Source organism: Haliotis cracherodii, unplaced genomic scaffold, assembly GCF_022045235.1.
Source record: "Haliotis cracherodii isolate W230 unplaced genomic scaffold, xgHalCrac1.p SCAF_11, whole genome shotgun sequence".
NCBI lineage: Eukaryota > Metazoa > Mollusca > Gastropoda > Lepetellida > Haliotidae > Haliotis > Haliotis cracherodii.
Genome location: NW_027266266.1, coordinates 5,212,897 through 5,357,075, shown reverse-complemented (window position 1 = coordinate 5,357,075; position 144,179 = coordinate 5,212,897). Strand labels below are relative to the sequence as shown.

The following is a 144,179-nucleotide window of genomic DNA, read 5'->3' as shown; positions in this document are numbered from 1 at the left end:
GCAGTCTCCGTACATGCAACAGGAGTTTTCGTACCTGTAACAACAGTCTCCGTACATGTAACAACAGTCTCCGTACATGTAACAACAGTCTCCATACATGTAACAACAGTCTTAGTACATGTAACAGCAGTCTCCATACAGGTAACAACAGTCTCCATACATGTAACAACATTCTCGATACATGTAACAACAGTCTCCGTCCATGTAACAACAGTCTCCATACATGTAACAACAGTCTCCATACACGTAACAACAGTCTCCGTACATGTAACAACAGTCTCCATACATGTAACAACAGTCTCCGTATATGTTACAATGGTCTCCGTACATGTAACAACAGTTTCCATACATGTAACCACAGTCACCGTACATGTAACAACAGTCACCGTTCATGAAGCAACACTCTCAAAACATGTAACAACAGTCTCCATACATGTAACAACAGTCTCCGTACATGTAACAACAGTCTGCGTACATTTAACAACATTCTCCATACATGTAACAGCAGTCTCCATACATGTAACAACAGTCTCCATACAGGTAACAACATTCTCCATATATGTAACAACAGTCTCCGTACATGTAACAACAGTCTCAGTACATGTAACAACACTCTCAAAAAATGTAACAACAGTCTCCATACATGTAACAACAGTCTCCGTACATTTAACAACAGTCTCAAAACATGTAACAACAGTCTCCGTACATGTAACAACAGTCTCCGTACATGTAACAAGAGTCTCCATACATATAACCATATTCTCCATACATGTAACAACAGTCTCCATACATGTTACAGCAGTCTCCGTACATGTAACAACTGTCTTCTTACATGTAACAACTGTATCCATACATGTTACAGCAGTCTCCGTACATGTAACACCATACATGTAACCACAGTCTCCATACATGTAACAACAGTCACCGTTCATGTAGCAACACTCTCCATACATGTAACAGCAGTCTCCATACAGGTAACAACAGTCTCCATACATGTAACAACATTCTTGATACATGTAACAACAGTCTCCGTCCATGTAACAACAGTCTCACTACATGTAACAACAGTCTCCGTCCATGTAACAACAGTCTTACTACATGTAACAACATTCTTAGTTCATGTAACAACAGTCTCCGTACATGTAACAACAGTCTCCGTGCATGTAACAACAGTTTCCATACATGTAACCACAGTCACCGTAAATATAACAACAGTCACCGTTCATGAAGCAACACTCTCCAAACATGTAACAACAGTCTCCATACATGTAACAACAGTCTCCGTATATGTAACAACAGTCTGCGTACATTTAACAACATTCTCCATACATGTTACAGCAGTCTCCATACATGTAACAACAGTCTCCATACAGGTAACAACATTCTCCATGCATGTAACAACAGTCTCCGTACATGTAACAACACTCTCCGTACATGTAACAACAGTATACATACATGTAACAACAGTCTCCGTACATGTAACAACAGTCTCCGTACATTTAACAACAGTCTCCATACATGTAACAACAGTCTCCATACATGTAAAAACAGTCTCCATACATGTAACAACACTCTCCGTACATGTCACAACAGTATACATACATGTAACAACAGTCTCCGTACATGTAACAACAGTCTCCGTACATTTAACAACAGTCTCCATACATGTAACAACAGTCTCCATACATGTAAAAACAGTCTCCATACATGTAACAACAGTCTCCATACATGTAACAACAGTCTCCGTACCTGTAACAACACTCTCCATACATGTAATAACAGTCTCCGTACATGTAACAACAGTCTCAGTACATGTAACAACAGTCTCCATACATGTAACAACAGTCTCCAAACATGTAACAACAGTCTCAGTACATGTAACAACAGTTTCCATACATGTAACAACTGTCTTCGTACATGTAACAGGAGTCACCGTACATGTAACAACAGTCTCCGTACATGTAAGAACAGTCTCCATACATGTAACAACAGTCTCCGTACATGTAACAACAGTCTCAGTACATGTAACAACAGTCTCCATACATGTAACAACAGTCTCCAAACATGTAACAATAGTCTCCATACATGTAACAACAGTCTCCGTACATGTAACAACAGTCTCAGTACATGTAACAACAGTCTCCATACATGTAACAACAGTCTCCAAACATGTAACAATAGTCTCCATACATGTAACAACAGTCTCAGTACATGTAACAACAGTCTCCGTACATGTAACAACAGTCTCCGTACATGTAACAACAGTTTCCGTACATGTAACAACAGTCTCCGTACATGTAACAACATTCTCCATACATGTAAGAACAGTCTCCGTACATTTAAGAACAGTCTCCGTACATGTAATTACAGTCTCCGTAATGTAACAACAGTCTCCGTACATGTAACAACAGTCTCCATACATGTAACAACTGTCTCCGTAATGTAACAACAGTCTCCGTACATGTAACAACAGTCTCCGTACATGTAACAGCAGTCTCCATTCATGTAACAATAGACTCCGTATATGTACTATTTCAAAAGTTGTGACACCATCTGATGTTTCTCCATCATCACGATGGAATTTTAGTAAGGCAAACTGGCCGTTATATGAAGTCCTTTGCACTGATCGTTAAAAACCTGATGGTTTTCTTGATGTTTCCGACCCTATAAAACTTTTTTTCTGATAAACTAAATAAGATATCTGATGAATATATTCCGAAGTCCTCTTCAAATCCTCACATACGTAAACCATGGTTCAACAATGATTGCAAACTAGCTAGGAAGGCACGGAAAAAAGCTGAACAATATTTCCGTCGCCACAATTTAAATAAATTCAAAATATTAAACGCTAAAGCACGGCGTACATTTAAACAAAACAAGCGTCAGTCTTCGCAAATTTATGTCTCGAAGATAAATTCACGTACGCCGATATCGAAGATTTGGAACATGAATAAGAACATAAAAGGTAAGGGTTCTAAATCTAGTGTCCACCACCTTAAAAATGGGAATGAATTATTGACCAATACTTCTGATATTGCTAATAAACTTGGTGAAACTCTGGCTCAACATTCTTCCTCCTCGAACTATGCCCCTAAATTCCAAAAATATCAAAAGCAGCAAGAAAAGAAACCTATTAATTTTAATTCAGATAATGGGGAGGATTACAATGAAATCTTTTCCATTCAAGAGCTCAATACTGCCCTTTAACAAGCTCATAATACTGCTCCAGGGTCTGATAATATACATTATCAACTCATAAAACATTTACCGCAATCCTGTTTAGAAACCCTCTTGATGATATTTGATAAAATCCGGACGTCAGGAGAAATTCCTTCCTCATGGCGGGATGCTATAATTGTTCCCATACCAAAACCTGGACGTGATCATACCGATCCATCCAATTATCTACCAATTTCATTGACTAGTTGCGTTTGCAAAACCATGGAACGCATGGTCAATAACAGATTAACCTGGTACTTGGAATCCAATAACTTGATCACGAATATCCAATGTGGATTTCGTAAAATTCGCAGTACCATTGACCACTTAGTTCGACTGGAGTCATTCGTAAAGCATGCCATTGTAAATAAGCACCATGCAGTGTCTATCTTTTTCGATCTAGAAAAAGCATATGACACTACACGGAAGCACGGTATTTTAAAAGATTTAAATGATTTTGGATTGTGATGCCGTTTACCTCAATTTATATCCAAGTTTTTAACTGACAGGCAACTTCAAGTCCGCGTGGGTTCAACCCTGTCTGATCATTATGATCAGGATCAGGGTGTCCCACAAGGCAGTAATTTGTCTATCACTTATTTTAGCATCAAAATCAACAGTTTAGCAAAGGTTTGTTTGTGGATGACTTTAATGTTTCTTGCCGTGCTAGGAACGTGCATACAATTGAGAGGCAAATGCAATTGTGTTTAAATAAAATCCAAAAATGGTGTTTAGAAAATGGCTTTAAATTTTCCAAATCTAAAACTAACTGTATTTATTTTTGCAGAAAATATAAACCTCACAAAGACCCAGAACTAATATGAGATAACTCCCCCATTGTTGTAAAAGACCTTTAACCTTTTTACCACATATAAAATACTTAAAGAATAAATGTCTGAAAGCCCTAGACTTGTTAAAAGTTGTTTCTAATACCAAGTGGGGAGGGGATCAGAAAACCTTCCTCCAACCTTAGTGAGCTCTTAATTGCTCTAAACTTGATTACGGCTCCACCATCTATGGTCGGGCTTGTAAGAGCAATTTAAAATTATTAGACAACATTCATCACCAAGGCCTGAAGCTTTGTCTTGGAGCCTTCCGAACTTCACCTATTCACAGTTTGTATGTGGAGGCTGATGAGCCATCCCTTAAACACCGACGCATTAAATTATCTTTACAGTATATCAAATCCAGCGTATGACTGTCTGTTTGATCTCTATAATAAAAGATCTTCTCTTATTCCACCACTTGGAATAAGAATACAATCTGATATTTCTGCTGCGCAAATCAATCTGGGAAACATTGCCCCCACTCAGCTTTTCTCTTCTCCACCATGGCAGTTAGTGAAGCCAGAGGTGGACTTAACATTATCTCAACTCAAGAAATCCGACACGAATCAACTAATTTATCAACAGCAATATAATGAATTACGAAGCACATATGATACTTACACATCTATATTTACAGATGGATCCAAGGATGGTGACGCTGTTGTCAGCACCACCGTCATTGGATCCAGGACTATGTCATCCCGGTTACCAGATAACTGTTCTATTTTCCCAGCAGAAGCAAATGCTATTCTAACAGCATCAGCATCAACAATCAAACTAAACATAAAGAATTCATCATTTTTTCAGACTCTCTTTCTTGCCTTCAGGCTATTAAAAACATGTCTTCCACAAATTCAATTTTAATAGAAATTATTGAATTTAATCATCTTGCTACTGGCCAAAACGACATCGTTTTCTGTTGGTTGCCCAGCCATGTCGGAAACACTGGGAACACAATGGCCGATGCTGCTGCGAAGGCAGCAATCAACAAATCTGTGACGCCACTTCTTGTCTCTTATAGCGATATCAAATCTGTAATTAGATGTTACATCCGAGATTTGATGCAAAAGAAGTGGGACACCCAGGTAGGTATAAATAAATTACATGACATTAAGCCAAATATCGGTTACACCTACTTAGGTTGTCAGTCCAGAATTGAAGAGGCCGCATTAAGACGATGTCGTATTGGCTATTCTCGTTACACAAATGAATATCTGTTGAAAGGTGAGGATCCTCCGTTCTGCATCCCTTGTGATGAAAGAATCACGGTCAAGCATGTCCTGCTTGACTGTGTTGATTTTTCCATCACAAGGGATAACTATTTCAAGGTTACGTCTATGAAGGATCTTTTTAATACTATTAGTTGTCATTTAATTATTTGCTTTTTAAAGGGAATAGAGTTGTTTAGTAAATTTTGTTAATTTGTTTTGTATAAAAATAAATGATATTTTAACATTAGTAGAATAAATTGTTATCTGTGAATGTTTTCGGCTGTATCCTCGAAGGGGGTTAACGTAGTGTAAAATTATTGTCCCCCTGAGAGGGTATCGTAAGTCCAAAATATTCAAAGTATGTTATTCCTACTATAGTTTTAATCGTAGCATATGTGTTCTTTTAATTTGGCTAAATTTCCCAATAATCGCCAACAGATGAAGGGCTGATGTAAATCCGGCTGGGGTCCATGCAGGTAGCAAAAGTACTGTAAGTCCCCATGGACCCCAGTATATGATGATCTACCTTCAGTTGTTGGAGATCAATAGCCTGATTTTATGATGTATGGTTATGTATCGTAGTACCCATTTTATGATTCAATACTAGTTTTAAATATTTCTCTGTGATATGTCTAGTTATTTTACTGCCCGTCGTTGGCAGGTTTTTCTACGTTTCAAAGTATTTATAATCTTTAATCTTGATCGTCACGATATGGCTGAAATATTGCCGATGTGACTTAAAACTTAACTCACTCACTCACTCACTTTTAAATGGATCCAGTACATATTGAATTACAGGTAATATGTTGATTGGCATGTCGAAATATTCTGCTTCTTTTATCACTTGAAAATATATTATAACAACGAGGTTTTTTCTTATACCCCATTACATAATATCACAAACATACGTAACCGTATTCAGCCTATAACAAAACATCCTTCACAAAAAGTAAAATGTTTTATGACTGTCGTGGATGGGTTGTGATCGGCGTAGCGTGTATTTATAAATTTGTCGACATACGCTTTTGAAAAACATTCCATATCTGTTTGTAATGTACCCAATAGCACATCTGAATTATACGATCTCAAAAACACAATGACTGAATGAACCGGGCGACGCTTCACTGATCGGGTGTCAATGCTTTAGATGAAAACAAATTGGATTTTGAATTGGGAATGTTACATTTTGATGATCAATGATGTCACTTTCTCCAGATGTCAAAGTATTTTCAAGCACATTTGATTCCTTTGTTAAATGAATTGCCACTTATCCCTTATCCAACTACACCTATCCCTTTCGTCTCTGCTCACCATTGAATACAAAATGTAAATAAATTTAATAGTAATCCTTTCGAAGCAATAGTCACTTGAACAAGAATTGACATGAACATATCACGTGTGCACTAGTGCACACGCTACAGGTAATACCTCATGAACGAAATATTACTGCGCGAAGTGCATGCAGTATTGATAGTTTGAATTACATCAAGTTTCGCAAACATCTGGTATCGTCACTGTGAGTACAGTCACGTTTATATATTTTATCATTATAGTTTATATACAAACTATGGTTATCATGTCTCTGCTGCAGTACTTGATTCTTAAAGGTCGTGTCCATTAGATGTCACCACATGTATACACAGTTCACTGTAAAGCGCGTTTGGCATTATCTGTTCAGTCGCAAAACAAACAGAGGCTTGGCGCGTGCGACCAATGATACCATGCCATATTTCATGCATATGTAGATCTACGCTTAAAAATTATGAAGGAAAAACACTCTCCAAAAGATTGTGTGTCGACAAAAGGCCTCGCTAACGCTTTCAAAAAGTGTTATTGTTGACATGTGGAGGACATTTCCAATTTTGTCGCATCTGTGACAAAAAATAATGGCCGATGCAATTTCCTATTTTAACTGGTACCATATGTTACCGGTTTGTATATGGTGAACAGTTTACTTGCCTTTGCATGTGTTTGTGACGGGTTCCAGTGTTGGGGCAGAATACGCTCACCTTTTCTCGAACACCTGATATCATCACTATTTGGCAGTGATTCAGAAACGCATGCTGATGGAATGATCGAAACTGTACAATGGACTTGTATCAGATGTAAATATAAGCCACAAACATTACTTAATCACTATTATGCCTCTTACTCGCAATGTTCTGCTCTGATGCTATGTGTCCATGTGGTCTTGTTTTGCTCTTGAACCCTGTGTGAATATGTTCTGCTCAGCCTTTGATGACTTACAGCATGGAAGTTACGATCCCCTTACGGATGCGATTGCCAGTACTCGGTTGGTTAACTTGATGCGTATGCGCGGTAGCCATGTTTTTGTTCCGCGAAACTCGAAATTTGTAAAGGTTTGTGCGGATTTTCCTCAAATTACATTTGATAAAAAGAGCTGAGATAGCTAACCCATACTTAGTCCTGTACCATGACCGTGAAATATATCTATTTTATGAGAAAAAAACACACCTAGAAAGGCATACAAAAGCAAGTCTAGCCAGCTCAAGCTAGCTCTGTCAGCACAGGGAATTTTTTTATTTATAGAGTCAAGAAGGATATTGTGTAATATAGGATTTCAGAGACTAAATGTTAGTCTAACCCATACTCTCACTCACAACTTACTCTGCGGATCGTAAACTCACCTAATACTACAATCATGTAACGGCGGCCTGGAAATAATCAAGACTAGACAAGCCTTTGATTATTATTATTATGTGCAAAGAAACGTCCCACGTAGTTTAACGCTCCACACAACGTTAGTACAGCTATTTGACGGCGGCCTGTAAATAGTTGAGTTTAGATCAGACAATCCAGTTATTGTTATTATGCGCAATTTTCCACGTCAACTGTTTGTTGCTTCACGTCACACTCAGCAATATTACAGTTAAACCTAACCCCAACGCTAGGGATCGTTCAGGATGTTTGATCGGAAAGTGATACTTAACCAGATTCCATTGTACGATTATATCAAAAGACCAACCAAAAGATCCTTACAGGGCCACCCACAAATCAATTGATTGTGTCCAAAGTCTGCAGCTCACTGACTGTGACACATTGAACATGCTAGCTTCAAGCTCTACCAGTATTAAGCATGCTGGTCCCCTTAGGTATTCAACAAATAGTAGAGGACGCAACAAATATATTAAAGCAAGCGTAGAAAGAGTTTACGTTTTGCTGTGGACAATGAAAATCGACAATGCTAATGGCTCAGAGCGATTTGACGATTTGGTTCTTGTCAATATCAAGAATGACCCTGTATCTACGTGCAATGAATACAAGCATGGTCTACGTGCAATGATTCGGGTCAGTTGGGGCGTTAGGTTTTGGTCCAAAAAACGTTCTCTGGTAGTCATTTTTTACAGCTGATCTTTTTTCTGACTACCAATTTGCCCGATCACATTCCGCCTTTATGATACGTATACAGAACAGTTCTAACCTAAGACCGTTTGGGGCTATTAAATAATGACCAGTGTATAGGGACATGAATGTGCACTTCAAAAGCAAATCGCTTTTCTATACCATCTACTTAATGTTGCTTAACCATATTCTTTATACAAACATTTTACATTCAAACGTTGGTCTTACCAGCTGTATATAAGCGTAGTAAGTAAGCGTATCATCTGGTTCGTGAGAGGTATTCACTGCTCTAGTAACACCGAATTATGTTGTAATATGGTGCGCACACAAAATTGTACTGTAAGTCAGTGAGTTATAATTACGTCACATCGACAGTATTTCAGCCATAAAGTGACGAGAACAGTTACATAGAAATGACCTGCCACAAAGGACAGTAACGTGTCAACAATATATCACAAATAGTAGATTTAATACTAAACATTTCAAATACTAAAACCTTTCAATCATGATGTTACATTTTATACTATTTCACTACGGGCTATACACAACCAGCAACCAAACCTAGCCCACCTTGCCGTGGACCATTGGGACTTCTATTTTTCTTCTGCTTCCTGCATTTATCCCCATCAGATGATAAGCCATCACTTAAGCCACAATATCAATCATAAAATAGAACATTGTCAAATATGAAATACGTTAACATTCTAGTTTTGTGTACTCTATTTTGATACTATTAGGACTAACGAATCAAGAATGGGGGAACATAATTTAACCATACTTCAACCCCATTAAACAGCACTGCCTTATTAATATAAGTTATCAGTTACATTAAACTAAGTTGAAACGCATTATTAAAAACGTGTTGATCTGTCTAATTTCCTTTTGAAACCTAGTATTAAGTCGGAAGTGACGTTCATAATAAGATCTTTTAACTTTGAAAATATATAAAAGAGTACCCCTTGCGAGAGATAGGTCTATACAGTCAAGGGACATATACTCACACGCAAAAGAAACGCAAGTGGTTTTAAGCAAATAGGTAACAAACACGGAACCATAAATTGATACGAGTTTTAGCATGTAGTGAAGCCTGATGGCTTCAATATTTTTGGTTGCATTTTGGAAAGTGCTCGACAGACCATAGGAACACATAATCGACACATTAGCCGAGACACTGTGATCCGACGTCTCCGTTCCAGCAACCTCAGATGTCGCCGACCAGCACGTCGCCCTGTTCTTCAACAACGGCATCGACAAGCACTTCAGTGGGCACAGGGTCATCACATTTGGCGTCATCGTGAGGGGAGGCGTGTCATCTTCTCTGATGAAAGTCGCTTTCGTGTCTCCCATGCAGACGGAAGAGTCAGCATTTGGCGGCGTCGAGGTGATCGTTTCGCTGACAGAAACGTTGTGGAAAGGGATCCATGTCGTGGACCTAGCGTCATGATATGGGCAGGGAGTGGACTTAATGCGAGACTGGGACCCATGTGCTTTCTGAATGTTAGTCAAGGTCGGGGACACGGCGTCAGTGCTCAGCGGTATATCGACCAAATGATCAGACCCCACGTTGTTCCATTTTTGGCACAACATCAACAACACATTTTCCAGCAGGACAACGCTCGTCCCCATGTTGCTAGAGCTACCATGGCCTTTCTGCAACAACACAACATCCATGTTCTACCATGGCCAGCCCTCAGCCCTGATCTGAACCCCATCGCAAACTCGGGGGATGAGGTTCAAAGGCGTCTGCACAATGTGCGCCCAGCCCCTACAACTGCCGATTAACCACGCACAGCTGCTCTGGATGTGTGCAGGAGGATCCCTTGGGCCTTCACAGATCGTATGATCCACTCATTGTACAGGAGATGTGTGGCAGTGATCAATGCTTATGGTGGACACACCTGGTATTGACTGACATTTTGGGTCTTGACCCGAAACTGTGTAAGCCCTTAACATTTGAAAAAACAACAATTATGTCATCTGTCTTTTAATCCATTAAATTGTCTTCAGTCAATTTTTTTGTCAATCTTGCCCTATTAGTATTTTTTGTCTTTACTTTTGAAAATAAATAACATGTATACTGCATACTCGATTTGCGTCTTTTTGCGTGTGAGTACAGAACTGAAGATCCTCATCTATCAAAAAGTAGTCATGGGTATAACGACTGTGGCCATCACAAAACAACATCCTTATGTCTTGACTGGCAACCAAGGTAGGTATAACCTTGGGTTTATCTCATGAAGTTTTTCTAAAGGTAACTCTGTGTTTCGACTTTGTTCGCATAACATGTCCTATGTAACCTTGGATACAGGATATTTAATCCGAGCGTGGAATCAAGGCAGCCATAGCTGGTGCATCAGCTTTTGTATTGCCCACAATGTCGACATATTTGGGTAACCACAGAAGACGATGTTGTCTTGACCAGTTGAAAGGTCATAAAGGGATTCTAAAATATAGTATACATGTAGATTGATGATTTTGAGATACATTGTTAAATGCCTCGAGGCATGAAAAATGAAATGTTTACTTTTAGACAGACGGTGAATAAAGTCTAACAGCGCACCTAGTTAACGAGATAGTCCATATTTAGAAGGGTCTGAATTATCACTAGCTTACGTAGGGATAACAAGGGCATTATTCAAAGAAGCAAATCCAAATGTGGTAAAAAAATCTAAATCTAAATATAAAAGAAAGACAGGATTCAGGCAAATGCAGGAAGAGCTTCACGGGCAGTATATTACTCTTGTAGTGAAAATACCTAAGGCGTCTGGTGTCAATTTCTGAAATTCAGGAAGGTTTCTTAATGAAGAAGAGTGTTTAGCTAACGTTTCGCCAAGTTTATCTGATTTATATTCCACTAAGTGGTCACCTTTTCCTCCATATTACTTACTTACTTACTTTGGAGATTTAACGTGCGCTTTCCGACTGATGCGTATTTCGCACACGGGCCCGGCCAGGCCATTTAATGTGTTTCCGAAAGGGGCGAAAGTGGTGTGTGCAACCCAAGAGGGGGCTTTAGGGGTTGCTTATATAGAATTTGGGAATTTTGAGATTTGGAATAGATGCCGATGGGGTAAGGGAGGAGAACTAAGGGAGCTGGGTATGGTGGATTTTTGTGTGTTTATGTAATTTTGATTTGGTGGATTATAGTGTTTTTAGATGCGTTTTATTAGTTCCGTTTTGATTAAGAATACGCCTAAGGCCTTGAAGTTTTCTAGTTTATTTTGTGGGTTTAGTATTGCTTCTAGAGTGAGAGCCTGGTTTAGATTGAGGGTGGTTTGTAATGCGGTTCGATGTGTTAGGTAGTGTGTGCAGTAGATGAGTGCGTGTTCTGGGGTTTCTAGTTGTTTGCAGTGTGGGCAGTTACCTGTAGTATGTTTTTTTATTTTTTTTAGGTGGTTATTTAGGTTGGTGTGTCCTGTTTGGAGTTTAGTGATTACTCTGTCGATTTTTTTTGATGGATGGTGAATTTTTGGTTTGGTTAGTGGTTTGCTGAGAACTTTTTTGATTTGGCTATTTGAGTTTAGATATAGGTTATGCCATTTTTTGGTGATTTTTTGCTTATTTACACTTTTAATTTCTGATTTTGAGATGGGTAAGTTTAAGCTTATTTCTGGGATTTTGAGGGATAGTTTAGCTGCCTTATCGGCGTTTTCATTACCGTATATTCCTACGTGGGCGGGTATCCACAAGAAAGTTATTTGTTTGCCTGCGTTAGTTAGGTCGTTGGAGCTTTTAAGTATTAGATTTATTAATTTAGGTCGGTTTTTGGTATTTTTGTTTTGGAGGGCTTGCAGTCCACTTAGGGAGTCGGTAAGTATTAGGATTTTATTGTGGTTTTTGGATTCTTGACTATGGAGGGCTGAGGCCATGCCCATTAGTTCTGCCGTGAATATTGATTGGTTGTTTGGGAGTCGGAAGGATTGTGTAGTTTTAGTTGGTTGTGTGGTATGGACTCCGAAACCTGTGTGTTTGGAGGTCGGATCTGAAGATCCGTCCGTGTAAATGTGACACCAATTTGGCCAATTTTCGTGTATGTATGCTAGTGTGGTGGTTTTAGCTATGTTTGGGTCGGTTTGTTTATTTATTTGGCTAGCTAGTGTTGTGTCTATTTTGGGTATTTTAAGTTTAGGGGTGAAGATATTTGATTGTTTGCAGTTTTGTTTAAGATTTTTAATTTGGTGTTCATTTAGGTAGTTTGTTATTCTTTGAGATATTGGGGTAAGTAAGGGGTGTTTACGAGCTAGAGCTTGGTTTTTGGGGCTGATATTTTGGTTTATTAGGTTTTGGATGAGAGGGTTTGATTGGGATGCGGCCCAGAAATTTAAGCTTAGCTGTTCCCTGCGTAGACTTAGTGGCATTTCTCCTGTTAAGGCCTGGAGTGAAGTGTAGGAGGTGCCATGTTGGGTGCGTGTAATTAGTTTGAGAGCCTGATATTGTATTGAGTCAAGTTTTTTAGATAGAGAGTTGTTTAGGGTGTTGTATATGGCGCAGCCGTAGTCTAGTTTTGATCTAATTAGTGATATGTAGAGTGAGAGGAGGGTATCTTTGGAGGCTCCCCAGTTTGAGCCAGTGAGGCATCTTAGGGTGTTTAGGTCTTTACTGCATTTAGTTGTTAGGTTTTGGATGTGAGCATCCCAGGTGAGATGTTGATCGAAGATAAGTCCTAAGAATTTGGTTTGTTTTTGAAATTTGATAGTTTGGTTGTTTAGCTGGAGAATTGGGGAGGCGGGTTTCATGTTTTTATGTTTGAATACTATTCCTGTTGTTTTTTCTGAGTTAAGGGAGAAGCCCCATTTGTCAGCCCATTGTTGTATTTTATTAAGAGATTTTTGGAGTAAATTTTGGGCCATATTAATACTTTTTGTGCGGATCCAAAGGGCTCCATCATCCGCGAATTTGGATGTGTTTACTTTAGGGGATAGGCCCTCGAAGAGATCGTTTATCATTATATTAAAGAGTGTGGGGCTGAGGATACTGCCCTGGGGAGTGCCATTTTCTAGGGGACACTGGTCCGATAGAGTATGGTCTATCCCCACTGTTATTTTACGTTCGTTTAGAAAGTCCTGAATGTAGTTTATTATTTGTCCTTTTAGTCCTATTTTTTTAAGTTTTTGTATTAGCCCGTTGTGCCAAACCATGTCGAATGCTTTGGAGAAATCCAGAAAGATGCCTGTTGTGTATTGTTTGTTGAGTTGTCCCGTCTTTATGTCCTGTTCTAGTCGGGCGAGATTATCTAAGGTTGAGCGGCCAGGAGTGAAACCGCTTTGATCTGTGTTTATGATGTTATTTTGAGTTAAGTAGTGTTGTAGTCTATTTTTGGCCATAGATTCCATTACTTTACATAGGTTTGAGGTTAGGGATATTGGTCTATAAGAATTTGCCTGGTTAGTTGGTTTATCGGGTTTAGGGATAGGGATGACTAGTGCCTGTTTCCAGGGAGTTGGTACCTGTCCGTTTTGATAGATTAGGTTATATAGTTTAAGTAGTGCCTGGAGTAGGTTGGGGGGGAGTTTTTTGATTATTTGGTAGGATGTTAGGTCTAGTCCTGGGGCAGTTCCCTTTTTCCTATTTTGGAGTACGTACTGGAGTTCTTCCATTGAGTAAGGTTGGTTTATTTCGAGGTTATCATTATTTGGTACTTTAGTAGGTTTGGCTTCTGCTTTAAGTTTTTGTTGGAATTTTTCGCTGAAGTTATTGTTGCTGCTTATGGCCGAGAAGTGGTTTGCTAGGTTATTTGCCTTTTCGGTAGGGTTGGTTGAATTGTTTATGTTGGGTGTTTTTTTGTGACGTTTTAAGCCTCTAATGGCGTGGATTTTTCGCCAGACTGTTCTGGCATCTGTGCGATTATTTACTCCTTCACAAAATAATTTCCAATCTTTGGTTTTAGCTATTTTGACTAGTTTTTGGACCTTGTGGTTTAGTTCGTGAGCTACCGTTATATGGTTATGGTCGCGTTTGGCTGTATTGAAGGCTGTTTTACGTTTGCGTCTAGTTTGTTCTATTTCCTCGTTCCACCATGGTACCGAGGGTTTGCCTACGTTATTTGTTTTATAAGGTATTGATGCTTTGGCTGCGTTAATTATGTAGTCTGTTAGGTTTTTGCAGTAGATTTCTGGGTCCTTATTTTCTAGTTTGGTTAGGTTGGCTTGGTTGCAGATATCCTGAAATTTGTCCCAGTTAGCTTGGTTATAGTTGAATTTTGGTTCTAGGTTTTCTGTTTGGGTAGGAACGTTTGTATTGCCTATGGTAATGTTTATAGGGAAGTGGTCACTACCTAGTGGGGCGTCGTGAACTTCCCATTGAGTACTTTGGGCCAGATCTGGGGTGCATATGGTTAGGTCGATAGCCGACATTTTATGGTTTTTCTTATCGTATCTAGTTGGTTGGTTATTGTTTAGGAGTACAAGGTTATTTGTTTCTATCCATTCAGAGATTAGTTTGCCATGATTATCTATTTTTTCATCTATGCTCCAGGTGGGGTGGTGAGCGTTAAAGTCTCCTAGGAATATAGTTGATTTATTGCTTATTTGCAGTAATTTGTTTAGGTCCTCAGCTTGAATTTTTTGTTCTGCCCAGTGGTATACGTTAATGATGTTTATTTTTTGGTTTTTGAGAGTTATTTGGATGCCGTTTGCTTCTAGGTTTGGTGTGTTTATTTTGATTTCTTCATAGTTAATGTCTTCTCTGATTAGTATTATTAATCCTCCTGCGGCTCTAGCGGTTTTAGGTTTGGCTCGGTCTGTTCTAACTGAGTTGTAGTTTGGTAGAGTAAATTTAGATTTTTTTGAGAATTTGGTTTCTTGGATACAGGCAATGTGCGGGCCCTTATCTTGTTTAAATTTTGCTTTTAGTTCGTGGCCGTGGGAATTTAGTCCATTGGCATTCCACTGAAATATGTTTAGGCCTTCCATTATTTGGGCTTTTAGTGTTTGGAGGTTAGGTTTTTATTTAGGCTAGGGGTTTTTACTTGGTTGAGGTAGGGCTAACTAATTCGAGGCCTATGCTGAAGAATTCGAAGGTAAGGGTTGTCAGTTTAAGCTTATTTGCTACGGTATAGAAAGCTTTAGTGCTAGCGTTTGGGTTTATTTCCTTTAGCATGTATGCGAGAAGGATGGTTAAGTTGTTTAGTTTGTTGTTTGACATTTGCTGAGGCCTGTGTTTAAAGGTTTTGGTTTTTTGGGGGGTTGAGAGAGTTATTTCGTTTATGTCTTCCTCGGTTGTGCATTCATATTCTTCTGTGTTGTTAAGTTTAGTTTCCTCACATTCCATGGGGGTGGTTTGCGTGCGTGCTTGTGTTTGTGGTCTGGATGTGGTTTCCTTACTGTCTAGGTTTTCGGGTTGTGATTGCTTGGGATCGGTTGTTGTTGCCATAGCGGCTGTGGTTTGTATGGTGCCGGGTTGGGTTGTGGCGGGCGTATTGTTGCTTGTTTTGCGTGCAGGTGTGGATGTTGTGAATGTGCTAGTGGAGGGTTGTGGGATGGACGTGTGGTGGATGTGTGTTTTGGGTGCTGGATGTACTCTTTGCAGGATGCCATCCCATGCCGAGTTTAAGTGTGGGGTGTTGTTTGGTTGTGGTGTGGGTAGCAGAGGTTGTTTTGTATGCTGTGCTTGTCTTTTTGTTTGGAGTTTGGCCGTGTCGATATTGATGTGTTTGTTGGCCTGTTGTGTGAGGGTGTGTCTATGAGGGCAGTGGTTGGATAGTGAGGAATGTTGTATGCTTTTACAGTGTATGCACCAGGGTGTGCATGTCCCTGGGCAGTCAGTTTGGGCGCATTTCCTGCATTTAGTTTTTTGGAATTTACATTCATTGGCTGTGTGGTTGTATTGGAGACAGTTAGAGCATTGTTTAACTTGTTTTATGTATGGTTTGACTTCTAATTTAGTGGTTGCTCCGAAGGAGATAAATTTAGGTGCTTCTGGATATTTAGCTGATTTTTGGAAATTGATTATGACTATTGGTGTGTTTGAGATTTTACCGTTTCTATTTGAAGTTATTCTTCGGGTGCTAGTTATTTTAGGTTGGGGGTACATATCTTGGTTATCGTTAGCGTCTTGTGCGTACATGTCTAAGTCTTCGTTGTTTTCTTTAGGATTTACTCTGATTACGCCCCTAGTGAATAGCTGCCAGTTTGGGGTTTGATGAGTTACTGTGTATTGGAAGATTTGGGTGATTTTTTTGGCTGCGTTTAGGGAGTCCTGGTCTGGGAAAATTATTTGGAAACCTTTGTTAGCCTCTTTAATTTTGTCGAAGTGAATTTTGTGCTGTTTGAACCAGATTCCTACTTTATTGGCTGTGAGACATTTAGAAAGGACGTTTATGGGGCCTGTAGCGCAAAAGTAAAGGGCGAATGTGGTGATGATGGATGCGGGCGACATGTTTGGTGGTGGTTGTGTGTTGGAACTGTCCAGCTTCCTTTTTTTGGTGTTTGTTGTGGGGATCGGCGATACGGCTGTTTTGGTGGGTGAAGCTACTGGTGATTTGGAGCCGAAACCGTCAGGTATGAGTTGGATGGATGTCCTCCCGGAAGTGTTGTGGGCTTCCGAAGGTGTGGGTGATTCTGTTTGGTGGATGTCTGCCTGGGTAGTGTTGCGGGAGTCGGACATGTTTTGCGGCTAGTGGGGTGAGGTGAGTGGATGTGGTGAGTGGGTTTGTGTGGAGTGAGTTGGTAGTGAGAGTGTGTTTTTAGGGAGTAGGTGGTGGGTACTGGTTGAGCAGGTTTGTTGAGATGTGTTTAGGTTTTTGAGATTGTTATTTAGGGGTTGTGGATTATCCTATTGTTTACCTATGAGGATTTTTAGTGTTTTTGTGGATTTGCGGGCTTGGGTGTGAGTAGATTTAAGAGAGAATGTGGGTGTGTGTTTTGATAATTACCTCCTCTGCTGGCTATCAGTGAAACTGTGCTGGCTTGGGAGGCTTTGCTGGGTAAGTTTTGGCTTGGTGGCTGGTTGGCTTGGGTGGCTTGGTAGGCTGGAGGGGTGTTGCTAGCTTGGAGTACAAACTGCGACTGTCGTCCATATGATGGACACTTGTTTTTGAGCCTTTGCCCTTAATCCTTTGGAGCATATTTCACTCCTTCGAGATAGGTGTACGGGAATAAACGGACTTTCTGAGTATTTCGCTCGTCAGATACGTGATGAAATACTCTCTTGCAATCAAAACCGGTGTTATCTAATGGTGTTATGTTTGCACCATTGTCCATTGGTGAGTAAGTAACAGCTATCCAATTATATCGCGGAGTGTCAGCTTAATGTGGGAGGAAAGCCCGAAGTGATGCAGGTCTTTTGTCCATTGGAGGTCGGACACAATGTCGCCAGCCAATTACTAAATAAACTGTTGTTACAGGAAAAGGCCAGGCTGTCTCCACCTGATACGATCTTGGAGCATCTGCATGCTTCACTATCACAGCTGGATGCCATCAACTCTTTCGTCATACTCGAACTTCCTCACCCACTTCTAAATCAAGCATTGTCATGGAACTCACATGGAGTGTCATATCGTTTCTTCTAACTACTCTGTTTATGTTTCAGATTATCTTGTATCGCTTGACTGTAGGTTCAAGTTGAGATTCGGTGGTAGGTAGTGTTGCCCTGAGACGACTTTTCATCAGTATTTGTGCAGGTGATCCTAAAGGTCTATTTCTATATTAACGAATACTGAGATACGTATCTTTCGTGTTCAGTTACTCCCTTGGGGGCCGGGGGTAGACAAGAATGTGTCCTCAGCATCCCGTTGCTGGTCTAAGTGGTGACCGAATTGGGCAACCTGTTTGCCGTGGGTTGCGCCCCTGTGTCGGTGGAGGATGGGATTCTGGTGGCTGAGGGCACTGGAGCAAGGAACCGGTGTTCCTTTTGCTCAACACACCGATTCGACCATTTTTACCCTTTGGAAATCTATATTATTCACAGAAATATGTGATATCATACTTTAATTTCTATTCAAAACAATTGTATGCTCCATTTTGCCTAGAAGTCGGTGCTTCATGGGCCAATCTGGAGATAGAGACCTCTGAATTCTGTGTTTCTTGGGAACAGTGTTATGGACCGAACCAGCCCGACACTTACTTTATCTCATAGCTTTTCAAGTCTATATTTTCTGGAGCAGGTTGGCTTCCACTGTGACATCGTCCTTGTTGACACTCGATGGCGGGTGGGGAGCAGGGATGCCGAATCATAAAATAACACCATGGCTCACAACAAATAGTCTGGTTCTTTCAAAACAAATAAACGTCGTCATGTCGATTCTATAACGTCTGAACGAAGAAGAAACATCAACCACGATTGCAGATGCTTGGCCACGATTCATTATTATCGCATATGTTATTATCGCAATCCTTGAAAACTAAATCATTTTGTCATCTCGAACGGCATTCAAAGTGTCTGTGTCTGTAACCAATGTTACACGTCTTCGTTCGGGTTCCATCCTTGTAGAATGTGCACTTATACAACTACACGTACCTGTCAATCTGCTGGGTCGACTGCATTTTGTTAACACTAAGGTTGTTGTTTCAGTGCACATGACACTGGATTCTAGCAGAGGCATTTTCAGGGACCGCACTCGGTGTCTATCAGAAGAAGAAATTGCTGCTGAATTGAAACACCAAGGGGTCACAGCTTTTTAACGGTTTAGTAGAAATTCCGAAGATGGAAACTTTAACCAAACAAATACCTATCTTTTCACTTTTTATCTTTCCAAAATTCCAAAGTCAATCAAAACCGGTTATTTTAACGGAGTGGAGGTTAATGTTCCAACTACACCCCGGTGTTACAAGTGTTACAAGGGATCTTTTTAACATAAGGTCTCATTTTATTCTTGGAGTAAATCCTTTAATCGTAGAATATTTCTTTGTTTTAATCTTTGGCTAACCTTCTCCATAATCACCAGTGACTAAAGGGATGTTGTGAATCCTGCTGGTGTCCATGCAGGTAGACAAGTATTGTAAGTCCCACTGGTTCCCAGTACAGTGGCCTACCTTCGGTTGCAGGTGATATATAGCTCGATGTTATATTGTTATGAATAATTAGGTTTTATGGTCATGTACTAGTTTTAAACCTGAATCTGTGATAATCTAGTTCTTTAACTGTCCTTTGCCTAAATTTATGTATTGCACCATATGGCTGTAATATTGCCGATGGGACTGTAAATATTAAAACACTTGTCCAGTTTTTTTTCTTCTTCAGCATTCCCTTCAAATCAAAGTGATTTCTCTACACGTGCATTTGATTGAAAAAAAGTCAACCAAATCCAAACCACATTTTCGTTTGCTTTTGACATTCCTAAAGTGAGATAAAATTTCAGGGTTTATTCCCATCTTCTCCAAGTTTTTGTTAAGTAACCGTCATAAAAGTCTAATTCCAGTGGTAGCTTTAAATGTTCCATGTTTACAGTAATTTGTGTCTTTGTCCGAAATTTCCTACCATACTCACGAGGAGGTAAACACAGGATGGTGGCGGCCATGTTTTCACGTACGTTCGAGCTTTCTATTGAAATTCTTAACTCGCCTCTTGGTAAAATGTATGTTGTTTATGTCATCCCACTACTATAGCTGGAATATTGCTGATGCGGCTTAAAGCAACATTTACTCACTCACTCACTACTGACACCATGTTGTGTTTGCACGTCATACCGTCAAAGGCGGTCATGCTTGTCGTAAGAGGTGACTAACAGGATCGCGTGGTCAGGCTTGCTGATTTGGTTGATGCATGTCACTGTATCCCAATTATGTGGATTGATGCTCATGATGTCAATCACTGGATTGTTTGGTCCAGACTTGATTATTTACAGATCACCGTCATATCGCTCTCCATGTCCACTATGTCCACTATGTATGTATGTTTGTGTGTGTGTGTGTGTGTGTGTGTGTGTGTGTGGCTGGGGGTGGGGGTGGGGGTGGGGGTGGGGGTGTGGAGTGTTGGTTTGGTTTGGTATGTATATGCATATTTACTTAATATATCAGATCAATATTATAAACTATATCGACCTTTCTGTGTCTTAAAACTAATATTTCCAAATATTCAAATAACACTGTGATTCAGTAATATATCTTTTGCTGATAACCATATTTTGCAATAATCAACCACCAACCATTCATACCAGTTCTTATTTTTTTCAGATAAGTCAGCGACGAATGTCGAGATGCTGAATTTCTGCCTGCTTGTCATAATCTTTGGTGAGTTATATGTTGTCCATCAGTATATATGGTTGATGCATGTCATCAATCCCAATTGCGTGGACTGATGCTCATGATATCAATCACTGGATAGTGTGGTGCAGACTTGATTATTTACAGACCGCCGTCATATAGCTGGAATATTGCTGAGTGCGGCGTCAAACAACAAGACAACCAACAATCATGATCTGGTCGGATGAAAAGTCGTTCTGACTTGATCCGTAATGGGATGTCATCAGATATTTGTTTAGCGATACCGATCTAATTTTAATGAGATTGGAAATGAGTTCTACATTATTGTAGAAACCAAATTTTAGAAATTGTTATGAAAGCGGAGGGGAATAAGTTTTGCAATCAACGCTTGCATATTTGGGACCTTTTGCATCAGATAACGTTGTTGCGAAAGTCATTCACGAAAGCAGATATTAGCAAATATTTCTGATATCTAAACTTAATACTGTTTTTCAAAAGATGTTAATAAGGACTAAACACACGCTATATTGTGTCACTGAAGTCGCTAGTCGTCCTTTGTCATTTACGTTAGCCATTTATGTACGCCTGTACTAGATAATGCAATAAGTCCAACTAATGATTGTAAGTTAAAAAAAAGAATGGTTGTTAGTCACATGAATACGTCCAGACAATGCAAAGTAAAAGAAGACGTACACCCATGTTTGTGGGAACAAACAAGAAATGGTCACTCTTTGGTGTTGTATTTGATACGGGTATCTTAGTTGTGTTTTGTACTTTAAGTTTGTAGTGTTTTGGCAACTGTTTTCAGCCTATTAACATGTTGATAACGTTTGTAATTGTTTGGTCAAATCCAATTTTCAAATGTATACTTTCTTTTGACCGGCAGTTTATAATATTCATAACATCATGTTCAAGGTTAGAAGCCCTATTCAACCCTGTCCTTAGCTTCGTACATAAAACGTTGTGTAACAGTTTGACCGCTCCCCACGTTACCATGGCGTCAACATTGGCCTGAGGACGTACATCCTGGACGAGTATGTGGACATCCGCATCCCATCCCTGGCGCACCTACGTAATTACCTTGACAGTTGACCTCAGGTTTTCCTATGTCATCAGAACTATAAGCATCTGGGTAGTGATGGATGTCTTGAGAAAAAGGGTTCAGTTACTCTAATCAAAAAGATATTGGTGTCCTGAAGAAGTGACAGAACATATAGTTTGTTCTCCTACCCCGAATGAAAATGTCAGTGGCATATGGTGTCCTTAACTTGATAAAATATTTTCCACGCTTTATTGCTAAAACACGTTGACATGTTAATGGGTGCCTTCACCTTTTGGCTTGTTCTTACCTTGGCATATGATTTGCCCTCGGGATGTTTGTGTCGTATATCGTAGTAGTCTAACATACACCGAATCATCCTGTCATCAATATGAATATGAGAACGGTATATCATGGGCTGATGGCCAGACCGACATTGAAACACCTGTTTAATGACAATTCATCGATTTGTATTGTCACACGTTTGTTTAGATACAGTGTATACGTAGTATCAAAGCATTGTCGTAAACGTGAGATCATATTTCTATCATAACGTATCGATGAAAGTTGGAAATGTAAAATGATATTGAAAAAAACCCTAACATATCCATTGACAATAACCACAAAATTGATTTTTTATGTTGTTCTATGAGACGAATCCTTGTGCCATACTTTCCGAATGTGTAAAAAGGTTTAAGGAGATTTAATGATAGACGTATGCATAGACAAAATAATTCAAGCTCAACAATCCATCACATCCTTATAACATAAGTCAACGGACCTCTTAACCCAAAAGTATCCCTTCAGGACAATATGACAACACCGGGTGTTTGATAAATCCAATCTCTGTTTTATTATTTCGTCATGCAAAACTTCTAAATGTTGCATGTGTGATGCGGGTTGATTTCAGTGACGGTTAACACCAGGGCTTCGTTCAACAAAGCATCTTAGCTTTAAGATGATCGTATCGCATATGCTTTAACTTAGGCTTACAATCATTGTAGCGCGAACATCGCTTTGTGGAACGGGGCATAGAACAACATCCGAAGTATCAATTTGATGTTTGTAGCAAAGCCTTTAGTTGACGCAAACTAACAATGGATTGTGGAGCACATCAAACAGCTGAGTATATGGCTTGAATACGAAGAAATACTCAGTGCTATTCAAACTGGCTTTATCGCAACGTGTGGTAATACACTCTTATTATAACTACCAAATGGACAAAAGCTGCGCATTCGCTTCAAGTTCAAATACACGCCATCAAATTTACTAATTGTAACACAGTTTTGTTTGTTTGTGTGTTTGTTGTTTTACACATCTTTGTGACTTGTGTAGTCAAGTATTGGTTGGCTGGAGTGTGTGAAGGTATATCTTTAAATACTCCGACTCTTTACAACACCCACTCCTGTATTAACAAACATATATACAGGTGAGTGGGACTACACAACATACGAGGGGTGTTCATTAAAGATTTCCCCTAAACCACTTGGGGTTATCATATTTGATTGAAATTTCACATGTGTAATGATACATGTATCTTTGGGTTATGTCTGAATTTGCAGCACCGAACTATTAATCTTACCACTTTTACAGGTGTTATGATCGAGTAGGGTGTGACAATGGAGCCAGTAGAATACCGAGCAGTGATTAGGTTTTTATATCTGAAAAGTCGCACACCAAAATAAACTTTCGATGAAGTCATTTGTGAAAGGAAAACTTTTCACAGATGATGAAACACTGATTTCTGAAGTCAAGTCCTGGTTTGAGACGCAAAATGAGGGCTTTCACAAGCGAGGTCTATAAAACGATGGGAGAAGTGTGTAACTCTTGGTGGTTCCTATGTGGAGAAAGACTAATACCTATGCCAAGTTTCATTCCACTAGGTCCATCGGACACCCCTCGTATTCCGACGTAGCCAACAAACCGGATGAGCATGGAGTCCACGGTCTCTCGAACATAAACTGGCTAGACCGCCTGGATATCCTCACGACTGAAATGGATTATTCCCAAAGAGTATGCCAGTATATACAATGCATCCAAAAACCTGAACTTGAAATACCTGCGACCAAAACCGCGTTAAATAAAAAATAAAACCCCTCAAACCCGAGATAAGTTGGAACGAAACCTCATTTACTCGTATTATTTGGAACCAGAACCTCATTACACAGAAATATGTGGAACCAAAACCTCATTTATTCAAGTCTCGGTGGACCCAAACCTCATTTACTCTATTAATTACTCGCTATTAGTTATAAATTCGAGATACGCGACTTCAAAACCTCATTACCTACAAATACATGGGATGAAAAACCTCATTAAGTTGGACCATAACCTCTTTACTCAGAAATGCGTGGGGCCCAAATCTCAGTTTTATGCCGCTTTTAGCAACATTCCAGCAATATCACGGCGGGGGACACCACATATGGGCTTCACGCATTGTACCCATGTGGGGAATTGAACCCGGGTGTTCGGCGTGACGAGCGAATGCTACAACCACTTGGCCACCCGACAGGCACCTATAATGTGGAAGTTCAAGCTTTGAGTGACTGGACAGGACCAGGCGGTGGAGTGAAGTGTCACCGTGCCGTCTTACACTACCAGAAGGACCAAAATGATGGAGAGAACGAGTTGGGTTTGACGCCGTCTAACGGTTCTACTTTTAAGTATCTACAGTCATTCAGCCTCCTGGAGAGAGGTCGGTCGATGGTTCGACCCCAGGCTGCGTCATGTCATAAGATGGTCAAACATAATTGTTGTCACCTTGCGCTCAGTATTAAGGTGATAAAGGGACTGGTCGGCTCGGAGCCAGTATACTTTATCTGAGTGGGGTATCGATGTTAAACTGTGGCATGATATCGCAGTAAGCTAGCATTTTAAAACAAGGACTGGTCGGCTCGGTGTCAGTATACTGTGTCTGAGTGGGGTATCGATGTTAAACTGTGGCATGATATCGCAGTAGGCTAGCACTAAAACAAGGACTTGTCGGAATCAGTGTAACGTGCCCCATGTCCATATTAAAGTGTCTCAGGGGCTTTGTAAGGTAAAAAAACACAGGTCCAAATACACGTGCATGTTGCTGTATAAGCTAAATAATCTTAACGCGAAGTCCACCTTTTCTGTCTTGTGGTTGCAACACCCAAACAACAGCCCACACCACCCCTACCTGTATCCAGTGATGTTTTAATGTAGGTATGCTTTCATAAAAAAAACGTGAAAATGAGGACCCATGCTGACCAGTATATGCTTCTGGCAAAGGTCGACGTTCCTGACTGTGCTGCAGGCATGAACGACCTAGAGGCTACTGTGAAAGTCCGTATGTCTGAATATGGTTCCTTGTAGTATACTGTTTAACTTAAAGTAGCTTCTTTGTGACCAGTCTATGTGTTTTAGAACCACGATGTTGTTCATGCTTGATTTACAGTTATGTTGTTCGTAGTTGCGACATTTTTTCAAGTTATGTGCAAACAGTAGACTTTGAAGTTTTATTATGTCTCGACTCTTAACATAGATATTCCAACCACAGAACATAATTAACCTGCTGACGCTATATATATATATATATATATATATATATATATATATATATATATATATATATATATATATATATATATATATGCAGTAAAAGTGTTGAGGTAATTAAGATCAATGAATGAGTTCCGCGATGTGCGGCTTCTCAGGGTCCTACACGTCCTACACTAGGGTGTTTTAATCCAGTGCCTAATGTGCTGTGTGCACATATTCGCAACGAAGAAACCAGCAACCAGTATTTGCAAAAGAAATATCAGGGCATATACACTTCTGCTTACGTGTGCAATAAGTCATTTTTACACAATGCCATAAGACTTTCAAAATTACTGATAGATAAGATACCAGACATCATATGTGGCCAGGTCATCTCACTGCCATTTTTAATGCTGCCTTGACATTTAAAAAAAAAATGTAACGTCATAAGATTACAATTCCGAGACAAACCAAGTTTATACCGCACTAATGTGAAATTACCTACATGTAGGTCAATCTGAAGATAGTTCAGCTTTATATCTGTTAAGATTTTCATGTCGGTCACACGACCTTCAAGGAACCCAGCCACATGTGTGTACATTGCTGGACATGCTGCTTTCATTCTGAGCACATGCAACCATGAACATCTTTGGGTGGCTAGTTCTCTGTGTCAGCATAAAAGGTAAGCCATGTTATGTCATGTGCAAGTGCAATGTTATGCGGACAAATATTTAAGCAAACGCTTCCTGAACAATTACAATGAAGGTATCAAATCCTTGCTTCGTAACGAGCAAATACCACAGAGTTTACACAAATACTGTACTACATCTGTACGTCCGAATTACATCTTCCTAAGTTTCAAAGAAAGCCTTTCTTATAAGGTGTTCAGTTAATGAAGTTATGACAACTGTTAAAGTATCATACATGAATGAATGCATATTCTAACTATTCTAGGACCATAACCAAAGGATGTATTCATCACCCGGGAGAGTTGTGTCCAAGTTAAGTATTAATTTGATGTCGTATCATAAGAGCGGCGGTGGGTTGGCCTAGTGGTTAAAGCGTTCGCTCGTCATGTCGAAGATCCGGGGTCGATTCCGCACATGGGTACACTGTGTTCCAGATGCCCCCGCCGTGATATTGCTGGAATGTTGCTAAAGAGTGTATAACCATACTCACTCATTCACGTAACACAATGGAACGTCTCTCATGGACATTGATAGCCAGGTTTGATGGGTCAGCATTTCATATTTCAGGGAGCTCCAGCGCCTGTTCGTCATGCAGCAACATTGCAAAGGATCCTAATAGGTAGGACAACCACGTGTGTTCATACATTTTCCACCACCTTTTTACATGAACATTCATTGATGCAGTTCAGATATCTCCTTTCATCTGGACACAATGTGAGCTTATAACTTTCATTAAACAAAATGTATGGCTCTGAAATATGGTAACAGAAAATATGAAGGAAAGAGAGATCGAAACCCTGTCTTTATTGATATTCCTGCTTCTAAAATGTCCTGTGCTTCGGTCCTCCTACTTCTAGCTGACATGCCGTGATATAACCGGAATACTGTTAACAGCGGTTAACAAACTCACTCACTCACATATAGCTAGAGGGGTCAAGTAATTGTTTTGTGGTAACACTACTGAACAGTGAAAAAGGACGAGCCACTGAAATGAGTCAAGATGGTACCCTGAAGATAGTTCCAAACTCTCAGAGTTCATCACGAGGCCCATGTCATTATGAAAATGTTGGTTTGAAGTATAAGCATCAGATTTTGGCATTTACATAGAGGGCTTGGCCATATTTAAGACCATTGGGTGCAGATAACTTTTTTCATAACTCAGTATGGCACCTATAACTTCAGTGAACGCTGTTGGGGTCGTCGGCGGCACAGATACTACATAAATATACTCGATGTACCTTTCTGCATACACAAATGTGCCCATTTGCTTGTTACCATCATACTCGATGGTCTCAATAGTGGCAAAAGTCTATGCCCTGCGCCAAGTCGGTTGTTCGCCCACATCAAACTGTCACGCCATGACAGAACTAAACATATGAATCAAAACCAAATTCACTGACTGTAATGCGACTGCCTTGCTTCAGCTACCACTCAGTCAGTTACCATTCATCGGATGCTCACATAGAGAACCCGGGACGCGGCTTCTACCAACATTTGGAGACCACATCAAGTCACTTCTCACCTCTCACAGTCAGTTGAATCAAATTTTGCTGTTACAATATATTTAACATACAAGTTTTCATTTATAGGATAGAACTGCTATTTCGTAATATTATTGAACGAATATGATTTTACGCCGTTTTTAGCATTGTTTAGTCATAATAGGTCGGAGAAGGCATTGAAAGAGCTCAGGAACCCAGTGAAGAATTGATTGCTTGCCTTCGGCGTTGCAAGCAGACGCGTTGGTCACACCTAAGCCTTAGTCATGAGTTTAAATACAAATGATGACATTGCAAACACTTGTTTTACGCTTAATGGTGTGAGTGAGTGAGTTTGATTTTACGCCGCTTTTAGCAATATTCCAGCAATATCACGGCGGGGGACACCAGAAATTGGCTTCACACATTTACCCATGTCGGGAATCGAACCCGAGTCTTCGGCGTGACGAGCGAACGCTTTAACCACTTGGCTACACGACCGCGACCGCCCCTTTTGCTTAATGGATGGATGTGTTGACTTGGTGACAAGATCCTTCGTATGTGTGAATGGACGGGTGGATGGATCGATGAATTTACAAACCAATACTCTTATATTGTATGACTGAACGGTGGAAGCCTAAGTAGGCTTACTACTTTCGCGAACACCTGGTGTCATGACCTTTCATTGATCAATTCATATCATTTTCTTCGCTATTTTGCCTTATATGCCAATTGGAATCTGTTTCGACGGAAAATCGAGACTGATTATTCTCTTGCAATGTTTTATGGTTATGAAAATGCAGGTAAGGACAAATGAATAATAATTATAGGCTAACTGATTGATGAACACATGGTAACATGATCTGTTTTGTTTCAGGTCCATTACTTGGACACTGTGCGGCGAGATGATGGCGTTAACATCGGACTGAGGATCTATGTTCTCGACTCCTTTGTTCATTCCTCCATCAGCAATACCTTCCTCACACACATACGGGATGACCTTGACATTGTGAAGGATGCTGGCTGGACCGTGGCTCTGAGGTTCAGCTACACCAGTCACAGTGTAGGTAACATTGAACGCAGTGTAGGTAACATTGAACGCAGTGTAGATAACATTGAACGCAGTGTAGGTAACATTGAACGCAGTGTAGGTAACATTGAAAGCAGTGTAGGTAACATTGGACGCAGTGTAGGTAACATTGGACGCAGTGTGGGTAACATTGGACGCAGTGTAGGTAACATTGAACGCAGTGTAGGTAACATTGGACGCAGTGTAGGTAACATTGAACGCAGTGTGGTAACATTGAACACGTTCGGGTAACAACGGACGTGACGTTAGTAACACTGATATACTTGTCACATTGTACAAGACATTGGACACAAAGAGTTACATTAAACACGGTAAGAGTAACACTGAACACGTCTTGGGTAACATCGAACACGGTTAGGGCAACATTGAACACGTTCAGGTAACAACGGACGTGACGTTAGTAACACTGAACACGGTGTTTGTCACATTGTACAAGACATTGAACACCAAGTGCTACATTAAACACGGTAAGGGTAACACTGATCACGTCTTGGGTAACATCGAACACGGTTAGGGCAACATTGAACACGTTCAGGTAACAACGGACGTGACGTTAGTAACACTGAACTCGGTGTTTGTCACATTGTACAAGACATTGGACACAAAGTGCTACATTAAACACGGTAAGGGTAACACTGATCACGTCTTGGGTAATATCGAACACGGTTAGGGCAACATTGAACACGTTCAGGTAACAACGGACGTGACGTTAGTAACACTGAACTCGGTGTTTGTCACATTGTACAAGACATTGGACACAAAGTGCTACATTAAACACGGTAAGAGTAACACTGATCACGTCTTGGGTAACATCGAACACGGTTAGGGCAACATTGAACACGTTCAGGTAACAACGGGCGTGACGTTGGTAACACTGAACTCGGTGTTTGTCACATTGTACAAGACATTGAACACCAAGTGCTACATTAAACACGGTAAGGGTAACACTGAACACGTCTTGGGTAACATTGAACACGGCTTGGGCAACATCGAACACGGTTTGGGCAACATTGAACAAGGTGTGGTAACCTTGAACACGGCGTGGGCAACATTTTACATGGTGTGAGTAAAACTGTGGGTAACATCCGTGTAAGGGTGACACTGAACACGGTATGGGTAACATAATACTGCACATTTTACAATTGACACCGTTTAGGCAACGCTGTGCGGGAGACGGGAGACGGGAGACGGGAGCTTTACATATTGTTTTGCATAATTATATAGATATCACCTTATCCAATCTCCAATTGTGCTGGACAATTCAACCATGTACATGACATTAAAATTCTTGATTCGATGCTTAGAAACATAAACTGAACCAGTTCAACATCTTCATCGACTCTTTGTGTAACAATATCCCTTATTCAAACAGCGCAGCACGGCCCCTTACGGTGACGCCACCAAGCAGTGGATGCTGGAACACATCAGGCAGTTGGGACCAATATGGAAAGCCTATGAGGGTGTCATATCAGTGATACAAGCAGGCTTCATTGGCATTTGGGGTAATTAATAGTATTGCATATACATTTTCCTGTTTCTTCGCTTCATTAAATATATATTCATCATCGAATATATTTCTACATAACAATTTCTTTCGCAGTATTGAAAAGGAACAGTTCACATCATTATTAATTTGGTATTACTTCAGAGGAAAACATGTACCTTCAAATGTTGAACGTCATGAATTTCGGTCAAATTAGTTAATGACACCCAAGCCAGACAAACAAACGCGTTTACCAAAACAACTGAGGAATGTACCTTTGTTGTGTTCCAGCTGCAATCTCTTTGCCTCAGGCAATTTTGAGGCGGTATTTTTACGGCTTTTTATGGCAAGAGGGCAATATAAATTGATCCGGGATAATAAAATGACAAATGTACATTCTTGCTTTGATGACAGGTGAATGGTACTACACGACGTATTTTGGCGACCCCAACCACTTGACCAATGGTCTGTCAGCCACAAATTGGCAGGATCGGAGAGATGTTCTGACCGCCATTATCGACAACTCACCCACTTCCATGTAAATACATACCATTAAGATGTCACAATGTTATGGTCGTGAACGTAAATGTTTCTTGAACAGAAGAAGGTTACGCCATATTACTGAGCTCTGAAAGTTTATGAAACCTCTTGTACTGTGTGTACATATTCGCCATGGTAACTTTTGTTGATTCATATTTCAATAATAACATATACAGTCGGTCTATGCACAGTACAAACGCCATTACCTGGTGCTGTCGTGTTTATGTTTTTGGAAGACGACACAGTCAAGTAAGTGAGTGAGTGAGTTTGGTTTTACGCCGCTTTTAGCAATATTCCAGCAATATGACGACGGGGGACACCAGAAATTGGCTTCACACATTGTACCCATGTCGGGATTCGAACCCGGGTCTTCGGCGTGACGAGCGAACGCTTTAACCACTTGGCTACCCGACCGCACAGAAAACAGTCATGACACAAGGAAAGCAGCAAAGTCATTTATATTTACTACGACGAATCTTAATTTTAACACTAAAGTGTCAGTTGATTTCAACATATATGTAATTTTAATGGCTTTTTTTCATCAACATTTATAAGGTTTAATACCATATTGCATTCATACAATCAAAACGTTTATGCCTCACTTTAGCCTCACAGTGAGTGAGTGAGTTGGGTTTAAACAGTATTCCAGTTATATCACGACGTGTCAGGTTAATACGGGAGGAAAGCCCGAAGTGATGCAGGTCTCAGACGTTTACCACTTCGGTGAAACCCACGAGCACGGGTATGGTGCTGACAAACCTAGAAACATCATAGGTTTCTTGCGTGCCCAAGGGACGCAACTCTGCACAGCGAATCGCGGCGCCTTAGACGACTGGGTCCCCCGTGTCCCCCTTTAGCCTCACAACCTCAACCAGGCATGTCTTAAATACCATTTCCTTTTTATCGTTCCAAAATACAGGGGATACCATGACATAAAAGTATATAAGACGATATCATTCTTTCTTTTTATTTCAAATTTAACATTATATCTATGTAGCTTATTGTGTGAAATTTACAGTTGCTATATCGTATGCGTATGTTTTCAATACCGTTTTTTAATAGTCCCGTCCAGGTTCGAACTCCGACTTACAAGATGAAGCTTTGGAACACCAACAGGCCTTCCCGCCTGGCAGACGTGGAGCGACATACACACGCTGGGAGAACAGGTGTTTGTTATCTTGTATCTTGCTGGACGAGTGGTTTAAGGTTCCTCCATTTTCCCATCAGAGTTCCGTCCTGTTCGGGTCAGCTCGTCATGGGTTCGAATCGAGCCATGATCATCTTCAACAAACTGGGTGTTAGAAAAGGGCACACTTGAATCAATAGGGAGTTAGTTTGTTATAAGCTCTCCCAGAACATCAGTTTGAAAAACAGTGAAATAACTGAACACAGACAGAGATCAAAGCGGCGTTTAACCTCAACACACTCATACCCTCATTCACTTACTTATTCACTGTCTTACGTACCTTCGTAAGAATTTCCGACGTTGTTGTAAACCTTTTGAGATTCAACATGATGGATATCCTGAAAACAAGTAGAAAAACATGTAGATGGTTTGGGCTAAATTGAAACAGTGACTCAAAATATGTTCTGTTTCCAAGAATAGTCCCGATCTCACCGTGGAATATCAAATGGTCAGTTCTATATCTATCCCATTCAGGTCACCATAACGACTGCTTTCTAGCCTCCGATGATGACGTTGGTACATACGAAAACGTTGCGACAGAAAAGTCGTATCTGGCGATTGACACGGAATATCTGCCAATCGGCGGCGAGACATGCGGAAGAGCTCCATCAAAGTAAGTGTAGGTCTGAAACTACAATACATTAAACTCTTTTTTATGTCTTTCTGCATTACTGACTGCAGCGAAAAACAACATGCAGTCACTCAGTAGACCCTCGGTGAAAGTGTAAAGGGACACAATATATTTACCCCACATCACGCCACTTGGTTGGTTGCTTGGTTGGTTGTTTGGTTGTTTAACGCCGCACTCAGCAATATTCCAGCTATATAACGGCGGTCTGTAAATAATCGAGTCTGGACCAGACAATCCAGTGATTGATATCATGAACATCGATTCACGCAGTTGGGATGCGATGACATGCACCCGATCCCGTTAGTCACCTCTTACGACAAGCATAGTCGCCTTTTACGGTAAGCATGGGTTGCTGAAGAGCTATTTTATCTCGGTTCTTCAAGGGATTTAAGACAATTGTTTCAAGTTATTCGTATTTTTTATATCCCGTACTTTTTAAAGTTAATGATTGTTTAACTCCATATGATGTAATTGTTTTCCAGGCATGGTAGTCACCGAAGTGATTGCCCAACTGCGCTGAAGGAATTGAAACAATTTCACTGGTCCTTCATCAACAAGGGTTATTCCCCTGAGGTGACGGGGGACTGGAAATCTCAAGGCTGTTTTGTGCAGATACACAGGGACCTTGGTTACAGGTTATCTCTAAAACAGGTGTGTGAGACAAGAGACCAAACACATTCGTGACCACTCGTGTCATTCCGAAATAACCGAAAGGCGATCCGTGCTCAATTTATCAACTGGGTTCCGTCTTGACATAGTGAAAAAAACTCTTTAAACTGCGTACAAAATGTCTCTTTGAGAATAGTTGTTTAATTATTGCGGTTGCGAATTTGACATATTTGGAACTTTTCATTATATTCTGTATGGATAAACTATTGTCATAATATTTTAGATATAGTCAGTGGTGCACCCTGATTGGCATGTCGTGTTTAGTACATAACACTGATCAATAAGGCGAAGAGTACCAAGCAGGTTACATTCAGGGTGGAAGAGGATGAATCGATCAATGATAGACATTCATTTTTTCCTCAATTATTTAGCAGTACATTTGTGCATATTACATCATGTCAGAAACACATTACCCGAAGGAGATATAATTTACATAACTAATTTAATATTAATATTCCATGCTTCATTGATGTCAGTAATGATGCTTCTCTGGTGCTGACAAAGTACGTCGGTGTTCCAGGCAGTGTTTCCAACAAAGGCCGAGCATGGAGGCACCCTGTGTTTCCACTTGGTCCTCAGTAACACAGGTTACGCAGCGCCCTACAAACCCTGGACCGTCAAGCTCATTCTCAAAGCTAACTCTGGGTATGTTTCATCGAAATTCAGTGAAAATGTACGCATCCGGGCCCCATTAATCCCGTCAACGGGTTCTAGACCAGGATTTTATTCAGCTTCGATGGAAGTCGTGAGGACGTATCACACAACCCCAATAAACCGTGAGGCTTGTTTTCAAAGGGACATGTTTATAACTCAAGTACAAATGAAATATATAGATTTAGTCCGTACATGATTTATTTTATTTACAGGGAAAATTCCATCTGATATTCTGAAATTGTGTTTTCACATGAAGGATGACAGCAATAATCAAAATGTTTGAACATTCATTTCTACACATAGGATGTATGTTGCAGTGGCGGATTCTACTCGGCTTCACTGCCAAATGTTGACGTGAGAGAATGGACCGCTGGGCATGACCATGCTGTAGATGGGAGCATCGGCGTACCACCATCCGTACATGGGGGGTCGTATAAGGTAGATCTTAGATCAAAATGTGCTTCGATATGGGACTACATGTATGCCTTCGAGAAGACATCGAAACAGTTACCTCATGTTGGCAAGATGTAGGCATCCCCATGGGCACCAATTGCGACCCCTTCTCACTAATCTGGTTCTTTATGCATATGAATCAGAATTTCAGCTCGGTTTATCCCTCCATTTCAAGTTCTCCTCAATGATAGTGATTTTATACACTGCCTCATACACCACCCGTGGCAAGTTTGTGAGCTGGGTTACGTGTCACTTATGACAGTTTTGCAGTTGTATGACGGCGTTGACGAAACGTGAAACCAAAAAGTATGAACACAAATCCAGATGTATTAACGAGCGCCCCTTTTCTCAGTACAATGTCCCTCCAAACCTGGAAGGACTGAAGGTCAACTGTGTTGTGATATCATGTCTAGAAACCTTTTTTTTATATTATACACGTCAATTACATCTACCTCTACAAGGATTCCGGGTTCGAATAGACCAACATTACCCAATGCGTGGAATAAGTCGACGGACATGAGGATATTGGTTTCCTTGGTCCAGACTCGATCATTTACAGGCCGCCGTAATAACTGCGGCGGTAAACATTCACTCACGTTGATTGTTCGTGTGTTGAACCGTTCTGGTGCAGTTCCATGATAGGCTTACCGGCTATATATGACGAGATGGTTGGTGTGTTGAACCGATCTGGTGCAGTTCCATGATTGGCTTACCGGCTATATATGACGAGATTGTTGCTGTGTTGCAACCATCTGGTTCACTTCCATGATAGACTTTCCTGGCTATATATGACGTGATTGTTGCTGTGTTGCAACAATTTGGTTCACTTCCATGATAGACTTTCCTGGCTATATATAATGAGATTGATTGTGTGTTGCAACGATCTGGTTCACTTCCATGACAGGCTTACCTGGCTATATATGACGACATTGTTTGTGTGTTACAACTATCTGGTTCACTTCCATGACAGGCTTACCTGGCTATATATGACGAGAAGATGAAGACCCATGCTGACTACTACGTGTTGCTGGCAAATACAGATGTCCCCGACTTTGCTGCTGGTATCAACGACCTCAAGGCTACCGTGCAGGTGCGTATTTACTGCTTTACATAGTGAGAACACAAGGCTACTGTGCAGGTGCGTGTTAACTGCTTTACATAGTGAGACCTCAAGGCTACTGTGCAGGTGCGTGTTTACTGTTTTACATAGTGAGAACTCAAGGCTACTGTGCAGGTGCGTGTTTACTGTTTTACATAGTGAGAACTCAAGGCTACTGTGCAGGTGCATGTTTACTGCTTTACATAGTGAGAACTCAAGGCTACTGTGCAGGTGCGTGTTTACTGCTTTACATAGTGAGAACTCAAGGCTACTGTGCAGGTGCGTGTTTACTGCTTTACATATTGAGATAAGCATTGAATACAATACTGAAGATCCATATGCATGTGTACAATTCAGTTCCCATGATCGACGATAAAGTACATGCATTTAAACATATATATGCCATTGTTGTTTGTGTTGACGGAACCGAAAGGTATGTAAAAATGTACATACAAACCGATCAATTAATAATTTGAGGACTGTGTGTATGGAAAGGGTTTTGAAGCTTTAATGTCGTTAGTAGTACCAACAGCGTGGAACATTCTTCATAATATCAATCACTGGATTGTCTGGTCAGGACTACATTGTATACAGGCCTAGGGTGCTGCTCAGTGCGGTGTCAAGTAACAAACAAACACTTACGTTTCACTGAAAATTGTGGCGGTTCAACCTGTAGAGTAAGATTGACTTGGCCTCTTCGCAAACACCTGGTGTCACCACTCATTGTCAGTGATCCATTCATATAATCGTCTACACTATTTTGCCTTTTTCGCCCAGTGGAATCTGTTTCGGAATATATTCGAGACTGATTATTCTCTGGCGTTGACTTTTCGAAAAGTAACTAGATTAATCTCACATCACACCGAGAAAGCATCAGAAGGTTTTTAATAATGTTTTCCCTTTCTTTGTATTAATCTGAACTATAATAGCTATTATGTGATCTCATCAACATACCTCTTGACGCATGCACAGGTAACTGGTTCCGGTACCCACACCCCCACTGGCTGCCCCACCCTGTCGCCATGGACACCGCCCTCAAGGAGCAAATACAGCAGGGTGTTTGGGAAAGGTTGATATTCTTTAAGGATGAATAAAAGTACTACTGATCACAACCGTTGAAATTGTTTCATTGAATACGATTTTATTCCCTGTTTTACCATTTGACGTCGTTATGCTAATGCAAAGATTTCGTTATAGACTCTGTAAGCTCACACCAGTCATGTCAGAAAATAACGGTTCCGAACAACTCCTTTGAAAACGGCGCTTCAGACAAAACATGGCTGCCATACCATGGAGGATTTACTGTGACATCTTCCGGTGCTCATAGCGGCTCACATGCTATAAGCGTAACAAATGGCGGTGCATCACATGTGTTTACCTTTAGTCCTCCGTGAGTTGACCAATACTAGTATATGCACCCAGAAATACAGTCTTATCATTTTGTATGAAGTCAGTCCTGTTACTATTACTACTTCACCTCCAAAGAACATATACATTTTGCATGATTAAATAGTGTAATCACTGCAAGATTAACATACACCATAAGTCAAACGAAATGGGTTCAGAATGAATATCATGGTGATTTATAGAAAGGAAAACATAAAGTGCCGTGTTTTCTAGCTGCATATGGGCATTATTTTGAGGGTTACATACAAAGCAAATTGTAATAATGCTTCACGTTTTGTTCCACATACAAGGATACACAGCTTCCTTCTGACTGCCTACAGTAAACACAGCGGGACGTCATTGGCCAATGATCCCAGTGATTACAGCGTGTACTGCGACATCACGGTACGTGGGGTGGCACATTCTGACAGATGGAATGATACACATTTACTTACCATTGAAGCATGGATTTCTTTCCTCCTAGCTTTCCCTGGAAGTGAAGTAAGATGTCTTTATCACATATAACCGTATATTGTCGCCTCAGGTTGTTTCCGTTGTTATGTCTCTTACTCACAACATAAGTAGACAACCTAACTTGACTTAGACTGAACCAGTCTCCGTTGTATTATTATCACGTCAATAAGGTCTCAGTTACCTTCGGGTGGGGGGTGTTCCAAATCTTCATCTTGTAATTTGGGGTTCGAACCTGGACGGGACTATTAAAAACGGTATTGGAAACATACCACAATAAGGCATATGACATAGCAACTGTAACTTTCATACAATAAGCTACATGGATATAATGTTATATTTGAATCGTCTTATATACTTTTATGTCATGGTATCTCCTGTATTTTGGAACGATAAAAAGGAAATGGCATTTAAGACATGCCTGGTTGAGGTTGTGAGGCTAAAGGGGGACACGGGTGGCCCAGTCGTCTGGGGTGCCGCGATTCGCTGTGCAGAGTTACGTCCCTTGGGCACGCCAGATTGTGGGTTCGATGTTTCTAGGTTTGTCAGCACCATACCCGTGTTCGTGGGTTTCACCGAAGTGGTAAACGTCTGATACCTGCATCACTTTACACACATTAAGCTGACACGCCGTGATATAACAGGAATACTGTTTAAAGGGGCGTTAAACCCAACACACTCACTTAATCACTCAATGACTTTAAACAAGCAAAACACAAGCTTAAGCATTTTTTCAGAGGTTATATATTTCGGAACACACCAGGGAAGAGGACTAATTGTGTCTTGGATTGTTTGTTATCATTTTAAATTCATATTGGAAACTGGGACGGCCTCAGTTTAAGTTTGACTTTACATACAGTGTTTCCTATCGATAAACATATTTCTGAAAGTGACTTTAATTTGAAGTCTGTAACTTATTTCAATACTTCGGTTGTATCGGAGCATCATCAATGATCACCACGGGAAAACATGGAAACTTTTCATATTTATGAATACGACCGATCCTGTGAGAGTTATTTTAAGAGGAGCTTGAGTTATAAATTTCAGTCGTGTTATGTAAAGGTAGTGTTGGAAGAAAAAGAAATATACTTGAAATTTTCAGTTTGTAATGCTTTGCAGATGCCAAATAGGCATATGTCTATACGAACGCGTAATACTAAAATGATTCAGTGTGAACGTCATATCTACCAACATACACTTGGAATTATTATGAAACTATTACCATGGCCCATTACGAATTATAGACGGAATATTGACATTTTGTATTCCTCTGCATGAGGTATAGTCTACTTCTTGGCGTTGTAGAGGCCTGATGGTCAGAGGGTGTGGGGCAAGAACGCCCCCTTCCATAACGGCGTGTCGACCTGGCAGAGAGTGGACCTCAGGGTGCACGTGTCCGAGGTAGGAACTGCAGTGGTTATTTGTTCTTTCTTGTTTGTGACTTTATGTCTTGCAATATGTCACAGTTTTGAATACGTTTAGCAGCCTACAAGAATACAAATGAATGTGTTTGTACGTATTGAAGCCTGCTGTAAAAAGTATTATGAACATGTCAGCAATTTATCTTCCCATAATTCTCTGCTAAAGCCTGACTTCTTTAGACAAGCAAACAAGTCAAAGATGTTCTATCTTAGCGCTTACTGGAGACAAATGGCGATGATTTTAAACAGGAATTTGAATGCACTCGAAACATAACGACATAAACATAACATATACAACAGTTTTGTAAATACGAATTTGGAGACGATGGAAAATACCAGTTTAACTTCAGTCATGTGGTTTGTGAATATGTGTTCTCGTAAGTAAAAGCTCAATCTGAGACTCTGATATCAATCAAAAGCCATATACATGACCGGATCTCAAGTTGTGATTGACACAACTTTGTTTCAGGGAATCTCTCAGGCCCACTGCTACCTCCTGTACCGAAACACCAAACAAGGGTCAGCATTCTTCGATGATGTCGCAATGTGGACTGCACCACAGGGTACTGATGTTAACGACTGTTGATTGTCATGAACAGATTCTGCAATGTATGTGACACGTTATGGCGCTTCAAGATAATATACTGAAAGCACAAGGCATTATGTCTGTGCGTGTTCTAAAACACCGAGTGTTCTGTACATTATGTAGTACAACTACTGCTATGTTGTCTTTCAAACTGAATGGAATCTTTTTCGGCGGATAACCGAGACTGGTTGTTGTCTGCGTTAACTTTTATATTTCTAAAACCATATCAATTAGAACATCATGGCGTGGAAATGGAAATTGACTTCCTCAAGTAAAAAGCAGCTTTATACACGGCAGTACGCAATCACATATCTCTGGCAAATTAAATTAAAAGGAAAAAGCAACAAGCATCTACACCCATGAAATATTGAAATACAGATCATCATATCAATGAATTAATTATCTGCCTACTTTGATAAAAACTCTCCCAACCCATGCTTTAACGTGTGCACTCACTTCCTCTCCTGTTACAGTGGCAGTATATCGTATGTTTTGAACCGCTTGTGTACTGTAAAACAAGCCAACATATTATACCTATAGTTGTGTGTATGAGAATTCTGATGTCAATGCATCACACAGACACGACGACTGATGTTAAGTGTCTAGCGTTCTTTCGTACGTAGACCGCCTCCATGGTCTTGTCGACAGAGCGTCTGCCCAGAGAGCGAAAGGTCGTGGGTTCGATCCCTGGCCGCGTCATACCAAACGACGTTAAAATATTGTACTTGTTACACTGCCTGGCGCTCGACGTTAGTGAGCTAATACAAGGACTGGTCGACTCGTAATCAGTACACTGTGTCTGAGTGGAGTAGTCATCTTCAGGTGCCGCATGGTATCTCATTGGGCAAGCACTATAACATCGACATTGGCCTGGACTAGTACAAGCAGCCACACACACACGTGCATGCACGTCGCTACATGAGTGCGACCTTAAACCCCATTCATATGGAAGGTAATCCTTAAAATACTCACTAGACACTTAAATCCTCCTTGAAACACTCTTTGAGTACAGTTCTGATTTTCGCACATAAATATAAAATACACTTAATTATGGAAAATTCAAAATAGTTTAATGATGCGTGATATGTGCCCAAGAAATATAAGGTAAAATAAGAAACAAATGACAAAAGCTGTTGACACGGGTAACAATGCCTGATAGATGTTGTTCTAATCTGCTTAAACGGAAACAACTTACAATTTGATAATATAGGATACGTGTTAATGTTTTGGCACACGTAACAGAGATTGATATGTGTGGTGAATATTATCAAGCATACGAAACAACGTGTGAAACATATGCTGAAATCATGGGTAATATTGCAAATGTACTTTCCAAACGGTGTTGAAACACACACATCAGTGGAGAGATAACAACAACAACAACAACAACAGCAAACAACAATAATAGTAATAATAATAATAATAATAATAATAATAATAATAATAATAATAATAATAATAAAGTAAACACATATCAATAGAACCTACAAATATAACAAAGAGATTATATGCAATAATGTAAGAAAGAATCAGTAACATGGTGAGTTATAAGAATTAGCCTTGAAGCGTCGTAAGGAACAATAAAGGAATTCTTATCCATAAAAAGGTTCATGTCTTCAGCATAGCGTATGGACGTTCATTCATCATACAAGTTTCATCTTCCGACATTTTACAGGAACGTTTACTGAGTGTTTCTTTAAAGCGATGCTGGTACATCAGGATATATTAGCAATGTTGTGCATTTCCGTGTGAGCTGTCACTTGTACATTGCGTCACATGTTCAACTTTAAGAAGTAGTTCATTTCAATCGTTGTCAGTAACGACGTTTGAATGAATACGTTGCATATTAACGGGTGTCGTTATGTACATGTAGACGTTCCAACCAGTAGTCTTCCAATTGATCTTGCGTGTGGGGTGGGTTGATAGGAGGGTGTTATGGGGAGGCTTTGAAAGAAATAACATGTTTCGGTTTTACTAAAAAGAATCATTCCCTGGACACATTGTTGTGTTTAAATAAAGTGACAAAACACTGTCAATGTCCATTAGAAATCTCTGCATAAAGCAGAGTCGATAGTACGATTCCGTCTATATCATGAGCATGTGTTTATCAAATAGTGATGATACCATGTGTTCGAAAAAAGAAGAGCGTATTCTGCCCCACCGGTGGTACCCGTCACAAACACATACAAAGGCAAACCAATTGTTCACCTGTACAAACACGGGAACATGTGGAACACGTCAAAACAGGGAATTGCATCGGACATCATTGCATAATATTTCTCACTGATGCGTCAAAGTTGGAATTGTCCTCTACTCTGCAATAAAACTGAAGCTTTGAATGTTGTAACCTTGTTTGAACAACTTCTGAGCAAGAGTCGTATGCTTTCCTTAAAACCTTAGTGGAAAGATCATGCTCGATTTTATCTAAAAAAAGTGAAATGTAAACTCCAAAGGCTGGAGCTGCTGGAATATTGCTCGACATCAAGGGAAGGTTTGACAGTTGGACAATTGAAGTCATCCTTCTTGTCATGCAGTCTTGTGGAGAGTGTTTTGTCACTCTGAATCTCCTTCAGGATATGAAATTGTTGGTCTATAACTTGGTTTTAACATGGGGTATTTGATGTGGGCTGTTTATAAAAACAGTAGGTGGCAACAACAGCAACAATGTAAAAACAATTAAGAACAAAATAATTCATGAATATAAAACTTAATCAAGCTTAGCAGTAAAACATGGGAGGTATATGTAAGCCGATAAACAATAAATATACAAAATTAATCAATAAAGAAGATTAATAAAATACCTTGGCCCCGTTTGACAAAGCGGTCGTAGCATTGCGAATATGGTAACGCCTATATCTTAACACAGCCGTGGCCCTGAACGCCCGAGCATTATTACTAATTGGCGGTGATGTTCCAATGGCTACAGTGCATTAGTAATCACTTCTGTAGCCCCGCAGTCTTGCTTCATGCGCAAAGAGTAGTTGGTTGTTGGTTGGTTTGTTGTTTAACACCGCACTCAGCAATATTCCAGCTATATAACGGCGGTCTGTAAATAATCGAGTCTGGACAGGACAATACAGTGATTAATATCATGCGCATCGATCCTCGCAATTGGGATCGATGACATGCATCAACCAAGTCAGCGAGCCTGACCACCCGATCCCGTTAGTCGCCTTTTAAGACAAGCATAGTCGCCTTTTACGGCAAGCATGGGTTCCTGAAGTAAACTACAACTTTATACTTATTACACACAAATCACTGAGTGTTTTACACTCCAAAGATGTCATAATTGAAACACAAAGGTAAAAAGCGAAAAAATGCAGGACATGACCGCATCGTTATGATATATTACTAGCAGCATTTTATTGAAAACAGGTTACACGATTTTAAATAAGATTATATTTTCTACATTTAACGGCATGTTTAATTTTACAAAGATAAAGAACCTATCGAAATTAAGAACTGATACAAAAAGAAGAAATAACATGTCAAAGCAATAGTATTTTATGTGACTGTAATATATCTTCTTATCAAACCAATTTACACTTTGAGTACATATTGTGATAGGTCCAATTCAAATTATAGGCTAACTGTTTCAATGCCTATTCGCCACCTCCTACACCTGTTTCGCTTCTGTTTAGTCGAATGGGATGCGCCGTATTTTGGTTGACTTCCCATTTAGGTTCAGCGTCGTTTTAATACTAACACGACTAGTGTTTTATCTTAGCTATATGTTCAATGATTTCCACATAAATATGTTTGCCCAAGATGACGATCGTGTTTAGTCGTGAGGCTATCCGAATAACGGAATCAAACAAGAGTTATATCACTGAATGAATATGAAATAAGTAATTATACAACCAATCAGTGACCTTCTTCACCCTGGCATTGCAGGAAGTGTCCGCGTGACAAATGGTCTTCATGTACTCACAGATATGTTCTTTGTTTGTGTGTAACTAAAATCCAATGATTTGTTTTTATTTAGAATTTCTACTAATTGTTGTGGTTAATTTTCGTTAGTATTGGTAAATGGTGTTATCATGTAATGGGTAGGTTTCTCGACAGGATTAAGGCAACGGATATAAGCGGTATCCGCTGGAGTAATGTACGGCTAAATATGCAAATATAAAAGGTTAGGTCTCTTGGCGTTCGCTTGACGATCTGGAACCCTGATAAATTAATGGAATAATTGTTAATACTATCACCCGTGTGTAAAAGGGAAGCAACTTTCCATATGAGTATAGGCAACTTTAAGATATAAATTGCGAAGAAAACTAGCGAGGACGCTGTGGCATGATCAGTATCAATATCTGTAGACCTTAGTCGCTGTGTGGGATGTCTGACTTCATTTTGTAGTCCTGCTGCGAAGCGTCATGACAGGCCAGGCAGACTCTAAAGAAACGTGACGTCGCTTCCCTAGAGTAGCTTCCCTTTGATAACAGTATTTTAGCGCGCCAATCCCCCAAACTACAAGGTTTATTCCTAATACAGGACACATCTCTTCCCCAAACACTCTCCATCTACTGATTATTATTAATGATAATCTATGTAACCACTCAAACTATTATCTTTTGGTAATACCATCTTCAAATAACAAATTTTGCAAACATATTGACATAATGTGTCATGTGTAAGGGGAGCCCTTACTGCGAAGACTTCCTACGAGGGTACTATCTGTGAAACTCATTCTTGCTGCCCAACACCGTAATATGTCTGGAAGAGTGAATGAGTGAGTTTGGTTTTACAGTTATATCACGGCGTTTCAGCTTAATGTGGGATGAAAGCCCGAAGTGATGCGAGTCTCAGACGTTTACCACTTCGGTGAAACCCAGGAGCACGGGTATGGTGCTGACAAACCTAGAAACATAATTGGGGCGAACCGGGATTCGAACCCACAATCATGGGTTTCTGGCGTGCCCAAGGGACGCAACTCTGCACAGCGAATCGCGGCGCCTTAGACGACTGGGCCATCCGTGGCCCCTATGTCTGGAAGAACGCTAACAGCGGCGTAAAACCCCTTACTCACTGTTGAGAACTCATAAACGTTTAACACGATAAAGTATCACTGGTCGGCATTACATATGAAGGTTTTCTGGTGTTTCATACACGTGCCCACATCCATCATCTTCCTCAGATGTCTTCTGGTAGTCGTTGTGAACCACGTCTCTTCGCGCAGCAGACAAACTGGTATAGTGGTCCATTTCAGTAGCATGGTTTGCCACGCCAGACAGTTCCTGATTTGGGGGTGTTCTTCGCTGCCCATACTTTATGCAATGACAGACGATCCTAAAAGTAAATATTGACATTACGTACAACTGCATCTCTAATGCATGCTTTCTGCACTGCCATGTTACTTTACCTTACGATGTCCTTTCTGTCGCCTTTTCCTCGATGGTACGCTATGTGAAGTAGACATATGGTAACCCTTGTAATTAGCAGAAGTGAACTAAGTCATATCAACAGTTCAAATAAGCGTTAAACTCAAGTCACTCAATCCTTAAGCTGTTAGGCCCAGGTACGGTTTATAGACGAATACCTACCAGACAAGCGACGTAAGGACGACGGAGGCGACAGAGGAGATGATTGTGTACATGAAGTGAATTTTGGTTGAATCTGAAAATGTTAACCATGTTGTTAAATATACTAAATAAAATTAGTGAATATGTCATTACGTTCCTGAAGTATATGTTTTTCAGTATCTGAAAAGCTTGATTACGACTTCTGTGTAATCATTCAAACCAAGATTTATTTTTTCACAGGAGTCCATATGCATTTACAGATGATCTATTTTGACAGTATTCTGACATTATGATACTAGCTTGGCTAGGGGTCAGCAGTCGTATTAATTTGGAGACTCATTAATTTCCAGATTAACAGCAAGTAACTGTTTCTCATTCAACCAACCTTTCACTACAAATAGGTCACATCGTTTCACGTCTACAGTTTCGTGTCTCTCTCGATTACACTGGGCGTAACACTCGTCTTCCTTCTGCCCCACGCGACAACAGAGGAATCGTTTTCTCGTTACTTCTCCGTTCTCGGAACCATTACACAGCCCCCATGGTTCCCACATCGCCCAGGTGCATTTGGAACAATTGTCTTTTGTTACCTCTGAAATGAAATTAGTTTTGATTGATTAAATATAGTTATGATGACATGATCAAAATGGAATTAATGTCACTTTTTCCTGTTTAAGCAAAATACATTATACAGTTCATCACAGTCAGATATACCTAAAATACGCCACTCCAATTATCCTTACAGAGATACAAGCTTTTGCTTCGCGAAGCCTATTGTGTATCCAAACATTTATGTGTATCACCATATGCATAGGAACAGATAGAGAAACATCCTACCATCAGAGCAGCAGAATCCAGAGCAGCCTCGTCCACAGTCACAGATGCTGCTTTTGAAACTGCCGTTCTATCGTTACTACATTCATATACAGCCAGGCTGGTCACAATCAGAGATGCTCACATTACGCCACTCGGATTAACAAAAACATCAAATACCCCAAATGAGGAATCAGCTTTTACTGCGCTATGGGCCATGCATGTTGAGTATCCAAAAATTTGTGTGTATCACCATATACATAGGAACAGATAGAGAAGCACCCTACCATCAGAGCAGCAGGATCCAGAGTAGCCTCGTCCACAGCCACAGATGCTGCTTGAGAAACTGCCGTTGTTGAAACAAACTTCATTGCAGCTCTCGGACTCAACTGTATCATTCTGAGACAGGCTGCAGTCGTACAGGCAGTCCTTAACGGTTTGTCCTTCACAGCAGCAGGGTGACCGTGACCTTGTCCTTTGACCTCCTCCACATGTCTGGCTACAGCTGCTCCATGGCTGCCACGCGTTCCAGGAACAAAGGGGGCAAGTCCGAGTCCTGTCTACATGAAGACATTATTCAAAACCTGCTCAGGTGAAGTGTATGTATCATCTGTTCATCACAAGAATGTTTATCCATCTTCGTATACAAGTGGTTATGTCATTATTACGTTTTGCACTTAAACCTCTATGTTCAATTAACAGGTACATGTACATATACATGTTCTCTGCCTCATAGCATTTATTCACAAGATGAAGGAGTAAGTATACTCCGAAATGTGTTCCTCATCATAAAGAAGTTGACATCCATAAATTCTCTTCCTTTTGTGTATCACTTCTAAATGCATTTCAAAGACTTGAGTATACATACGTACAGTGAGTGAGTATGGGTTTTACGCCGCTTTTAGCAACATTCCAACAATATCACGGCGGGGGACACAGGAAATGGGCTTCACACATTGTACCCATGTCGGGAATCGAACCCGCGTCTTCGGCGTGACGAGCGAACGCTTTTACAACTAGACTACCCGACCGCCCCACATACGTACAGACAACTACGAACTTTTGAATGTGATTCAATTAGCATGTGAAAGAATTTCACCAAGTCGTTGTGCGCGTTAAATACTTATTGTCCGTTGTCAATCAATTATCTTTTAATCATTTGGTTCAAAAACCAAACATCACAATTTTGGATGATAATATTAACAGTGTGACTTCGGACGTTTCAAGATAGTTCTCGTTTCTTTCGACTGGTTAACATAAATATCGGCATTTTGTAAAGGACGGTTACTTTGTAACAGGATGTTAGATATGTGTTGGTGCAATAAATGGTGAACACATGCCCCTGACATGTGAGTGAAGGGCTTTGTCAGGAAGGCGAACACTTTAAACGAATTCACAAATTGAAGCAAGGTGGGAGTTGATGCAAGTGAAGAAGTCTAGGAAATCAACCATTTGTATCTGTTAGATTTGTGTTATAGAAATTGTTGAGTAAATATGAAAACGTACAACTTTATGGCTAACAACGTCGGGTTTATTGCATACAGCGACGTTTCGATGTAGATTCTTACGCCGTTTTGAGCTGGAGTGACTACGACCAAGTGAAGAGTGTTATATATGCATGACATGTTGTGATGAGCAGCAGATGACCATTAAGCACAACAGGTACAAGATAACAAGTCACACAGATAATTGACTGAGGCCAGATGTACAGAAGGAATACCAAATAGCGAACAGGTAATGACAACAGTTGTACAGTAAGGATAAGGGTTAAAGGGATAAGAAAGTTTTGCAAGAACGACTGGATGCTAATTAAGAAAAGTCTATTGCTTGAGTAGATCTTCAGGCAGGCGAGATGTAATTTCCTTTATCTCTGGTGATTAGACGTTGGTGAAGGCGGACTTCTATAGCTTCTGGGAGTTTTCATTTAGTTGGTTGGTTGGTTGTTTAACGCCGCACTCAGCAATATTTCAGCTATATGACGACGGCGGTCTGTAAATAATCGAGTCCGGACCAGACAATCCAGTGATTTATATCATGAGCATCGATCCACACAATTTGGATCGATGACATGCATCAACCAAGTCAGCGAGCCTGGCCACCCGATCCCGTTAGTCGCCTTTTACGGCAAGCATGGGTTTCTGAAGACTTATTCTACCCCGGACCTTCACGGATCTTATTTTTAGTGAAATCTTGAAATCCTGATGTTTCGTCGAGAGGATTTGATAAATTTGATAGCATGGGAATTGTTGCCGGTGGTCTGAGAGGGCTAATTTGCTGTCTGCTTTGGCTGTTGAAGTCTAATCATGTCTAATCATTTCTTTCTCACTGTGTTACACGTTTTCTCTGGAGTATCATTTACCCGGAATAAATCAATCGTCTTTACAATAAGACCCTTGCCCCTTACCATTCCTGATGCACTCTTGGGTGCAGACCCTCACTTCAGTGCTGTTACCCCGGAAGTTGCAGTCCTCAGCACAGTTATACCCTTTCCCCGAGTTTTGACAGCACTGCCATCTTTCCCTTGTTCGTGTTCCACAGCCACAGCCTGTGCTACAGCCTCCCCATGACAACCAGTTGACCCACGTGCAGTGTCGGGCACAGTCACCAGATACAGTTGTCTCGCCTGGTAAACATATAAATGCGAGGTTTGTTATGTCGACCTCATCTACAATAATGATGTTAATCTGATCTTCCTTTATCCATTGTAAGTTACATAGTGGAAACTATATCAGTGTGTGATGACCAATATATCTTTCAATAGGATATTGCTAAAAATTCAGAAATGTTTTTGGTAAATTTTATTAGGCATTGAGTACTAGTATAAAAGTGTAAATGAAATACATAGAGAATACCACACTCATTCTCGTTAGCTACCATTTTTACGAAAGTCGTGAACGTTCTATGGTATCTAACGAGAATGAGTGTGGTATTTTATTTATTACCCACGTTAAATATATATATTAAGTGTAAATACATAACAACTTTCGCTCGTTGACAGACCAAACTGAAACCGGTTGCAAAATCTGGTTGCGTATTGTTACGACGTAAATTGTAATAAAAAGATAAATTGTAATACTTGCAGCAAATTGTAATAATTTTGACTTAAATTGAAATAACAACGTAAATTGTAATAAAATTTGACGTAAATTGTAATACGCAAATTGTAATAGAAATTGACGTAAATTGTAATAATCTCAACTTGCGGTAAAATGTAATAAATTCTTACGTAAATTGTAATAACCTTACTACCGTAGTGTCCAAGACGCCAATTGACTAGAAGTGATCTTTGTCAGTTGAGCTTGCGTTTCACATGTACAATTCGAGAAATACTGTGTATGATGACAAACGTACAAAACTGTTAAGTTGGGGATGGTTGGTATAGGCTTAATCGTACAATCGTCATTAAAGGGTGGTGTCAACATCGATAAATTTAAATGACTGAAAGATCCATCCTCGGGTTCAAAATGATGTGTTTCACAACCGTATATTTTCGACAAATAACTTTATTGTGACACATTGTTCAATACTCTTATAAGGCTATTCAAGATGTTTTGACTTGCTTCAACAGTACGTTGACCAGTTCGACACGACTGAGCGAGTGATGACGAAGGGTACAAACACAGGCTGGTCAACCAGTGTGTCGATTTGCAGTGGAAACGCTATACGAGTTGATAAGGAGTACATGATCCTTTTCTTGAAACAAACGAGGGAATTTAATCACATTTATACAATTCATTTCAAATACAACAAATGAGCTGACAGATCCCGTGCATACACAAATACCATCCGGTATCTTCGGATAACTCTTGAACAGTTCAAAGAATATACGAATTATCCTAAACTTCTTGCAATCAATTGCTGAAATATATCTGTTTGTATACAAATAGAAAGTAATTGAAAATCAATAACAAAAATATGTTTGTCACGAAAGTAATTTTTCTCTTTGACCTTGAAACGTACTTGAAGATCATTAAACTCGACAATCGTTGGTGGATTGCGCCAAGAAACCTTGATACGAAATATATCCGTACAATAATCCCCTGAAAACATAACCTCCTCTGAAAGATTAAGAGGATTGAAGTAATTTGGGCTAACACCAAGCACTGTAATAACATACTCTCTTAAAATTCCGATGAAAGGACTGGTGACTTACCAAAAAGTCAAATTATATTTTGCTCCGATTTTTTTTACCTAGATCTAATTGCCTTCCCTTATCACTTTTTTCTGAAATTGAGTTAAAACCTCTAAGTTTGAGACTGCAATATATGTCTTCAGAGGGTATTTCATACACTATGTAACAACTGTTTTGCCCCATTTCAGATTTGGTTTCATGCTGAATCGCTCTTTTCAACTACAGCTAACACATTAAATGCAAGGAAAGCACCCCAAACATATATTTTTATATATAAATACATTGTGTTGATAACCACGTACTTAACCTACAGAAATAACACTCCAGTGAGTTTATATATATACTCGTCCCCCTATCGATGAATGTTATGTGCGAAAATACGACAAACCAATCAGAATGCGCGCATGATTTTAAGTTCTTCGGCAAAGAATCCCTCAGATATAATTTTTGATTTTACATATGTCTTGCATCTAAAAATATACCCAAGGCACAGATAAATGTGTTCAATCATACTGTATAATTCCGCATGTCCAGATGTGATTTAAATTGTATCTGAAATATATATAATCTATCGGGAAATATATGTGAACCATTACGCGACGAGTTGACAATTATATTTGATATGCACGTTTGCGCTAAGACGGAACCCGGTCGCAAAAATGGCCACGAGAGGGGCACGAGATGCTATTCGGCTTGTCCCGGAATAACACGAGTTGGTCACGAATGCATACAAAGTCCCTACATTTGCAATGAAAACATGTTTGTCTTCCGCAGAATAAAATTACATCGTATCCCTTCAGCGAATTCAGGAAAACGAACAGATCATAACAATTAAACTTGGCCAATACAAATTTGAAATTTGAGATAAAACATCACTAGACATGATGATTTACCGATTAAATTGTATTTCTTGTTCTGATTGGTATTGTTTTATATGCAGTGATTAAGATTACTGTGTGTCTTGTCTCGTGAACTTAGCCGGAAGTAGCAATCAGATGTATACTCTGTATACGTTTCTCGTATACCCAATAATATAACTTAAAAGAATTTGATACAATGAGCGGAAGATATGTATCTGAAACTATTGATCAGGGATAATTTATTTCAATATCATGTTAGTTGCAGCTTTACTATATTCATGTAAAATAAATCAATAACAATAAGCGTAGCACTTTGGTTCAGCTGATCGCTATTGACGTATATGTTTTCGTAGGATTAGACCAATCACAGTCGATCCTCCCGCGGCCGCGATTGCGAAAAAATTATGTTGACATATAATAGTCAGACTACAACAAATAGGACTTTCAGTATATGGCATTATGATATATATATCCATTCTCTATCCACAAAAGTTCGTTTAAAGGCGTCAATAGCGGTAATATGACCGTGGTTGCTGTAAATAACGGTGAGTTGTGCCATCTTCCGATCACTTCACATACGATTTCGCCGAAATGAAGTGAAACAATATTGAATGAAATGTTGAATAAAATTAATGAAATAGATTACAAATATAAATCCGGAAATATTATAAACTCTTTTTACAACCAGGCAGTGTAATGACATGATTAATTTCCATACTTCAGTATGGATTTGCTGACATGGTATTTCCGGTGTTACATGCTCACAGTAATGTGTTTGTTTTGGGGAAAACAACATAAAAAAAATCCTCTTCAAACCTGTGTATAAGAGGAACCTCACCCCCACCCCTTGAAAGCCTCCTATTTTTAGTAATGAAAAACTCGCCTTATACGCAGCGATATACGGATTTTGATTCCTACTAATTTGTACACAACCAAGAAAAAAACAACAACAAAAAAGCAGCCGCCCACCTGCACGATATTTTCAAAAGCTATAGCCTGAGAACCAATTTTTATTTTTCAGCCTACGCAGAGATTTCTTATGACTATCGAACTGACCACCGCCTGAATCATTTCTACCTACATCACCTGGAGGTATTACTTCAATCAGATTCGCGGCCTAACCATGGGGTTTCCACTTTCTCCAATCCTAACTGAGATCTACATGACCTTCTTTCAACAACAAGCCCATCACCCATCCAACCCATCTGCTGGTGCAGAAAAGTAGGCACCACCTTATTTATAGGTGTAGTCTAACTTTCTGTACCAGCAGATAGGTTGTCATCCTAAAACAAGACCAAGACCTGATCCTGCTCTACAACATCTGAATCAACAATACCCCCCGAGTCTATTATTTAGGTGTTCCAAGAGCATGTCTGGCACTGTTATTAAGATCAAATCAAAGTAAAGGCGGTAGACCATTTTATGACATCTTATTTGAAATTGGTAATGTACCCCTCGTATGCTTTAAATGGCAAAGGCAACTAACAGAGTCTTTGGTTTGGAAGGATATATTTAGATATCAATATAGAAAATGAACAAGAGACACTCAATTAATACAATTCCAGTATAAAGTTATGAATAAGAATATTTATACGAAAGAGCAATTGTGCAAAAAGAAACTCATTGACACTAATATTAGCTCTTTTTGTATGTTTATATTGAATATAATGTTACAAATGGTTTCTGGAGAGAACTGGAATAACAGCTGACGCCGTACCATCAAGATATGTTACTGTATTTGGTATCTATCGTCTGTTTGCAAAGTCGAAAAGAAATATTGCAATTACAAGAAACAGACACCTATTTTACTTACAGAAATTGCAGAATATGCAGTTAGCAATCGATAATATATCAAAAGTATTATAATGCGTGTCTATTGCCTCCAAAACGTAGCCTCAGGAGACTAGGTCACCTGTTCCCCTATATTCACATAAAGAAATTAATTACATATACAACATTAATGCTGTTTATGTGAAATTGGCATTTCATCTAAAACCAGCAGGCAAACGAGATGTTTGGCAAACCTAATGCCTGAAAACAAACGATAAACATACCTCGTTCACAACAAATTCCATATCTGAGAGGAGGACAGTGACAGTAGCCATCGATGAAGCTTCCACCATTAGGACAGTGTGTCTCACAATGTTCCGTCTCCACGGACGTGTTTGGTCGTCTGCAGCTACCGATACAGTCTGGAACATGAACTCCACAGCACATCTTCCGTGTTCTGGTTCTCAGCCCAGCACATGTTCTGGTGCAGGAGCTCCACAAACCCCAGGACTCCCACTCACAGGCCTGAAGACCGGGTTCACACACACAGTCCACCACCAGGGGCAGCACCACGGCGACGTACACCCTCAGGAGAGTCATGTCAGCAGTGTGACTGAACCCAGTATCCTGCGATGGCAACACTTTCCTGAAAAATAGGAAAACAGTGTTATCTTATAGTTTATTCAAATGCGTTGGCGTCGCTGTACACAATGTCCTCACCTGACCTACACCTCAATATCGCCTACAAAACAAATTTATGGATGAGTGCACATCACACTTGTACCCTTATCCCTTAAGTAAAATGAACTCTTCCAACAAGATAACAAAGAATGTAAATAACTTTTGATACTCTAATTTAATATGAGATCATCTTCACAACTCGAATGTTTTCACATCATCAAATATAATAAATACACATGTATTATCATAGCGCTGTACATTTATCTTCACAATTCAAATGTTTTCACAACATCAAATATCATAAATACACATGTATTATCATAGCGCTGTACATTTATCTTCACAACTCGAATGTTTTCACAACATCAAATATAATAAATACACATGTATTATCATAGCGCTGTACATTTATCTTCACAACTCGAATGTTTTCACAACATCAAATATCATAAATACACATGTATTATCATAGCGCTGTACATTTATCTTCACAACTCGAATGTTTTCACAACATCAAATATCATAAATACACATGTATTATCATAACACTGTACATTTATATCCATCATCTTCATGTTTTATAACATCAACACTACATCATTACTAACAAAATTACTGTAATTTGATGTAATGTCCAACTGCATCAAGAAACTTGATCACTGATCTTCTGCCAGTCTCTGCTGCTGCTTCAGTCTCTCGATCCTTGCATCTCGGTCTCTGTCAACACGAGCACGAGGTCTCATGGCACCACCCAGTCCAATCTGCCTTCTTGACCACCTATGTGCTGTCTCGATCTTCTTGAGTTCTTTGACAAACTGGATGATGTTGGGATGGGCTCTCTTCTTCAGGCCATTGTGGAAACCTTTAAGATGGTTGTTGGAGCGTGGACCTGTGTTCTCGTGTTGATTCCACAGGGCTCGAGGGAGCGTGGCATTGAAGTCAACCCATGTGCTTGGGATTCTGGGAGAGGTGGGATGGACTTGGAGCGGTGTCGTTAGAGAGCAGCCTGGACACTGGCTAAGGACGGCATCGTGGCAGCAACATTTTCGTCAGCTCGGTCGAGTTCGGTGTTGTAGATCTGCTGAACAGGGATGATGTCTGTCTTCACTTGCTCCTTCATTCTGGCGACGATGCGGATGTGTTCTACATTCTCGGTAGGTGGATGACTGTGAGGCTTGGTTGATGTAATATGGTCGCCAATGGTGCTGCATCTGCCATTGCAGCCAATGGTGATACACTTGCAGTGAACAGCAAGTTACCGCTTGACATTCAGCCTGTACCAGTACAATCTCATTAAAATCAGATCTTAAATCTAGCTACCGCTAAACAAAGATCTGATCGCATTAGGGGTCACGTCAGAACGACCTTTCAAATCCGACCAATCAGAGCGTCGCTTACCAGATCATGAAAGTGACAATCGGAATGTGATTTCTAATCATGCAGCCTCGTAAACTTTTAAAACGGAGTATTCCGAACGATAGTGACGGGCTTAACAGCTGAACCTATACAACCTAGACCATATATTAGCCATCCGAGAATGTTCTTTTGTTCAGGTTTCAAATGTTTAAGAGAGAATTTGTCAAAATATGTTTCGAAGCGTAGTCGCCAATTTGAAATTAGTGCCGTAAAGCATGAGAGAGCTGCCTTCTGATTGGCTAATGTCGACTTATTGTCAGTAATTCCATTGGTCGGTCAGAGTTTGTGAAAGGTTCGTCTGACGTGACCCGCAATGCAACGAGAACTAAGATCTGATTTTAATGAGATTGGTACCAGTAATCCTGTATAAAGAGTCAAAACAAACTCAAGGATCAGATACCACTATGAAAACATCGGATTAGTTCAAAGGCCCATGTACTCAGGTCATTAATTCATATTAATAAATGAAATCATTAATGGGTTAATGGACAGTACCATTCTACACAACAGGGGTGTGGAAGTAACCATTTGTATTTAGTCAAGGCCATATGAGGTGCAGGCGATATAAGGTGTAGGCCAAATGAGGGCAAGTCTATAAGAGACCGTTCCCCGTTGTGGAAACCAACCGTGACAATCCCTCGCCGAGACATATGGATTCGAACCACGCATCATCAAAATTGTACAGATAGTAGCTGTCACAGTCAACGTATATGATCTACGGTATCCCCGAGAGCAGCCAAGCCAGAAGGCCAGTACTGACGGCAGAACCTCAACATCGATGTTTCTTTGTGGTGGACAGTACGTCAGTGGAGAAGGGTCTGTTTCACTGATGAGTCACGTTTCTTCGTCACCGATCTGCTGGCACCCATCTGACTACATACGTTGAGGTGATCGTTGCATCATATCTTCGTAAAGGAGATCGGCCCTATGACCCGGGGTGGTATAACAGCTACAGCAAAGACTCAAATGGTTATAATTGAAAGGAATTTGAATGGTGCGAGATACGAGATACATGTATGTGTTAATCACTTAATCTAGCTGACACGCCGCGATAAAACTGTAATACTGTTAAAAGCAATGTTAAACCCTAATCACTCACTCACTTTTCCACATCCTCCAATAACGTTCTTTCCTCGGATATTTAATGCCATTACCAAGGCCCATCATCAAAGTTTAGTGTTTTCAGTGAGGCGTACGTGTCACTTCAATTCTCAAAAGGGGGACAGACACATTCGTAACTGACTGCATGAACGTGCCTCTGAATCCCCTAATGTGACAAGACTCACTAAAGCAGGAGTGCTCTTCATACGTTGGTCGAAACCGTTTTTTTTTTTTTTTTTTTTTTTTTTTGGGGGGGGGGGATATATCAGCCATGGAATGATGCGACAGGCGGTGAGATATTAACTCTGTACTTACATGTGTGTCATACGAAGTTGACCTCAGTTCATTCGTTTTCATGCAAAAACCGTGACCTCACTCATTTCCAGAAAACCGTAAGACACTAGTATGAAAAGTAACATGCACGTTCAAATGGCTGACATCTAACCACTAACCACAGTGACTGATAAAATGTTCTTTCTACAACAAAATTCCAAGGTTCCTCAAAAATATTTAAATGGTCAGTTAAGACTGTATAAGTAATGTGATAAATATATTTGTCTTCCCTTCAAACTTTGATCACCAATGCATGCTTTTTTGCACATGTCATAGAAGTACACGATAAATATTCTCAGGGGATAAGCATTGCGCGAAGACATTTTGAAGTGTACCTACCTTTTGATGCAAGTACCTTTTCTGCACACATGTAACCCAGAAGGTGGAACAAATTGTAATTTGCATGTTGTACCTTCCGAATCAGGAATGAGAAAATGATACGTTTGTGTTTAATGCACATGCAACATAAACAAAATACAAAACAAACATATTATGAACACAAACTAGTAATTTGTTAACACAATAATAGTGGTGCAGATGATAAATGTTTAAAGAATGTAACCGAAAGGAATGGCATAAAACTCTTTTGTTGGCATATAATACGTTAGCAACATATAGTCTGGAAGTTAATTTAAGGTACCGACTTTTACTACAATATCTGAAAAACTATTGGTGCTACTCCAGTCAAAGTTGGTAAGAGATTATACAACAGTCATACACAACTGGATAATTCATTTAAAGACAATCGGTGCATGAATAAAAAATCTGTCTATTTTGCTATCACGATATTTCATCAACAACGAGACCTGTTCGTCACGGGTGGAACGAGTATTCATTGTAACAGCCATCTGCATAATGCTACCCCTGCGTCACAGGGCCATATGACACAGTTGAACCAATCAACTAAACTCGAAAGGTTGCACGGGAATCACGCACGCACGAATACGGTCTTAGCGTTGGGCGTCTCAAGCAGTTATTTAATAATATTTATCAAATTATTTTTGCATTCTTTTTCAGGTCAGTGTTATTGACTTGAATGTATCATTCCTTGCCACATTATTATATTTCATGCATCATGTTATTAGGTGTAATAAATAATACGTAATTATTCATTTAGACAAATCATTGCTTTATGGTTTCGTAGATGATTCGAGAGTTTCGGGGCTGTTTCTGGTGAAAGAGAATCAAATTCTGAGCCAAGAATTGCACAAGATCCGATTACGAGATGTACTACAAAGCACGAACCTGAAATTCGAAGATGATTCCTAGAAATTCTTTGATAAACAATTTTTTTATCACGAATCCCACGAACTACAAGAATGTTTGGGAATCAAATAAGATATATTTAAGATTCTTAAGAAATGATTCAGAATATGTATGAATATGTAAGAATTCATATCCGTGGTAATTCGGGTTATTACATATCGTAGTGAAACAGGTGTATCTGTATTGCACTATTCTTGGTCCCACGAAATGCCCTCGTCGTCAGATTTGGAGTCTGTGCTGTCACCTAATTGAACAACAACAGACTGGACAGTATCTGGTCGGATACAGTCTTGTTTCCAATACTCAACTTTCATAACATGTTAGACACAGCTTGCCCAAGGTACATCTGTAATTTCTCCCATCCCTTTCAAGACAATCTGCTTCACTTCTCAAATAAGAGGGCGGGGGTTTGTTCTGAAGAACCAGTTTTGGCTTTCGTGGGCCGAGCAATGCGGTTGTTGTCCAACCACTGAAATATCTCACCATTGGTGGAATTTGAGGTTGGACAACGGTTAATAGGATCTCGACAACTGTAATAGTGAGCACTGTCCATAACCACCAAGGATTTATCAGGCATTGCTAAGAGGAGCTGCTCCTCAACATACGCAGTGAAAACCTGACTATTCATTTCGGTATGGTAGTCTCTGCCATCTGTATATCTGGATCTGAACACTAGATCACACCTAGGGAGGAAACCTGTGTGGGAGCCTGCATGGGATCTTGCGTTGTGGCTCCCTGGTATCTGGGTGAGACCATTGGTAAGCCGCTGTGTGGCAGGCGTTAACCCAGGTTTCGTTCTAATAAACAGGCTCATAGCCTTCTTCTCGTTTCTTTTTAATAGTGCACAAATAATTGATATGCAAACGAAAGATATTTGGTCGTTCCCACATTGCTAGTTTCGACCCTTTCGTCTTTTTGTACTGATATCCAAATTTGGAAAGGAGTTTACAAATGGTCCATTTGGAAATATCTAGGTCATGCTCTGTAAGGAATTTTTTTTTTAGTTTTCGTGTTGAAATAAATACATTTTCTCGTGTAAACCGCCGAATCATGTCCCTGACAACTTTCTTATCAAAAGAATCTAACTTTAAAGTCCTATCCTGTTTTGAGATGCCCCCTAAGGGATGTGCAGGGGAACATGTGTTTTTTATGAGAGTTCAAAATCTTAACTACGGTTTGTTTGGGAAGCTGTAACGCATGAATTGTTCTTTTCGTGTACTTTCAAATGTCAAAGAAGGGCGAACGTCTTTCACTTTCAGCTTTAAAGTATTCAAATGTTTTAAGAACGAAACCTTTCGCGTCAGCGGAAAGATGCTTGTGCTGAGACATCATGAAATCTAATGCTAACGCCGTATTCGTGCGTGCGTGATTCCCGTGCAACCTTTCGAATTGAGTTCAACTGTGTCATATGGCCCTGTGACGCAGGGGTAGCATTATGCATTATGCAGATGGCTGTTACAATGAATACTCGTTCCACCCGTGACGAATAGGTCTGGTTGTTGATGAAATATCGTGATAGCAAAATAGACAGATTTTTTATTCATGCACCGATTGTTTTTAAATGTAACATCCAGTTATGTATGACTGTTTAATAATCTCATACCAACTTTGACTGGAGTAGCACCAATAGTTTTTCAGATATTGTAGAAAACGTCGGTACCTTAAATTAACTTCCAGACTTGACAAACAATTAGGGCAGTGACCCAATGGCTGGACGTGATGGCATAAACTGTTTTATATGTCTACAGTGGTGATGTTAATATCCTTTCATAATTAATCTTTTCAAAGTAATAGTTACATTGTTGTAATATTATTTTATTGTGAGCTATATCAGTGGCGACATGGAGATATTGTTAAAATTGAAACCCACAACGTGGTGAATGCGTAGTTTTCATGTAACAATGAATCATACTTCTCTACCTCCCAACAAAACCTTAGCGTACTGTATGTTTCATCCGGTAGACAGACACGTCAATTTTTCACGCTGTAACAGTGATCTCACTAAGTAAAATACTGGTAGAAAAAGTATCATGCACGTTCGAATGGCTGACGTCAAATCACAGAGAAAATGTAAATATGCGCAAGTCTGTTTTATCATTGTTTGTAATGTTTATTTATCTACATCAAAGAAAATCAGTTTTAGTCAAAGGCTCGCTTGTGCTGAAATATAGACAGTATTCCAAAAATCTCGAAAGTCAACCTGTTTAATACATTGTACCTAACTCTATGTATCAAGTGTATGCGATTGTTGTCGACATCCTATATATGACTTACTCTTCTCTGTTTTGTAACCAGGATGTTAATAACTTCACAGCGACGAGGAAAGTACCCATATCTGTCGAAACAGGGACGGACTGCATGTCATGAAATAATTTGTGTTATCTCTTATTGAGCATCGGATGCGATAAGCTACATGTAAATATTTAAATTGTGTGTACATTGTATTGTATAAACAAAGCAATATTAAATCTTTTCCTCCTTTCGAATGTAGCATTGCATGTATTTATAACAAGTGAGCCAACGTTTTAATTCACGTCTAACTTCCCTCTGACTGATTGTTAGATCCGATTGTTGACAATCGGGTGGTTGCTATGGGCACCCTTTGCTAACTGTGTGTCAAGGTAACCCGATGGCATGGATAGTTGTTCATGCTTCCAATCACGAGTGTTTTCATGCGGCAGTGATGTATATTCGGGGAAGTTACATTTCTGTTCACACTATCTACAATAAGATATGTTTATGGGGACAGTATCTTCAGATATTACTGAGAACAGTTCTCTCGTTATGTGATGTAAGTGTTTCAGCATGATGTTGCTATTGAGTTCCAGCACAGTGTACAATGCATAGAAATCACAATGTAAAGAGACACTGCAGGCTCAAATATAGTGTTACCTAAAGCATGTATCAGCTCATGTCATATCACAATGCTTATGTCGTCTTGTTAAACATCGACGACTTTAGTCTTGCAACCTCAACCAGATTTGCTTACAGGCCAACTCAATAGTTGATGCATGTATGAGACAAAAGTCATTCCCACTTTCATTTTCCATTTCACACGTTAAAATTCAAGAGGCTTATTGTATGACATTTAGAGCTGCGATATCGTATGAAGTATCGGGGTATGTTTTCTTTACCTTTTTTTAATAGTCCCGTCCAGGTTCGAACTGAAAATTACAAGATGAAGATTTGGAACAGCATCACGCCTCCCAGCCTGCCTGACGTGGAGCGACATACACACGCTGGGAGAACAGGTGTTTGCAGGCATTATCTTGTATTTCGTGAACCAACATACCTAAGGCACAGCTGGACGAGTGGTTATGACTTCTCAAATTTGCGTCCTTACCTGTTCTGATACGCTCGTCATTAGTTCGCATCTAAAATTTGACCCGATTACGATAAATGATCTTCACCTTGTTCGTGGATTTCTTTGTAACCCATAGTGATTAGGTTTGTTACGAAATCTCCGAGGACATCAGATTGAAACGCAATCAAGATTAATTATGAAAAGATATTAACATCACCACTGTAGATATATAGAACATTTTATGCCATCCCGTCCAGCCATTGGGTCAATGCCCTAATTGTTGGATCATGTCTCAACAATGCAGCATATGTTGCTCTACTGTTCACTACTTTACATATCTTCTAAAGAATTGCAGATATTGTTATCAACCTTTTGCGATTCAACATGCTGGATGTCCTTGAATCATTAAGAAAAACAATGTATGTTTGTAAACAGCGACTGAAACTATAACTGATCAGTTACAATTTGACCACATTTGCTATTTGTGCCTACTAATAACTCTCTTATGTGTAAAAAGACGTCTCCTTCAGAATAGTAAATGGTTGGTCTCTTACTTGGTTTGAGGTGGACAGTAGGACACCAGAATAGCAACAAGGTAAAATATAGTAAGAACAAAATAATTTATGAATATAAAAAGTACGCGTGATAAGACAGTACAACATGGGTTATATGTTAGCCGATAAACGGTAAAGAGACAAAGAATAAATTCATATATACTCAACAACAAAAGTTTCACTAACCAAGAATGGGCATAAAAACATGTGCGTTCACGGGATTCCATATGCATTGTTTAGCATCGTGATGACGACAACCACTCAGAAAAACAACAAAATTACGCAATTATTCAACATTACGAAATGCCACCCTGTCCGAAAATGAGCGTCTGCGAGCCATTTGTATGCTTGAAGCAGGATCGAGTCAACGTGATGTTGCAAGACATACCATTTGGTGATGATGGCAACGTTGGCAACAGAAAAATGCAGTCAGAGACGATCCTCGGAGTGGTAGGCCACGCGTAACCAATAATCGACAAGACAACTGGATTCAAACAACACACCTACGAAATCAATTCCAGCCAGCAACAGTGACTGCAAGAAGCATCCCTGGCCTTCGACGAATATCTTCACAAACCGTACGTCGTCGCCTCAGATGTACAGGTATTGTCGCCAGAAGACCCGCCGTACGTCCCATGTTGACAGGAAAACCACCGTCAAGCACGTCTACAGTGGTACAGACAGCTTCTACGCAGGACGGCCATGCAGTGGGGACAAGTTCTATACACTGACGAGTCTCGTTTTCACCACAGCCACAGCGATGGACGGATTCGAGTGTACCGACGTCGAGGTGAACGTTACTTCAATCATTGTGTCATGGTAGAAGATCGGTTCGGGGGCGGCAGCGTTATGGTATGGGATGGGATTACAGCAAGACAGAGGACCCGTTTGATAGTGGTAGAGGGAAATCTCAATGGACAGCGCTACCGCGACGAGATCATCGTCCCTCTTGTTCTACCATTTTTGCGTCGTCATGGCCAATGCATTACCTTTCAACATGACAACGCCCGGCCTCGTATTGCTCGACTTGTTCAGGATTATCTTCAACAAAACAACGTGAATGTCATCCCCTGGCCGGCTCGCTCCCCTGACCTCTCACCAATCGAGGACATGTGGGATGAGATGGATCGGCGCCTTCGACATCAACCACGTGTTCCACAGACACTCCAGGAACTTCGAAACATGCTCCAGCAGATATGGACAGATATCCCACAGGACCTTGAGCGACGCCTGGTCCATTCCATGAGACGAAGATGTGTTGCTTGTTTTAATGAAATCACGCATTTTCTGAAGTCAGTATGGCAAATTAAACCATTTGACCACTTACAGGAGTCTTTTATCTGTTGCAAACCGAAATTGTTTCAGATTTGGTAAAAAACATAACTTTGCATAACTTTCTCAGTATACATTGTGTGGTAAAATATTTGCGGCTCAAACGATATGACACTTTATCTCTGAGATGTACTTTGTGTCTAATCTAGCCAACAGGAAATTTTAGCACAATTCTTGGGTGACCCAGTCGTCTAAGGCGCCGCTATTCGCTGTGCAGAGTTGCGTCCCTTGGGGACGCCAGACGTCTATGATTGTGTGTTTGAATCCCGGTTCGCCCCTATTATGTTTCTAGGTTTGTCAGCACCATACCCGTGCTCGTGGGTTTCACCGAAGCGGTAAACGTCTGAGACCTGCATCACTTCGGGCTTTCCTCTCACATTAAGCTGATACGCCATGATATAACTGGAATAATGTTAAAAGCGGCGTTAAACCCAACTCACTCACTCACTGACTATATGCCAATTGGAATCTGTTTCGATCAAAAATCGAGACTTGTTATTCTCTTGCGATGTTTAATAGTTATGAAAATGAAGGTATGGACAAAAGATTATAATTATAGGCTAACAGATTGATGAACACATGGTAACATGATCAGTCTTGTTTCAGGTCCATTACTTGGACACTGTGCGGTGAGATGATGGCGTTAACATCGGACTGAGGATCTATGTTCTCGACTCCTTTGTTCATTCCTCCATCAGCAATACCTTCCTCAAACACATACGGGATGACCTTGACATTGTGAAGGATGCTGGCTGGACCGTGGCTCTGAGGTTCAGCTACACCAGTCACAGTGTAGGTAACATTGAACGCAGTGTAGGTAACATTGAACGCAGTGTAGGTAACATTGAACGCAGTGTAGGTAACATTGGACACAGTGTAGGTAACATTGGACGCAGTGTAGGTAACATTGAACACAGTGTAGGTAACATTGAACGCAGTTTAGGTAACATTGAACGCAGTGTAGGTAACATTGAACGCAGTGTAGGTAACATTGAACGCAGTGTAGGTAACATTGAAAGCAGTGTAGGTAACACTGAACGCAGTGTAGGTAACATTGAACACGTTCGAGTAACAACGGACGTGACGTTAGTAACACTGATATACTTGTCACATTGTACAAGACATTGGACACAAAGAGTTACATTAAACACGGTAAGGGTAACACTGATCACGTCTTGGGTAACATCGAACACGGTTAGGGCAACATTGAACACGTTCAGGTAACAACGGACGTGACGTTAGTAACACTGAACACGGTGTTTGTCACATTGTACAAGACATTGAACACCAAGTGCTACATTAAACACGGTAAGGGTAACACTGATCACGTCTTGGGTAACATCGAACACGGTTAGGGCAACATTGAACACGTTCAGGTAACAACGGACGTGACGTTAGTAACACTGAACACGGTGTTTGTCACATTGTACAAGACATTGAACACAAAGTGCTACATTAAACACGGTAAGGGTAACACTGATCACGTCTTGGGTAACATCGAACACGGTTAGGGCAACATTGAACACGTTCAGGTAACAACGGACGTGACGTTAGTAACACTGAACACGGTGTTTGTCACATTGTACAAGACATTGAACACCAAGTGCTACATTAAACACGGTAAGGGTAACACTGATCACGTCTTGGGTAACATCGAACACGGTTAGGGCAACATTGAACACGTTCAGGTAACAACGGACGTGACGTTAGTAACACTGAACACGGTGTTTGTCACATTGTACAAGACATTGAACACCAAGTGCTACATTAAACACGGTAAGGGTAACACTGATCACGTCTTGGGTAACATCGAACACGGTTAGGGCAACATTGAACACGTTCAGGTAACAACGGACGTGACGTTAGTAACACTGAACACGGTGTTTGTCACATTGTACAAGACATTGAACACCAAGTGCTACATTAAACACGGTAAGGGTAACACTGATCACGTCTTGGGTAACATCGAACACGGTTAGGGCAACATTGAACACGTTCAGGTAACAACGGACGTGACGTTAGTAACACTGAACACGGTGTTTGTCACATTGTACAAGACATTGAACACCAAGTGCTACATTAAACACGGTAAGGGTAACACTGATCACGTCTTGGGTAACATCGAACACGGTTAGGGCAACATTGAACACGTTCAGGTAACAACGGACGTGACGTTAGTAACACTGAACACGGTGTTTGTCACATTGTACAAGACATTGAACACCAAGTGCTACATTAAACACGGTAAGGGTAACACTGATCACGTCTTGGGTAACATCGAACACGGTTAGGGCAACATTGAACACGTTCAGGTAACAACGGACGTGACGTTAGTAACACTGAACACGGTGTTTGTCACATTGTACAAGACATTGAACACCAAGTGCTACATTAAACACGGTAAGGGTAACACTGATCACGTCTTGGGTAACATCGAACACGGTTAGGGCAACATTGAACACGTTCAGGTAACAACGGACGTGACGTTAGTAACACTGAACACGGTGTTTGTCACATTGTACAAGACATTGAACACAAATTGCTACATTAAACACGGTAAGGGTAACACTGATCACGTCTTGGGTAACATCGAACACGGTTAGGGCAACATTGAACACGTTCAGGTAACAACGGACGTGACGTTAGTAACACTGAACACGGTGTTTGTCACATTGTACAAGACATTGAACACCAAGTGCTACATTAAACACGGTAAGGGTAACACTGATCACGTCTTGGGTAACATCGAACACGGTTAGGGCAACATTGAACACGTTCAGGTAACAACGGACGTGACGTTAGTAACACTGAACACGGTGTTTGTCACATTGTACAAGACATTGAACACCAAGTGCTACATTAAACACGGTAAGGGTAACACTGAACACGTCTTGGGTAACATTGAACACGGCGTGGGCAACATCGAACACGGCGTGGGCAACATTGAACAAGGTGTGGTAACCTTGAACACGGCGTGGGCAACATTTGACATGGTGTGAGTAAAACTGTGGGTAACATCCGTGTAAGAGTGACACTGAACACGGTATGGGTAACATAATACTGCACATTTTACAATTGACACCGTTTAGGCAACTCTCTGCGGGAGACGGGAGACGGGAGACGGGAGACGGGAGCTTTACATATTGTTTTGCATAATTATATAGATATCACCTTATCCAATCTCCAATTGTGCTGGACAATTCAACCATGTACATGACATTGAAATTGTTGATTCGATGCTTAGAAACATAAACTGAACCAGTTCAACATCTTCATCGACTTTTTGTGTAACAATAATCCTTATTCAAACAGCGCAGCACGGCCCCTTACGGCGACGCAACCAAGGAGTGGATGCTGGAACACATCAGGCAGTTGGGACCAATATGGAAAGCATATGAGGGTGTCATATCAGTCATACAAGCAGGCTTCATTGGCATTTGGGGTAATTAATAGTATTGCATATACATTTTCCTGTTTCTTCGCTTCATTAAATATATATTCATCATCGAATATATTTCTACATAACATTTTCTTTCGCAGTATTGAAAAGGAACAGTTCACATCATTATTAATTTGGTATTACTTCAGAGGAAAACAGGTACCTTCAAATGTTGAACGTCATGAATTTCGGTCAAATTAGTTAATGACACCCAAGCCAGACAAACAAACACGTTTACCCAAACAACTGCGGAATGTACCTTTGTTGTGTTCCGGCTGCAATCTCTTTGCCTCAGGCAATTTTGAGGCGGTATTTTTACGGCTTTTTATGGCAAGAGGGCAATATAAATTGATCCGGGATAATAAAATGACAAATGTACATTCTTGCTTTGATGACAGGTGAATGGTACTACACGACGTATTTTGGCGACCCCAACCACTTGACCAATGGTCTGTCAGCCACGAATTGGCAGGATCGGAGAGATGTTCTGACCGCCATTATCGACAACTCACCCACTTCCATGTAAATACATACCATTAAGATATCACAATGTTATGGTCGTGAACGTAAATGTTTCTTGAACAGAAGAAGGTTACGCCATATTACTGAGCTCTGAAAGTTTATGAAACCTCTTGTACTGTGTGTACATATTCGCCATGGTAACTTTTGTTGATTCATATTTCAATAATAACATATATAGTCGGTCTATGCACAGTACAAACGCCATTACCTGGTGCTGTCGTGTTTATGTTTTTGGAAGACGACACAGTCAAGTAAGTGAGTGAGTGAGTTTGGTTTTACGCCGCTTTTAGCAATATTCCAGCAATATCACGACGGGGGACACCAGAAATTGGCTTCACACATTGTACCCATGTCGGGATTCGAACCCGGGTCTTCGGCGTGACGAGCGAACGCTTTAACCACTTGGCTACCCGACCGTACAGAAAACAGTCATGACACAAGGAAAGCAGCAAAGTCATTTATATTTACTACGACGAATCTTAATTTTAACACTAAAGTGTCAGTTGATTTCAACATATATGTAATTTTAATGGCTTTTTTTCATCAACATTTATAAGGTTTAATACCATATTGCATTCATACAATCAAAACATTTATGCCTCACTTTAGCCTCACAGTGAGTGAGTGAGTTGGGTTTAAACAGTATTCCAGTTATATCACGACGTGTCAGGTTAATACGGGAGGAAAGCCCGAAAGGATGCAGGTCTCAGACGTTTACCACTTCGGTGAAACCCACGAGCACGGGTATGGTGCTGACAAACCTAGAAACATCATAGGTTTCTTGCGTGCCCAAGGGACGCAACTCTGCACAGCGAATCGCGGCGCCTTAGACGACTGGGTCCCCCGTGTCCCCCTTTAGCCTCACAACCTCAACCAGGCATGTCTTAAATACCATTTCCTTTTTATCGTTCCAAAATACAGGGGATACCATGACATAAAAGTATATAAGACGATATCATTCTTTCTTTTTACTTCAAATTTAACATTATATCTATGTAGCTTATTGTGTGAAATTTACAGTTGCTATATCGTATGCGTATGTTTTCAATACCGTTTTTAATAGTCCCGTCCAGGTTCGAACTCCGACTTACAAGATGAAGATTTGGAACAGCAACAGGCCTTCCAGCCTGGCAGACGTGGAGCGACATACACACGCTGGGAGAACAGGTGTTTGTTATCTTGTATCTTGCTGGACAAGTGGTTTAACGTTCCTCAATTTTCCCATCAGAGTTCTGCCTGTTCTGGTCAGCTCGTCTTTGGTTCGAATCGAGCCATGATCATCATCACCGTGCTCATGGATTTGTACAAACAAACTGGGTGTTAGAAAATGGCACACTTGAATCAATAGGGAACAGGATTGTTATCAGCTCTCCCAGGACATCAGTTTGAAATACATTGAAATAGCTGAAATACAGACAGAGATCAAAGCGGCGTTCAACCTCAACACACTCATACACTCATTCACTTACTTATTCACTGTCTTACGTACCTTCGTAAGAATTTCCGACGTTGTCGTAAACCTTTTGAGATTCAACATGATGGATATCCTGAAAACAAGTAGAAAAACATGTAAATGGTTTGGGCTAAATTGAAACAGTGACTCAAAATATGTTCTGTTTCCAAGAATAGTCCCGATCTCACCGTAGAATATCAAATGGTCAGTTCTATATCTATCCCATTCAGGTCACCATAACGACTGCTTTCTAGCCTCCGATGATGACGTTGGTACATACGAAAACGTTGCGACAGAAAAGTCGTATCTAGCGATTGACACGGAATATCTGCCAATCGGCGGCGAGACATGCGGAAGAGCTCCATCAAAGTAAGCGTAGGTCTGAAACTACAATACATTATACTCTTTTTTATGTCTTTCTGCATTACTGACTGCAGCGAAAAACAACATGCAGTCACTCAGTAGACCCTCTGTGAAAGTGTAAAGGGACACAATATATTTACCCCACATCACGCCACTTGGTTGGTTGCTTGGTTGGTTGTTTGGTTGTTTAACGCCGCACTCAGCAATATTCCAGCTATATAACGGCGGTCTGTAAATAATCGAGTCTGGACCAGACAATCCAGTGATTGATATCATGAGCATCGATCCACGCAGTTGGGATGCGATGACATGCACCCGATCCCGTTAGTCGCCTCTTACGACAAGCATAGTCGCCTTTACGGTAATCATAGGTTGCTGAAGACCTATTCTATCTCGGTTTTTCAAGGGATTTAAAACAATTGATTTTTTATATCCCGTACTTTTGTAAGCTGATGAGTGTTTAAATCCATATGATGTAATTGTTTTCCAGGCATGGTAGTCACCGAAGTGATTGCCCAACTGCGCTGAAGGAATTGAAACAATTTCACTGGTCCTTCATCAATAAGGGTTATTCCCCTGAGGTGACGGGGGACTGGAAATCTCAAGGCTGTTTTGTGCAGATACACAGGGACCTTGGTTACAGGTTATCTCTAAAACAGGTGTGTGAGACAAGAGACCAAACACATTCGTGACCAGTGGTGTCATTCCGAAATAACCGAAAGGCGATCCGTGCTCAATTTATCAACTGGGTTCCGTCTTGACATAGTGAAAAAAACTCTTTAAACTGCGTACAAAATGTCTCTTTGAGAATAGTTGTTTAATTATTGCGGTTGCGAATTTGACATATTTGGAACTTTTCATTTTATTCTGTATGGATAAACTATTGTCATAATATTTTAGATATAGTCAGTGGTGCACCCTGATTGGCATGTCGTGTTTAGTACATAACACTGATCAATAAGGCGAAGAGTACCAAGCAGGTTACATTCAGGGTGGAAGAGGATGAATCGATCAATGATAGACATTCATTTTTTCCTCAATTATTTAGCAGTACATTTGTGCATATTACATCATGTCAGAAACACATTACCCGAAGGAGATATAATTTACATAACTAATTTAATATTAATATTCCATGCTTCATTGATGTCAGTAATGATGCTTCTCTGGTGCTGACAAAGTACGTTGGTGTTCCAGGCAGTGTTTCCAACAAAGGCCGAGCATGGAGGCACCCTGTGTTTCCACTTGGTCCTCAGTAACACAGGTTACGCAGCGCCCTACAAACCCTGGACCGTCAAGCTCATTCTCAAAGCTAACTCTGGGTATGTTTCATCGAAATTCAGTGAAAATGTACGCATCCGGGCCCCATTAATCCCGTCAACGGGTTCTAGACCAGGATTTTATTCAGCTTCGATGGAAGTCGTGAGGACGTATCACACAACCCCAATAAACCGTGAGGCTTGTTTTCAAAGGGACATGTTTATAACTCAAGTACAAATGAAATATATAGATTTAGTCCGTACATGATTTATTTTATTTACAGGGAAAATTCCATCTGATATTCTGAAATTGTGTTTTCACATGAAGGATGACAGCAATAATCAAAATGTTTGAACATTCATTTCTACACATAGGATGTATGTTGCAGTGGCGGATTCTACTCAGCTTCACTGCCAAATGTTGACGTGAGAGAATGGACCGCTGGGCATGACCATGCTGTAGATGGGAGCATCGGCGTACCACCATCCGTACATGGGGGGTCGTATAAGGTAGATCTTAGATCAAAATGTGCTTCGATATGGGACTACATGTATGCCTTCGAGAAGACATCGAAACAGTTACCTCATTTTGGCAAGATGTAGGCATCCCCATGGGCACCAATTGCGACCCCTTCTCACTAATCTGGTTCTTTATGCATATGAATCAGAATTTCAGCTCGGTTTATCCCTCCATTTCAAGTTCTCCTCAATGATAGTGATTTTATACACTGCCTCATACACCACCCGTGGCAAGTTTGTGAGCTGGGTTACGTGTCACTTATGACAGTTTTGCAGTTGTATGACGGCGTTGACGAAACGTGAAACCAAAAAGTATGAAAACAAATCCAGATGTATTAACGAGCGCCCCTTTTCTCAGTACAATGTCCCTCCAAACCTGGAAGGACTGAAGGTCAACTGTGTTGTGATATCATGTCTAGAAACCTTTTTTTTATATTATACACGTCAATTACATCTACCTCTACAAGGATTCCGGGTTCGAATAGACCAACATTACCCAATGCGTGGAATAAGTCGACGGACATGAGGATATTGGTTTCCTTGGTCCAGACTCGATCATTTACAGGCCGCCGTAATAACTGCGGCGGTAAACATTCACTCACGTTGATTGTTCGTGTGTTGAACCGTTCTGGTGCAGTTCCATGATAGGCTTACCGGCTATATATGACGAGATGGTTGGTGTGTTGAACCGATCTGGTGCAGTTCCATGATTGGCTTACCGGCTATATATGACGAGATTGTTGCTGTGTTGCAACCATCTGGTTCACTTCCATGATAGACTTTCCTGGCTATATATGACGTGATTGTTGCTGTGTTGCAACAATTTGGTTCACTTCCATGATAGACTTTCCTGGCTATATATAATGAGATTGATTGTGTGTTGCAACGATCTGGTTCACTTCCATGACAGGCTTACCTGGCTATATATGACGACATTGTTTGTGTGTTACAACTATCTGGTTCACTTCCATGACAGGCTTACCTGGCTATATATGACGAGAAGATGAAGACCCATGCTGACTACTACGTGTTGCTGGCAAATACAGATGTCCCCGACTTTGCTGCTGGTATCAACGACCTCAAGGCTACCGTGCAGGTGCGTATTTACTGCTTTACATAGTGAGAACACAAGGCTACTGTGCAGGTGCGTGTTAACTGCTTTACATAGTGAGACCTCAAGGCTACTGTGCAGGTGCGTGTTTACTGTTTTACATAGTGAGAACTCAAGGCTACTGTGCAGGTGCGTGTTTACTGTTTTACATAGTGAGAACTCAAGGCTACTGTGCAGGTGCATGTTTACTGCTTTACATAGTGAGAACTCAAGGCTACTGTGCAGGTGCGTGTTTACTGCTTTACATAGTGAGAACTCAAGGCTACTGTGCAGGTGCGTGTTTACTGCTTTACATATTGAGATAAGCATTGAATACAATACTGAAGATCCATATGCATGTGTACAATTCAGTTCCCATGATCGACGATAAAGTACATGCATTTAAACATATATATGCCATTGTTGTTTGTGTTGACGGAACCGAAAGGTATGTAAAAATGTACATACAAACCGATCAATTAATAATTTGAGGACTGTGTGTATGGAAAGGGTTTTGAAGCTTTAATGTCGTTAGTAGTACCAACAGCGTGGAACATTCTTCATAATATCAATCACTGGATTGTCTGGTCAGGACTACATTGTATACAGGCCTAGGGTGCTGCTCAGTGCGGTGTCAAGTAACAAACAAACACTTACGTTTCACTGAAAATTGTGGCGGTTCAACCTGTAGAGTAAGATTGACTTGGCCTCTTCGCAAACACCTGGTGTCACCACTCATTGTCAGTGATCCATTCATATAATCGTCTACACTGTTTTGCCTTTTTCGCCCAGTGGAATCTGTTTCGGAATATATTCGAGACTGATTATTCTCTGGCGTTGACGTTTCGAAAAGTAACTAGATTAATCTCACATCACACCGAGAAAGCATCAGAAGGTTTTTAATAATGTTTTCCCTTTCTTTGTATTAATCTGAACTATAATAGCTATTATGTGATCTCATCAACATACCTCTTGACGCATGCACAGGTAACTGGTTCCGGTACCCACACCCCCACTGGCTGCCCCACCCTGTCGCCATGGACACCGCCCTCAAGGAGCAAATACAGCAGGGTGTTTGGGAAAGGTTGATATTCTTTAAGGATGAATAAAAGTACTACTGATCACAACCGTTGAAATTGTTTCATTGAATACGATTTTATTCCCTGTTTTACCATTTGACGTCGTTATGCTAATGCAAAGATTTCGTTATAGACTCTGTAACCTCACACCAGTCATGTCAGAAAATAACGGTTCCGAACAACTCCTTTGAAAACGGCGCTTCAGACAAAACATGGCTGCCATACCATGGAGGATTTACTGTGACATCTTCCGGTGCTCATAGCGGCTCACATGCTATAAGCGTAACAAATGGCGGTGCATCACATGTGTTTACCTTTAGTCCTCCGTGAGTTGACCAATACTAGTATATGCACCCAGAAATACAGTCTTATCATTTTGTATGAAGTCAGTCCTGTTACTATTACTACTTCACCTCCAAAGAACATATACATTTTGCATGATTAAATAGTGTAATCACTGCAAGATTAACATACACCATAAGTCAAACGAAATGGGTTCAGAATGAATATCATGGTGATTTATAGAAAGGAAAACATAAAGTGCCGTGTTTTCTAGCTGCATATGGGCATTATTTTGTGGGTTACATACAAAGCAAATTGTAATAATGCTTCACGTTTTGTTCCACATACAAGGATACACAGCTTCCTTCTGACTGCCTACAGTAAACACAGCGGGACGTCACTGGCCAACGATCCCAGTGATTACAGCGTGTACTGCGACATCACGCTACGTGGGGTGGCACATTCTGACAGATGGAATGATACACAGTTACTTACCTTTGAAGTATGGATTTCTTTCCTCCTAGGTTTCCCTGGACGTGAAGTAAAATGTCTTAATCACGTATATAACCGTATATTGTCGCCTCAGGTTGTTTCCGTTGTTATGTCTCTTACTAACAACATAAGTAGAGAACCTAACTTGACTTAGACTGAACCAGTCTCCGTTGTATTATTATCACGTCAATAAGGTCTCAATTACCTTCGGGTGGGGGGTGTTCCAAATCTTCATCTTGTAATTCGGAGTTCGAACCTAGACGGTATTGAAAAAATCATACCACAATAAGGCATACGATATAGCAGCTGTAACTGTCATACAATAAGATAAATGGATATAATGTTATATTTGAAATAAAAAGAAAGAGTGATATCGTCTTATATACTTTTATGTCATGGTATCCCCTGTTTTTTGGAACGATAAAAAGGAAATGGCATTTAAGACATGCCTGGTTGAGGTTGTGAGGCTTAAGGGGGACACGGGTGGCCCAGTCGTCTGAGGTGCCGCGATTCGCTGTGCAGAGTTACGTCCCTTGGGCACGCCAGATTGTGGGTTCGATGTTTCTAGGTTTGTCAGCACCATACCCGTGTTCGTGGGTTTCACCGAAGTGGTAAACGCCTGATACCTGCATCCCTTTACACACACTAAGCTGACACGCCGTAATATAACAGGAATACTGTTAAAAGCGGCGTTAAACCCAACACACTCACTTAATCACTCAATGACTTTAAACAAGCAAAACACAAGCTTAAAATTTTTTCAGAGGTTATATATTTCGGAACACACCAGGGAAGAGGACTAATTGTGTCTTGGATTGTTTGTTATCATTTTAAATTCATATTGGAAACTGGGATGGCCTCAGTTTAAGTTTGACTTTACATACAGTGTTTCCTATCGATAAACATATTTCTGAAAGTGACTTTAATTTGAAGTCTGTAACTTATTTCAATACTTCGGTTGTATCGGAGCATCATCAATGATCACCAAGGGAAAACATGGAAACTTTTCATATTTATGAATACGACCGATCCTGTGAGAGTTATTTTAAGAGGAGCTTGAGTTAAAAATTTCAGTCGTGTTATGTAAAGGCAGTATTGGAAGAAAAAGAAATATACTTGATATTTTCAGTTTGTAATGCTTTGCAGATGCCAAATGGTCATATGTCTATACGAACGCGTAATACTAAAATGATTCAGTGTGAACGTCAGCACATCTACCAACATATACTTGGAATTATTATGAAACTATTACCATGGCCCATTACGAATTATAGACGGAATATTGACATTTTGTATTCCTCTGCATGAGGTATAGTCTACTTCTTGGCGTTGTAGAGGCCTGATGGTCAGAGGGTGTGGGGCAAGTACGCCCCCTTCCATAACGGGGTGACGTCCTGGCAGAGAGTGGACCTCAGGGTGCACGTGTCCGAGGTAGGAACTGCAGTGGTTATTTGTTCTTTCTTGTTTGTGACTTTATGTCTTGCAATATGTCACAGTTTTGAATACGTTTAGCAGCCTACACGAATACAAATGAATGTGTTTGTATTGAAGCCTGCTGTAAAAAGTATTTGGAACATGTCAGGAATTTATCTTCCTATAATGATCTGCTATAGCCTCACTTCTTCAGACAAGCATACCCATGAACACAAGTTAGAGATGTTCTTTCTTAGCGCCTAACTGGAGACAAATGGCGATGATTTTAAACCGAAATTGGAATGCACTCGAAACATAACGACATAAACATAACATATACAACAGTTTTGTAAATACGAATTTGGAGACGATGGAAAATACCAGTTTAACTTCAGTCATGTGGTTTGGGAATACGTGTTCTAGTAAGTAAAAGCTGAATCTGAGACTCTGATATCAATCAAAAGCCATATACATGACCGGATCTCAAGTGGTGATTGACACAACTTTGTTTCAGGGAATCTCTCAGGCCCACTGCTACCTCCTGTACCGGAACACCAAACAAGGGTCAGCACTCTTCGATGACGTCGCAATGTGGTCTGCACCACAGGGAACTGATGTTAACGACTGTTGATTGTCATGAACAGATTCTGCAATGTATGTGACACGTTATGGCGCTTCAAGATAATATACTGAAAGCACAAGGCATTATGTCTGTGCGTGTTCTAAAACACCGAGTGTTCTGTACATTATGTAGTACAACTACTGCTATGTTGTCTTTCAAACTGAATGGAATCTTTTTCGGCGGATAACCGAGACTGGTTGTTGTCTGCGTTAACTTTTATATTTCTAAAACCATATCAATTAGAACATCATGGCGTGGAAATGGAAATTGACTTCCTCAAGTAAAAAGCAGCTTTATACACGGCAGTACGCAATCACATATCTCTGGCAAATTAAATTAAAAGGAAAAAGCAACAAGCATCTACACCCATGAAATATTGAAATACAGATCATCATATCAATGAATTAATTATCTGCCTACTTTGATAAAAACTCTCCCAACCCATGCTTTAACGTGTGCACTCACTTCCTCTCCTGTTACAGTGGCAGTATATCGTATGTTTTGAACCGCTTGTGTACTGTAAAACAAGCCAACATCTTATACCTATAGTTGTGTGTATGAGAATTCTGATGTCAATGCATCACACAGACACGACGACTGATGTTAAGTGTCTAGCGTTCTTTCGTACGTAGACCGCCTCCATGGTCTTATCGACAGAGCGTCTGCCCAGAGAGCGAAAGGTCGTGGGTTCGATCCCTGGCCGCGTCATACCAAACGACGTTAAAATATTGTACTTGTTACACTGCCTGGCGCTCGACATTAGTGAGCTAATACAAGGACTGGTCGACTCGTAATCAGTACACTGTGTCTGAGCGGAGAATTCATCTTCAACTGCCGCATGGTATCTCAGTGGGCAAGCACTATAACATCGACATTGGTCTGGACTAGTACATGCAGCCACACACACGTGCATGCACGTCGCTACATGAGTGCAATAATCTTGAACGCGATGATAAACCCCATTCATATGGAAGGTAATCCTTCAAATACTCACTAGACACTTAAATCCTTCTGGAAACACTCTTTGAGTACAGTTCTGATTTTCGCACAAAAATATAAAATACACTTAATTATGGAATGCAAAATAGTTTAATGATGCGTGATATGTGCCCAAGAAATATAAGGTTAAATAAGAAACAAATGACAAAAGCTGTTGACACGGGTAACAATGCCAGATAACTGTTGTTCTAATCTGCTTAAACGGAAACAACTTAAAATTTGATAATATAGGATACGCGTTAATGTTTTGGCACACGTAACTGAGATTGATATGTGTGGTAAATATGATCAAGCATACGAAACAACATGTGAAACATATGCTGAAATCATGGGTAATATTGCAAATGTACTTTGACACACACACACACATCAGTGATGGAGAGATAACAACAACAACAACAACGACAATAATAATAATAATAATAATAATAAAGTAAACAAATCAATAGAACCTACAAATATAACAAAGAGATTATATGCAATAATGTAAGAAAGAATCGGTAACATGGTGAGTGTTGAACAGGACACTCTCAATATCAGGATATTGAATGGAATTTCAATAAGACAAACTGAAAATGCCTTTTTCGGAACTCTCTCATTTTCGTGTAAGCCTCTAACAGGTCATCTTTTCAAGTTTTTACATGAAATTGTGAAGAGTTTCAACATGAAGACATAATTCTTTTTTATGGATAACAACTTGTTTATTGTTTGTAGTGACGTATCACGGGTTCTTCTTCCCCTTCATCAGGGGAATTCTTGAATATAAGACTTAGCCTTGAAGCGTCGTAAGGAACATAAAGGAATTCCTATCCATAAAAAGGTTTATGTCTTCAACAAGACGTTCATTCATCATACAAGTTTCATCTTCCGAACGTTTACTGAGTATTTCTTTAAAGCGATGCTGGTACGTCAAGATATCTTTGCAACGTTGTGCATTTCCGTGTGAACTGTCACTTGTACATTGCGTCACATGTTCAACTTTAGAAGTAGTTAATTTCAATCGTTCTCATTAAAGACGTTTGGATGAATACGTTGCATATCAACGAGTGTCGTTATGTACATATAGACTTTCCCACCAGTAGTCTTCTAATTGATCTTGCGGGTGGGATGGGTTCATAGGAGGGCGTTATGGGGGGCTTTGAAAGAAATAACATATTTCGGTTTTACTAAAAAGAATCATTCACTGGACACTTTGTTGTGTTTAAATAATGTGACAAAACCCCGTCAATGTCAATTAGAAATCTCTGCATAAAGCAGAGTCAATAGTACGACTCCGTCTATATTATGAGCATGTGTTTATGAAGCACTATCAAATAGTGATGACACCAGGTGTTCGCGAAAAGATGAGAGATGAAGAAACACGGGAACATGTGGAACACGTCAAAACAGGGAATTGCATCGGACGTCATTGCATTATATTTCACTATGATGCGTCAAAGCTGGAAATGTCCTCCACATGTCTACAATAAAACTTTTTGAAAGCTTCACTGGAGCTTTGAATGTTGTAACCTTGAGTAAACAACTTCTGAACAAGAGTCGTTTGACGCTCCGTGTAACCTTAATGGAAAGAGCATGCTCGATGTTATCTAAGAAAATGTGAAATGTAAACACCAAAGGCTGGAGCTGCTGGAATATTGCTCGACATGAAGGGAAGGTTGACAGTTACACAATTGAAGTCATCCTTCTTGTCATACAGTCTTGTGGAGACTGTTTTGTCACTCTGAATCTCCTTCAGGATATGAAATGGTTGGTCTGTTACTTTGTTTTAGTGAGTGAGTGAGTGAGTGAGTTCAAATTTAACGTCACATCGGCATTATTTCAGCCATATCGTGACGTTACTTTGTTTTAACTTGGGGTATTTGATGTGGGCTGTTTATAACAACATTAGGTGGCACAACAACAGCAACAATTTAAACAAAATTAAGAACAAAATAATTCATGAATATTAAACTAAATCAAACATAGCAGTAAAACATGGGTGGTATATGTAAGCCGATAAACGATAAATATACAAAATATTAATTAATGAAGAAGATTAATAAAAAAAACTCGGCCCCGTTTGACAAAACGGTCTTAGCATTGCGAATATGGTAACGCCTATATGTTAACACAGACGCAGCCCTGAACGCCTGAGCATTATTACTAATTGGCGGTGATGTTCCAATGGCTACAGTGAATTAGTAATCACTTCTGTAGCCCGGCAGTCATGCTTCATGCGCAAAGAGTAGTTGGTTGTTGGTTGGTTCGTTGTTCAACGCCCCACTCAGCAATATTCCAGCGATATGACTGCGGTCTGTAAATAATCGAGTCTGGACCAGATAATCCAGTGATTAATATCATGCGCATCGATCCACGCAATTGGGATCGTTGACATGCATCAACCAAGTCAGCGAGCCTGACCACCCGATCACGTTAGTCACCTTTTCAGACAAGCATAGTCGTCTTTTACGGCAAGCATGGGTTGCCGAAGTAAACTACAACTTCATACTTTTTACACACAAATCACTAAGTGTTTTACACTCCAAAGATGTCATAATTGAAACACAAAGGTAAAAAGCGAAAAAATGCAGGGCGGACATGACCGCATCGTTATGATATATTACTAGCAGCATTTTATTGAAAACAGGTTACACGATTTTAAATAAGATTATATTTTCTACATTTAACGGCATGTTTAATTTTACAAAGATAAAGAACCTATCGAAATTAAGAACCAACTATTTTGGTTGACTTCCCATTTAGGTTCAGCTTCATTTTAATACTAACACGACTAGTGTTTTATCTTAGATATATTTCCAATGATTTCCACATAAATATGTTTGCCCAAGATGACGATCGTGTTTAGTCGTGAGGCTATCCGAAAAACGGAATCAAACAAGAGTTATATCACTGAATGAATATGAAATAAGTAATTATACAACCAATCAGTGACCTTCTTCACCCTGGCATTGCAGGAAGTGTCCGCGTGACAAATGGTCTTCATGTACTCACAGATATGTTCTTTGTTTGTGTGTAACTAAAATCCAATGATTTGTTTTTATTTAGAATTTCTACTAATTGTTGTGGTTAATTTTCGTTAGTATTGGTAAATGGTGTTATCATATAATGGGTAGGTTTCTCGACAGGATTAAGGCAACGGATATAAGCGGTATCCGCTGGAGTAATGTACGGCTAAATATGCAAACATAAAAGGTTAGGTCGATAAACTTTCAGTGTTTATTGGCGTCGCCATTGTCTATTGGCGTTCGCTTGACGATCTGGAACCCTGACAAATTAATGGAAAAATTGTTATCACTATCACCCGTGTGTAAAAGGGAAGCAACTTTCCATGGGAGTATAGGCAACTTTTAGATATAAATTGGGAAGAAAACTAGCGAGGACGCTATGGCATGATCAGTTTCAATATCTGTGCTTGTAGACCTTAGTGGCTTGATGACACTTGTTTCATAAGTCGCTGTGTGGGATGTCTGACTTCATTTTGTAGTCCTGCTGCGAAACGTCATGACAGGCCAGGCAGACTCTACAGAAACGTGACGTCGCTTCCCTAGAGTAGCTTCCCTTTGATAACAGTATCTATTTAGCTCGTTTAGACTCCCAAACTACAAGGTTTATTCCTAATACAGGACACATCTCTTCCCCAAACACTCTTCAGTGATAACCTCCATCTACGTGATTATTATTATAAATGATAATCTATGTAACCACTCAAACTATTATCTTTTGGTAATACCATCTTCAAATAACAAATTTTGCAAACATATTGACATAATGTATCATGTGTAAGGGGAGCCCTTACTGCGAAGACTTCCTACGAGGGTACTATCTGTGAAACTCATTCTTGCTGCCCAACACCGTCATATGTCTGGAAGAGGGAATGAGTGAGTTTGGTTTTACAGTTATATCACGGCGTTTCAGCTTAATATGGGATGAAAGCCCGAAGTGATGCGAGTCTCAGACGTTTACCACTTCGGTGAAACCCAGGAGCACGGGTATGGTGCTGACAAACCTAGAAACATAATTGGGGCGAACCGGGATTCGAACCCACAATCATGGGTTTCTGGCGTGCCCAAGGGACGCAACTCTGCACAGCGAATCGCGGCGCCTTAGACGACTGGGCCATCCGTGGCCCCTATGTCTGGAAGAACGCTAACAGCGGCGTAAAACCCCTTACTCACTGTTGAGAACTCATAAACGTTTAACACGATACAGTATCACTGCTCGGCATTACATATGAAGGTCTTTTGGTGTTTCATACACGTGCCCACATCCATCATCTTCCTCAGATGTCTTCTGGTAGTCGTTGTGAACCACGTCTCTTCGCGCAGCAGACAAACTGGTATAGTTGTCCATTTCAGTAGCATGGTTGGCCACGCCAGACAGTTCCTGATTTGGGGGTGTTCTTCGCTGCCCATACTTTATGCAATGACAGACGATCCTAAAAGTAAATATTGACATTACGTACAACTGCATCTCTTATGCATGCTTTCTGCACTTCCATGTTACTTTACCTTACGATGTCCTTTCTGTCGCCTTTTCCTCGATGGTACGCTATGTGAAGTAGACATATGGTAACCCTTGTAATTAGCAGAAGTGAACTAAGTCATATCAACAGTTCAAATAAGCGTTAAACTCAAGTCACTCACTCACTCACTCCTTAAGCTGTTAGGCCCAAGGTTTATAGACGAATACCTACCAGACAAGCGACGTAAGGACGACGGAGGCGACAGAGGCGATGATTGTGTACATGAAGTGAATTTGGTTTGAATCTGAAAATGTTAACCATGTTGTTAAATATACTAAATAAAATTAGTGAATATGTCATTACGTTCCTGAAGTTTATGTTTTTTCAGTATCTGAATAGCTTGATCAAGACTTCTGTGTAATCATTCAAACTAAGATTTATTTTTTCACAGCAGTCCATATGCATTTACAGATGATCTATTTTGACAGTATTCTGACATTATGATACTAGCTTGGCTAGGGGTCAGCAGTCGTATTAATTTGGAGACTCATTAATTTCCAGATTAACAGTAAGTAACTGTTTCTCATTCAACCAACCTTTCACTACAAATAGGTCACATCGTTTCACGTCTACAGTTTCGTGTCTCTCTCGATTACACTGGGCGTAACACTCGTCTTCCTTCTGCCCCACGCGACAACAGAGGAATCGTTTTCTCGTTACTTCTCCGTTCTCGGAACCATTACACAGCCCCCATGGTTCCCACATCGCCCAGGTGCATTTTGAACAATTGTCATGTGTTACCTCTGAAAAGAAATTAGATTTGATTTATTAAATATTGCCATGATGACATGATCAAAATGTAATTAATGTCACTTCTTCCTGTTTAAGCAAAATACATTATACAGTTCATCACAGTCAGATATACCTAAATACGCCACTGCAATTATCCTTACAGAGATACAAGCTTTTGCTTCGCCAAGTCTATTGTGTATCCAAATATTTGTGTGTATCACCATATACATAGGAACAGATAGAGAAGCATCCTACCATCAGAGCAGCAGGATTCAGAGTAGCCTCGTCCACAGCCACAGATGCTGCTTTTAAAACTGCCGTTCTATCGTTACTACATTCATATACAGCCAGGCTGGTCACAATCAGAGATGCTCACCTTATGCCACTCGGATTAACAAAAACCTCAAATACCCAAAATGAGGAATCAGCTTTTACTGCGCTATGGGCCATGCATGTTGTGTATCCAAACATTTGTGTGTATCACCATATACATAGGAACAGATGGAGAAGCATCCTACCATCAGAGCAGCAGGATCCAGAGTAGCCTCGTCCACAGTCACAGATGCTGCTTGAGAAACTGCCGTCGTTGAAACAAACTTCATTGCACCCCTCGGACTTAACTGTGTCATTCTGAGACAGGCTGCAGTCGTACAGGCAGTCCTTAACGGTTTGCCCTTGACAGCAGCAGGGTGACCGTGACCTTGTCCTTTGACCTCCTCCACATGTCTGGCTACAGCTGCTCCATGGCTGCCACGCGTTCCAGGAACAAACGGGGCAATTCCGAGTCCTGTCTACATGAAGAAATTATTCAAAACCTGCTCAGGTGAAGTGTGTTTCATCTGTTCATCACAAGAATGTTTATCCATCTTCGTATACAAGTGGTTTTGTCATTATTACGTTTTGCACTTAAACCTCTATGTTGAATTAACAGGAACATGTACATATACATGTTCTCTGCCTCATAGCATTTATTCACAAGATGAAGGAGTAAGTATACTCCGAAATGTTGTGTTCCTCATCATAAAGAAGTTGACATCCATAAATTATCTCCCTTTTGTGTATCACTTCTAAAGACTTGAGTATACATACGTACAGATAACTACGAACTTTTGAATGTTATTCAATTAGCATGCCAAAGAATTTCACCAAGTCGTTGTGCGCGTTAAATACTTATTGTCCGTTGACAATCAATTATCTTTCAATCATTTGGTTTTTGAAAACATCACACTTTTGTTTGATAATAGTTGTAAGTGTGACTTCAGACGTTTGAAGATATTTCTTGTTTCTTTCGACTGGTTAACATAAATATCGGCATTTTGTAAAGGACGGTTACTTTGTCACAGGATGTTAGATATGAGTTGGTCCAATAAATGGTGAACACACCCCCTGACATGTTATGAGGGCTTTATCAGGAAGGTGAACACTATAAACGAATTCACAAATTGAAGCAAGGCGGGATTTGATGAAAGTGAAGAGGGCTAGACGTTGGTGAAGGCGGATTTCTATAGCTTCTTGGAGTTTTCTATTTGCATGGGAATTTTTGCCGGTGGTCTCAGAGGGCTGATTTGCTGTCTGCTTTGGCTGTTGAAGTCTAATCATGCAATGGAACTTTGTATTTGTCTTATAATTTCTATCTCACGGTGTTACAAGTTTTCTCTGAAGTATCATTTACCCGGAATAAATAAATCGTCTTTACAATAAGACCCTTGCCCCTTACCATTCGTGGTGCACTCTTGGGTGCAGGCCCTCGTGTCAGTACTGTTACCCCGGAAGTTGCAGTCCTCAGTGCAATTATTCCATCCCATTGATGTTATACAACAGGCTGATCTGCTCCTGGTTCGTGTTCCACAGCCACAGCCTGTGCTACAGCCTCCCCATGACAACCAGTTAAACCACGTGCAGTGTCGGGCACAGCTACCAGATATAGTTGTCTCGCCTGGTAAACATATGAATGCGAGGTTTGTTATGTCGACCTCATCTACAATAATAATGTTAATCTGATCTTCCTTTTTTCCTTTGTATGTTACAGAGTGGAAACTATATCAGTGTGTGATGACCAGAATATCCTTCATTAGGATAGTGGTAAAAATTCAGAAATGGTTTTGGTAAATTTTATAAGGCATTGAGTACTAGTATATAAGTGTATATGTAATACATAGAGAATACCACACTCATTCTCGTTAGCTACCATTTTTACGAAAGTCGTGAACGTTCTATGGTATCTAACGAGAATGAGTGTGGTATTTTATTTATTACCCACGTTAAATGTATATTTAAGTGTAAATACATAACAACTTTCGCTCGTTGACAGACCAAACTGAAACCGGTTGCAAAATCTGGTTGCGTATTGTTACGACGTAAATTGTAATAAAAAGGTAAATTGTAATACTTGCAGCAAATTGTAATAATTTTGACTTAAATTGTAATAACAACGTAAATTGTAATAACATTTGACGTAAATTGTAATACGCAAATTGTAATAGAAATTGACGTAAATTATAATAATCTCAACTTGCGGTAAAGTGTAATAAATTCTTACGTAAATTGTAATAACCATACTACCGTAGTGTCCAAGACGCCAATTGACTAGAAGTGATCTTTGTCAGCTGAGCTTGCGTTTCACATGTACAATTCGAGAAATACTGTGTATGATGACAACCGTACACAACTGTTAAGTTAGGGATGGTTGGTATAGGCTTAATCGTACAATCGTCATTAAAGGGTGGTGTCAACATCGATAAATTTAAATGACTGAAAGATCCATCCTCGGGTTCAAAATGATGTGTTTCACAACCGTATATTTTCGACAAATAACTTAATTGTGACACATTGTTCAATACTCTTATAAGGCTATTCAAGATGTTTTTGCATGACTTGCTTCAACAGTACGTTGACCAGTTCGACACGACTGAACGAGTGATGACGAAGGGTACAAACACAGGCTGGTCAACCAGTGTGTCGATTTGAAGTGGAAACGCAATACGAGTTGATAAGGAGTACATGATCCTTTTCTTGAAACAAACGAGGGAATTTAATCACATTTATACAATTCATTTCAAATACAACAAATGAGTTGACAGATCCCGTGCATACACAAATAACATCCGGTATCTTCGGATAACTCTTGAACAGTTTCAAAGAATATACGAATTATCCTAAACTTCTTGCAATCAATTGCTGAAATATATCTGTTTGTATCCAAATAGAAAGTAATTGAAAATCAATAACGAAAATATGTTTGTCACTAAAGTAATTTTCTCTTTGACCTTGAAACGTACTTGAAGATCATTAAACTCGACAATCGTTGGTGGATTGCGCCAAGAAACCTTGATACGAAATATATCCGTACAATAATCCCCTGAAAACATAACCTCCTCTGAAAGATTAAGAGGATTGAAGTAATTTGGGCTAACACAAAGCACTGTAATAACATACTCTCTTAAAATTCCGATGAAAGGACCTGTGACTTACCAAAAAGTCAAATTATTATATTTTGCTCCGATTTTTTTTACCTAGATCTAATTGCCTTCCCTTATCACTTTTTTCTGAAATTGAGTTAAAACCTCTAAGTTTGAGACTGCAATATACGTCTTCAGAGGGTATTTCATACACTATGTAACAACTGTTTTGCCCCATTTCAGATTTGGTTTCATGCTGAATCGCTCTTTTCAACTACTGCTAACACATTAAATGCAAGGAAAGCACCCCAAACATATATTTTTATATATAAATACATTGTGTTGATAACCACGTACTTAACCTACAGAAATAACACTCCAGTGAGTTTATATATACACTCGTCCCCCTATCGATGAATGTTATGTTCGAAAATACGACAAACCAATCAAATTGAAATTTGAGATAAAACATCACTAGACATGATGATTTACCGATTAAATTGAATTCTTGTTCTGATTGGCATTGTTTTATATGCAGAGATTAAGATTACTGTGTGTCTTGTCTCGTGAACTAAGCCGGAAGTAGCAATCAGCTGTATACTCTGTATACGTTTCTCGTATACCCAATAATATAACTTGATACAATGAGCGGAAGATATGTATCTGAAACTATTATTTGATCAGGGATAATTTATTTCAATATCATGTTAGTTGCAGCTTTACTCTATACATGTAAAATAAATCAATAACCATAAGCGTAGCACTTGGTTCAGCTGATCGCTATTGACGGATATGTTTTCGTAGGATTAGACCAATCACAGTCGATCCTCCCGCGGCTGCGATTGCGAAAAATTTATGTTGACATATAATAGTCAGACTACAACAAATAGGACTTTCAGTGTATGGCATTATGATATATATATCCATTCTCTATCCACAAAAGTTCGTTTCAAGGCGTCAATAGCGGTAATATGACCGTGGTTGCTGTAAATAACGGTGAGTTGTGCGATCTTCCGATCACTTCACATACGATTTCGCCGAAATGAAGTGAAACAATATTGAATGAAATGTTGAATAAAATTAATAAAATAGATTACAAATATAAATCCGGAAATATGATAAACTCTTTTTACAACCAGGCAGTGGAGGACATGATTAATTTGCATACTTCAGTATGGATTTGCTGACATGGTATTTCCGGTGTTACATGCTCACAGTAATGTGTTTGTTTTGGGGAAAACAACATAAAAAAATCCTCTTCAAACCTGTTTATAAGACGATCCCCACCCCCAACCCCACCCCTTGAAATCCTAATTCTAGTTATGAAAAACTCGCCTTATACGCAGCGATATACGGATTTTGATTCTTACTAGTTGTACACAACCAAGAAAAAAAAAAATAATAAAAAATCAGCCGCCCACCTGCACGATATTTTCCAAAGCTATAGCCTGAGAACCAATTCTTTTTTTCAGCCTAAGCAGAGATATCTTATGACTATCGAACTGTTTTGGACGTTGTTGTATATTTTGTTGACCTGACCACCGCCTGCATCATTTCTACCTACATCACCTGGAGGTATTACTTCTATCAGATTCGCGGCCTAACCATGGGGTTCCCACTTTCGCCAATCCTAACTGAGATCTGCATGACCTTTCAACACCAAGCCACATCACCCATTCAACCCATCTGCTGGTGCAGAAAAGTCGGCGCCACCTTATTTATAGGTGTAGTCGAACTTTCTGTACCAGCAGATAGGTTTGACATCCCAAAACACGACCAAGACCTGATCCTGCTCTACAACATCTAAACCAACAACACTCCCGAGTCTATAATTTAGGTGTCTGGCACTATCATTAAGATCAAATCAAAGTAAAGGAGGTAAACAATTTTATGACATCTTATTTGATATTGGTAATGTACCCCATGTATGCTTTAAATGGCAAAGGCAACTAACAGAGCCTGTATAAATTCCAGTATAAAGTTATGAATAAGATTAATTATTCAAAAGAGGAAATGTGCAAAATCAAACTCAATAATACTTATATTAGCTAGCTCTTTTTGTATGTCTTTATTGAATATGACGTTACTAATGGTTTCTGGACAGAGCCGGAATAACAGCTGACGCCGTACCATCAAGATATGTTACTGTATTTGGTATATATCGTCTGTTTGCAAAGTCGAAAAAATTATTTTCAATTACGAGAAACAGACACCTATTTTACTTACAGAACTTGCAGAACATAGCAATCGATAATACATCAAAATTATTATAATGCGTGTCTATTGCCTCCAAAACGTAGTCTCAAGAGACTAGGACACCTGTTCCCCTATATTCACATTAAGAAATTAATTACATATACAACATTAATGCTGTTTATGTGAAATTGGCATTTCATCTAAAACCAGCAGGCGAATGAGATGTTTGGCAAACCTAATGACTGAAAACAAACGATAAACATACCTCGTTCACAACAAATTCCATATCTGAGAGGAGGACAGTGACAGTAGCCATCGATGAAGCTTCCACCATTAGGGCAGTGTGTCTCACAATATTCCGTCTCCACTGACGCGTTTGGTCGGTGACATTTACCGATACAGTCTGGAATATGAACTCCACAACACATCTTTCGTGTTCTGGTTCTCACCCCAGCACATGTTCTGGTACAGGAGCTCCACAAACCCCAGGACTCCCACTCACAGGCCTGAAGACCGGGTTCACACACACAGTCCACCACCAGGGGCAGCACCACGGCGACGTACACCCTCAGGAGAGTCATGTCAGCAGTGTGACTGAACCCAGTATCCTGCGATGGCAACACTTTCCTGAAAAATAGGAAAACAGTGTTATCTTATAGTTTATTCAAATGCGTTGGCGTCGCTGTACACAATGTCCTCACCTGACCTACACCTCAATATCGCCTACAAAACAAATTTATGGATGAGTGCACATCACACTTGTACCCTTATCCCTTAAGTAAAATGAACTCTTCCAACAAGATAACAAAGAATGTAAATAACTTTTGATACTCTAATTTAATATGAGATCATCTTCACAACTCGAATGTTTTCACATCATCAAATATAATAAATACACATGTATTATCATAGCGCTGTACATTTATCTTCACAATTCAAATGTTTTCACAACATCAAATATCATAAATACACATGTATTATCATAGCGCTGTACATTTATCTTCACAACTCGAATGTTTTCACAACATCAAATATAATAAATACACATGTATTATCATAGCGCTGTACATTTATCTTCACAACTCGAATGTTTTCACAACATCAAATATCATAAATACACATGTATTATCATAGCGCTGTACATTTATCTTCACAACTCGAATGTTTTCACAACATCAAATATCATAAATACACATGTATTATCATAACACTGTACATTTATATCCATCATCTTCATGTTTTATAACATCAACACTACATCATTACTAACAAAATTACTGTAATTTGATGTAATGTCCAACTGCATCAAGAAACTTGATCACTGATCTTCTGCCAGTCTCTGCTGCTGCTTCAGTCTCTCGATCCTTGCATCTCGGTCTCTGTCAACACGAGCACGAGGTCTCATGGCACCACCCAGTCCAATCTGCCTTCTTGACCACCTATGTGCTGTCTCGATCTTCTTGAGTTCTTTGACAAACTGGATGATGTTGGGATGGGCTCTCTTCTTCAGGCCATTGTGGAAACCTTTAAGATGGTTGTTGGAGCGTGGACCTGTGTTCTCGTGTTGATTCCACAGGGCTCGAGGGAGCGTGGCATTGAAGTCAACCCATGTGCTTGGGATTCTGGGAGAGGTGGGATGGACTTGGAGCGGTGTCGTTAGAGAGCAGCCTGGACACTGGCTAAGGACGGCATCGTGGCAGCAACATTTTCGTCAGCTCGGTCGAGTTCGGTGTTGTAGATCTGCTGAACAGGGATGATGTCTGTCTTCACTTGCTCCTTCATTCTGGCGACGATGCGGATGTGTTCTACATTCTCGGTAGGTGGATGACTGTGAGGCTTGGTTGATGTAATATGGTCGCCAATGGTGCTGCATCTGCCATTGCAGCCAATGGTGATACACTTGCAGTGAACAGCAAGTTACCGCTTGACATTCAGCCTGTACCAGTACAATCTCATTAAAATCAGATCTTAAATCTAGCTACCGCTAAACAAAGATCTGATCGCATTAGGGGTCACGTCAGAACGACCTTTCAAATCCGACCAATCAGAGCGTCGCTTACCAGATCATGAAAGTGACAATCGGAATGTGATTTCTAATCATGCAGCCTCGTAAACTTTTAAAACGGAGTATTCCGAACGATAGTGACGGGCTTAACAGCTGAACCTATACAACCTAGACCATATATTAGCCATCCGAGAATGTTCTTTTGTTCAGGTTTCAAATGTTTAAGAGAGAATTTGTCAAAATATGTTTCGAAGCGTAGTCGCCAATTTGAAATTAGTGCCGTAAAGCATGAGAGAGCTGCCTTCTGATTGGCTAATGTCGACTTATTGTCAGTAATTCCATTGGTCGGTCAGAGTTTGTGAAAGGTTCGTCTGACGTGACCCGCAATGCAACGAGAACTAAGATCTGATTTTAATGAGATTGGTACCAGTAATCCTGTATAAAGAGTCAAAACAAACTCAAGGATCAGATACCACTATGAAAACATCGGATTAGTTCAAAGGCCCATGTACTCAGGTCATTAATTCATATTAATAAATGAAATCATTAATGGGTTAATGGACAGTACCATTCTACACAACAGGGGTGTGGAAGTAACCATTTGTATTTAGTCAAGGCCATATGAGGTGCAGGCGATATAAGGTGTAGGCCAAATGAGGGCAAGTCTATAAGAGACCGTTCCCCGTTGTGGAAACCAACCGTGACAATCCCTCGCCGAGACATATGGATTCGAACCACGCATCATCAAAATTGTACAGATAGTAGCTGTCACAGTCAACGTATATGATCTACGGTATCCCCGAGAGCAGCCAAGCCAGAAGGCCAGTACTGACGGCAGAACCTCAACATCGATGTTTCTTTGTGGTGGACAGTACGTCAGTGGAGAAGGGTCTGTTTCACTGATGAGTCACGTTTCTTCGTCACCGATCTGCTGGCACCCATCTGACTACATACGTTGAGGTGATCGTTGCATCATATCTTCGTAAAGGAGATCGGCCCTATGACCCGGGGTGGTATAACAGCTACAGCAAAGACTCAAATGGTTATAATTGAAAGGAATTTGAATGGTGCGAGATACGAGATACATGTATGTGTTAATCACTTAATCTAGCTGACACGCCACGATAAAACTGTAATACTGTTAAAAGCAATGTTAAACCCTAATCACTCACTCACTTTTCCACATCCTCCAATAACGTTCTTTCCTCGGATATTTAATGCCATTACCAAGGCCCATCATCAAAGTTTAGTGTTTTCAGTGAGGCGTACGTGTCACTTCAATTCTCAAAAGGGGGACAGACACATTCGTAACTGACTGCATGAACGTGCCTCTGAATCCCCTAATGTGACAAGACTCACTAAAGCAGGAGTGCTCTTCATACGTTGGTCGAAACCGTTTTTTTTTTTTTTTTTTTTTTTTTTTTTGGGGGGGGGATATATCAGCCATGGAATGATGCGACAGGCGGTGAGATATTAACTCTGTACTTACATGTGTGTCATACGAAGTTGACCTCAGTTCATTCGTTTTCATGCAAAAACCGTGACCTCACTCATTTCCAGAAAACCGTAAGACACTAGTATGAAAAGTAACATGCACGTTCAAATGGCTGACATCTAACCACTAACCACAGTGACTGATAAAATGTTCTTTCTACAACAAAATTCCAAGGTTCCTCAAAAATATTTAAATGGTCAGTTAAGACTGTATAAGTAATGTGATAAATATATTTGTCTTCCCTTCAAACTTTGATCACCAATGCATGCTTTTTTGCACATGTCATAGAAGTACACGATAAATATTCTCAGGGGATAAGCATTGCGCGAAGACATTTTGAAGTGTACCTACCTTTTGATGCAAGTACCTTTTCTGCACACATGTAACCCAGAAGGTGGAACAAATTGTAATTTGCATGTTGTACCTTCCGAATCAGGAATGAGAAAATGATACGTTTGTGTTTAATGCACATGCAACATAAACAAAATACAAAACAAACATATTATGAACACAAACTAGTAATTTGTTAACACAATAATAGTGGTGCAGATGATAAATGTTTAAAGAATGTAACCGAAAGGAATGGCATAAAACTCTTTTGTTGGCATATAATACGTTAGCAACATATAGTCTGGAAGTTAATTTAAGGTACCGACTTTTACTACAATATCTGAAAAACTATTGGTGCTACTCCAGTCAAAGTTGGTAAGAGATTATACAACAGTCATACACAACTGGATAATTCATTTAAAGACAATCGGTGCATGAATAAAAAATCTGTCTATTTTGCTATCACGATATTTCATCAACAACGAGACCTGTTCGTCACGGGTGGAACGAGTATTCATTGTAACAGCCATCTGCATAATGCTACCCCTGCGTCACAGGGCCATATGACACAGTTGAACCAATCAACTAAACTCGAAAGGTTGCACGGGAATCACGCACGCACGAATACGGTCTTAGCGTTGGGCGTCTCAAGCAGTTATTTAATAATATTTATCAAATTATTTTTGCATTCTTTTTCAGGTCAGTGTTATTGACTTGAATGTATCATTCCTTGCCACATTATTATATTTCATGCATCATGTTATTAGGTGTAATAAATAATACGTAATTATTCATTTAGACAAATCATTGCTTTATGGTTTCGTAGATGATTCGAGAGTTTCGGGGCTGTTTCTGGTGAAAGAGAATCAAATTCTGAGCCAAGAATTGCACAAGATCCGATTACGAGATGTACTACAAAGCACGAACCTGAAATTCGAAGATGATTCCTAGAAATTCTTTGATAAACAATTTTTTTATCACGAATCCCACGAACTACAAGAATGTTTGGGAATCAAATAAGATATATTTAAGATTCTTAAGAAATGATTCAGAATATGTATGAATATGTAAGAATTCATATCCGTGGTAATTCGGGTTATTACATATCGTAGTGAAACAGGTGTATCTGTATTGCACTATTCTTGGTCCCACGAAATGCCCTCGTCGTCAGATTTGGAGTCTGTGCTGTCACCTAATTGAACAACAACAGACTGGACAGTATCTGGTCGGATACAGTCTTGTTTCCAATACTCAACTTTCATAACATGTTAGACACAGCTTGCCCAAGGTACATCTGTAATTTCTCCCATCCCTTTCAAGACAATCTGCTTCACTTCTCAAATAAGAGGGCGGGGGTTTGTTCTGAAGAACCAGTTTTGGCTTTCGTGGGCCGAGCAATGCGGTTGTTGTCCAACCACTGACATATCTCACCATTGGTGGAATTTGAGGTTGGACAACGGTTAATAGGATCTCGACAACTGTAATAGTGAGCACTGTCCATAACCACCAAGGATTTATCAGGCATTGCTAAGAGGAGCTGCTCCTCAACATACGCAGTGAAAACCTGACTATTCATTTCGGTATGGTAGTCTCTGCCATCTGTATATCTGGATCTGAACACTAGATCACACCTAGGGAGGAAACCTGTGTGGGAGCCTGCATGGGATCTTGCGTTGTGGCTCCCTGGTATCTGGGTGAGACCATTGGTAAGCCGCTGTGTGGCAGGCGTTAACCCAGGTTTCGTTCTAATAAACAGGCTCATAGCCTTCTTCTCGTTTCTTTTTAATAGTGCACAAATAATTGATATGCAAACGAAAGATATTTGGTCGTTCCCACATTGCTAGTTTCGACCCTTTCGTCTTTTTGTACTGATATCCAAATTTGGAAAGGAGTTTACAAATGGTCCATTTGGAAATATCTAGGTCATGCTCTGTAAGGAATTTTTTTTTTAGTTTTCGTGTTGAAATAAATACATTTTCTCGTGTAAACCGCCGAATCATGTCCCTGACAACTTTCTTATCAAAAGAATCTAACTTTAAAGTCCTATCCTGTTTTGAGATGCCCCCTAAGGGATGTGCAGGGGAACATGTGTTTTTTATGAGAGTTCAAAATCTTAACTACGGTTTGTTTGGGAAGCTGTAACGCATGAATTGTTCTTTTCGTGTACTTTCAAATGTCAAAGAAGGGCGAACGTCTTTCACTTTCAGCTTTAAAGTATTCAAATGTTTTAAGAACGAAACCTTTCGCGTCAGCGGAAAGATGCTTGTGCTGAGACATCATGAAATCTAATGCTAACGCCGTATTCGTGCGTGCGTGATTCCCGTGCAACCTTTCGAATTGAGTTCAACTGTGTCATATGGCCCTGTGACGCAGGGGTAGCATTATGCATTATGCAGATGGCTGTTACAATGAATACTCGTTCCACCCGTGACGAATAGGTCTGGTTGTTGATGAAATATCGTGATAGCAAAATAGACAGATTTTTTATTCATGCACCGATTGTTTTTAAATGTAACATCCAGTTATGTATGACTGTTTAATAATCTCATACCAACTTTGACTGGAGTAGCACCAATAGTTTTTCAGATATTGTAGAAAACGTCGGTACCTTAAATTAACTTCCAGACTTGACAAACAATTAGGGCAGTGACCCAATGGCTGGACGTGATGGCATAAACTGTTTTATATGTCTACAGTGGTGATGTTAATATCCTTTCATAATTAATCTTTTCAAAGTAATAGTTACATTGTTGTAATATTATTTTATTGTGAGCTATATCAGTGGCGACATGGAGATATTGTTAAAATTGAAACCCACAACGTGGTGAATGCGTAGTTTTCATGTAACAATGAATCATACTTCTCTACCTCCCAACAAAACCTTAGCGTACTGTATGTTTCATCCGGTAGACAGACACGTCAATTTTTCACGCTGTAACAGTGATCTCACTAAGTAAAATACTGGTAGAAAAAGTATCATGCACGTTCGAATGGCTGACGTCAAATCACAGAGAAAATGTAAATATGCGCAAGTCTGTTTTATCATTGTTTGTAATGTTTACTTATCTACATCAAAGAAAATCAGTTTTAGTCAAAGGCTCGCTTGTGCTGAAATATAGACAGTATTCCAAAAATCTCGAAAGTCAACCTGTTTAATACATTGTACCTAACTCTATGTATCAAGTGTATGCGATTGTTGTCGACATCCTATATATGACTTACTCTTCTCTGTTTTGTAACCAGGATGTTAATAACTTCACAGCGACGAGGAAAGTACCCATATCTGTCGAAACAGGGACGGACTGCATGTCATGAAATAATTTGTGTTATCTCTTATTGAGCATAGGATGCGATAAGCTACATGTAAATATTTAAATTGTGTGTACATTGTATTGTATAAACAAAGCAATATTAAATCTTTTCCTCCTTTCGAATGTAGCATTGCATGTATTTATAACAAGTGAGCCAACGTTTTAATTCACGTCTAACTTCCCTCTGACTGATTGTTAGATCCGATTGTTGACAATCGGGTGGTTGCTATGTGCACCCTTTGCTAACTGTGTGTCAAGGTAACCCGATGGCATGGATAGTTGTTCATGCTTCCAATCACGAGTGTTTTCATGCGGCAGTGATGTATATTCGGGGAAGTTACATTTCTGTTCACACTATCTACAATAAGATATGTTTATGGGGACAGTATCTTCAGATATTACTGAGAACAGTTCTCTCGTTATGTGATGTAAGTGTTTCAGCATGATGTTGCTATTGAGTTCCAGCACAGTGTACAATGCATAGAAATCACAATGTAAAGAGACACTGCAGGCTCAAATATAGTGTTACCTAAAGCATGTATCAGCTCATGTCATATCACAATGCTTATGTCGTCTTGTTAAACATCGACGACTTTAGTCTTGCAACCTCAACCAGATTTGCTTACAGGCCAACTCAATAGTTGATGCATGTATGAGACAAAAGTCATTCCCACTTTCATTTTCCATTTCACACGTTAAAATTCAAGAGGCTTATTGTATGACATTTAGAGCTGCGATATCGTATGAAGTATCGGGGTATGTTTTCTTTACCTTTTTTTAATAGTCCCGTCCAGGTTCGAACTGAAAATTACAAGATGAAGATTTGGAACAGCATCACGCCTCCCAGCCTGCCTGACGTGGAGCGACATACACACGCTGGGAGAACAGGTGTTTGCAGGCATTATCTTGTATTTCGTGAACCAACATACCTAAGGCACAGCTGGACGAGTGGTTATGACTTCTCAAATTTGCGTCCTTACCTGTTCTGATACGCTCGTCATTAGTTCGCATCTAAAATTTGACCCGATTACGATAAATGATCTTCACCTTGTTCGTGGATTTCTTTGTAACCCATAGTGATTAGGTTTGTTACGAAATCTCCGAGGACATCAGATTGAAACGCAATCAAGATTAATTATGAAAAGATATTAACATCACCACTGTAGATATATAGAACATTTTATGCCATCCCGTCCAGCCATTGGGTCAATGCCCTAATTGTTGGATCATGTCTCAACAATGCAGCATATGTTGCTCTACTGTTCACTACTTTACATATCTTCTAAAGAATTGCAGATATTGTTATCAACCTTTTGCGATTCAACATGCTGGATGTCCTTGAATCATTAAGAAAAACAATGTATGTTTGTAAACAGCGACTGAAACTATAACTGATCAGTTACAATTTGACCACATTTGCTATTTGTGCCTACTAATAACTCTCTTATGTGTAAAAAGACGTCTCCTTCAGAATAGTAAATGGTTGGTCTCTTACTTGGTTTGAGGTGGACAGTAGGACACCAGAATAGCAACAAGGTAAAATATAGTAAGAACAAAATAATTTATGAATATAAAAAGTACGCGTGATAAGACAGTACAACATGGGTTATATGTTAGCCGATAAACGGTAAAGAGACAAAGAATAAATTCATATATACTCAACAACAAAAGTTTCACTAACCAAGAATGGGCATAAAAACATGTGCGTTCACGGGATTCCATATGCATTGTTTAGCATCGTGATGACGACAACCACTCAGAAAAACAACAAAATTACGCAATTATTCAACATTACGAAATGCCACCCTGTCCGAAAATGAGCGTCTGCGAGCTATTTGTATGCTTGAAGCAGGATCGAGTCAACGTGATGTTGCAAGACATACCATTTGGTGTTTATGGCAACGTTGGCAACAGAAGAATGCAGTCAGAGACGATCCTCGGAGTGGCAGGCCACGCGTAACCAATAATCGACAAGACAACTGGATTCAAACAACACACCTACGAAATCAATTCCAGCCAGCAACAGTGACTGCAAGAAGCATCCCTGGCCTTCGACGAATATCTTCACAAACCGTACGTCGTCGCCTCAGATGTACAGGTATTGTCGCCAGAAGACCCGCCGTACGTCCCATGTTGACAGGAAAACCACCGTCAAGCACGTCTACAGTGGTACAGACAGCTTCTACGCAGGACGGCCATGCAGTGGGGACAAGTTCTATACACTGACGAGTCTCGTTTTCACCACAGCCACAGCGATGGACGGATTCGAGTGTACCGACGTCGAGGTGAACGTTACTTCAATCATTGTGTCATGGTAGAAGATCGGTTCGGGGGCGGCAGCGTTATGGTATGGGATGGGATTACAGCAAGACAGAGGACCCGTTTGATAGTGGTAGAGGGAAATCTCAATGGACAGCGCTACCGCGACGAGATCATCGTCCCTCTTGTTCTACCATTTTTGCATCGTCATGGCCAATGCATTACCTTTCAACATGACAACGCCCGGCCTCGTATTGCTCGACTTGTTCAGGATTATCTTCAACAAAACAACGTGAATGTCATCCCCTGGCCGGCTCGCTCCCCTGACCTCTCACCAATCGAGGACATGTGGGATGAGATGGATCGGCGCCTTCGACATCAACCACGTGTTCCACAGACACTCCAGGAACTTCGAAACATGCTCCAGCAGATATGGACAGATATCCCACAGGACCTTGTGCGACGCCCGGTCCATTCCATGAGACGAAGATGTGTTGCTTGTTTTAATGAAATCACGCATTTTCTGAAGTCAGTATGGCAAATTAAACCATTTGACCACTTACAGGAGTCTTTTATCTGTTGCAAACCGAAATTGTTTCAGATTTGGTAAAAAACATAACTTTGCATAACTTTCTCAGTATACATTGTGTGGTAAAATATTTGCGGCTCAAACGATATGACACTTTATCTCTGAGATGTACTTTGTGTCTAATCTAGCCAACAGGAAATTTTAGCACAATTCTTGGGTGACCCAGTCGTCTAAGGCGCCGCTATTCGCTGTGCAGAGTTGCGTCCCTTGGGGACGCCAGACGTCTATGATTGTGTGTTTGAATCCCGGTTCGCCCCTATTATGTTTCTAGGTTTGTCAGCACCATACCCGTGCTCGTGGGTTTCACCGAAGCGGTAAACGTCTGAGACCTGCATCACTTCGGGCTTTCCTCTCACATTAAGCTGATACGCCATGATATAACTGGAATAATGTTAAAAGCGGCGTTAAACCCAACTCACTCACTCACTGACTATATGCCAATTGGAATCTGTTTCGATCAAAAATCGAGACTTGTTATTCTCTTGCGATGTTTAATAGTTATGAAAATGAAGGTATGGACAAAAGATTATAATTATAGGCTAACAGATTGATGAACACATGGTAACATGATCAGTCTTGTTTCAGGTCCATTACTTGGACACTGTGCGGCGAGATGATGGCGTTAACATCGGACTGAGGATCTATGTTCTCGACTCCTTTGTTCATTCCTCCATCAGCAATACCTTCCTCAAACACATACGGGATGACCTTGACATTGTGAAGGATGCTGGCTGGACCGTGGCTCTGAGGTTCAGCTACACCAGTCACAGTGTAGGTAACATTGAACGCAGTGTAGGTAACATTGAACGCAGTGTAGGTAACATTGAACGCAGTGTAGGTAACATTGGACACAGTGTAGGTAACATTGGACGCAGTGTAGGTAACATTGAACACAGTGTAGGTAACATTGAACGCAGTGTAGGTAACATTGAACGCAGTGTAGGTAACATTGAACGCAGTGTAGGTAACATTGAACGCAGTGTAGGTAACACTGAACGCAGTGTAGGTAACATTGAACACGTTCGGGTAACAACGGACGTGACGTTAGTAACACTGATATACTTGTCACATTGTACAAGACATTGGACACAAAGAGTTACATTAAACACGGTAAGGGTAACACTGATCACGTCTTGGGTAACATCGAACACGGTTAGGGCAACATTGAACACGTTCAGGTAACAACGGACGTGACGTTAGTAACACTGAACTCGGTGTTTGTCACATTGTACAAGACATTGAACACCAAGTGCTACATTAAACACGGTAAGGGTAACACTGATCACGTCTTGGGTAACATCGAACACGGTTAGGGCAACATTGAACACGTTCAGGTAACAACAGACCTGACGTTAGTAACACTGAACACGGTGTTTGTCACATTGTACAAGACATTGAACACCAAGTGCTACATTAAACACGGTAAGGGTAACACTGATCACGTCTTGGGTAACATCGAACACGGTTAGGGCAACATCGAACACGTTCAGGTAACAACGGACGTGACGTTAGTAACACTGAATACGGTGTTTGTCACATTGTACAAGACATTGAACACCAAGTGCTACATTAAACACGGTAAGGGTAACACTGATCACGTCTTGGGTAACATCGAACACGGTTAGGGCAGCATTGAACACGTTCAGGTAACAACGGACGTGACGTTAGTAACACTGAACTCGGTGTTTGTCACATTGTACAAGACATTGAACACCAAGTGCTACATTAAACACGGTAAGGGTAACACTGAACACGTCTTGGGTAACATTGAACACGGCGTGGGCAACATCGAACACGGCGTGGGCAACATCGAACACGGCGTGGGCAACATTGAACAAGGTGTGGTAACCTTGAACACGGCGTGGGCAACATTTTACATGGTGTGAGTAAAACTGTGGGTAACATCCGTGTAAGAGTGACACTGAACACGGTATGGGTAACATAATACTGCACATTTTACAATTGACACCGTTTAGGCAACTCTCTGCGGGAGACGGGAGACGGGAGACGGGAGCTTTACATATTGTTTTGCATAATTATATAGATATCACCTTATCCAATCTCAAATTGTGCTGGACAATTCAACCATGTACATGACATTGAAATTGTTGATTCGATGCTTAGAAACATAAACTGAACCAGTTCAACATCTTCATCGACTTTTTGTGTAACAATAATCCTTATTCAAACAGCGCAGCACGGCCCCTTACGGCGACGCAACCAAGGAGTGGATGCTGGAACACATCAGGCAGTTGGGATCAATATGGAAAGCATATGAGGGTGTCATATCAGTCATACAAGCAGGCTTCATTGGCATTTGGGGTAATTAATAGTATTGCATATACATTTTCCTGTTTCTTCGCTTCATTAAATATATATTCATCATCGAATATATTTCTACATAACATTTTCTTTCGCAGTATTGAAAAGGAACAGTTCACATCATTATTAATTTGGTATTACTTCAGAGGAAAACAGGTACCTTCAAATGTTGAACGTCATGAATTTCGGTCAAATTAGTTAATGACACCCAAGCCAGACAAACAAACACGTTTACCCAAACAACTGAGGAATGTACCTTTGTTGTGTTCCGGCTGCAATCTCTTTGCCTCAGGCAATTTTGAGGCGGCATTTTTACGGCTTTTTATGGCAAGAGGGCAATATAAATTGATCCGGGATAATAAAATGACAAATGTACATTCTTGCTTTGATGACAGGTGAATGGTACTACACGACGTATTTTGGCGACCCCAACCACTTGACCAATGGTCTGTCAGCGACGAATTGGCAGGATCGGAGAGATGTTCTGACCGCCATTATCGAGAACTCACCCACTTCCATGTAAATACATACCATTAAGATGTCACAAGGTTATGGTCGTGAACGTAAATGTTTCTTGAACAGAAGAAGGTTACGCCATATTACTTAGCTCTGAAAGGTTATGAAACCTCTTGTACTGTGTGTACATATTCGCCATGGTAACTTTTGTTGATTCATATTTCAATAATAACATATATAGTCGGTCTATGCACAGTACAAACGCCATTACCTGGTGCTGTCGTGTTTATGTTTTTGGAAGACGACACAGTCAAGTAAGTGAGTGAGTGAGTTTGGTTTTACGCCGCTTTTAGCAATATTCCAGCAATATCACGACGGGGGACACCAGAAATTGGCTTCACACATTGTACCCATGTCGGGATTCGAACCCGGGTCTTCGGCGTGACGAGCGAACGCTTTAACCACTTGGCTACCCGACCGCACAGAACACAGTCATGACACAAGGAAAGCAGCAAAATCATTTATATTTACTACCACGAATCTTTATTTTAACACTAAAGTGTCAGTTGATTTCAACATATATGTAATTTTAATGGCTTTTTTTCATCAACATTTATAAGGTTTAATACCATATTGCATTCATACAATCAAAACGTTTATGCCTCACTTTAGCCTCACAGTGAGTGAGTGAGTTGGGTTTAAACAGTATTCCAGTTATATCACGACGTGTCAGGTTAATACGGGAGGAAAGCCCGAAGTGATGCAGGTCTCAGACGTTTACCACTTCGGTGAAACCCACGAGCACGGGTATGGTGCTGACAAACCTAGAAACATCATAGGTTTCTTGCGTGCCCAAGGGACGCAACTCTGCACAGCGAATCGCGGCGCCTTAGACGACTGGGTCCCCCGTGTCCCCCTTTAGCCTCACAACCTCAACCAGGCATGTCTTAAATACCATTTCCTTTTTATCGTTCCAAAATACAGGGGATACCATGACATAAAAGTATATTAGACGATATCATTCTTTCTTTTTACTTCAAATTTAACATTATATCTATGTAGCTTATTGTGTGAAATTTACAGTTGCTATATCGTATGCGTATGTTTTCAATACCGTTTTTTAATAGTCCCGTCCAGGTTCGAACTCCGACTTACAAGATGAAGATTTGGAACAGCAACAGGCCTTCCAGCCTGGCAGACGTGGAGCGACATACACACGCTGGGAGAACAGGTGTTTGTTATCTTGTATCCTGCTGGACAAGTGGTTTAACGTTCCTCAATTTTCCCATCAGAGTTCTGCCTGTTCTGGTCAGCTCGTCTTTGGTTCGAATCGAGCCATGATCATCATCACCGTGCTCATGGATTTGTACAAACAAACTGGGTGTTAGAAAATGGCACACTTGAATCAATAGGGAACAGGATTGTTATCAGCTCTCCCAGGACATCAGTTTTAAATACATTGAAATAGCTGAAATACAGACAGAGATCAAAGCGGCGTTCAACCTCAACACACTCATACACTCATTCACTTACTTATTCACTGTCTTACGTACCTTCGTAAGAATTTCCAACGTTGTTGTAAACCTTTTGAGATTCAACATGATGGATATCCTGAAAACAAGTAGAAAAACATGTAAATGGTTTGGGCTAAATTGAAACAGTGACTCAAAATATGTTCTGTTTCCAAGAATAGTCCCGATCTCACCGTGGAATATCAAATGGTCAGTTCTATATCTATCCCATTCAGGTCACCATAACGACTGCTTTCTAGCCTCCGATGATGACGTTGGTACATACGAAAACGTTGCGACAGAAAAGTCGTATCTAGCGATTGACACGGAATATCTGCCAATCGGCGGCGAGACATGCGGAAGAGCTCCATCAAAGTAAGCGTAGGTCTGAAACTACAATACATTATACTCTTTTTTATGTCTTTCTGCATTACTGACTGCAGCGAAAAACAACATGCAGTCACTCAGTAGACCCTCTGTGAAAGTGTAAAGGGACACAATATATTTACCCCACATCACGCCACTTGGTTGGTTGCTTGGTTGGTTGTTTGGTTGTTTAACGCCGCACTCAGCAATATTCCAGCTATATAACGGCGGTCTGTAAATAATCGAGTCTGGACCAGACAATCCAGTGATTGATATCATGAGCATCGATCCACGCAGTTGGGATGCGATGACATGCACCCGATCCCGTTAGTCGCCTCTTACGACAAGCATAGTCGCCTTTTACGGTAATCATAGGTTGCTGAAGACCTATTCTATCTCGGTTTTTCAAGGGATTTAAAACAATTGATTTTTTATATCCCGTACTTTTGTAAGCTGATGAGTGTTTAAATCCATATGATGTAATTGTTTTCCAGGCATGGTAGTCACCGAAGTGATTGCCCAACTGCGCTGAAGGAATTGAAACAATTTCACTGGTCCTTCATCAATAAGGGTTATTCCCCTGAGGTGACGGGGGACTGGAAATCTCAAGGCTGTTTTGTGCAGATACACAGGGACCTTGGTTACAGGTTATCTCTAAAACAGGTGTGTGAGACAAGAGACCAAACACATTGGTGACCAGTGGTGTCATTCCGAAATAACCGAAAGGCGATCCGTGCTCAATTTATCAACTGGGTTCCGTCTTGACATAGTGAAAAAAACTCTTTAAACTGCGTACAAAATGTCTCTTTGAGAATAGTTGTTTAATTATTGCGGTTGCGAATTTGACATATTTGGAACTTTTCATTTTATTCTGTATGGATAAACTATTGTCATAATATTTTAGATATAGTCAGTGGTGCACCCTGATTGGCATGTCGTGTTTAGTACATAACACTGATCAATAAGGCGAAGAGTACCAAGCAGGTTACATTCAGGGTGGAAGAGGATGAATCGATCAATGATAGACATTCATTTTTTCCTCAATTATTTAGCAGTACATTTGTGCATATTACATCATGTCAGAAACACATTACCCGAAGGAGATATAATTTACATAACTAATTTAATATTAATATTCCATGCTTCATTGATGTCAGTAATGATGCTTCTCTGGTGTTGACAAAGTACGTTGGTGTTCCAGGCAGTGTTTCCAACAAAGGCCGAGCATGGAGGCACCCTGTGTTTCCACTTGGTCCTCAGTAACACAGGTTACGCAGCGCCCTACAAACCCTGGACCGTCAAGCTCATTCTTAAAGCTAACTCTGGGTATGTTTCATCGAAATTCAGTGAAAATGTACGCATCCGGGCCCCATTAATCCCGTCAACGGGTTCTAGACCAGGATTTTATTCAGCTTCAATGGAAGTCGTGAGGACGTATCACACAACCCCAATAAACCGTGAGGCTTGTTTTCAAAGGGACATGTTTATAACTCAAGTACAAATGAAATATATAGATTTAGTCCGTACATGATTTATTTTATTTACAGGGAAAATTCCATCTGATATTCTGAAATTGTGTTTTCACATGAAGGATGACAGCAATAATCAAAATGTTTGAACATTCATTTCTACACATAGGATGTATGTTGCAGTGGCGGATTCTACTCGGCTTCACTGCCAAATGTTGACGTGAGAGAATGGACCGCTGGGCATGACCATGCTGTAGATGGGAGCATCGGCGTACCACCATCCGTACATGGGGGGTCGTATAAGGTAGATCTTAGATCAAAATGTGCTTCGATATGGGACTACATGTATGCCTTCGAGAAGACATCGAAACAGTTACCTCATGTTGGCAAGATGTAGGCATCCCCATGGGCACCAATTGCGACCCCTTCTCACTAATCTGGTTCTTTATGCATATGAATCAGAATTTCAGCTCGGTTTATCCCTCCATTTCAAGTTCTCCTCAATGATAGAGATGTTATACACTGCCTCATACACCACCCGTGGCAAGTTTGTGAGCTGGGTTACGTGTCACTTATGACAGTTTTGCAGTTGTATGACGGCGTTGACGAAACGTGAAACCAAAAAGTATGAAAACAAATCCAGATGTATTAACGAGCGCCCCTTTTCTCTGCACAATGTCTCTCCAAACCTGGAAGGACTGAAGGTCCACTGTGTTGTGATATCATGTCTAGAAACCTTTTTTTTATATTATACACGTCAATTATATCTACCTCTACAAGGATTCCGGGTTCGAATAGACCAACATTACCCAATGCGTGGAATAAGTCGACGGACATGAGGATATTGGTTTCCTTGGTCCAGACTCGATCATTTACAGGCCGCCGTAATAACTGCGGCGGTAAACATTCACTCACGTTGATTGTTCGTGTGTTGAACCGATCTGGTGCAGTTCCATGATTGACTTACCGGCTATATATGACGAGATTGTTGCTGTGTTGCAACTATTTGGTTCACTTCCATGATAGACTTTCCTGGCTATATATAATGAGATTGATTGTGTGTTGCAACTATCTGGTTCACTTCCATAATAGGCTTATCTGGCTATATATAACGGGATTGTTGGTGTGTTGCAACGATCTGGTTCACTTCCATGACAGGCTTACCTGGCTATATATGACGAGAAGATGAAGACCCATGCTGACTATTACGTGTTGCTGGCAAATACAGACGTCCCCGACTTTGCTGCTGGTATCAACGACCTCAAGGCTACCGTGCAGGTGCGTATTTACTGCTTTACATAGTGAGAACACAAGGCTACTGTGCAGGTGCGTGTTAACTGCTTTACATAGTGAGACCTTAAGGCTACTGTGCAGGTGCGTGTTTACTGTTTTACATAGTGAGAACTCATGGTTACTGTGCAGGTGCGTGTTTACTGCTTTACATAGTGAGAACTCAAGGCTACTGTGCACGTGCGTGTTTACTGCTTAACATAGTGAGAACTCAAGGCTACTGTGCACGTGCATGTTTACTGCTTTACATAGTGAGAACTCAAGGCTACTGTGCAGGTGCGTGTTTACTGCTTTACTTAGTGAGAACTCAAGGCTACTGTGCAGGTGCGTGTTTACTGCTTTACATAGTGAGACCTCAAGGCTCAATAATTTGAGGACTGTGTGTATGGAAAGGGTTTTGTAGCTTTAATGTCGTTAGTAGTACCAACAGCGTGGAACATTCTTCATAATATCAATCACTGGATTGTCTGGTCAGGACTACATTGTATACAGGCCTAGGGTGCTGCTCAGTGCGGTGTCAAGTAACAAACAAACATTTACGTTTTACTGTAAATTGTGGCGGTGCAACCTGTAGAGTAAGATTGAGTTGGCCTCTTCGCAAACACCTGGTGTCACCACTCATTCATATAATCGTCTACACTATTTTGCCTTTTTCGCCCAGTGGAATCTGTTTCGGAATATTTTCGATACTGATTATTCGTTGACGTTTCCAAAAGTAACTAGATTAATCAAATCTCACATCACACCGAGAAAGCATCAGAAGGTTTTTAATAATGTTTTCACTTTCTTTGTATTAATCTGAACTATAATAGCTATTATGTGATCTCATCGACATACCTCTTGACGCATGCGCAGGTAACTGGTTCCGGTACCCACACCCCCACTGGCTGCCCCACCCTGTCGCCATGGACACCGCCCTCAAGGAGCAAATACAGCAGGGTGTTTGGGAAAGGTTGATATTCTTTGAGGATGAATAAAAGTACTACTGATCACAACCGTTCACTATGTTTCATTGAAGACGATTTTATTCCGTGTTTTACCATTTGACGTCGTTATGCTAATGCAAAGATTTCGTTATAGACTCTGTAACCTCACACCAGTCGTGTCAGAAAATAACGGTTCCGAACAACTCCTTCGAAAACGGCGCTTCAGACAAAACATGGCTACCATACCATGGAGGATTTACTGTGACATCTTCCGGTGCTCATAGCGGCTCACATGCTATCAGCGTAACAAATGGCGGTGCATCACATGTCTTTACCTTTAGTCCTCCGTGAGTTGACCAATACTAGTATATGCACCCAGAAATACAGTCTTATCATTTTGTATGAAGTCAGTCCTGTTACTATTACTACTTCACCTCCAAAGAACATATACATTTTGTATGATTAAATAGTGCAAAGAGAGACTAGGCTCGACAATGTACAATGTGCACCCATTTTCGGTCTTGGTGTAGCATCACTGCAAGATTAACATACACCACAAGTCAAACGAAATGGGTTCAGAATGACTCCCAGGTATCATGGTGATTTATAGATAGAGCACATAAAGTGACGTATTTTCTCGCTGCATATGGGCATTATCTTGTGGGTTACATACAAAGCAAATTGTAATAATGCTTCACGGTTTGTTCCACGTACAAGGATACACAGCTTCCTTCTGACTGCCTACAGTAAACACAGCGGGACGTCACTGGCCAATGATCCCAGTGATTACAGCGTGTACTGCGACATCACGGTACGTGGGGTGGCACATTCTGACAGATGGAATGATACACAGTTACTTACCTTTGAAGTATGGATTTCTTTCCTCCTAGGTTTCCCTGGACGTGAAGTAAAATGTCTTAATCACGTATATAACCGTATATTGTCGCCTCAGGTTGTTTCCGTTGTTATGTCTCTTACTAACAACATAAGTAGAGAACCTAACTTGACTTAGACTGAACGAGTCTCCGTTGTATTATTATCACGTCAATAAGGTCTCAATAACCTTCGGGGTGTGGGGTGTTCCAAATCTGCATCTTGTAATTCGGAGTTCGAACCTGGACGGGACTATTAAAAACGGTATTGAAAAAAATCATACCACAATAAGGCATACGATATAGCAGCTGTAACTGTCATACAATAAGCTACATGGATATAATGTTATATTTGAAATAAAAAGAAAGAGTGATATCGTCTTATATACTTTTATGTCATGGTATCCCCTGTATTTTGGAACGATAAAAAGGAAATGGCATTTAAGACATGCCTGGTTGAGGTTGTGAGGCTAAAGGGGGACACGGGTGGCCCAGTCGTCTGAGTTACGTCCCTTGGGCACGCTTGTGGGTTCGATGTTTCTAGGTTTGTCAGCACCATACCCGTGTTCGTGGGTTTCACCGAAGTGGTAAACGTCTGATACCTGTATCACTTTACACACATTAGGCTAAAACGCCGTGATATAACTGGAATACTGTTAAAAGCGGCGTTAAACCCAACACACTCACTTAATCACTCAATGACTTTAAACAAGCAAAACACAAGCTTAAACATATTTTCAGAAGTTATATATTTCGGAACAGACCAGGGAAGAGGACTAATTGTGTCTTGGATTGTTTGTTATCATTTTAAATTCATATTGGAAACTGGGACGGCCTCAGTTTAAGTTTGACTTTACATACAGTGTTTCCTATCGATAAACATATTTCTGAAAGTGACTTTAATTTGAAGTCTGTAACTTATTTCAATACTTCGGTTGTATCGGAGCATCATCAATGATCACCAAGGGAAAACATGGAAACTTTTCATATTTATGAATACGACCGATCCTGTGAGAGTTATTTTAAGAGGAGCTTGAGTAATAATTTTCAGTCGTGTTATGTAAAGGCAGTATTGGAAGAAAACGAAATATACTTGATATTTTCAGTTTGTAATGCTTTGCAGATGCCAAATGGTCATATGTCTATACGAACGCGTAATACTAAAATGATTCAGTGTGAACGTCAGCACATCTACCAACATATACTTGGAATTATTATGAAACTATTACCATGGCCCATTACGAATTATAGACGGAATATTGACATTTTGTATTCCTCTGCATGAGGTATAGTCTACTTCTTGGCGTTGTAGAGGCCTGATGGTCAGAGGGTGTGGGGCAAGTACGCCCCCTTCCATAACAGCGTGACGACCTGGCAGAGAGTGGACCTCAGGGTGCACGTGTCCGAGGTAGGAACTGCAGTGGTTATTTGTTCTTTCTTGTTTGTGACTTTATGTCTTGCAATATGTCACAGTTTTGAATACGTTTAGCAGCCTACACGAATACAAATGAATGTGTTTGTATTGAAGCCTGCTGTAAAAAGTATTTGGAACATGTCAGGAATTTATCTTCCTATAATGATCTGCTAAAGCCTCACTTCTTCAGACAAGCATACCCATGAACACAAGTCAGAGATGTTCTTTCTTAGCGCCTAACTGGAGACAAATGGCGATGATTTTAAACCGGAATTGGAATGCACTCGAAACATAACGACATAAACATAGCATATACAACAGTTTTGTAGATACGAATTTGGAGACGATGGAAAATACCAGTTTAACTTCAGTCATGTGGTTTGGGAATACGTGTTCTCGTAAGTAAAAGCTGAATCTGAGACTCTGATATCAATCCAAAGCCATATACATGGCCGGATCTCAAGTGGTGATTGACACAACTTTGTTTCAAGGAATCTCTCAGGCCCACTGCTACCTCCTGTACCGAAACACCAAACAAGGGTCAGCACTCTTCGATGACGTCGCAATGTGGTCTGCACCACAGGGAACTGATGTTAACGACTGTTGATTGTCATGAACAGATTCTGCAATGTATGTGACACGTTATGGCGCTTCAAGATAATATACTGAAAGCACAAGGCATTATGTCTATGCATGTTCTAAAACACCGAGTGTTCTGTTCATTATGTAGTACAACTACTGCTATGTTGTCTTTCAAACTGAATGGAATCTTTTTCGGCGGATAACCGAGACTGGTTGTTGTCTACGTTAACTTTTATATTTCTAAAACCATATCAATTAGAACATCAAACTGGCGTGGAATGGAAATTGACTTCCTCAAGTAAAAACAGCTTTATGTACACGACAGTACGCAACCACATATCTCAGGCAAATGAAATTAAAAGACAAAGCAACAATGGAAGCAACAAGCATCTACACCCATGAAATATTGAAATACAGATCATCATATCAATGCATTAAATATCTGCCTACTTTAATTAAATCTGTCCCAACTCATTCTTTAACGTGTGCACTCACTTCCTCTCCTGTTACAGTGGTAGTATATAGTATGTTTTGAAACTACATCCGCCTTTGTACTGCTAAACAAGCCAACATATTATACCCATTGTTGTGTGTATGAGAATTCTGATGTCAATGCATCACACAGACACGACGACTGATGTTAAGTGTCTATCGTTCTTTCATAAGTAGACCGCCTCTATGGTCTTGTCGACAGAGCGTCTGCGCAGAGAGCGAAAGGTCGTGCTTTCGATCCCTGGCCGCGTCATACCAAAAGACGTTAACATATTGTACTTGTTACACTGCCTGGCGCTCGACATTAGTAAGCTAATACAAGGACTGGTCGACTCGTAATCAGTACACTGTGTCTGAGTGGAGTATTCATCTTCAACTGCCGCATGGTATCTCAGTGGGCAAGCACTATAACATCGACATTGGTCTGGACTAGTACATGCAGCCACACACACGTGCATGCACGTCGCTACATGAGTGCAATAATCTTGAACCCGATGATAAACCCCATTCATATGGAAGGTAATCCTTCAAATACTCACTAGACACTTAAATCCTTCTGGAAACAATCTGTGAGTACAGTTCTGATTTTCGCACAAAAATATAAAATACACTTAATTATGGAATGCAAAATAGTTTAATGATGCGTGATATGTGCCCAAGAAATATAAGGTAAAATAAGAAACAAATGACAAAAGCTGTTGACACGGGTAACAATGCCAGATAGATGTTGTTCTAATCTGCTTAAACGGAAACAACTTAAAATTTGATAATATAGGATACGTGTTAATGTTTTGGCACACGTAACAGAGATTGATATGTGTGGTGAATATTATCAAGCATACGAAACAACATGTGAAACATGTGCTGAAATCATGGGTAATATTGCAAATGTTCTTTGACACACACACACACATCAGTGATGGAGAGATAACAAAAACAACAACAATAATAATAATAATAATAATAATAAAGTAAACAAATCAATAGAACCTACAAATATAACAAAGAGATTATATGCAATAATGTAAGAAAGAATCGGTAACATGGTGAGTGTTGAACAGGACACTCTCAATATCAGGATATTGAATGGAATTTCAATAAGACAAACTGAAAATGCCTTTTTCAGAAATCTCTCATTTTCGTGTAAGCCTCTAACAGGTCATCTTTTCAAGTTTTTGGATGAAATTGTGAAGAGTTTCAACATGAAGACATAATTCTTTTTTATGGATAACAACTTGTTTATTGTTTGTTGTGACGTATCACGGGTTCTTCTTCCCCTTCATCGGGGGAATTCTTGAATATAAGAATTAGCATTAAAGCGTCGTAAGGAACAATAAATGAATTCTTATCCATAAAAAGGTTCATGTCTTCAGCATAGGCTATGGACCCACAAGACGTTCATTCGTCATACAAGTTTCATCTTCCGACATTTTACAGGAACGTCTACTGAATATTTCTTCAAAGCGATGCTGGTACATCAGGATATATTAGCAATGTTGTGCATTTCCGTGTGAGCTGTCACTTGTACATTGCGTCACATGTTCAACTTTAAGAAGTAGTTTATTTCAATCGTTGTCAGTAAAGACGTTTGGATGAATACGTTGCATATTAACGGGTGTCGTTATGTACATGTAGACGTTCCAACCAGTAGTCTTCCAATTGATCTTGCGGGTGGGGTGGGTTGATAGGAGGGTGTTATGGGGGGGCTTTGAAAGAAATAACATGTTTCGGTTTTACTAAAAAGAATCATTCCCTGGACACATTGTTGTGGTTAACATAAGTGACAAAACACTGTCAATGTCCATTAGAAATCCCTGCATAAAGCAGAGTCGATAGTACGATTCCGTCTATATCATGAGCATGTGTTTATCAAATAGTGATGATACCATGTGTTCGCAAAAAGATGAGCGTATTCTGCCCCACCGGTGGTACCCGTCACAAACACATACAAAGGCAAACCAATTGTTCACCTGTACAAACACGGGAACATGTGGAACACGTCAAAACAGGGAATTGCATCGGACATCATTGCATAATATTTCTCACTGATGCGTCAAAGTTGGAATTGTCCTCTACATGTCTGCAATAAAACTGAAGCTTTGAATGTTGTAACCTAGTTTGAACAACTTCTGAGCAAGAGTCGTATGCTTTCCTTAAAACCTTAGTGGAAAGATCATGCTCGATTTTATCTAAAAAAAGTGAAATGTAAACACCAAAGGCTGGAGCTGCTGGAATATTGCTCGACATCAAGGGAAGGTTTGACAGTTGGACAATTGAAGTCATCCTTCTTGTCATGCAGTCTTGTGGAGAGTGTTTTGTCACTCTGAATCTCCTTCAGGATATGAAATTGTTGGTCTATAATTTGGTTTTAACATGGGGTATTTGATGTGGGCTGTTTATAAAAACAGTAGGTGGCAACAACAGCAACAATGTAAAAAAAATTAAGAACAAAATAATTCATGAATATAAAACTTAATCAAGCTTAGCAGTAAAACATGGGAGGTATATGTAAGCCGATAAACAATAAATATACAAAATTAATCAATAAAGAAGATTAATAAAATACCTTGGCCCCGTTTGACAAAGCGGTCGTAGCATTGCGAATATGGTAACGCCTATATCTTAACACAGCCGTGGCCCTGAACGCCCGAGCATTATTACTAATTGGCGGTGATGTTCCAATGGCTACAGTGCATTAGTAATCACTTCTGTAGCCCCGCAGTCATGCTTCATGCGCAAAGAGTAGTTGGTTGTTGGTTGGTTTGTTGTTTAACACCGTACTCAGCAATATTCCAGCTATATAACGGCGGTCTGTAAATAATCGAGTCTGGACAGGACAATACAGTGATTAATATCATGCGCATCGATCCTCACAATTGGGATCGATGACATGCATCAACCAAGTCAGCGAGCCTGACCACCCGATCCCGTTAGTCGCCTTTTAAGACAAGCATAGTCGCCTTTTACGGCAAGCATGGGTTCCTAAAGTAAACTACAACTTTATACTTATTACACACAAATCACTGAGTGTTTTACACTCCAAAGATGTCATAATTGAAACACAAAGGTAAAAAGCGAAAAAATGCAGGACATGACCGCATCGTTATGATATATTACTAGCAGCATTTTATTGAAAACAGGTTACACGATTTTAAATAAGATTATATTTTCTACATTTAACGGCATGTTTAATTTTACAAAGATAAAGAACCTATCGAAATTAAGAACTGATACAAAAGGAAGAAATAACATGTCAAAGCAATAGTACTTTATGTGACTGTAATATATCTTCTTATCAAACCAATTTACACTTTGAGTACATATTGTGATAGGTCCAATTCAAATTATAGGCTAACTGTTTCAATGCCTATTCGCCACCTCCTACACCTGTTTCGATTCTGTTTAGTCGAATGGGATGCACCGTATTTTGGTTGACTTCCCATTTAGGTTCAGCGTCGTTTTAATACTAACAGGACTAGTGTTTTATCTTAGCTATATGTTCAATGATTTCCACGTAAATATGTTTGCCCAAGATGACGATCGTGTTTAGTAGTGAGGCTATCCGAAAAACAGAATCAAACAAGAGTTATATCACTGAATGAATATGAAATAAGTAATTATACAACCAATCAGTCACCTTCTTTACCCTGGCATTACATGAAGTGTCCGCGTGACAAATGGTCTTCATGTACTCACAGATATGTTCTTTGTTTGTGTGTAACTAAAATCAAATGATTTGTTTTTATTTAGAATTTCTACTAATTGTTGTGGTTAATTTTCGTTAGTATTGGTAAATGGTGTTATCATATAATGGGTAGGTTTCTCGACAGGATTAAGGCAACGGATATAAGCGGTATCCGCTGGAGTAATGTACGGCTAAATATGCAAATATAAAAGGTTAGGTCGATAAACTTTCAGTGTTTAATGGCGTCGCCTTTGTCTCTTGGCGTTCGCTTGACGATCTGGAACCCTGACAAATTAATGGAATAATTGTTATCACTATCACCCGTGTGTAAAAGGGAAGCAACTTTCCATGGGAGTATAGGCAACTTTTAGAGATAAATTGGGAAGAAAACTAGCGAGGACGCTATGGCATGATCAGTTTCAATATATGTGCTTGTAGACCTTAGTGGCTTGATGACATGTGTTTCATTAGTCGCCGTGTGGGATGTCTGACTTCATTTTGTAGTCCTGCTGCGAAACGTCATGACGGGCCAGGCAGACTCGTGACGTCGCTCCCCTAGAGTAGCTTCCCTTTGATAACAGTATCTATTTAGCTCGTTTAGACTCCCAAACTACAAGGTTTATTCCTAATACAGGACACATCTCTTCCCCAAACACTCCAGTGATAACCTCCATCTACCTGATTATTATTATTAATGATAATCTATGTAACCACTCAAACTATTATCTTTTTGTAATACCATCTTCAAATAACAAATTTTGCAAACATATTGACATAATGTGTCTTGTGTAAGAGGAGCCCTTACTGCGAAGACTTCCTACGAGGGTACTTCTAGTATCTGTGAAACTCATTCTTGCTGCCCAACACCGTAATATGTCTGGAAGAGTGAGTGAGTGAGTTGGGTTTAACGCCGCTATTAACAGTATTACAGTTATATCACGGCGTGTCAGCTTAATGTGGGATGAAAGCCCCAAGTGATGCGAGTCTCAGACGTTTACCACTTCGGTGAAACCCACGGGCACGGGTATGGTGCTGACAAACCTAGGAACATAATCGGGGCAGACCGGGATTCGAACCCACAATCAAAGGTTTCTGGCGTGCCCAAGGGACGCAACTTTGCACAGCGAATCGCGGCGCCTTAGAAGACTGGGCCACCCGTCCCCCTATGTCTGGAAGAACGCTAACAGCGGCGTAAAACCCAACTTACTCACTTTTGTGAACTTATAAACGTTTAACACGATACAGTATCACTGGTAGGCATTACATATGAAGGTTTTCTGGTGTTTCATACACGTGCCCACATCCATCATCTTCCTCAGATGTCTTCTGGTAGTCGTTGTGAACCACGTCTCTTCGCGCAGCAGACAAACTGGTATAGTTGTCCATTTCAGTAGCATGGTTTGCCACGCCAGACAGTTCCTGATTTGGGGGTGTTCTTCGCTGCCCATACTTTATGCAATGACAGACGATCCTAAAAGTAAATATTGACATTACGTACAACTGCATCTCTAATGCATGCTTTCTGCACTGATATGTTACTTTACCTTACGATATCCCTTCTGACACCTTTTCCTAATGGGTACGCTGTGTTAAGAAGACGTATGCTAACCCTTGTATCTAGAAGTCATATCAACAGTTCAAATTAGCGTTAAACTCAAAGTCACTCACTCTCTCCTTAAACTGTTAGGCCCAAGGACGGTTTATAGACGAATACCTACCAGACAAGCGACGTAAGGACGACGGAAGCGATGGAGGCGATGATTGTGTACATGAAGTGAATTTGGGTTGAATCTGAAAATGTTAACCATGTTGTTAAATATTCTAAATAAAATTAGTGAATATGTCATTACGTTCCTGAAGTATATGTTTTTCAGTATCTGAATAGCTTGATTACGACTTCTGTGTAATCATTCAAACCAAGATTTTTTCACAGCAGTCCATATGCATCTACAGATGATCTATTTTGACAGTATTCTGACATTATGATACTAGCTTGGCTAGGGGTCAGCAGTCGTGTTAATTTGGAGACTCATTAATTTCCAGATTAACAGCAAGTAACTGTTTCTCATTCAACCAACCTTTCACTACAAATAGGTCACATCGTTTCACGTCTACAGTTTCGTGTCTCTCTCGATTACACTGGGCGTAACACTCGTCTTCCTTCTGCCCCACGCGACAACAGAGGGATCGTTGTCTCGTTACTTCTCCGTTCTCGGAACCATTACAAAGTCCCCATGGTTCCCACATCGCCCAGGTGCATTTGGAACAATTGTCTTTTGTTACCTCTGAAATGAAATTAGTTTTGATTGATTAAATATAGTTATGATGACATGATCAAAATGGAATTAATGTCACTTCTTCCTGTTTAAGCAAAATACATTATACAGTTCATCACAGTCAGATATACCTAAAATACGCCACTGCAATTAACCTTACAGAGATACAAGCTTTTGCTTCGCGAAGCCTATTGTGTATCCAAACATTTATGTGTATCACCATATGCATAGGAACAGATAGAGAAACATCCTACCATCAGAGCAGCAGAATCCAGAGCAGCCTCGTCCACAGTCACAGATGCTGCTTTTGAAACTGCCGTTCTATCGTTACTACATTCATATACAGCCAGGCTGGTCACAATCAGAGATGCTCACATTACGCCACTCGGATTAACAAAAACATCAAATACCCCAAATGAGGAATCAGCTTTTACTGCGCTATGGGCCATGCATGTTGAGTATCCCAAAATTTGTGTGTATCACCATATACATAGGAACAGATAGAGAAGCACCCTACCATCAGAGCAGCAGGATCCAGAGTAGCCTCGTCCACAGCCACAGATGCTGCTTGAGAAACTGCCGTTGTTGAAACAAACTTCATTGCAGCTCTCGGACTCAACTGTGTCATTCTGAGACAGGCTGCAGTCGTACAGGCAGTCCTTAACGGTTTGTCCTTCACAGCAGCAGGGTGAACGTGACCTTGTCCTTTGACCTCCTCCACATGTCTGGCTACAGCTGCTCCATGGCTGCCACGCGTTCCAGGAACAAAGGGGGCAAGTCCGAGTCCTGTCTACATGAAGACATTATTCAAAACCTGCTCAGGTGAAGTGTATGTATCATCTGTTCATCACAAGAATGTTTATCCATCTTCGTATACAAGTGGTTATGTCATTATTACGTTTTGCACTTAAACCTCTATGTTCAATTAACAGGTACATGTACATATACATGTTCTCTGCCTCATAGCATTTATTCACAAGATGAAGGAGTAAGTATACTCCGAAATGTGTTCCTCATCATAAAGAAGTTGACATCCATAAATTCTCTTCCTTTTGTGTATCACTTCTAAATGCATTTCAAAGACTTGAGTATACATACGTACAGTGAGTGAGTATGGGTTTTGCGCCGCTTTTAGTAATATTCCAACAATATCACGGCGGGGGACACAGGAAATGGGCTTCACACATTGTACCCATGTCGGGAATCGAACCCGCGTCTTCGGCGTGACGAGCGAACGCTTTTACCACTAGACTACCCGACCGCCCCACATACGTACAGACAACTACGAACTTTTGAATGTGATTCAATTAGCATGTGAAAGAATTTCACCAAGTCGTTGTGCGCGTTAAATTTCGGATGATAATATTAACAGTGTGACTTCGGACGTTTCAAGATAGTTCTCGTTTCTTTCGACTGGTTAACATAAATATCGGCATTTTGTAAAGGACGGTTACTTTGTAACAGGATGTTAGATATGTGTTGGTGCAATAAATGGTGAACACATGCCCCTGACATGTTAGTGAAGGGCTTTGTCAGGAAGGCGAACACTGTAAACGAATTCACAAATTGAAGCAGGGTGGGAGTTGATGAAAGTGAAGAGGGCTAGGAAATCAACCATTTGTATCTGTTAGATTTGTATAATAGAAATTAATGGGTAAATATGAAAACGTACAACTTTATAGCTAACAACTTCTGGTTTATTGCATACAGCGACGTTTCGATGTAGATTCTTACACCGTTTTGAGTTAGAGTGACTACGACTAAGTTAAAAGTGATATATATGTAAAACATGTCGTGATGAGCAGCAGATGACCATTAAGCACAACAGGTACAAGATACCAAGTCGCACACAGATAATTGACTGAGGCCAGATGCACAGAAAGAATAACAAATAGAGAACAGGCAATGACAACAGTTGTACAGTAAGGATAAGGGTTAAGGGGATAGGGAAGTTGTGCAAAGACGAGTGGGTGCTGAAGTAGATCTTCATAGGCAGGTGAGATGTAATTTCCTTTATCTCTGGTGATTAGACGTTGGTGAAGGCGGATTTCTATAGCTTTAGGGTGTTATCTTTTTGTTGGTTTGTTGTTTTGCCGCACTCAGCAATATTTCAGCTATATGACGGCGGTCTGTAATATATAAATAATCGAGTCTGAACCTGACAATCCAGTGATTGATATCATGAGCATCGATCCACACAATTGGGATCGATGACATGCATCAACCAAGTCAGCGAGCCTGGCCACCCGATCCCTTTAGTCGCCTTTTACGACACGCATTGTCGCCTTTTACGGCAAGCATGGGTTGCTGAAGACCTATTCTACCCCGGATCTTCACGGGTCTTTTTTTCAATGAAATCCTGAAATTCTGATGTCTCTTCGAGAGGATTTGATAAATTTGATAGCATGGGAATTGCTACCGGTTGTATAAGAGGGCTATTTTGCTGTCTGCTTTGGCTGTTGAAGTCTAATCATGCAATGGACCTTTGTATTTGTCTAATCATTTCTTTCTCACGGTGTTACACGTTTTCTCTGAAGTATAATTTACCCGTAATGATTCAATCGTCTATACAATTAGACCCTTGCCCCTAACCATTCCTGATGCACTCTTGGGTGCAGGCCCTCGTGTCAGTACTGGTCCCCCGGAAGTTGCAGTCCTCAGAACACGTATTCACTGTCATCCCTTTTTGACAGCAGCGCCATCTTTCCCTGGTTCGTGTTCCACAGCCACAGCCTGTGCTACAGCCTCCCCATGAGAACCAGTTAAACCACGTGCAGTGTCGGGCACAGTCACCAGATGCAGTTGTCTCGCCTGGTAAACATATGAATGCGAGGTTTGTTATGTCCTTATGTTTAGATATCCTGCAATTCTTTACTATTTTGACTTTTAACACAAAAAAACGATTTCGCCGATCATCTGATCTGTTTATAACCAAACAAACATAAATAAACGAACGGCTTCTAAATGCCTTCTCTGACTCGCCTCAAGGAAACTAGAATTATTTTGTTGAGAACAACAGCAAATGAACTGAAGCATAAATGCAAATATAAGTCACAAAAAAGATATTATCGACATAATTTCTTCGAGTAATGTATGCCTCAATATAATATCCACATTTATTACATTTAAGATACTGTTACGTGTCAGCTTCGAAATTGAAAAAATAAATTAATCCAGGTATCTATAAGCGAAAGGTTTCATTGTGTAATATTTTATTAACAAATATCAAAGAAGTGTTATAAATTAACATTGTATCATAATATTAACTAGGTTTACAAATCAATACATATTACCGCCAAGTAATGGCAATGGCAGTACAGAATAGAGTGGCAGTACAAATGTAAACGTTGTGGAATGTAAACACCAAGGGCTGGAGCTGCTGGAATACTGCTCGACATGAAGTGCTCCTGATTAGTCGGAATCGTACACAGGGCTCAGCTTTAAGGCTAAAAAATATTCTTGATTCTAGGGCTCCGCCGCATTATCACAAAGTCCACCACACGTTTCGTTTTTATTTCCATGTTAAAAAAATCCTTAAATACTCCGCGTCTCGAACACACGACCCCAAAAGTGAAATGCTACAATACTTAAAAACAATGCGATTCAACGTGCAGTTACTTCCCTTTTCATGCGCACTGCTTTACAGCGCATCTCGTGTGTTATCATAGTTATGGTTATGACGACAATAGGAGTAAGGGTACTCACGGAAATGAAAAAAACCTGTTTTTCTCAATTTAAAAATCGACACAAAGTGTTACGTAGCTGTAAATACGAAATAACAAAACAACTCGAAAAGTACTAGTCTGGATTTGCTTGACATAGCAGATACAGACTATAGGCATTATGCACCTATTCTCACCTGTCGTCAAGGTGTCATAGGTCACCTTGATATACTTACACCTGGTTATGCCCTGTTTCACAATAGTCTGTTTTATTCACATTTTTACACACTTTTACGTGTAAAAAAGCATAAAAACATTTGATACGCTGTATTTGTGCCACGACCCAATTAGTACTAATTTAGTTGTTTGAAAATTTACATATTTTGTATATTAACTGCATTTATTTAAGATCAGAGGTCGAAAAAACAGTTTTTTTCATTTCCGTGAGTACTTTAGTGTGCTTGTTTTGCTGTTTGGTAAATGAAAACATTAAATTTGCGATAAAACATCACCAGACATGATGATTTACAAATTCTATAGTATTTGTGTACTGTTTGCGGGACAATGTTTCATACCCAAGGTAAAGATTTACAATTACATGTGTATTTGTCTCGTAAAATAAGCGGGAAATGCTAATTTATATACCCCGTCTATAAAGCGAATCGGAATTAAGAACTTGACAAGTGCATACAACGTCCCTACATTTGCAATAAAAACGTGTTTGTCTTCCGCAGAATAAAATTACAGAGAGAATGAGAGAATAATGTTTATTATAGTGTCACATGTTATATACACTTCATACTAAAACACGTACACGAACAGTAAAATATAACATCCGACCAGGTATGGCCTACAAGACACTAGACATAAAAGCAAATTATAACGTCATGATCTGGGTAAGGTAAAATAAGACATATACTAACACAATGTTTAAAATTAAGGTTGGGTTATGAACACGCACGCTCGCACGCACACGCACACACACACGCCAAATTACTTATAAAGTAACGCACACTATCATACACAAACACGTAGGTACCCACCCACCCACCCCACACCATACCACACACACACACGCACACACACACACACACGCACAAGTACACGTACACATACACCATACCTAGATTATACGCCCCCCCCCCCCCCCCCCCCCCCCCCCCACACACACACACACAGGGGTGCATTTATCCTCACCGACACTCAACATAAGCATTACAAGTATAACATTGATCACAAGAAGAAAAACTACAATTCGCAAGCATAATGACATACATCCAGAAAAGCGCACACAGAATCAAATGAGTGACAAGCGTCTGTGGAACATTTGATCAATTAGCTTACAAAGAGTATAACACCCGTATTCACATCTGAGTAATTATATAACTTTCTCGGTTGAAGATGAGTTTTTAAAATCTGGCATACATTCACACATATCGTTCATTACATCATAACGTAAATCATCATACATGTTACAATCAATTAAGAAGTGGACCTCTGCAGCCTCTACTGAATTAAAACAAAAAGGGCAAGTTCTATCCTGAAGGGGGACAAGGGGACGACTGTACCTCATTTTTTCAATGTTAATGGGGAGGCTGCCACTGCGTAAAAGTGCCAAATATTTTCTGGTGTTTCTATGGATATAATTTGATAAGACATAGGGCTCAGCCGCTAGATCCTTCTTAAGCAATCTATAGGTCCTCAGCTTATTACCATTAGGGTTATTAGCATCATTCCACAGCTCTGAAAACCAAGCAGTTTCATCAACTTGAAATAATTTTTGCTTAATGAGAGTGAACTGGCCACGTGTCATCGAATGGACATCGATCAAGTCGACGACGTTTAAGTTTCTAGCTAGCTTGTAAACCTCCTTTTCCCATGAGCGCCCTCTTTTACTTGACCAAGCATGAATGACACGGGGCAATCTTGTAATTTCCATACTGTTAAGGCGGAAGAATAAACGAAATACTTCTATGCGTTGCTTAGTGACACATGATTTCCAACCCATGTCTCCCCTGGCGGCGACATTTGACGCATTACGTCTAAGGCCGAGAACATTTTTTACATGTTTTGTTTTGCAGAGTGTTTAACTTTTTATGTTCATACAGTCCCCAGATGGAAGCACAACATTGCATAATAGGCTGAACGAAGGATTCATACAATTTAGTGTAAATTGCATAAGTAAAACCACCAGCATCAAAATATTTTGTACATAAAACACCAAAAGCTCGGCTTGCCGATTTAGCCAGTTCATTTATTGTGAACTTAAAGTCCATGTGTTCGTTGAGCCACAAACCAAGATATTTATAATTGTTACTATACTTCAAAAGAGTTTCTCCAATTGAGAAGTTGGTTGTGGAGCAATTTGTATTGGTAGGCCTAAAATGAACAATCTTAGTTTTTTGTAAGTCTCCACTTTTGACACCATTCATTGACCACGTTTAACATATTTTGCAGTTTGTCCTCCGTGGGCGCCAATAATAAAATATCATCAGCATATAACATAATACCAATATTTAAATCATTTACGTCAACACCACAGTTCATGCTTTTTATATTGGCTGCCAGGTCGTTAATGTAAATAGAGAACAATAATGGAGAGACAAGGCATCCTTGCTTTAGTCCCCGTGGGGCCTTAAACCAGGGTGAAAACAAACCATTTACTCTCACAGTGCACTTCACATTGCTGTATAAACTTTTAACAGCTTCAAACATTTTTCCGTTTAAGCCTTTTTTTAATATTTTAAACCATAAACAATCTCTGTTTACATTATCGAACGCCTTTTTCATGTAAATAAAACTGCAAAATGTTGATAATTTTGATTGTTTTCTATTTTTGATTATGGTTCAAATGCTGTAGAGGTGATCCAAACAGCTCCTTTTTTCTGAAGCCATTTTGCTCCTCAGCTAAAATATCATTTCTTTCGCACCACTCACTCAATCTGGCATTTAAAATGTCACAATAAATGTTACAGGGTACAGAAATAAGAGAGATACCCCTGTATGACAGAGGATTGTGAACATCGGTGTCAGATTTAGCAATAGGAATAATGCCGAGCATCAGGTACTACACCATTATTAAAACAATGAGTCATTATTTTAAACAATATGTCAACGCAGACAGGGTTTTTCAGACACTCAGCAGGAAGATTATCAATACCCGACGCCTTTCTGGATTTAGCGCGTTCTATTGCCTTCTCTACTTCCACCAACGTAATAGGGACGTTCAAGGGATCACAGTTTGTTTTATCTTCCTTTGTTATAACAAAACTGGATAGTTCATGCACTATATTATCCAGGTGTTCATTATCAAAATTTCTATCAAGGTGTGGGTCGTAACCGTATAAATTCTCAAAGTCATCCTTCCATCTTTCGAGGACAGAGCTAGTATCACAAACAATATTTCCTTCGGTGTCTCTGACCTGAAAGGGCAAATTACCTGTACGGTCGTTAGCTACACCTAATCTACCAATCATTTTCCAGAAATCTCTTGTGTCAGTATTATCAAACGAGTCTGTCAGTTTCTTCTGCTTTTCTAGCTGATAGGAACGTTTATATTTTCTATGTAGTTTATCAAAGTATTTTCTCTGACTGATATATAACTGATGATTGGCTCGTTTCACGCCTGGTGATCTACATGCTAACCACTCCCTTTCTCGAGCGCATGTTAGTGTCCACTGACGCTGTAACTCGTCGTTCCAATATGGTTTACGTTTTTTAACATTATGATTATTAACCGCTTTAGATTTTGCGCATTTGTTAAGCTCGTGTTGGAAAAAAGATGTGAATTTGTCGTAAGCTTCATTAAGACGATTGTGTGCATTCAAACTGGATTCAATGCGTCTGATACAGTCTTGTAAACGAACCACATCGTCATGAGATATCAAGAAACCGTAAGGGATATCTGGTCTATGAGCGGGTCTCTCAGGACGATCTGGGGCAATACCAACAGTGTACCGATCAAAAACATTGATAGCAACTTTGAATTCGAGCACAGAATGATCTGGGATTTTGTCAGGCACGGGAATATTAAGCACAGATATAATACTTGACATAGGTTTAACTTTAAATTCTGTGAAGTGACAAATGTGCTCGTGCGGTACTACAACATAGTCAACGACCGATCGCCCTGTAGTACACACATACGTAAAGTCGTTCCTGTCACCAACCCTCCCGTTCAACATACAGAAGTTGACATCACAAAGGAAGTCGATAAACATAGCTCCATAGCTATTTTCATTGCAATCATTGACTGACCTGGGATGTATTTTGTCCACTCCCTCAATGTAATCCATTTGAATTCCACATCTAGCATTGAAATCTCCACACACACAAGATACCTTCATTCTGATATGTGTACACCTGGTGTAGCAAGTCACTGAAGAACAGATCCGGGTCCCTTGCACGAGATGATCCTGCAGGTGGGAGATAGCACGCACATGCACAGAGGGTGATGTCACGGGCTTCTAATTTTAGCCATAAGATATCTTCAATTGTATCATCTAAAACTGATATTTTGAACACTTTGGTTAAGCTGTTCTTGATAAGGAATCCTACGCCTCCTGAGCCCCGTTTAGCTTTCTTGTCAACTTGTTTTCTATTATGACCGAACCATTTATAACCCTCAACTTGTATTTGTTCATCGTCGCGTAAAAATGTTTCACAGAGGGAAATGATATCATATTCACTAGCCTTGATAAGATTTTCTCTGAAAATAGAGTTTTCGTTACTTTTTGTGGACCAACCAGCACAATTCCAATGGCACAGTCGCAAATCCTAATTCTGTGCCTTCCTTTTAAAAATACTGCTGCCTTTAACATAGAATTTGTCTTGTTTATCTAGTTCTTTTACAAGGGTCAAAAGACTAGACTGTGTCTTCAACTCGACAGGAGACATGTTGTTCTCAATGTAGATATTTTCGTATCGCTTGTGTTGCTTTAACTTTGACTTATTTTTCATTATTCTTGATTTCTGCTCAGCATTGCTGACCTGCACAATCACTATGCCTGGTCTTTTACTGGCGCTTTTCTTTCGCTCCACACCAGTAACAGAGATGTCCCCTAATTTAAGACAATCTTTGAAGAGTGCAGACACTTTGTTTTCTGTGATGGTCGTGTTCTTTACTTCATCAGCGAATTCAGGAAAACGAACAGATCATAACAATTTAACTTGGCCAATACAAATTTGAAATTTGAGATAAAACATCACTAGACATGATGATTTACCGATTAAATTGTATTTCTTGTTCTGATTGGCATTGTTTTATATGCAGAGATTAAGATTACCGTGTGTGTTATCTCGTGAACTGAGCCGGAAGTAGCAATCAGCTGAACACGCTTTTCTTGATAACAATAACATAACTTTATTTTTTTTTGATACAATGAGTGGAAGAATTGTATCTAAAACTATTAGTTGATCAGGAATAATTTATTCCAATATCATGTTAGTTGCAGCTTTACTAAATATATGTGAAATAAATTAATAACCATCAGCGTAGCACTTTGGTTCAATTGATCGCTATTGCCGTATATGTTTTCGTATGGAAGAATTTGACCAATCACCGTCGATGCTTCCGCGGCCGCGATTGCGAAAACTTTATGTTGGCATATAATAGTCAAAGTACAACAAATAGGACTTTCAGCGATTCAGTGCATGGCATTTATGATAATTTATGATAATAGCGGTAATATGACCGTGGTTGCTGTACGTTCTTCCTATCACTTCACATGCGATTTCGCCGAAATGAAGTGAAACAATATTGAATGAAATGTTGAATAAAATTAATAAAAAAGATTACAAATATAAATCCAGAAATATTATTAACTCTTTTTACAACCAGACAGTGTAATTACATGATTAATTTGCCTACTTCGGCACGGATTTGCTGACATGGTATTTCCGGTGTTACATGCTCACAGTAATGTGTTTGTGTTGGTGAAAAAAACATCCAAATTCTAGTTATGAAAAACTCGCCTTATACGCAGCCATATGCGGTTTCGGATTCTTACTTGTTTGTACAAAACCAAGAGTAAAAACAAAAACAAAAAAGCAGCCGCCCAATTGCACGATATTTTCAAACGCTATAGCCTGAGAACCAATTTTTTTTCAGCCTAAGCAGAGATTTCTTATGACTATCGAACTGTTTTTTGGCTTTGTTGTATATTTTGTTGACCTGACCACCGCCTGCATCATTTCTACCTACATCACCTGGAGGTATTATTTAGATCAGATTCGCGGCCTAACCATGGGGTTCCCACTTTCTCCAATCCTAACTGAGATCTACATGACCTTCTTTCAACACCAAGCCACATCACCCATCCAACCCATCTGCTGGTGCAGAAAAGTCGGCGCCACCGTATTTATAGGTGTCGTCTCACTTTCTGTACCAGCAGATAGGTTTGTCATCCTAAAACAAGACCAAGACCTGATCTACAACATCTAAATCAAAATACCCCTGAGTCTATTATTTAGGTGTTCCAAGAGCATGTCTGGCACTTTTATTAAGATCAAATCAAAGTAAAGGCGGTAGACAATTTTATGACATCTTATTTGAAATTGGTAATGTACCCCATGTATGCTTTAAATGGCAAAGGCAACTAACAGAGTCTTTGGTTTGGGAGGATATATTTAATCAATATAGAAAATGAACAAGAGACACAAAATTAAAACAATTCCAGTCTAAAGTTATGTATAAGAATATTTATACAAAAGAGCAATTGTGCAAAAAGAAACTCATTGACACTAATATTAGCTCTTTTTGTATGTTTATATTGAATATGACGTTACAAATGGTTCCTGGAGAGAACTGGAATAACAGCTGACGCCGTACTATCAAGATATGTTACTGTATTTGGTATCTATCGTCTGTTTGCAAAGTCGAAAGAAATATTGCAATTACAAGAAACAGACACCTATTTTACTTACAGAACTTGCAGAATTTGCAGATAGCAATCGATAATATATCAAAAGTATTATAATGCGTGTCTATTGCCTCCAAAACGAAGTCTCAAGAGACTAGGACACCTCTTCCCCCATATTCACATAAAGAAATTAATTACATATACAACATTAATGCTGTTTATGTGAAATTGGCATTTCATCTAAAACCAGCAGGCGAATGAGATGTTTGGCAAACCTAATGACTGAAAACAAACGATAAACATACCTCGTTCACAACAAACTCCATATCTGAGAGGAGGACAGTGACAGTAGCCATCGATGAAGCTTCCACCATTAGGGCAGTGTGTCTCACAATATTCCGTCTCCACGGACGTGTTTGGTCGGTGACATCCACTGATACAGTCTGGAATATGAACTCCACAGCACATCTTCCGTGTTCTGGTTCTCACCCCAGCACATGTTCTGGTACAGGAGCTCCACACACCCCAGGACTCCCACTCACAGGCCTGAAGCCCGGGTTCACACACACAGTCCACCACCAGGGGCAGCACCACGGCGACGTACACCTTCAGGAGAGTCATGTCAGCAGTGTGACTGAACCCAAGTATCGTGCGATGGCAACACTTTCCTGAAAAATGGGAAAACAGTGTTATCTTATGGTTTATTCAAATGCGACTGGCGTCGCTGTACACAATGTCCTCACCTGGCCTACACCTCATATCGCCTACACTACTATCAAAACAAATTTATGGATGAGTGCACATCACACTTGTACCCTTATCCCTTAAGTAAAATGAACTCTTCCAACAAGATAACAAAGAATTAAATGACTTTTGATACTGTAATTTCGTTTTGCATATGAGATCATCTTCACAACTCAAATGTTTTCACAACATCAAATATCATAAATACACATGTATTATTATAGCACTGTACATTTATATCCATCCTCATCATGTTTTATAACATTAGCACTACATCATTACTAGCAACATTACTGTAATTTGATGAAATGTCCAACTGCATCCAGAAACTTGATCACTGATCTTCTGCCAGAAGCAAGCTGCTGCTTCAGTCTCTCGATCCTTGCATCTCGGTCTCTGTTAACACGAGCACGAGGTCTCATGGCACCACCCAGTCCAATCTGCCTTCTTGACCACTTATCTGCTGTCTCGATCTTCTTGAGTTCTTTGACAAACTGGAAGATGTTGGGATGGGCTCTCGGCATTCTCTTCTTCAGGCCGTTGTGGAAACCTTCAAGATGGTTGTTGGAGCGTGGACCGGTGTTCTCGTGTTGATTCCACAGGGCTCGAGGGAGCGTGGCATTGAAGTCCACCCATGTGCTTGGGATTCTGGGAGAGGTTGGATGGACTTGGAGCGGTGTCGGTAGAGAGCAGCCTGTACACTGGGTAAGGACGTCATCGTGGCCGCAACATTTTTGTCAGCTCGGTCGAGTTCGGCGTTGTAGATCTGCTGAACAGGGATGATGTCTGTCTTCACTTGCTCCTTCATTCTGGCGATGATGCGGATGTGTTCTACATTCTCGGTAGGTGGGTGACTGTGAGGCTTGGTTGATGTAATATGGTCTCCAATGGTGCTGCATCTGCCATTGCAGCCAGTGGTGATACACTTGCAGTGAACAGCAAGTTACCGCTTGACATTCAGCCTGTACCAGTACAATCTCATTAAAATCAGATCTTAAATCTAGCTACCGCTAAACAAAGATCTGATCGCATTAGGGGTCACGTCAGAACGACCTTTCAAATCCGACCAATCAGAGCGTCGCTTACCAGATCGTGAAAGTGACAGTCGGAATGAGATTCTAATCATGAAGCCTCGAAAACATTTAAAACGGGGTATTCCGAACGATACTTACGGGCTTAACGACTGAATCTATACAACCTAGACCATATATTAGCCATCCGAGAATGTTCTTTTGTTCAGGTTTCAAATTTTTAAGCGAAAATTTGTCAAAATATGTTTCGAAGCGTAGTCGCCAATTTGAAAGTAGTGCCGTAAAGCACGATAGGGCTGCCTTCTGATTGGCTAATGTCGACTGTTAGTAATTCCATTGGTCGGTCAGAGTTTGCGAAAGGTTGGTCTGACGTGACCCGTAATGGGATGTCCTCAGATCTTTGTTAAGCTGCAGCGAGAACTAAGATCTGATTTTAATGAGATTGGTACCAGTTATCCTGTATAAACAGTCAAAACAAACTCAAGCATCAGATACCACTATGAAAACATCGGATAAGTTCAAAGGCTCATGTACTCAGGTCATTAATTCATATTAATGAATGAAATCATTAATGGGTTAATGGACAGTACCATTCTACACAACAGGGGTGTGGAAGTAACCATTTGTATTTAGTGAGCCATATGAGGTGTAGGCGATATAGGGTGGAGGCCAGATGAGGGCAAGCCTATCAGTGACCGTTTCCAGTTGTGGAAACCAACCGTGACAATCCCTCGCCGAGACATATGGATTCGAACGACGCATCATCAACACATAGTACAGATAGTAGCAGTCACAGTCTGTACGTCCCTGTCAACTGAGGCGTATATGATCTACGGTATCCCCGAGAGCAGCCAAGCCAGAAGGCCAGTCCTGACGGCAGAACCTCAACGTCCATGTCTCTTTGCGGTACGTCAATGGAGAAGGGTCTGTTTCACTGATGAGTCACGTTTCCTTCGTCACCGATCTGCTGGCACCGATCTGACTACATACGTCGAGGTGATCGTTGCATCATATCTTCGTAAAGGAGATCGGCCTTATGAACCGGGTTGGTATAACAGCTACAGCAAAGACTCAAATGGTTATAATTGAAGGGAACTTGAACGGTGCGAGATACGAGATATGTGTTAATCACTTAACCTAGCTCACACGCCGTGATAAAACTGTAATATTGTTAAAAGAGGCGTTAAACCCAACTCACTCACTCATCCTTCCACATCCTCCAATAACGTTGCATTCTTATCTTTTCTCGGATATTTAATGCCATTACCAAGGCCCATCATCAAAGTTTAGTGTTTTCAGTGAGGCGTAGGTGTCACTTCAATTCTCAAAAGGTGGACACATTCGTAACTGACTGCATGAACGTGCCTCTGAACCCAATTTTGTGACAAGACTCACTATAGCAGGAGTGCTCTTCATATGTTGGTCGAAACCGTACCTTTAGCCAGCGTCCTTTCCTTGTGATATCATTCAAACATATTATGAACACAAACTAGTAATTTGTTAACACAATAATAGTGGTGCACATGATTAATGTTTAAAGAATGTAACCGAAAGGAATGGCATAAAACTCTTTTGTTGGCACATAATATGTTAGCAACACATAGTCTGGAAGTTAATTTAAGGTACCGACGTTTTCTACAATATCTGAAAAACTATTGGACCTACTCCAGTCAAAGTTGGTATGAGATTATTAAACAGTCATACATAACTGGATAATTCATGTAAAGACAATCGGTGCATGAATAAAAAATCTGTCTGTTTTGCTATCACGATATTTCATCAACAACCAGACCTGAGACATCATGAAATCTAATGCTAACGCCGTGTTCGTGCGTGCGTGATTCCCGTGCAACCTTTCGAGTTGAGTTCAACTGTGTCATATGGCCCTGTGACGCAGGGGTAGCATTATGCATTATGCAGATGGTTGTTACAATGAATACTCGTTCCACCCGTGACGAACAGGTCTGGTTGTTGATGAAATATCGTGATAGCAAAATAGACAGATTTTTTATTCATGCACCGATTGTTTTTAAATGTAACATCCAGTTATGTATGACTGTTTAATAATCTCATACCAACTTTGACTGGAGTAGGTCCAATAGTTTTTCAGATATTGTAGAAAACGTCGGTACCTTAAATTAACTTCCAGACTTGACAAACAATTAGGGCAGTGACCCAATGGCTGGACGTGATGGCATAAACTGTTTTATATGTCTACAGTGGTGATGTTAATATCCTTTCATAATTAATCTTTTCAAAGTAATAGTTACATTGTTGTAATATTATTTTATTGTGAGCTATATCAGTGGCGACATGGAGATATTGTTAAAATTGAAACCCACAACGTTGTGAATGCGTAGTTTTCATGTAACAATGAATCATACTTCTCTACCTCCCAACAAATCCTTAGCGTACTGTATGTTTCATCCTGTAGACAGACACGTCAATTATTCACGCTGTAACAGTGATTTCATTAAGTAAAATACTGGTAGAAAAAGTATCATGCACGTTCGAATGGCTGACGTCAAATCACAGAGAAAATGTAAATATGAGCAAGTCTGTTTTATCATTGTTTGTAATGTTTACAAATTTACATCCAAGAAAATCAGTTTTAGTCAAAGGCTTGCTTGTGCTCAAATATAGACAGTATTCCCAAAACCTCGAAAGTCAACCTGTTTAATACATTGTACCCAACTCTATGTATGAAGTGTATGCGATTGTCGTCGACATCCTATATATGACTTACTCTTCGCTGTTTTGTAACCAGGATGTTAATAACTTCACAGTGACGAGGAAAATACCCATATCTGTCGAAATAGGGAAGGACAGCATGTCATGAAATAATGTGTGTTATCTCTTATTGAGAATAGGATGCGATAAATTACATGTAAATATTTAAATTGTGTGTACATTGTATTGTATAAAAAAGCTATATTAAATCTTTTCCTCCTTTCGAATGTAGCATTGCAGGTATTTATAACAAGTGTGGCAACGTTTTGTCACGTCTAACTTCCCTCTGACATTCTGATTGTTAGATCCGACTGTTGACGATCGGGTGGTTGCTATGGGCACTATTTGCTAACTGTGTGTCAACGCAACCCGATGGCATGGATAGTTGTTCATGCTTCCAATCATGAGTGTTTTCATGCGGCAGTGATGTAGATTCAGGGAATTATATTAAGTTACATTTCTGTTTACACTATCTGCAATAAGATATGTTTATGGGGACAGTATCTTCAGATATTACTGAGAACAGTTCTCTCGTTATGTGATGTAAGTGTTTCAGCATGATGTTGCTATTGAGTTCCAGCACAGTGTACAATGCATGGAAATCACACTGTAAAGAGACACTGCAGGCTCAAATATAGTGTTACCTAAAGCGATGTATCAACTCATGTCATATCACAATGTTTATGCCGTATGGTTAAACATCAACGACTTAAGCCTTACAACCTCAACCAGATTTGCTTACAGGCCAACTCAATAGTCGATGCATGTTTGAGACATACGTCATTCTAACTTTCTTTTTCAATTTCACACGTAAAAATCCAAGTGGCTTATTTAGAGCTGCGATATCGTGTGACTTATCGGGGTATGTTTTCTTTACCTTTTTTTATAGTCCCGTCCAGGTTCGAACTGACCATTACAAGATGAAAATTTGGAACAGCAACACGCCTCCCAGCCTGCCTGACGTGGAGCGACATACACACACTGGGAGAACAGGTGCTTGCAGGCATTATCTTGTATTTCGTGAACCAACATACCTAAGGCACAGCTGGACGAGTGGTTAAGACTTCTCAAATGTGAGTCCTTACCTGTTCTGATAGGCTTGTCATAGGGTCATCTAAAATTTGACCCGATTATGATAAATGATCTTCACCTTGTTCGTGGATTTCTTTGTAACCCATTGTGATTAGGTTTGTTACGAAATCTCCTAGGACATCAGAGTGAAACGCAATCAAGATTAATTATGAAAAGATATTAACATCACCACTAAAGATATATAGAACATTTTATGCCATCCCGTCCAGCCATTGGGTCACTGCCCTAATTGTTGGATCATCTCTCAACAATGCAACATATGTTGCTAACATATAATGTGCCAACAAAAGAGTTTAATGCCATTCCATTCGGTTACAATCTTTAAACATTTATCATGTATACCACTAGTATTGTGTTAACAAATTACTAGTTTGTGTTCATGATATGTTTGTTTTGTATTTTGTTTAGGTTACATGTGCATTTAAGCACAAATGTTTCATTTTTTCTCATTCCTGATTCCTGATAAAACAACTGGATATCGGACAGAGATCAAAGTGGCGTTAAACCCCCCAACACACATAGTCTTATTTACTCACCTGTTCACTATGTTACATACCTTCTAAAGAATTGCAGATATTGTTATTAACCTTTTGCGATTCAACATGCTGGATGTCCTTGAATCATTAAGAATAACAATGTATGTTTGTAAACTGTGACTGAAAAAAATATCCTAGGTTCCCCTAAGATAATTAAATGATCAGTTACAATTTGACCACATTTGCTATATGTGCCTACAAATAACTCTGTTATGTGTAAAAAGACGTCACTTCAGAATAGTAAATGGTTGGTCTCTTACTTGGTTTGAGGTGGGCAGTAGGAGACCAGAATAGCATCAACGTAAACAATAGTAAGAACAAAATAATTCATGAATATAAAATGTACGCATGATAACATGGGTTATATGTTAGCCGATAAACGGTAAAGAGACAAAGAATAAATTCATATATACTCAACAACAAAAGTTCCTGTGACACCAATATTTTAGTGTATTTTTGAAACAAGTAAAGTTTGGTTTTCAATATTGTAGTACATGTATGGAATCAAGTCACAAAAACGCAACTGATACAGAAATGCATGCATTGCATGCAAAAGTTTACTTTTATGCAAGCCCCATGCAATTCACTACCCAAGAATGGGTATAAAAACATGTGCGTAAACGGGATTCCATATGCATTGTTTAGTATCGTGCTGACAACACCCACTCCGAAAAACAACAAAATTACGCAATTGTTCAACATTACGAAATGCCACGCCTGTCCGAAAATGAGGGTCTGCGGGCCACTGGTATGCTTGAAGCAGGATTGAGTCAACGTGATTTTGCAAGACAATTAACGTCCACAGAAACACCATTTGGTTTTGATGGCAACGTTGGCAACAGACGAATGCAATCAGAGACCATCCTCGAAGTGGCAGGCCACGCGTAACCAAAAATCGACAAGACAACTGGATTCGAACAACACACCTACGAAATCGATTCCAGCCAGCAACAGTGACTACAAGAAGCATCCCTGGCCTTCGACGAATATCTTCACAAACCGTACGTCGCCGCCTCAGACGTGCAGGGATTGTCGCCAGAAGACCCGCCAGACGTCCCATTTTGAAAGGAAACCACCGTCAAGTACGTCTAACAAATATAGTTGATCATATGATCAAGGCCGCTGGCGTTGCCTAGTGGTAAAAGCGTTCGCTCCTCGTGCCGAAAGTCCAGGTTCGATTTTCTGCATATCATAGGCACAATGTGGGAATCCCCCGCCGTGATATTGCTGGAATATTGCTAAGGCGGCGTTAAATCCGACTCACTCACAAACTCTCATATATCACTGTGCCATTGCTAACCAAGGTTCTGCAGATGGCACCGGAGTATGTCAAGATTCAACTCTCGGTTGGTCTTCTTCCATCATATCTCACTAGGTGGCGCTACTGGCCTCACTAGGTCGTTCATTCATCCACAGGGCTGTGAACATGAATGGCGGCACTTTCTTAAAGCGGTTGTCAAGTAGAGGGCTATGTCATAGGAAGTTGACCTCAACCGATTCCAGCAGTCCTGCTTTTATCCGATCCATTGACCAAAGTTTGTGGCTCTGTGACAATACGTACAAAAGAAAATCTTTGTACAGGTGATGCAATGGGCTATTCATGACATATCACAGGCTTTTACGGATTGTGAATCGGCCTCGCGATGTCTAATCCGTTGTCTTCGCATAAATATTAACATATCTTCGAGATCTGTCTGAATGAATGGCGTGACAACATTCAAGAAGTACGTTAACGGTTATGTGAAATATTACAAAGATTCCACCACAGAAGACAAATCGTTTGATAGGCATTACTTAGAAGTTGACGGATGACAAGATAGACACAATTTTTTTTATGGATAACAACTTCTTTAATACTGTAAAAGGCGACGTTTCGGTATAGATCCTTATACCGTTGTCAAGCAAGACTGAATGAGGGACATAGTGTAGAATATATATATAGCAAGTGGATGATAACAATAGAGGATTAACAGTAACAACAAGGGCATACATGAGTGGGATAAGCCGTTTAGGAGGGTTCTTGTGGATTTTGATGGTGGCTCTGGCATAGGGTGCCTGGGGGTGGTTGATGGAGAGTTGGTGGTGAAGAGCTTGGGTAATTTCAAAGTTGTCTTTAAGTTGTTTGAGGAGGGTTTTATGTTGGCGGAGGAGTTTGGCGATTGGGTCCTTCTTGATCTTGGAGTAGGTGGTGGGATCTTGGAGGATGTTGTTCACTAGCTCATGGAAGTGGTCAGTGTCCATGATGACTGTGGCCTTGCCCTTGTCAGCAGGGGCAATCTTGATGGTGTTGTCATCCCGGAGTTGTTTTATGGCTTTTGTCTCAGCTCTGGTGAGGTTGGGGGTTTGTGGTTTGGCTTTGGCAAGGATGTCACAGATCTGGTGACGTAGGTAGTCAACCTTACCTCCTGGTGCCAGTTGCTGAAGCCCTTTCTCGATGTTGGAGATGAAGTCATCGTGGTTCCGTAGTGGTCTGGTGGGGATGTATTTCAGGCCTTTGGACAGGACGTTGGTCTGATCTGTAGTAAGTGACTTTTTGCTGAGGTTGATGACTGTCTTACAGTGGTGCTGTTTTATTTTAAGTTGACTAGGGGTGTTGGTTTGGGGCTTTTCGGTGAGGAGGTGTTGAAACTTGTCGATGTGGTTGGCTTTGGTCTTCGTGAGTGCTCGACCAGTATGAGCTTTGAGACACCACGTTTTTATTTCACGATAAAACATTTATCCGCCGTAGAAAATGTATGTTGTTCTAGGGGATACTTCTTCAATATACAACACAACTCCGTCTGCGGGTCCACAACGTTTTAATGTGCATGGGAGCTGTACTAGTTGTTTCGTGTTCAGCTCCCAGATCTTAACTCCTAGCTTGCGCCGGTCTATCTGCATATATCTCTTTCTCATATATCAAGCCATCAATTTGGAACCACGGTGACAACACAGGTCCAAGGACAAACAATCGTCTAGGAGGATCGCACAGTCACCTCAACAAGACGGTCCAGCGTGCCCATCCTAACATCTTCGCCTTGATCTGCCTTGACCAAAGATTGCAGAAACTGAAAGATCAGCTATCAAATGGACAGAAAAGCCCCCTTGAATTCCTAGATGCTGCTGGTCACATCATTAAGCTTGATTGAGTGAAAGACATGATCAATGGAGAGTGACAAGTTTTTAATGTGCTATGGTAATGAGTGAGACATTTAATCAATATTTATTATTTTCTGACGTAGTGATGTGCTATTTTAATGAGTGAGTTAATAGAATAGTGATCACTTATGAAGGGGTTTTTCTTCTAGTGCGAGAGTCCATTCCTACTGAAGGTAATGGGAGCTCATTAATGACAGCCACTGGTGCATAACATTGTTTTGATAATACTGTAGGCAACGTGCGCTGTAGGCGATAGTAGACCTAACCACTTAGTCCTGTGATGTTGGTGTCCTTTGGCATTAATGAACCTGTAAGTATACTAGCCACATAAAGAAACTGTGCACGGAGAAAATATATTCTGGATTGAAATCAAAATGATGCAGACGCTGTAGCAGCTGAATGATCGGACCATAAGAAAATGTCAACGGGACCTGAACAACATCTGTTACGATGACGTCAGAAGATCAAAATGGAGTAAGGGGTCAAACGACAAAGTCACAAAGTCAATAACAGGTATGACCACCCTGTGCGTGAATCACATCAGTGCATCGGCGACGCATGATGTCCACCAAATGGGCATGGTTGGTTGGTTTGTTGTTTAACGCCGCACTCAGCAATATTCCAGCTATATGACGGCGGTCTGTAAATAATCGTGTCTGGACCAGACAATCCAGTGATTGAAAACATGAGCATCGATCCACGCAATTGGGATCGATGACATGCATCAACCAAGTCAGCGAGCCTGACCACCCGATCCCGTTAGTCGCCTTTTACGACAAGCATAGTCACCTTTTACGGCAAGCATGGGTTGCTGAAGACCTATTCTACCCCGGAATCTTCACGGGTCCAAATGGGCATGGAAGGCCTTGGGAATGGCCTGCCATATCCTCCTCAAATCCTGTGCCAAGTCACGGACGTTATCTGGAGGATGTGGAAGACGACGCAGACGGCGCTCCATTTCATCCCACACATGCTCTATTGGGGAGAGATCTGGAGAATTTGCAGGCCATGGCATTAACATGACATTGATATGGTGAAGGAAATCCATTGCGACCCTAGCCGTGTGAGGACGAGCGTTGTCCTGTTGAAATGTCAATCCCTGGCCATGATGTTGCAGGAAAGGAATGACCACAGGCCTCAGAATCTGATCTCTGTAGCCAACACCGGTGAGATTGCCCTGAACAACCACCAAAGGGGTTCGTTGCCGTGCTGTTATCCCACCCCAAATCACCACAGAGCCACCTTCAAAACGATTCCTCTCCACGATACAGTTGCGTGCATAACGTTCTCCCAAACGCCGGTAGACACGTTGGCGCCCGTCACTGTGGGAAATTTTGAACCTCGATTCATCTGTAAAGACAACATTTCTCCACCATATTCGAGGTTGGCGAACATGATTTCGACACCATCTTAGACGGTTGACGCGATGACGGTGTGTCAGGTTTGGACGTATGGCAGGGCGTTGTGGTCGAATCACGTACTGACGTAAACGATTCCTGACAGTGTTGGGATGGATACGGCGCAGTCCAGGAATTGTCTGGGACGTCGTTACTGCCGTTTGGAACCTGTGTCGGAGATGTGTAACTCGAATCCATCTGTCCTGTCTTGGCGTCGTTACTCGGGGACGTCCTGAACGTGGGTGGTCGGCAACGTCATTTGTGTTCTGATAACGCCTCACCAATGCCGATATCGTGTTACGATGGCATTGGAAATGTGTTGCCACCTGTTGTTGCCTCATTCCCGCTCGGATCATTCCAATGGCTTCATGACGCTGTGCAGCTGTCAATCTTGGCATGATTTGCTTGTGATATGCTTGTGTCTGCGCCTGAGAATTTTTGAATTTTTGAATGACCACAGATCATGCTTTCCAAAGTGACAGCGAATTTTGAGTTGCACATGCTGTGTACAGCTGCACAGGATGCACGTGCAGTAACACATTGCACGTCCATAGGCCCCCATTAATGACGTCATATCGCATGGCACGTGCATGAGCGCTTGAATGTCTCCAATAATTGCTGTGTTCAAACCTATATTTCATATATGGACGGTGTGCCCTTATATCTATATTTTCTCCGTGCACAGTTTCTTTATGTGGCTAGTATAGATACACACGGGTGGATTGAGGCATTCGTACTTGGTATGAATAGATGAATTACAATTCTTTCTTAACCGTGTGCGAAATACGCATAATGTCGGAAAGAGCAATTTAAATCCCCAATCCCCAACTTGCCATTTATACTTGCATCACTGTGTAGATTCTTTTATATTTTAATGACGTAAATCATGTAAAAATACGTCACTCAACCAGTTCATGTACTCAACCATTTCCACAATTATTTTCACAAAAGATCTAAGATTGAAAACAGTTATCAAGATATATTGTACATAGCTTCAAAAGTACATAATCTTTACATTGAAACTGCATCCTTGATGTACTATTCTGTATTGTATGACATAAGATATATGCTCCAGTTTAATTTATGAGAAATAAACATAATTTAGTTTGCACCCAACCATACCGTGCTGAAATATACAGACCAACGAAGCTTTTCAAAGTAGAAATTAAGCAAACCGAATATTTATCAAATTGGTTATTGCTCGAGCATAAGCATAAAAAACAAGCACTTTAATCGGAAATATATTTACATGTCATATATGCACCCGGATGCTCAAAATCACAATACAAATGCTAATATCCAATATTTGTGTTCCAGCGAGAGAATACCAAATAGACAAGGACAAAACCAGCTCTACAGACACAGACTCTCTCAAAGGCAACAAGGTGCAGGCTATATTATTTGGATATTACTTATTCTATTAAGGAATTGTCAAAATCAGCAAATAGAGCTCTTGGTGTTCTTATCTGTAGATTTATCTGTCATTTTCAGTTTTTAATAAATTGTATGATAATCTTGTTCAGCCTATACATTCCTACGGTTCGGCTATCAGGGGCCTCAAGCAATTCAGCTGTATTAATTTTGTTCAAAACAGAGCTGCTCGTTTCTTCCTTGCGGTTAATAACAAAACTCACAATCTGTCAGTCCGTGGCGAATTAGGATGGACAAGCCCACTTACAAAACAGCATATTAAAATATTTCGTTTTTGGCCGCGAATTCAAGCGGTCGATCCCAATAAATTTCTTTGTTGGATTAGTAAATGGTCCACACAATTTCGTAAACACTGGGTAAACAATGTTTTAATATAAATTTGCTTAATAGTTTAGTTCTAACTGTCTCTGACGGTCTGCATTTAACCCAATTCGATTTTACCCGTCTAAAATATAAGTTATTAGCGTTAGATGAGCATAATTGGTATTCAGAATTGTGGAATGAGAGAGGTTTCCAAAATGGAAATAAGCTTCGTACTTATCCATTGTTCAAACACTCGCTGTCTGCTGAACCCGATGTTACATGTATTATGAACAGGTCTCATCGTAGTATCCTAAGTAAGTTACGCTGCGGCACATTACCCTTACAAGTTGAAATTGGTAGATTTTCTATACCTATCACGCCTTTACAGGATAGAATTTGTAAATTATGTAATAATAAAGCTGTAGAAGATACATTGTCTCATTAACTGTCCATTTTATTCTGACTTATGATATGATTTATGGTCGAGAATTATAAAGTCTGATCCTATATTTATTTCATTTTCTCCTGTGGACCAGACAGTGTTCTTAATGAACTGTAACACATATATAAAACCTCTTGCCGCACTTATGTAAAAAAAATCTTTGCACGTAGGCAACATTTCCTTACCTTACAGTAACTCATTTATAACGGGTTTTGCAAACCTATAAGTAATAATTCTTTTATATAAATAATGTTTTTCATTGTCCATTGTGTCTCATCTGCCTTTTATGGCCTCATGTTGTGTGTATATTGAGTCAACTTAAAAACTTCACATATTTAAAAGTAATTCCATGTATGAGATACAACGGACAAATGAATCAGAGAAGGTAATTTTTAATCATTAATGTCCAAAGAAGGATTTTAACGGTGGTAACCATAATTTGTTCCAAGCACCTACGGTATTCGGTTATAACATCAACAGTTTAAATCATAAGTCCCAAGCACGAGAATCTGATGGCACACAAGTTCAGTAGCGTGTATGGCCACCATGTGCGTTGACAACTGCACCACAACGCCTCCGCGTGGACCTTGAGATGCTTGTGAACAAATGATTGGGAAGACGACCCATTGTTGTTGCAAAATGGTGCCAAGATCTTGCAAATTCTGTGGTTGGCTCTAGAGAGTGCGCAGACTTCTGCCAAGAGCATCCCAGACGTGTTCGATGGGATTGAGGTCGGGATCTGGCATTGTCGTGTTGGAAGATCAAACCGGGTCCATGTGCTGCCATAAAAGGCAGAAGTTCTGGTACCGTACATGGTCGCGGTAAGCAGCAGCTTTGAGGTTGCCACGGATGACAAGAAGCCCGGAACGTGCATTGCCACAGAAAGCACCCCACACCATGACACTTCCGCCTCGAAATCTGTCAACATCCTGTACACAACACTGGGCGTAACGTTCATGGCGGGGCCTCCACACCCTAGGCCTACCATCAGCAAATCGAAGATTAAATCGGGATTCATCACTGAAAACGACTTGATTCCAATTCTTTCATCGTAATTTATAAGTGTCGCTGTGCCGACAATTGACGTTGACGTCTGTGTAATTGAGTCAGAATCGGCCCGCAGTATGGCCGTCCGGCTTGAAGCTGAGAAGTTCTCAGACGGTTTCGAACAGTTTGCGCACTCTGTCTACCCCTAAACAGTTCATTTCTGGTTGTTGTAGCCGTCAAAACTCGGTCACGGAGGTGACGTAAGATAATCTGACGACCCACTGCATGTGACGTCACACGTGGTCGACCTGGCCGAGGGCGATCAGCGCTGGTACCCGTTTGCTGTAGACGCGTCTGTAAATCATAAATAGTCCTCGACTACAACCCATCGTCCTTGCGACTTCAGCTACGGACGTTTCCGCCTGCAACATGCCGATGGCACGTTCACGTTGCACATTTTAAAGGCGTGGCATGACAAATGACCGTAAAGACTTCTGTTTTCTTGTCTTTTTTAATGACTGTTAACAAGTATGGCTGAAAACACGTGCGGTATTATTGGCACGTGACCAGTTGAACGTGAAAAATCACTTGCCACTATAGTGCTGTGCACATGATTTTGATCGATTCACCTGCACCAAAACGGGTGTTATCCGGGACCACAATGATAACTGGTCAAAATGTTAAAATTTTAGGATTATGGAGTTTTTAATTTGGGTCAGTATACTTCCACCACCCACCTTGTCCGCCTCACCAGGTATACCCACGACGACCCCAGAGTTTTCTACCCTAGTTCACGACATCATGGCTGCCACCTTTTTTTCGAAACAAGACTTTTACATGACCTTTAACCAGTGATGCCTCCATGGACATCTATCCAAACAACACCGTCAATGCATATGAAATCAAGTCGCCTTATCCTCTGCATCTGGACCGCCAACAGTGGGAGGTGGACGTCAGCGAAATTGTCGCCCCACCCTTTGACTGGTTTGCGCTGAACCTCAAACTGAAAAAAAACAACCTTGTGTATGAAAGCGCCGGGAGCGCTATACCCCAGACAAAGTATGGACTCCTCCGTTACGAAAGCAAGAAGACCCGTGAAGATTCCGGGGTCTTTAGCAACCCATGCTTGCCGTAAAAGGTGATTATGCTTGTCGTAAAAGGCGACTAACGGGATCTAGTGGTCAGGCTCGCTGACTTGGTTGATGCATGTCATCGGTCCCAATTGCGTGGATCGATGCTCATGATATTAATCACTGGATTGTCTGGTCATGATATTAATCACTGGATTATTTACAGACCGCCGTCATATAGCTGGAATATCGCTGAGTGCGGCGTTAAACAACCAACCAACCAACCAACTAACGAAAGCAAGGAGATTCCTATTGAGATAGGCGTATGTTCTTTTGCAGATTTGGTGAAAACCCTCAATTCAGGAACGTATTTATGGCTGTCTTGAAAGAACAGTCCTCAGACGGTGTCCAAAGTGATGGGAGACGGTCTGTCATTGCTGACAGGTATCCTCAAGAAAGTCTACAATTTGACATGCTCGGAGATGGAAAGGAGCGATTCCACGCCCCTGAAGTAGTAGCACTCCATTCGGGCGAATCGCTCCATTCCACAGAAGTGATCAAGTCCACTCTCGAGAATCCTCGGATTTGTTCAACTACGGGTACCGCTCCTCGATGAGGAGCACAATAAAACCGACACAGAGACGCCCGTTCCCTTGAATGCTTTGGTCCAGTGGCAAGTGGGGGCCACTCCCTTATTAGGTGGGTGTGTGGAAATCACAGGTGATACAAAAGCTAATCGTCTCTCAGGATTTGATAATGTGTACATTTACACCGACCCTGGTCAAAGATCAAATTGTAGGCAATACGATGACTCCATTGCTGATCCACGTGCCCGTGTCAAAGATGATGATGCAAGACAGTGTGGTGATTAAAAGCCCTCAGCACAATCGCTACCTCGGACTGCGTCATGGTTCCTTTGACGGTTTTAAACTCTATATCATGGACGACACAGGGCGACCAGTGCCATATCAAATGGGGAAAGTCATCGTGACACTTCACTTCAGACGTCGCTACTAACGCAGAAGCAACTTGTTGGGACACACGTTGGCACACAAGTTTTATCGAGGACAGTTCGATCAGCTTGGGAGTGGCATAAAAGTATACAAAGGATGGTATCATCAACGTGGAAGTGGCCTCGGAAGTATCTTGAAGATGGCGTTGCCTTTCCTTAAATCTGCTGGAACATCGGTGCTCAAGATGGGTAAAAAGATCCTGCCTGGGTTGGTTAGTGATGTGGTTGCAGGCAAACGCAAATGGTCAGAGGGTCTGAAACATCGTGGCACAGCAGCCCTGATGGATGTCTTTGAAGAAAGTGAGGAGCAAAGACCCCCTAAAAGACGTAAAGTCGTCCCAACCACCACTACCACTCACCAGAAACAGCGTAAAAAGGAAAGAAAAATGATTCAAAGGCCAGTCCTCATCAGACTTCCAACCTGACCAGACGTCCTTCAAGGTAGAGAAAAGGGAGAAACATCCATCATCATGATGCGCCGAGATGCTTGCGGATGTTCAAAAGCCTGGTTGGCACTCACCCTTACAGAGCCTACTTGGAAACCCTTCTGAGTTATGGTACAGGAGCCAAAACATCTCACCTTCAATGTCCTGGATGGTTTGCCAACGATGCTGGTAAAATGAACGCCTTCAATCCTGGTGCAGATGTGAACGCAAGAAACACAGGCATCAGAACTCGACGCGATCTCATTGTGCTCACCAAGGAAGTGGAACTGACAGGGCGTCTACACTGTGACCTGTTTCTTCAAGACTGTTAACTGGTGGATTATCTTCAATTAGCTTTGCGGGATAATGTTGATGCAGTAGGAAACTCTTAGGTTCAGCAAGGCGGGTAGTTTTAACGTCATTCCCGGAAACAATGGTACAAATACGTCTTGCGAGACAGTAAGGGATATTTCTTTTTGTATGATACGGGTGACATGATCCAAAATCTTTAAATAGACAAGTACTGATACTGATAGCACCAATATTTGGATTTTGGATCATGTCACCCATGATCACCATTAGCATTGATCACTGCCACACATCTCCTGTACATTGAGTGGATCAGACGATTTGTGAAGGCCCTAGGGATCCTCCTGCACACATCCAGAGCAGCTGTGCGTAGTTCATCGGCAGTTGTAGGGACTGGGCGCGCATAGTGCACACGCCTTTGAACCTCATCCCACAAGTGTTCGATGGGGTTCAGCTCAGGGCTGAGGGTTGGCCACGGTAGAACACGGATGTTGTGTTGTTGCAGAAAGGCCATGGTAGCTCTGGCAACATGGGAACGTGCGTTGTCCTGCTGGAAAATGTGTTGTTGATGTTGTGCAAAAAATGGAACAACGTTGGGTCTGATCACTTGGTCGATATACCGCTGAGCAGTGACGCCGTGTCCCCGACCTTGACCAACATTCAGAAAGCACATGGGTCCAAGTCTCGCATTAATTCCAATCCCTGCCCATATCATGACGCTAGGTCCACACCAAGGATCCTTTTCCACAACGTGGTGGTCGGCGACATCTGAGGTTGTTGGAACGGAGACGTCGGATCACAGTGTCCCGGCTAATGTGTCGATTATGTGTTCTTATGGTCTGTCGAGCACTTTCACTTGGAGTTAGAAACGGATGTCGCTGGTGTTGACGGGTAATCTGCCGATCTTGTCGAGGTGTGGGGACCCTAGGACGACCGCTCCGAGGAAGGTCATCTGTGGTCTGTGTAGCATTGTATCGATGCAGGAGACGGTAAATTGTGGTTATGTTAACGTTGATATGACGGGCAACATCTTGGACAGACTCTCCAGCTTCCAAACGTCCGATAGCCTGGTTTTTCTGAATTTGAGTAAGGCGTGGCATTGTTCATCAAGGAGTTGTAGGTCCAAGAAACGGCCACAGTTTTATACCTCTTCAGTTCGTGACAGTTCGTGCATTTTCGATTTCGCGAGAAATGGGTGCATGATACCCACATAGTCATTGAAATGGTGCGTTTTCGCGATTCGTTTTTTATGTTGCGTTTTTACTCGGGGCAGCCAAAAATATTGATAACACCATATACTGAGTACATGAGGGACTGCTATGTCATGCATTTCAACTAATATCCTGAGAACTAAATCTAACAATATAGCTTATGTCATTCACAAACAATCTTTGCACACTGTAGCCATTGAAGCTGGGGTCTCAGGCAGTGTATTGTGTAGTAATTCAAGACTGTGAGTTCAGATTGTTTCATAACTTGAGCCTTATCATCATCTCATAAGTAATCTAATATGATCTCTGTTTTTAAGTAGCGGTTAGCACCTCATCTCCCCCAAAAACACATGCAAACGTCGATCGAATGGATCGCGCGTATTGTTTGTGCTAAAGTCACTTGGACATTGTTTAGCTTCATAAACTGTTCATAAGAAACATGTCAGACAGCTTTGACGACTTAGTCTTATGAGATGATGTAAACATTAGGGGAAATGATCTCAAGTAAATACAGAAACAGAGGGTCTAAAATTGCCACAGTGTTAAGCCCGAAAGTCTATTTAGAATTTAAATTGCGATTAAGCAAGTAGAGCGTCGCGAGAGAACAAGATAACAAATCTTAACAAAACTTACCTGCCAAACAAGTTCTAGTTCGTAAGTATCCGTAAGCCTAACAACTGCATGATTCCCAATTAGATTAGAATGTCATAAACTGTGATGAACGCAGCGCGTGTTCGATGAAGGAAATACAGCCCCTCAGACCTTTGTTTACTGAATACACCTTGACCTATGTTCAGTTATATAAGATATTGAAGCTACATGGCCGCCCATAGTTTCGAGGACAGGTCTGGGCTACACTTCATGGTTTCATGCTCAACAAATATATATGAATGTATATGATGCCTCATCTTGATGTGCTTTAATAATGCAATTCGACAAAAAAGATGTACATATGCCTCGACAACATTTTTCACACATGAATGAGTTCAACCTTGGTAGGCAACTAGTACAGGTAAACATGGCTATTGAAGCTCATGTGTGTCAGGTTGCCCTAACCTCGCCGTCACATATGTACACAAAACAAGTGCATTGTCTAAACTAGGCTACATATGCATTGCTTCAGCCGTTTCAATAATGCAGTGCGCTGTCAAAGCATGATGTGTAGGTCTGTACAGCACAATGTATTTTCATAAATCACATTTTTTGCTATTCATTTTACATATGCCTCGGTAGAATTGCGGAAGGGGTAGGACTTCTGGTCAGTGAACAAGGTATTTAGATATCCAGAAACTCGTTTATCCGGACACCATTTTAGAAAAAAGCAATTGTCCGGATAAGCAAGGTTCGACTGTATAGCGCGTGATACATGACAAAACAGATGTCTTAGGGCCTGATTCGCACTTGCTGAAGGGATACCAATGGACCCTGATCATAATAATTGGTTGCTTATATATATGTATCCACGTCACGCACACCAAGAACAAGTGCACTTTTTTGAATATTACTAATATTACATGAATGTTACTGAGCAGTCAGTGAGAGTTTATAT

The 144,179-nt window shown here is 40.4% G+C and overlaps 6 protein-coding genes across 6 annotated transcripts; 3 read left to right on the top strand and 3 right to left on the bottom strand.

Annotated features, from left to right (window-relative positions):
- The first annotated feature begins 25,865 nt into the window (after positions 1-25,865).
- LOC139455280 (uncharacterized) lies at positions 25,866-39,238 on the top strand. The gene is made up of 17 exons (XM_071236831.1): positions 25,866-25,985; positions 26,560-26,611; positions 27,417-27,522; positions 28,348-28,533; positions 29,933-30,062; positions 30,458-30,581; positions 31,646-31,749; positions 32,244-32,382; positions 32,883-33,051; positions 33,590-33,714; positions 34,041-34,161; positions 35,147-35,266; positions 36,248-36,344; positions 36,473-36,665; positions 36,973-37,066; positions 38,438-38,533; positions 39,023-39,238. The coding sequence occupies exons 1-17, from the start codon at positions 25,943-25,945 to the stop codon at positions 39,137-39,139; spliced, it is 2,016 nt and encodes a 671-aa protein (XP_071092932.1). The 5' UTR covers positions 25,866-25,942; the 3' UTR covers positions 39,140-39,238.
- Positions 39,239-43,316: 4,078 nt separating this feature from the next.
- LOC139455278 (A disintegrin and metalloproteinase with thrombospondin motifs adt-2-like) lies at positions 43,317-52,876 on the bottom strand. Its single transcript, XM_071236830.1, has 6 exons — positions 52,518-52,876; positions 47,876-48,094; positions 45,759-46,031; positions 45,044-45,250; positions 44,680-44,752; positions 43,317-44,425 (listed from the first exon to the last, which is right to left on the bottom strand). The coding sequence occupies exons 1-6, from the start codon at positions 52,831-52,833 to the stop codon at positions 44,215-44,217; spliced, it is 1,299 nt and encodes a 432-aa protein (XP_071092931.1). The 5' UTR covers positions 52,834-52,876; the 3' UTR covers positions 43,317-44,214.
- Positions 52,877-55,040: 2,164 nt separating this feature from the next.
- On the top strand, positions 55,041-74,861 carry LOC139456039 (uncharacterized). The gene is made up of 15 exons (XM_071237551.1): positions 55,041-55,128; positions 62,855-63,012; positions 65,533-65,662; positions 66,058-66,181; positions 67,245-67,348; positions 67,865-68,003; positions 68,488-68,656; positions 69,195-69,319; positions 69,646-69,766; positions 70,752-70,871; positions 71,853-71,949; positions 72,078-72,270; positions 72,578-72,671; positions 74,054-74,149; positions 74,646-74,861. The coding sequence occupies exons 1-15, from the start codon at positions 55,041-55,043 to the stop codon at positions 74,760-74,762; spliced, it is 1,875 nt and encodes a 624-aa protein (XP_071093652.1). The 3' UTR covers positions 74,763-74,861.
- A 5,115-nt stretch (positions 74,862-79,976) lies between these two features.
- LOC139455277 (A disintegrin and metalloproteinase with thrombospondin motifs adt-2-like) lies at positions 79,977-87,224 on the bottom strand. Its single transcript, XM_071236829.1, has 6 exons — positions 86,866-87,224; positions 82,724-82,942; positions 81,525-81,797; positions 80,811-81,017; positions 80,446-80,518; positions 79,977-80,187 (listed from the first exon to the last, which is right to left on the bottom strand). The coding sequence occupies exons 1-6, from the start codon at positions 87,179-87,181 to the stop codon at positions 79,977-79,979; spliced, it is 1,299 nt and encodes a 432-aa protein (XP_071092930.1). The 5' UTR covers positions 87,182-87,224.
- A 13,301-nt stretch (positions 87,225-100,525) lies between these two features.
- Positions 100,526-107,822, top strand: LOC139456038 (uncharacterized). Its single transcript, XM_071237550.1, has 11 exons — positions 100,526-100,598; positions 101,115-101,253; positions 101,739-101,907; positions 102,446-102,570; positions 102,897-103,017; positions 103,872-103,991; positions 104,859-104,955; positions 105,084-105,276; positions 105,647-105,740; positions 107,114-107,209; positions 107,718-107,822. Exons 1-11 carry the CDS (start codon positions 100,526-100,528, stop codon positions 107,820-107,822), a joined length of 1,332 nt encoding a protein of 443 aa, XP_071093651.1.
- A 1,117-nt stretch (positions 107,823-108,939) lies between these two features.
- Positions 108,940-143,454, bottom strand: LOC139456139 (A disintegrin and metalloproteinase with thrombospondin motifs adt-2-like). Its single transcript, XM_071237676.1, has 7 exons — positions 143,264-143,454; positions 125,078-125,440; positions 116,843-117,061; positions 114,768-115,040; positions 114,053-114,259; positions 113,693-113,765; positions 108,940-113,445 (listed from the first exon to the last, which is right to left on the bottom strand). The coding sequence occupies exons 2-7, from the start codon at positions 125,391-125,393 to the stop codon at positions 113,235-113,237; spliced, it is 1,299 nt and encodes a 432-aa protein (XP_071093777.1). The 5' UTR covers positions 125,394-125,440; positions 143,264-143,454; the 3' UTR covers positions 108,940-113,234.
- Positions 143,455-144,179: the final 725 nt, after the last annotated feature.

Excerpts from the sequence above, each read along its gene's own strand:
- LOC139455277 (XM_071236829.1), bottom strand. The coding sequence starts at position 87,181 with ATGACTCTCCTGAGGGTGTACGTCGCCGTGGTGCTGCCCCTGGTGGTG. Across the intron at positions 80,519-80,810 it reads TGACCTATTTGTAGTGAAAG|ATTCAAACCAAATTCACTTC; the intron begins GTTGGTTGAATG and ends TAACATTTTCAG. Across the intron at positions 80,188-80,445 it reads GTCCTTACGTCGCTTGTCTG|GATCGTCTGTCATTGCATAA; the intron begins GTAGGTATTCGT and ends ATTTACTTTTAG.
- LOC139455278 (XM_071236830.1), bottom strand. The coding sequence starts at position 52,833 with ATGACTCTCCTGAGGGTGTACGTCGCCGTGGTGCTGCCCCTGGTGGTG. Across the intron at positions 44,753-45,043 it reads TGACCTATTTGTAGTGAAAG|ATTCAACCAAAATTCACTTC; the intron begins GTTGGTTGAATG and ends TAACATTTTCAG. Across the intron at positions 44,426-44,679 it reads GTCCTTACGTCGCTTGTCTG|GATCGTCTGTCATTGCATAA; the intron begins GTAGGTATTCGT and ends ATTTACTTTTAG.
- LOC139455280 (XM_071236831.1), top strand. The coding sequence starts at position 25,943 with ATGAACATCTTTGGGTGGCTAGTTCTCTGTGTCAGCATAAAAG. Across the intron at positions 25,986-26,559 it reads TCTCTGTGTCAGCATAAAAG|GGAGCTCCAGCGCCTGTTCG; the intron begins GTAAGCCATGTT and ends TTCATATTTCAG. Across the intron at positions 36,666-36,972 it reads GTGTTTACCTTTAGTCCTCC|GATACACAGCTTCCTTCTGA; the intron begins GTGAGTTGACCA and ends TCCACATACAAG.
- LOC139456039 (XM_071237551.1), top strand. The coding sequence starts at position 55,041 with ATGATCTACGGTATCCCCGAGAGCAGCCAAGCCAGAAGGCCAGTACTG. Across the intron at positions 63,013-65,532 it reads TCAGCTACACCAGTCACAGT|CGCAGCACGGCCCCTTACGG; the intron begins GTAGGTAACATT and ends TTATTCAAACAG. Across the intron at positions 67,349-67,864 it reads TACACACGCTGGGAGAACAG|GTCACCATAACGACTGCTTT; the intron begins GTGTTTGTTATC and ends TATCCCATTCAG.
- LOC139456139 (XM_071237676.1), bottom strand. The coding sequence starts at position 125,393 with ATGACTCTCCTGAAGGTGTACGTCGCCGTGGTGCTGCCCCTGGTGGTG. Across the intron at positions 115,041-116,842 it reads CCAAGAGTGCATCAGGAATG|ACAGGACTCGGACTTGCCCC; the intron begins GTTAGGGGCAAG and ends GTCTTCATGTAG. Across the intron at positions 114,260-114,767 it reads TGGATCCTGCTGCTCTGATG|AGGTAACAAAAGACAATTGT; the intron begins GTAGGGTGCTTC and ends ATTTCATTTCAG.
- LOC139456038 (XM_071237550.1), top strand. The coding sequence starts at position 100,526 with ATGAAGATTTGGAACAGCAACAGGCCTTCCAGCCTGGCAGACGTGGAG. Across the intron at positions 100,599-101,114 it reads TACACACGCTGGGAGAACAG|GTCACCATAACGACTGCTTT; the intron begins GTGTTTGTTATC and ends TATCCCATTCAG. Across the intron at positions 103,018-103,871 it reads TACATGGGGGGTCGTATAAG|GCTTACCTGGCTATATATGA; the intron begins GTAGATCTTAGA and ends CTTCCATGACAG.